The sequence below is a fragment of the Anomaloglossus baeobatrachus genome, chromosome 6 (genome assembly GCF_048569485.1).
Source record: "Anomaloglossus baeobatrachus isolate aAnoBae1 chromosome 6, aAnoBae1.hap1, whole genome shotgun sequence".
Taxonomy (NCBI): Eukaryota; Metazoa; Chordata; class Amphibia; order Anura; family Aromobatidae; genus Anomaloglossus; species Anomaloglossus baeobatrachus.
The window spans coordinates 369,800,165-369,944,343 of NC_134358.1; positions in this window are offsets into that span (position 1 = coordinate 369,800,165).

A 144,179-nucleotide genomic window follows, 5' to 3' on the forward strand; every position below is an offset into this window, starting at 1 on the left:
TTTTCCCGCCTCCAGGCCTGTGAACTCCTCGGTGGGTGGGGCCAACCGCTTGGCTCCGCCCCACCTGGTGTGGACATCAGACCCTGGAGGGAGGCAACAAGGGTTTTGTGTTTGGCTAATGTTACTGTCTAGTGGGGGTGGGGGTGTTTGTGTGTTACCTGTGACGACCTGGCTAGTCCAGGGCTCCACATATATACCAGGAAGGGGACAAAAAACAGGATGGGGACATATATACAGTACCAGAATGTGCCCAGAAGGGGTGTAGATATACACCAGAAGGGGCCCAGGATGAGAACATATATGCTGGGAAGGGGATAGACAAACCTGGATGGAGACATATATGCTGAGAGGAGGACACACACACGTAATCAAAATTGTTGGTACTCTTCGTTTAATGAAATAAAAACCCACAATGGTCAAATAAATAACTTGAATCTGACAAAAGTAATAATAAATAAAAAATCTATGAAAATGAAAAAATGAATGTCAAACATTGGTTTTCAATCATGCTTCCATAGAATTTAAAAAAAAATAAAACTCATTAAACAGGCCTACAGTAATAAGTAACTGCCATGTCATAAACAATATCAGTCCTATCCCCAACAATAGGAAATGGTAGACCCAAAACTATGAGTAATCCCATACTTGTAGTGTGTCACCTTGGAGAGCCAATCAGTGAAGGTTGCTCCATCATCAAAGCATTACCTTGGGTGTCCTGTCCTATAACAGATTCCACACATAGCAAGTGAAGTGAACTTTACTATAGCCGCTCTGAGAGGTCCCGAACCTGACGACAGTTCATGAGGAGAATAAACCTCCTCTCATAAGCAAAAATACAAATGTATTCTATGCTTTGAACTACAATGATATACCCATTTCATTGCTGCTATACACAAGCCTCCAATTGCACTAAAATCACAGGTGCTCCAACACCGCCACCCAGACACCAACTTTATTGGGGCTCCCCCTGGGGTCATTTACCATCTCCATAAATGCAACCTCACCCCATTGATGTAAGGATGGGGACAGGCTGTAACGTTCCCCCGAAGACACCAATTATATTTATGAATGTGAATTGTGACATGTAATGTTTAAATGAGTTTGCTGCACATAGGTTAAGATAGAGTTAATGTTTGCCTGACTAATTTTGCGCATTGCCATGTGAGAAAGCTGTGTTCTGCCCAGCAACAAATAATGAGAAGGGACTGTTAGAGTTAACAGTTGGGACTAGCCCATAGTGAGAGGAGATAGGGTGCAGGAAAGGAGACTGTTTTTCCTGTTAGAACAAGTAAAATATATCTTTGTACCGTGTTAGCCAGTAGAGATAAAAAAAATTGTTTAAAAGAACAGAGAGTCCTCAGTGGTTGATACCTTTTAATGGCTAACTGAAAAGATGGTAATAATTGCAAGCTTTTTTTTACTGCACTATTCTAAGTCCTGTTGTGTATAAATACGTGACTCTTCAGATTTTGTGTTATACCATGCCTGATGAAGAGACCTGAGTAGTCTCGAAAGCTTGCAATTATTACCATCTTTTCAGTTAGCCATTAAAAGGTATCAACCACTGAGGACTCTCTGTTCTTTTAAACAATTTTTTTTTTCCTGTTAGAAGTCAGTTAAGTGGAAACAAGGACATCTTTTGGGTTTGTGTGTTGTGTACCAGGGAGAATGATCTGAAAAGAACCATAAGTGGCAACAGAAATTTACCATACAAATAAGTGGGTGATACCTGCTAGAGAGAGGCTTGTTAGGGAAGTGAGTACAGGGTTGGCTAGTTGTGAGGGACCTGAGGAAAGAAAAGGATCTGCCCAGCAGTTGACACAAGAAGAGAGTAGTGGCTCTATGAAGGCCCGTGTGAGGGATAACAGCCAGTAAGCTGAGTGCAGAGTTCACAGTGAAACACATTGACTCATGTGGCACTGTATCAGGAAGATGGAAGCTCACCTTATTGGTTCTACCTGTATACTGGTCACAAGTTAAGTGCATTTGCCAGAAACTGTGAAGAAAGCAGAGTGAAGGCAAATAGCTGTAACGTACATGACTGAGGTAGTGATAGACCCAGGAAAGGGTTAATGAGTAAGGGTTGGGTTTTTACCTAAGCAAGGTGGTGGGGGAGAGTGAGCAGGAGGAAAAGATGGGGGCAGGGGTCATATAAGGTCATATAAAGAAAGGGTCCCACGTGAGAGGTCTTCTCTTTGTTCTGGACTACATGCGATTTGCCCGTGATGGACAACCGACGGGGGCGGGTACGCTCGCTAGCGATATCGGTACCGATATCGCAGCGTGTAAAGTACCCTTTACTTCTGAAATGGGTAATAGGATTCGCAGTAGGAGTATAAGTCCCTCTGTAACTCCTAAGAAACAAGCAAAGCGCAGCTCGGCCTCTGATCCATCTTACAGGCCGGGAAGAATAGTACTGTATCAGAAGAACAAGGTACAGAGAAAAGAGACAGACCATTGAAACAGGGAGACACCAAGGAGTCCAAGGAGAAAGTCCAGCTCTACTGATGTGCCAGTCAGAGAAGCAGTCAAACTAACTTGACGACAGCCCACGACATGCTACAGAATACAGTAACATCCACTAACAGAAGCCGTGGGAGGAAAAGACATCAGCAAAGTGTCATTGTAGTTATGTCTGTGGAAGATGAGATGTCTGTGAGAAATACTAGTATGGCCACTTCAGAAGAGCAGGATGAATTGTTAGACCTTCCTCAACAATCTTCACAGCATTTCAGAGGACAGCACATGGCCTCCCCAAGAAAGAGAACCACCACGGAGGGATGGGCTTAGGAGAAACATCGCTTCCGAATCCGGGTTTCTATTACACCACTGGCAAGAATCCAGAAAGACAACAGCTCAAAACTTTTTTAAGCGGACAAAGACCTCATCGACCGGCTCGGAATCTGAGTCGGGCAATAAATCTTCAGCTACAAGACTCAGCAGAGAATACAGAAAATCAGAATGACTATGACACAGATAATGACTCCCTACTAGAGGGCAGCAGTTCGCAGCACTTCAATAATGGAGGGACTGTACAGACTACACCAGCAAGGATTTACTATACGGCTGGTCAGACTATGGTGCACTCTGGTATTGGTGAGAACACTTTTTCTTGTCCTGTATCTAGTTTAACAACACCTGTAATAAGTCCAGTGGGCTCAGTTGTGGGTACAATTCCAGGCAATGTAGGGTGGGATCTTAATTTAGTATTACAACAATTGTGTCAGGGGTTAAGGAGGCTTTAAGTCAGTCCAGCTTACCCATAACTTCTTCTCCTATTGCTGGATGGTGTGGAAATAGTTTCCGGACATCGGAGGGGGTCAGTCACTCATGTGCTGATCCAGAGACACAGGAGGAAGCAGTAATTTCAGAAGTGGTTACATTATCTGATGCAGCAAGAGGAGAATTATATGTATGTTTCGAAGGTCCTCTAGAAATTAATTTGAAACAGTAGGTTACGGAGAAGATTTGGGCTGACAAATATGTGGAATATTTTAATTATTGCCCCTAGAAAAATATAACTTGGACAGATTAAGGTTTGATGAAAGTAAAAGAGAGGAACAAGAAAGAAGACGGTACCGCCTAATCCCTCGAACATTTGCCAATTGGTTACATGCCTTTGACATATTTGCAAATGTAATAGGTAGTGATGAGCGAGTACTAAAAAGCTCGGGTGCTCGAAGCTCGGGCCGAGCCTCCCAAGATACTCGTGTACTCGGGCCGAGCAACGAGCCCAATGTTATCCTATGGGAGACCCGAGTATTTTTGTGAAATGACCCCCCGGCAGCATGGAGAAACCCTAAAAATGTCACAAAAGTCTCAGAAGAGTGCTCAAATGACATGGCAACAGCATGGGGAAGACCCCTTGAAGCATTTATCACTGAAAAGTCACAGCTGTGAACAATTTTGTCCGCGTTTTACGCCATTTTTACGGACTCACCAGAAAACCTTCCAAAATGACCCCAAAATGATTTTTCATGGCGGAAATGTTAAGGGCACATACCCAATAGTGAGATAGAGCTGGTGTATGTTACTTTTTGAGATTAATACATGAAAGATTTTATGTGAAAACATTGTGTGGCACTCCGATGTCCCTGAGAAGAGACGTACATGAAGGCCTCTTGAGTCTAATGTGCCCATTTTGAGGAAGTGAGTCTTTGTAGTATTTTCCTTTGCCAGGGCAGTCCAAAATTGTGAGGTTCACCAATGCCCCTGCATACAGACGTGCATGAGGGCCTGTAAACCTGAAGTGCCCATTGGAAGGAAGTGGGTCTATTGTAGTATAGCCCTTAGGCAGGGCAGCCAAAAATTGGGAGGCTCCACGTTGTCCCTGGGTAGAGACGTGCATGAGGGCCTTTAAACCTGAAGTGCCCATTGTAAGGAAGTGGGTCTATTTCAGTATAGCCCTTTGCCAGGGCAGCCAAAAATTGGGAGGCTCCACATTGTCCCTGGATAGAGACGTGCATGATGGCCTGTAAACCTGAAGTGCCCATTGTAAGGAAGTGGGTCTATTTCAGTATAGCCCTTTGCCAGGGCAGCCAAAAATTGGGAGGCTCCACATTGTCCCTGGATAGAGACGTGCATGATGGCCTTTAAACCTGAAGTGCCCATTGTAAGGAAGTGGGTCTATTTCAGTATAGCCCTTTGCCAGGGCAGCCAAAAATTGGGAGGCTCCACATTGTCCCTGGATAGAGACGTGCATGATGGCCTTTAAACCTGAAGTGCCCATTGTAAGGAAGTGGGTCTATTTCAGTATAGCCCTTTGCCAGGGCAGCCAAAAATTGGGAGGCTCCACATTGTCCCTGGATAGAGACGTGCATGATGGCCTGTAAACCTGAAGTGCCCATTGTAAGGAAGTGGGTCTATTTCAGTATAGCCCTTTGCCAGGGCAGCCAAAAATTGGGAGGCTCCACATTGTCCCTGGATAGAGACGTGCATGATGGCCTTTAAACCTGAAGTGCCCATTGTAAGGAAGTGGGTCTATTTCAGTATAGCCCTTTGCCAGGGCAGCCAAAAATTGGGAGGCTCCACATTGTCCCTGGATAGAGACGTGCATGATGGCCTTTAAACCTGATGTGCCCATTGTAAGGAAGTGGGTCTATTTCAGTATAGCCCTTTGCCAGGGCAGCCAAAAATTGGGAGGCTCCACATTGTCCCTGGATAGAGACGTGCATGATGGCCTGTAAACCTGAAGTGCCCATTGTAAGGAAGTGGGTCTATTTCAGTATAGCCCTTTGCCAGGGCAGCCAAAAATTGGGAGGCTCCACATTGTCCCTGGATAGAGACGTGCATGAGGGCCTCAAAACATTAAGTGTCCATTTTAAGGAAGTGGGTGTATTATAGTATAGCCCTTAGGCAGGGCAGCCAAAAATTGGGAGGCTCCACGTTGTCCCTGGGTAGAGACGTGCATGATGGCCTGTAAACCTGAAGTGCCCATTGTAAGGAAGTGGGTCTATTTCAGTATAGCCCTTTGCCAGGGCAGCCAAAAATTGGGAGGCTCCACATTGTCCCTGGGTAGAGACGTGCATGAGGGCCTCAAAACATTAAGTGTCCATTTTAAGGAAGTGGGTGTATTATAGTATAGCCCTTAGGCAGGGCAGCCAAAAATTGGGAGGCTCCACATTGTCCCTGGATAGAGACGTGCATGATGGCCTGTAAACCTGAAGTGCCCATTGTAAGGAAGTGGGTCTATTTCAGTATAGCCCTTTGCCAGGGCAGCCAAAAATTGGGAGGCTCCACATTGTCCCTGGGTAGAGACGTGCATGAGGGCCTCAAAACATTAAGTGTCCATTTTAAGGAAGTGGGTGTATTATAGTATAGCCCTTAGGCAGGGCAGCCAAAAATTGGGAGGCTCCACGTTGTCCCTGGGTAGAGACGTGCATGATGGCCTGTAAACCTGAAGTGCCCATTGTAAGGAAGTGGGTCTATTTCAGTATAGCCCTTTGCCAGGGCAGCCAAAAGTTGGGAGGCTCCACATTGTCCCTGGGTAGAGACGTGCATGAGGGCCTCAAAACATTAAGTGTCCATTTTAAGGAAGTGGGTGTATTATAGTATAGCCCTTAGGCAGGGCAGCCAAAAATTGGGAGGCTCCACGTTGTCCCTGGGTAGAGACGTGCATGAGGGCCTCAAAACCTTAAGTGTCCATTTTAAGGAAGTGGGTGTATTATAGTATAGCCCTTAGGCAGGGCAGCCAAAAATTGGGAGGCTCCACGTTGTCCCTGGGTAGAAACGTGCATGAGGGCCTCAAAACATTGTTCCCATTGCAAAGGAGCGGGTCTCCTGTCGTTGTAATGTCCATTCTGCAAAGAATGGGCGAAAAAATTTACCACTGGGGGTATACCTGAAACAAAGGCCTAAGTATTGCAATTTGTAACGGTCATCATCATGGTGGCGCATGAGGAGAAGGAGGAGGAGTCCAGCGATTATCCAAAGTCCAGAAGTGTGTACCCATGGGTGAGTGGAGGTACATGGCAAACTTTAAATTCCGCTCTCATTTGCTGGTGGTGTGGTGAAGTCTGGCCCAATCCAACCCTTGTTCATCTTGATCAGAGTCAGCCTGTCAGCATTTTCAGTTGACAGGCGGGTGCGTTTATCTGTAATGATTCCACCTGCGGCACTAAAAACACGCTCTGACAAAACGCTAGCAGCAGGGCAGGCCAGGACTTCCAAGGCGTAGAGAGCCAATTCATGCCACGTGTCCAGCTTGGATACCCAATAATTGTAAGGCACAGAGGAATGTCGGAGTACTGTTGGTCGATCTGCAAGGTACTCCTTCAGCATCTGGGCAAACTTAGGATTTCTTGTGGCACTACCCCGCACCTCAGGGGCTGTGGTACGTGAGGGGCTGAGAAAACTGTCCCACATCTTAAAGACTGTTCCCCTACCTCTGGCGGATTGGACTTGTGCCTCTCTCGGCTGTACGCCTCGGTTGTCCACTGATTCATGACCTATGCCGCTAGCGTTTTGTGAGGGGAATGCTTTGCCTACTTCCGTGAGTATGGCCTTCCGAAACTGCTGCATTTTGGTTGACCTCTCCTCCACGGGAATAAGAGACAAAAAGTTCTCCTTGTAGCGTGGGTCTAACAGTGTTACCAACCAGTAATGATTGTCGGCCAAGATGTTCTTAACGCGAGGGTCACGAGACAGGCAGCTTACCATAAAGTCAGCCATGTGCGCCAGACTCTTAACAGCCAGGACTTCAGTAGCCTGACCAACAAGATGACTGAACATGCTGTCCTCCTCCTCCTCCTCCTCCTCCTCATCTACCCTGTCCTCTGGCCAGCCACGCTGAACCGAGGATATGACTGGTGTGCATGTCATATCCTCAATTTGGCCGGAGAGTTGCTCCATGTCTTCATCCTCCTCCTCGTCATAGTCCTCCACTGCACGTTGTGATGAGACGAGGCTGGGCTGTGTGTTATCACCCACACCCACTACTGTTTCTTGCTGCAACTCATCGCGCTCCGCCTGCAATGCATCATGTTTGTTTTTCAGCAGAGACCGTTTTAGAAGGCAGAGTAGCGGTATGGTGACGCTAATAATGGCGTCATCACCACTCACCATCTTGGTGGAGTCCTCAAAGTTTTGGAGGATGGTACATAGGTCTGACATCCATCTCCACTCCTCAGGTGTTATGTGTGGAGTTTGACCCATTTCCCGACGGCTTAGGTGATGCAGGTACTCAACAACTGCCCTCTTCTGCTCACATATCCTGACCAACATGTGCAGAGTTGAATTCCAACACGTGGGGACATCACACACCAGTCTGTGAGCCGGAAGATGCAAACGGCGCTGAAAGCCGGCAAGGCCGGCTGAAGCAGTAGGTGACTTTCGAAAATGTGCAGACAGGCGGCGAACTTTTACCAGTAGATCAGACAGCTCTGGGTATGACTTTATAAACCGCTGAACCACGAGGTTGAGCACATGGGCCACGCATGGAACATGTGTCAGCTGGCCTCGCCTCAAAGCCGCCACCAGGTTCCGGCCATTGTCACACACGACCTTTCCTGGCTTTAGGTTCAGAGGTGTGAGCCAGTGATCTGCCTGCTGTTTCAGAGCTGTCCACAGCTCTTCTGCATTGTGGGGTTTGTCACCTATGCAGATTAGCTTCAGCACAGCCTGTTGCCGCTTCGCCGAGGCAGTGCTGCAGTGCTTCCAGCTTGTGACTGGTGTGGAGGGCACAGTGGATGAGGATGCGCAGGAGGAGGAGGAGGCTGAAGAGCATGACATTCCGGAGCTGTAGAGTGTGGGTGAAACACTGACTGAGGTAGGGCCTGCAAACCTTGGTGTGGGAAGGACGTGTTCCGTCCCTCGCTCAGACTGGGTCCCAGCTTCCACAATATTAACCCAGTGTGCCGTCAACGAGATGTAGCGGCCTTGCCCACAAGCACTTGTCCACGTGTCTGTGGTTAGGTGGACCTTGGGTGAAACAGCGTTGTTCAGGGCACGTGTGATGTTTTGTGACACGTGGTTATGCAACGCGGGGACGGCACACCGGGAGAAATAGTGGCGGCTGGGGACCGAGTAACGTGGGACAGCTGCCGCCATCAGGTCACGGAATGCTTCAGTCTCCACCAGCCTAAAAGGCAACATTTCCAGCGCAAGCAGTCGCGAAATGTTAGCATTTAGAACTGTGGCATGTGGGGTGTTGGCAGTGTATTTGCGCCTGCGTTCAAAGGTTTGCTGAATGGATAACTGAACGCTGCGCTGGGACAAGGACGTGCTTGATGATGGTGTTCTTTCTGCGTAGGCAACTGCAGGTGCAGGAGTGGAGGAGGCTTGTTCGCAGGCAGCATGGACAGAGGATTGGCTCGCATGCACAACCAGCGAAGACGTAGCAGTGACATCAGCAAGCACTGCTCCTCGACTCTGTTGTACTTCCCACAAAGTCGGGTGCTTGGCTGACATGTGCCTGATCATGCTGGTGGTGGTCAGGCTGCTAGTTTTGGTACCCCTGCTGATGCTGGCACGGCAGGTGTTGCAAATGGCCTTTTTTGAATCATCTGGATCCAACTTAAAAAACTGCCAGACTCGGGAAGACCTAACATTTGTACAGGCACCTTGTGTCGTCGTGTTGTTCCGGGGAACGGTTGCCTGACTTCTGCCTGGGGCCACCACCCTGCTTCTTACTGCCTGTTGTGATGCTACGCCTCCCTCCCCCTGTGCACTGCTGTCCTCGCTCTGCATATCCTCCTGCCAGGTTGGGTCAGTTACTGGATCATCCACCACGTCGTCTTCCTCTTCCGCACCCTGCTCTTCCTCCTGACTTGTTGACAATTGTGTCTCATCATCGTCCACCACTTGTTGAGACACGTTGCCAACTTCGTGAGAACGTGGCTGCTCAAATATTTGGCCATCTGTACAGACGATCTCCTCATGACCCACTTCAATATGAGCTGGCGAGAGGCCAGAATGTGTGAATGGAAACGTGAACAGCTCTTCCGAGTGTCCAAGTGTGGGATCATTAATGTCCAAGGAGGACGTGTACTCAGCCTGGTGGTAGGAAGGAGGATCAGGTTCAGAAATGTGCGGTGCAGTATCACGGCTACTGACACTTGACCGTGTGGAAGACAGAGTGTTTGTGGTGGTGCCAATCTGACTGGAAGCATTATCTGCTATCCAACTAACAACCTGTTGACACTGGTCTTGGTTCAAGAGCGGTGTACTGCTGCGGTCCCCAAGAATTTGGGACAGGACGTGCGAGCGACTAGATGTGGCCCTTTGTTGTGGCGAAATTAGAGCTTGCCCACGACCTCGGCCTCTGCCTGCACCACCATCACGTCCACTTCCTTGTTCCTTGCCAATGCCCTTGCGCATTTTGCAATGCTGTGCACTGCTGACGTGTATATTCACTACTTGTGCGTTATATCAAAGTGTGTGGAAATTGCACACAAGTGCACCTGTACGCTGCCACCAACAGGCACACACGTGCGGTTTTAAAAACCAAGCACGGACGCAATAATAACCTAACAGGTTTTTTTGGGGAGCGACAATTACAGACAAGTCAGACACTATCTGGACTGTTTTACACTGTGTACACCAGCCCCAGATATGATGAAGGCTGGTATACGGTCACCACTACCCTGCCTGCCTGCCTGCCTGTATACTGGTACAATTGTCCTGACAAGGACTCTTTTGGTCACTAGCCTGTATTCAGACCTGGCTATACCCTGCCTGTATATAGCAACAATAGTCCTGAGAAGGACTCTGCTACTGTACTCCGACCTGGCTATACCCTGCCTGCCTGTATACAACTAGAATAGTCCTGAGAAGGACTTTTGGTCACACTGTTTGCAGCCCTGCAACTGAAAAAGCTATAAAGGGCCGCAAAGCTTTCCCTGAATCAGCGACACTCTCCCTACACTGACTGTCTGAATAGCTGTGAGCAGAGCACAGCGCGCCGGCCGATATAAAGGCTCGGTCACGCTGTGCAGGCCGGCCAATCACTGCAATTCCACAACTAACAGGGCTGTGGCATTGCAGTGGTCTGCCAGCCAATCCCTGCATGAGGGCTGGCTCTCAAAAGAGCGCCAACATGCAGAAATGAAGACCACGAGTACAGCACGAGTATCGCGAGATTACTCGGTCCCCGCCGAGCAGCCCGAGTACAGCGATACTCGTGCGAGTACCGAGTAGTGACAAGCATGCTCGCTCATCACTAGTAATAGGCCAAAAAACTCCTGATCATTGTTCTGCTTTATTTTGTTACATGGAATCTATCGGGGAGGCGCACTGTGTGCATGGAGGTATAGCATGGCTGCACTATGATGAGCAGTTTCGCCAACAAAAGGCTTGTCGCCAAGGGATTCGGTGGGATCACAAAGATTGGTTTAGGGATGCGTCTTATGACAGTGCCACATGGGGTTAATCAGCCCTTTCAGAGCTATTCTGACAGATCACCAGCAATCGGATTGTCGGCAGCAAACAGAAAAGGTTGCTGCTGGCAGTTCAATGATAGCCAGTGCAGGTTCGGAGACGCATGCAGGTACAAACATTAATGTACCTTCTGTAGTGGAAACCACAGTCTATCAAAATGCTTCAAACGAAATAAAACCCCAACAGCAGAGATTAACCAAAAAGGGGGAATCACTAATTAGACTCAGGGAGATGGTGGGTTATCTAAGCAGATACACAGACAGAAAAATAGCGCAATTGTTGCGGGAGGGTTTTTCAGAAGGTTTTAAGATCCCATCTACTTCAGGCCCATCAACCTGCTCTCGTAACCTTGTTTCAGCTTATACATATTCTCACATTGTCTCCACAAAACTAAACAAAGAAATAGACATGGGCCGCATGGCAGGTCCATTCCCCAAAATGCCAATAGAAAACTTAAGGGTTTCTCCACTGGGAGTGGTCCCAGAGAAAGAACCCAATAAGTTTAGGCTGATCCATCATCTGTCCTTCCCTTATGGAAGCTCAGTTAATGATGGAATCGATCACGAACTTTGCACAATCTCGTATACTTCATTTGATACAACGATTGCATGGGTTTAGAAATACGGGAGAGGAGCTTTGATGGCAAAAACAGACATTGAAGGTGCTTTTAGACTCTTACCAGTACATCCAGAAAGCTTTCATCTTTTAGGTTGCCAATGGCAGGGAATATTTTATGTAGACTTGTGTTTACCGATGGGCTGCTCCATCTCATGCTCCTTGTTTGAAACATTTAGCACATTTTAGAAGTGGCTAGTAAAGAAGGAAGCAGGCGTGCGTTCTGTCCTGCATTATTTAGATGATTTCTATGCATTGGTCCACCAAAGTCATTTGTTTGTGCTTCATTATTGACAACGATTCAGTCGGTTTTTAAGCATTGTGGAGTACCATTAGCATCAGATAAAACAGAAGGCCCGTCTACACTTATTAAGTTTTTAGAAATATTGATTTACAGTGAGACCATGGAGTGCAGATTACCGGATGACAAGGTTAGTGATCTGCTGGAGGCAGTCAGAGAAGCTAGATCTCACCGTAAGATCAGATTAACGGATCTACAATCGTTGTTAGGAAAAATGAACTTTGCATCTCGCATTATTCCAATGGGTAGAGTTTTTTTATAGGTGTCTTGTACCACCCCGCGGGCTCAGCTGCAACCGCTGAGCTGCTCGGATCCATGCTTGTATGGTGGGTGGTGGCTCGAGCTCCTCACGGACCCGGGTGTCACGTCACTCTGCAAGGGGTTTGACGCTACACGCAGGGACTTGACGGGGAGCTCCACGGCCGGGGCCGTGGTGGTTTGGTTTGGGATGTGAGTCCGTGACGCCACCCACGGGTTGTGGTGAATAGATGGACACCGCCGCTGCCGTTAACTAGGCCTCCCGGGGACAGTGTTCCGCAGCTTGGTGTTGACCCCTGCGTGGGTAGGAGAGTGATGGTCCCAGGGGCCCGAGGGAGGTGCAGAGGCGTGGGAGCGGGTGCGGGCGTATGCTGATGCGGTGCGGCGCGGTGCGCAGCCCGAAGACACTGGTGTACTCACTATGACACAATACACTTGAGTCTCTGGTAAACTAAACGGGATGATGAACGGGGCCCACAGCCGGCTGCAGCTTCTCCCTGAACGGGTTGGTGGTTTCCGCCTTTCTCCTGCACCTTGTTATATGAATGTTTGACTCCTATGCCTAAGCAACGATAGTCCGCTCCCCGGCTTGCTGGTTGTCGGAAGAGCCCTGTTTGCCCTCAGACGCTGGCCCCTTGGGTCTCTATGCCTTGGCGGTGGCTTTACCCTGTATGGTTGGGCTGTTGTCTTCTAACGGGTCTAGTGTGGGATAGGTCCTTAAGTCCAGTCCTCAATCAGTTGATTTGACTCGGCCCTGTCAGTTCGGGGCTTTGTAATGGGTCTGAGTACCCCTCCTTGTGCTCTGGTTTCCAATTGGTTCCCCGGTTCGGTACCGGCGGGCCACCGCCCGACCCTGGTCCCTACGGTTCCACCGGCTGTAATCCCAGCTCCTGCAGGGGGCCACCACTCTCTGCCTCCTTGCCAAAGGTGACTGGGCTCCGACTCAGCTACCTGAGTAGACTATCGGCAGGCCTGGTCACAGGTCTGCCCTTGAACTCGACCTCCCTCCTTCACTGTCAAGACTACTCTCCAGACTCCACTGTTTTTCCCACCTCCAGGCCTGTGAACTCCTCGGTGGGCGGAGTCAACCACCTGGCTCTGCCCCCCTGGTGTGGACATCAAACCTGGAGGGTGGTGACAAGGGTTGCTTAGTTGGCTGCTGTCACCTATTCAGGGAGGGGTGTGTGTGTGTGTGTGACGACCTGGGACGACCTGATTAGTCCAGGGCGTCACACGTCTAGCTGCAGCTACCTCAGGCATAACCTTTCCACATCACTTTGTAAGGCTGGCTAGAACATTAAACGATGATCTGGCGGTATGGGAACAGTTCTTAATGGAGTTTAATGAGAGGTCGTTGTGGATCAGACCACCGGTTTCAAATTTTGACCTAGACATCCACATTGATGTATGACATCCTGGCAAAACCAGGTTGTCACAGGGACTGTGCAAATCTTCCAGGTGCAGGACTCCATCCTCCTTGGCCTTCCAACACAACCCACACACAGGTACAAACACCAGCCACAAAAGCCTAGTCATCCCCCCAGGACAATAGGGACACACCAGTGGGCAGGGCCAGGCAGATGGTGACGCCCACCTAGGGGTTCTGAGGTGTCAGGTGAGGGAACACGTCAGTGAAAGCTGAGACACATTCTAGTCTGGACAGTGAAAGAGTGAGGAATGAAGTAACAGGGTGGTCAGGGGTCGGAGCCCCTGGACCACGGGACTGCTGACTAGGTGGGAGACGGCAGAGCAGGGCCACAGGAGATGGAGATCCGGTCGCGGGAGACCTTAAGTGGACCAGGGCAGGGTTGTAGCGGGAATCCATTCCGGAGGCCATGGACAGTCGGGGTGCCTGGAACCTAGGGGTGGAGAGCTTCAAGCCCCTTCTCAATTAACCAGCAGGAGATAAGATTCCATGTCTTGTCCCACCAGTAAACCCAGAGAGCGAGGTGGAAGCCCAATGTGGGGGATAGGGCATCTGCAAGTGCCTGCAAAAATCCCAAGGGTCAGATCTTGCTGGCCACAGCTCCCACAGCAAAGACACCGGGAGCAGACTTACCCCGTTTCATGAGGACTAGTCAACATGTGCCGCCCCTGCGACAGCCGACGGGCTGCTCGGATCCGGATCTGCAGTGGCTCGAGGGGTCTCTGGACACGAGGCAGGGACGTGTGGCCGCTCGAAATAAAAAAGGGGAAGAAATGTATTTACAAAAGGGGGGGATTGGGTGGATTGGATAGTGTTCGTGATGCCACCCACGGGTCATGGTAAAGCGGGATACCACCGCTGCTGCGTTTAGGAGAAAGAGAGAGCGCCCGGGAGCGATGGGATGGCAACTGGCAATGTTAACCCCTCCGTGGGTAGGGAAAGGTGTCCCGGGGCTCGGTGATGGTAGGCTGGGGACCCGTTGGAAGCAAAGGGGCAAAACGTACACACACAGTCCAGAGATGCTGACACTGACACCGGGTAAACCAAAGTCTTGAACGCCCTGCAGCTTTAGTTCGAACACGCTGAGTCCGTGCCCTTTTGGCATTGCTGGTTGGTCTGAAGCCTTGTCCCTTGGCACTGTGTTTAGTCTTGGTGGATCCCTTTTGCCCAAAACTACTCAGGTCCCGCTCACCTGCATGGCTAGCAGGGTGAGCTTTCTCTCAGGGTTCATGCTTGGGATTTTCTGGACGGTTTTGGGAAGTCCTATCCCTCTCGTTGTGCTAGTATCCCGATTTTGGAGCGGGTGGAGAGCAGTTCATGAAGATTCCGTCCTCGTCTGGTGAATTACTGGACTGCATATAGCTACTTCCCAGCCTAGGGTCTGCGTACCCTGTCATGCCCTGGCCCCTGCCCGGTTGTAGCACAAGGCTGCCGAACTGCCCTCCATGGCAGTACCGTGCCCTTTGCCACTACCCCCTGTGACCGGGGTTCCAGCTCCTTCCAGGCCAGGCCAACGTCTGGCACCTGGGAGGGGTACAGGAGCCCAGCTCCACAGCATCACCTTTTCCTGTCACTGCTCACTGACACTCTCTGACTACTACTGACACTTCTGGCCCTCCTTCTACCATCCCTCTATCTGGATGGCCCTATTCCCCTCAGGCTGCCCAATGGGTCTTTGGTAGGTATGGTGCAGAGTGTTCCTCAGGATTTGTGTATACCTGTTCTTAGCAACACCAAAGGGACAGGACCCATAACCAAGGAGGAGCGGGTACCATACAGAAGGGCAGATTGCACTGCACCCTTGTGACGACCTGATAGGCCAGGGCGTCACAAACACACAAGACAAAACACTGAAGTGCAGGAGGAAGGGACCCTGTCCTGTCAACCGGCGTGCGAGACCCGTGCACACCCCTCTGGAGGCTTTCCGTATCCGCCACTTGGTTTACTACTTGAACACTGTGTGGTTTATTGCTAAACAGTGAGTACACTGGTGTCATCCGGTCCAGCCTGCAGACGGCGCCCCAGCACTGCACACCACCTACACCTGGGCCCCGGCCGGGAAAACGCCTCACCTACCCGTGGTGGGGATACCACCTTGCTGCCCCACTCCATCAGCCCCGGGCGCCCCCATACAAGGGCAACGGCGGTGTCACCAAGAATCACCGCAACACATGGGTGGCGTCACTGAAACTATTTCCCTGTAAATACCCCCCTTTATTACGTTGTTGGCGGCGGGCTGCTGCACGAGCCCTGGATCCGGCTGCCACTCGAGCCACAGCCACGATCCCGGATCAGAGCGCCTCGGGTAGTCTCCCCCTGCCGTGGTCAGTCACCCCTGCCCGCAACAGATGCAGCAGGGTCAACATTTTTTGGTGCATATTGTTCTGGACAGTGGTATGCAGATAGGTGGCCAGAGAGTTGGAGGAGCAATGGGTTAACACAAAACTTAGTCCTCTTTGAATTGTTCCCCATAGTGGTTTCTTGTGAGATTTGGTACACTATTTTCCAAAACAGAAAAGTGAGATTTTATTGTGATAACTTGGCAGTTGTACAGTCATGGCCAAAAGTTTTGAGAATGCTACAAATATTAATTTTTACAAAGTCTACTGGTTAAGTTTTACTAATGGTAATTTGCATATACTCCAGAATGTCATAAAGAGTGATCAGCTTAACAGCAATTACTTGCAAAGTCAATATTGCCTAAGAAAATGAACTTTAACCGCCAAAACACATTTCAACATCATTGCATTCCTGCCTTAAAAGGAGCAGCTAACATTGTTTTAGTGATTGTTCCATTAACACAGGTGTGGGTGTTGATGAGGACAGGGCTGGCGATCAATCAGTCATGATTAAGTAAGAATTACACCACTGGACACTTTAAAAGGAGGCTGGTGCTTGGTATCATTGTTTCTCTTCAGTTAACCATGGTTATCTCTAAAGAAACACGTGCAGCCATCATTGCTCTGCACAAAAATAGCCTAACAGGGAAGAGTATCGCAGCTACACAGATTGCACCTCAGTCAACAATCTATTGCATCATCAAGAACTTCAAGGAGAGAGCTTCCATTGTTGCCAAAAAGGCTCCAGGGTGCCCAAGAAGGACCAGCAAACGCCAGGACCGTATCTTAAAACTGTTTCAGCTGCGGGATCGGACTACCAGCAGTGCCGAGCTAGCTCAGCAATAGCAACAGGCTGGTGTGAGTGCTTCTGCACGCACTGTGAGGCGGAGACTGCTTGAGCAAGGCCTGGTTTCAAGGAGGAAAGCAAAGAAGCCACTTCTCTCCAGAAAAAACATCAGGGACCGACTGATATTCTGCAAAAGGTACAGAGAGTGGACTGCTGAGGACTGGGGTAAAGTCATTTTCTCAGATGAATCCCCTTTTCGATTATTTGTGACATCTGGAAAACAGCTTATTAGGAGAAGAAGAGGTGAGCGCTACCACCAGTCTTGTCTCATGCCAACTGTTAAGCATCCTGAAACGATTCATGTGTGGGGTTGCTTCTCAGCCAAGGGAATCGGCTCACTCACAGTCTTGCCTAAAAACACAGCCGTGAATAAAGAATGGTACCAGAATGTCCTCCAAGAACAACTTCTCCCAACTGTCCAAGAGCAGTTTGGCGCCCAACAATGCCTTTTCCAGCATGATGGAGCACCTTGCCATAAAGCAAAGGTGATCACTAAATGGCTCATGGAACAAAACATAGAGATTTTGGGTCCATGGCCTTGAAACTCCCCAGATCTTAATCCCATTGAGAACTTGTGGGCAATCATCAAGAGACGGGTGGACAAACAAAAAACAACAAATTCTGGCAAAATGCAAGCATTGCTTATGCAAGAACGGACAGCTATCAGTCAGGATTTGATCCAGAAGTTCATTGAGAGCATGCCAGGGAGAATGGCAGAGGTCCTGAAGAAGAAGGGTCAACACTGCAAATATTGACTTGCTGCATTAACTCATTCTAACTGTCAATATAACCTTTTGGTACTCATAATATGATTGCAATTATATTTCTGTATGTGATGTAAACATCAGACAAACACAATTAAAAACCAGAGGGCAACAGATCATGTGAAAATTGGTGTCATTCTCAAAACTTTTGGCCATGACTGTAGAAGTCATCAACAAACAATTAGCATCTTCCCTGCCTGTTGTGGCGTTGCTACATCACCTAGTACTGCATTGTTTAAAGTCAAATTGTCATATTACAACTGTACATGTCCCTGATGTCTGTAATTCTGTGGATGATGCTCTGTCTCGTTTTCAGTGGCACAGATTCCGTTCATTAGACCCGATGGCAGAGGTACAAGGCAAGAAGTGTCTGGATTTTCTGTGGTCACTGTCAGTGACACCGCATACGGTCTCATAGAACGGTCTGTAGGTGTAAGCACAAGGCAGAGGTACTAGTCAGCATGATGGAAGGAATTGGAAGATTTGTCTCATCTATCAGGTCATGATGCCATGTTACACGACAATGTTTCCTTGTTATTATTTTACATCAGCAGGGCATTTGTGGACGGTATTTCATTGTCCAGTATTAATATTAAAATGTCAGGATTAGCATTTTGGTTAAAGTTGCATGACTTCACTGATTACACAAAGCATTTTTTAGTTAAGCAGGCCCTAAAGGGTTACAGGAAAAGTTGTAAAAAGACCAGATATTTCTTTCCAGTTATTACAGCAGATACTGTGTGTACTAACCCGAGTCTGTAGCAGTCATTTTGAAGTGTTAGGGGTACTTTACACGCTGCGACATCGCTACCGATATATTGTCGGGGTCACATCGTTAGTGATGCACATCCGGCGTCGGTAGCGACATTGCAGCGTGTGACACAAATGAGCGATGATCAACGAACACAAAAACGTGAAAAATCGTTGCTATTGACACATCGTTCATTTCCTTAATATCGCTGCTGCCACCGGTACAATATTGTTCGTCGTTCTTGCGGCACCACACACCGCTATGTGTGACACCGCAGGAGCGACGAACATCTCCTTACCTGCATCCAGCGGCAATGCGGAAGGAAGAAGGTGGGCTTTTACGTCCCACTCATCTTTGGCCCTCCGTTTCTATTGGCCGGCCGCTTAGTGACGCCGCAGTGACGTTTCTACGACGCCAAATGCCCCTCCCCCTTGAGGGAGAGATTGTTCGGCGGTCATAGCGACGTCGCTGTCAAGATATGTGCGTGTAACGCTGCCGTAGTGATAATGTTTGCTACGGCAGCGATCACACAATGTCGCACTGGCGATGAAGGCGATTGCTATTGCACGTAACATTGCTATCAATTGCTAGCGATGTCGCAGCGTGTAAAGTACCCCTTACTCTTTAGTTGTGCATTCACACTGGCCTTTTTTGGAGCTTTTAGAATCAGTGAGTTAGTGTCGAGTAGCTCCATCAGAAGTGGGGGTCTACAAGCCGAGGACATGCATCAGTACACGGACAGATTGGAATGTTTTCTGGCCAAGTCAAAAACTGATCAACAGGTTAGAGGAAAATGGACCACATTGTTTCCTTTAAGCGTTTCCAAGGCCTGCCCAGTCATCAGTTTTAGAAACTATAGTGGGCTTTACACGGTACGATATTGTTAATGAATTATCGTCGGGGTCACGGTGTTTGTGACGCACATCCGGCTTCATTAACAATATCGCAGTGTGTGAAACTTATCAGCGACCTTAAACGATCGCAAAAGCGGTCAAAATTGTTTGCCGCGGAGAGGTCGTTCTGAAACAAAAAATGGTTTTCTGCTTATTAGCGATGTTGTTCCTCGTTACTGCGGCAGCACACATCGCTATGTGTGACACCGCAGGAGCGACGAACATCCCCTTACCTGCCTCCACCGGCAATGCGGAAGACAGGAGGTGGGCGGGATATTACGTCCCGCTCATCTCCGCCCCTCCGCCCCTCCGCTTCTATTGGACGCCTGCCGTGTGACGTCGCTGTGACGCCGCACGAACCGCCCCCTTAGAAAGCAGGCAGATCTCCGGCCAGAGCGACGTCGCAGGGCAGGTAAGTCCGTGTGACGGAGTTAAGCGAGGTTGTGTGCCACGGGCAGCGATTTGCCCGTGTCGCACAACCAACGGGGGCGGGTACGATTGCTTGCGATCTTGCTAGCGAGATTGCAGCGTGTAAAGCCCGCTTATGTCTCAAGAAGGCCAAATATCCAAGGTTCACTACTAATTCATGAGGATTGTAAGTCATTGTCAGCATTTCAGTTCACAGCAGTAGTCAAGAAATGCCTGGTAATATTGGGAAAGTCTCCAAATTTATTCACTTCACACTCATTTAGAATAGGAGCAGAGACAGAAGCTGCTAGATGGGGCTGAGGGCCTGACATAGTTAAAAAAATTGGGAGATGGGAATCGAACAGATCTACAGAGCTACATTAGAATGCATTTATTATAAATGGCGTACATGTATTTATATATGTGTATAGTTTGGTAATCATATAGTAGTTGTGTCTTAATTAAGGTAATTGTGTGGTAATTGTGTTTTTGTTTTTTGTTTTAGCTGAACAGCAATGCCTAGTTTGGATCATGGGACAATAATTTGTTTTTTGGGGGCTTTGCGCGCAGCACTAAGGCCTAATGGCAGACAGTTGGGGTTCCCCAGTTCCTTGGCACAGGTGTGATGGATAGGAAAAAGGGGAATGAAGTGTTATCAGCTGTTAAAAGAAATACAGTATCTTGTAGAGTTATGCCGCCCCCCGGATGTCTTACTTATCCATTTAGGTGGTAATGACTTAGCAATAGGAACGTCAAGACGTTTGATTAGGGACATAAAGCTCGTTATGTTGAATTTATGGAGGTCTTACCCAGAAACAGTGGTGTTTTGGTCTGATATATTAGCTAGACAAATGTGGAAAACAGCGAGATCAGCAGCCCGTATCAATAATATAAGGATAAAGGTTAAAAAAAAAATAACATTTGTGCTGGAAAATGGAGGGGTGGCCATACGTCACCAGGTTCTGGAAAATACTAAGGACAATTTTTGGAGAGATGATAATGTACTGCCCCCGTAGCAGCCGCTCGGATCCGGAGCCGTGGTGGCTCGAGGGGTCTCCGGACCCGGGGGTTCCGCGCAGACACTCGAATTAAAAAGGAGTGGGGGAGTATGTACACGGGATTAGGAAAGTTTGTGACTCCACCCACGGCGCGTGGTAAGTTGAGGTACCACTGCTGCTGTTGGGGACGCCCGGTGGCGGTGGTATAGCAGCAAGGTGTTTTAACCCCTCCGTGGGTAAGGGTTTTTTGCTCCGGGAGCCCGGTGATGGTGGTGTAGGGGTGCCGTTGGGGAGTAGGAGAAGGGTTTGCAGTGTACTCATTCAGTCCAGAAATAACCACACCGACAGCTTGACAACAAAAGTTCTGAGCACCACTGCAGCTGGGAGGGAGCATGCTTGGGTCCGTGCCCTTGGTGTCGTGGTTAGTCTGTGGCCTCTCCTTGTCACCTGTGTTTCCTTCTTTTGGACCCTCAAGCCTGAAACTTCTCGGATCCTGATCACTCGTATGGCTAAAGAAGTAAGCTTGCTCTCAGGGTTCACGCTTAGGATTTCTTTGGACTGCATTGGAAAAGTCCTATCCCATCGGTGCGCTAGTACCACGATTTAGGAGCGGGTTGGGGGATGACGCTTGAAGTCTTCACCCCCGTCGGGTCAATTGCCGGGACGCGTGAAGCTACTTCCCGGCCTAGGGTCCATGTACCCCGTCATGCCCTGGCCCCTGCCCGGTGATTGATCAAGGCCGCCGGCCACCCTCCTCGGCAGTCCATGCCCCCTGACACTATCGCCTGCGACCGGGGTTCCAGCTCCTACCAGGCCCAGACCAACGTCTGCCACCTAGTACTCAGGAGCCCTGCTCCTCCTGTGACCTCTCCTCTCAAGAGTCACTTCCTTCCACCTCCTCCTCTTTTGCTCAACTGTCACTTTACTCACTTTCCCCTACCAATGACCCCATGTGGGCGGCCCTATTCCCTTAAGTCCCCCCAATGGTGTGTCTGGTGGGTACAGTGCAAAGTGTTCCTATTGTTCTGATTGTCTCAGCTGTTTGCAACACCAAAGGACCAAGACCTGTAACCAAGGAGTATGGATACTGTGCTGAAGGGCAGATTGCACAATGCCCTGTGATGACCTTATAGGCCAGGGCGTCACAATAAGGTTCATCTTAATGACATTGGCATTGATATATGGATGTTGGGAATACAAGAAGGAGTAGAGCAAGCTATTAAGTTGTGGAGGAACTCACTCTTGTAAGGTGTCACAAGTAGAGTTGAGCGCAGTTCTCGGTTCGAGGTTCTCCAGTTCGCGGCTCGAGTGATTTCGGGGGCTGTTCTAGATCGAACTAGAACTCGAGCTTTTTTGCTAAAGTTCGATAGTTCTAGATACGTTCGAGAACGGTTCTAGCAGCAAAAAAACAGCTAATTCCTAGCTGGCTTTCCGCTGTAATAGTGTAAATCACTCTGTGACTCACACTATTATGACATTTCAGTGTATAGTGTGCGGGAACAGCGCATTCAGATCACTGCTGTATGTATAATGGCGATCGCCATTTTTTTTTTTTTCCTTGTTTTCCTTCCCTAAGCGCGCGCGTGTAGTGGGGCGGGCAAGCATGTCAGCCAATCCCAGACACACACACAGCTAAGTGGACTTTTAGCCAGAGAAGCAACGGCATGTGTGACAGGATGTCCATGTCACATGTCCCTGCATTATAAAACCGGACATTTTCCTCCAGCACGCCATTATCTGCCTTCTGTGTCCTTGGTGTCAGACATCACTGGCGCAGCTACTATCGCCGATACTGCTGTATACGCTCCATACACAGCGCTGGACAGCATAGGGATAGCACTTTCTATAAGTCCTTTTAAGGGCTCATACCAGCAGGGTCAGAGCCATAGGTGACAGGTCCGTGAAAACAGAGTTTAACAGCTACACAAGATGACAGCATCTGTGTAGCTAAGGTCAGGGATTTCCTCGCTGCATTTCCCCATTAGGAGGGATAGAAAGGCAGGCTTCCTTTCCTCTACCCAGAGACCCACAACCCTGCCACTGTACCCTCCTGCCCTTTGCACACTCCAACTCATTGTTACTAAGCCATTTTACTAGCAAACACTGAGTGAACTTAGTGGCATCCTAAACGTGGCTATTGGACTTCTGTATAGTCCCACTAGTGCAAAGATATTTGCAGCACATCTGCCTGCATTGCACACTCCAACTCATTATAACTAAGCCATTATACTAGCAAACACTGAGTGAACTTAGTGGCATCCTAAACGTGGCTATTGGACTTCTGTATAATCCCACTAGTGCAAAGATATTTGCAGCACGTCTGCCTGCATTGCACACTCCAACTCATTATAACTAAGCCATTATACTAGCAAACACTGAGTGAACTTAGTGGCATCCTAAACGTGGCTATTGGACTTCTGTATAGTCCCAGTAGTGCAAAGATATTTGCAACACGTCTGCCTGCATTGCACACTCAAACTCATTATAACTAAGCCATTATACTAGCAAACACTGAGTGAACTTAGTGGTATCCTAAACGTGGCTATTGGACTTCTGTATAGTCCCAGTAGTGCACAGATATTTGCAGGACGTCTGGCTGCATTGCACACTCAAACTCATTATAACTAAGCCATTATACTAGCAAACACTGAGTAAACTTAGTGGCATCCTAAACGTGGCTATTGGACTTCTGTATAGTCCCAGTAGTGCAAAGATATTTGCAGCACGTCTGCCTGCATTGCACACTCAAACTCATTATAACTAAGCCATTATACTAGTAAACACTGAGAGAACCTAGTGGCATCCCAAACGTGGCTATTGGACTTCTGTATAGTCCCAGTAGCGTACAGATATTTGCAGCACGTCTGGCTGCATTGCACACTCAAACTCATTATAACTAAGCCATTATACTAGCAAACACTGAGTGAACTTAGTGGCATTCTAAACGTGGCTATTGGACTTCTGTATAATCCCAGTAGTGCAAAGATATTTGAAGCACGTCTGCCTGCATTGCACACTCAAACTCATTATAACTAAGCCATTATACTAGCAAACACTGAGTGAACCTAGTGGCATCCTAAATGTGGCTATTGGACTTCTGTATAGTCCCAGTAGTGCACAGATATTTGCAGCACGTCTGGCTGCATTGCACACTCAAACTCCTTATAACTAAGCCATTATACTAGCAATTTATGCTGCCAGTTTAAGGGCCGTAGTTGCATTGTCAGGGATATTTATTCTTTATTATTCTGCTGTTAATAAAGCTAGACCACCGCTGCAATCTACACCACCTCTCAATTTTTACTACCACATTTTCAGTGCACAATCTTGTTGCAATCAACATGAGTGGCAAAATGACAGATGCTGGTGGAAAGGGGAAGAGGCGTGGTGGAAAAGGAAAAAAAGGGTTTGTCCGTGGGGAAGGTGGCAAAGCTCCATTATCATCTGCTGAAGATAGACCATCTACCAGCAAAATTAAGATGTCTACTACTTACCGTGGACAATCCGATGTGCTCCCTTTTTTACGGACACGAACAACAGGAACAAAGGTAGATGATGGCCAAAAAAGGAAAATGCTTGAATGGATTTCACGTGGTCCAACAAGTGCCCTCTCAGCCACTTCAAGTACCGCATCCAAAAAACACCAGTCCTCTGAGTTGTCATCCCAATCAAACTTGTTTTCTCCCAGCTCTGAAGTCTCCATCAGCCCTGCACAGTATGGTGGAACTGAGATGGCTGAGTCTGCAGAGCTGTTCAGTCACACTATAGCCTGGGAATCAGAGGTCTGCTCCCAAGCTACAGTGAGTACAGACCAGGAAATGGTCTGCAGTGATGCCCAGAACCTTTGTGACTCTGATTCAGGCCGTGAGGACCAAGTTTCTGAGCATAATGTTGACCCTTTGTCATAAACTGTAACACCTGTGGTTACAGGCAATGAGGAACATACTGATGACGATGAGATTCAGATACCAGATTGGGATGACAACTTAAATATTCGGTCAGGGCAAGAAGAGGCTCGGTCTGAGCAAACACAACAATTGATGATGAAGTTCTAGATCCCACCTACTGTCAACCCACAGTCAGGCACTCGAGGAGGTCACTAGAGGCAGTGGAGGAGGATGCAACCGACGACTAAGTTACCTTGCGCCTTCCTGGACAGAGTCGGAGCACTGGTAGCACGTCTACAACTGCATCATCAGCCACCACTCTGCCTCTGAGCACTAGTCGGGGGGGCTCAGCAGGTCGCATGCTCTCTAAGCCTTGCCTAGCCTGGTCCTTTTTTGACATAGAAAAAGATCGCCCAAATTATGTGATGTGTAAAATTTGTCGTGATTCTGTTAGTAGAGGTCAAAACCTCAGCAGTTTGACAACTTCTTCCATGAATCGTCACATGAATAAATATCATACGTCCCAGTGGGAAGTTCACCGTGCTGCAATGCGGCCTAGCGGAGCGAACCATCCACGGCCTGCCCCTTCCAGTGCATTCGCGCGCTCTTCATCTTCTAGGACTGTGGGGACAGCTGTCACACCTGGTGTTCCACGCACAACTTCCACCACTGTAACCGCAACAGGCAGTTTGCTTAGTAGGTCGTCAGTTGGTTTGGAAGGGGAAACAAGTGAGTGTGTACAGCTCTCTCAGACATCGATAGCACCAACGTTGGATGAAGGCAACATCATGTCTCCAACCTCTACTCAAAATATTATATTTTGCAAAGTGTGCACAGTACCAACATTCCAACCTGTATTTTGAAAAATGAGATTTTTGGCAAAAAATTGCAATTTTTCGAGCTACCTCGCCACATCACGGCAAACATCATGTCTCCGCCTGCACTTTCCTCACAAACCTGCATTTTTCCAGGGACACCCTACTCAACACCGTCTACACACAGCAGCCAGATCTCTGTCCCTCAGATGTGGTCAAATAAAAGGCCACTTCCTGCGACCCATGACAAAGCTAAGAGGTTGACTCTATCCCTCTGTAAGCTCTTGGCTACCGAAATGCTGCCTTTCCGCCTAGTGGACACACAGGATTTTAGAGACCTTATGTCTGTCGCTGTGCCCCAGTACCAGATGCCTAGTCGCCACTACTTCTCTAAGAAAGGTGTGCCCGCGCTACACCAGCATGTCGCACACAACATCACCGCTTCCTTGAGAAACTCTGTGTGTGAATGGGTGCATTTCACCACCGATACTTGGACCAGTAAGCATGGACAGGGACGTTACATGTCGCTGATTGGGCACTGGGTAACTATGGTGATAGATGGTGAAGTGTCTGCTGCACAAGTCTTGCCGTCCCCATGACTTGTGTGTCAATCCTCTGTCTGTCCAAGTTCCGCCACTGCTTCTGCCTCCTCCACCTCATCTGTGTCCTCCACCGCCGCCCCAAGCCTGCCTGGTCAGGCCACCAGCGTTCTCAGTGCGCAGAAGGAATCACGCACCCCTCATTACTATGCTGGCAGCAGAGCGCAACGGCATCACGCGGTCTTTAGCTTGACATGTCTTGGTAATAGGAGTCACACAGCTGAGGAGTTGTGGTCAGCTCTGCGGTCTGAGTTTAATAAATGGTTGTCTCCACTCAACCTGCAGCCTGGTAAGGCCATGTGCGACAATGCTGCAAACCTGGATGCGGCCCTTCGCCTGGGCAAGGTGACACACGTGCCTTGTATGGCTCACGTGTTGAACCTTGTTGTCCAGCAATTTTTAACACACTATCCCGGCCTAGATGGCCTTCTGACCAGGGCACCAAAATTGTCTGCTCACTTCCTCCGTTCAACCGCCACAGCTGAGCGACTTGCATCGCTCCAGAAGTCTTTCGGCCTGCCAGTTCATCGCCTGAAATGCGATGTGGCGACACGCTGGAATTCGACTCTCCACATGTTACAGCGACTGTGGCAGCACCGCTGAGCCCTGGTGCAATATGTCATGACGTATAGCCTGGGCCAACGAGATGCAGAGGTGGGGCAGATCACCCTGATGGAGTGGTCTCAGATCAAGGACCTATGCACCCTTCTGCACAGTTTCGACATGGCGACGAATATGTTTAGCGCTGACAATGCCATTATCAGCATGACAATTCCAGTCATTTACATGCTGGAGCACACGCTAAACACTATTCGGAGTCAGGGTGTGGGACAACAGGAAGGGGAGCAACTACAGGAGGATTCATATGCGCAAGGGACAACAACATCACCAAGGTCCAGACGTTCATCATCACCAACGCAGCAGGCATGGGACCATGGGGGACAGGGATCAACAAGGGCGCATAGTAGCAAGCGAAATGTTGAGGAACGTGCGGGAGAACATGAAGAAATGGAGGACGAACTGTCCATGGACATGGAAAACTCTGCGAATGAGGGAGACCTTGGTCAAATTTCAGTTGAAAGAGGTTGGGGGGAGATGTCAGAGGAAGAAAGAATGGGTAGCACCTCTATGCCACAAACACAGCGTGGACTTGGTCCGCATGGCTGCGCAGGACACATGAGTGCCTTCTTGTTGCACTACCTCCAACATGACCCTCGTATTGTCAAAATTAGAAGTGATGATGACTACTGCATTGCCACACTATTAGATCCCCGGTAAAAGTCCAAATTTTGTGACATAATTCCAGCCATAGAAAGGGACGCACGTATGCAGGAGTATCAGCAGAAGCTGTTACTCGATCTTAGCTCGGCTTTTCCACCAAACAACCGTGCAGGTGCAGGGAGTGAATCTCCCAGTTGTAACTTGACAAACATGGGACGGTCTCGTCATCTTCAACAGTCTACCCGTACCAGTAGGACTGTATCTGGTGCTGGTAACAGCAATTTTATGGAATCTTTTCATAATTTTTTTAGACCCTCCTTTGCAAGGCCACCAGAGACAACAAGTCTGACACATAGTCAACGGCTGGAGAGGATGATACAGGAGTATCTCCAAATGAACATCGATGCCATGACTTTGCAAATGGAGCCTTGCTCATTTTGGGCTTCAAATCTAGAAAAATGGCCAGAGCTCTCCAGTTACGCCTTGGAGATTTTGTCGTGTCCAGCTGCCAGCGTTGTCTCTGAACGTGTCTTCAGTGCTGCTGGGTGTGTGCTGACAGATAAGCGCACGCGTCTGTCCAGTGACAATGTGGACAGACTAACGTTCATCAAAATGAACAAGTCATGGATCCACCAGGAATTTACTACCCCTGTGTCATCCTGGGGAGAGTAAATGCTTGTGGATTTTGAATGTGCTTGATGCAAATCTAGCTGTGAAGTGTACAACTAGGGCACAAGTGCTGCCACTGAATGGGTGGGTGTGTGTGGGGCACAATTTTTGGAAAAAAGGGAGACTCCGCTTGGAGTAACCCTTGCTTGCTGTGTTTTTTAAAAATGATCCAAGATGAACAGAGCTGGGATCAGGAAAGACTTTGCTACCTACCCCGGTGTCATCCTGGGGACGGGTAAGTATGGCCTATTTTTGAATGTGCTTGATGCAAATCTAGCTGTGAAATGTACAACTGGGGCACAACTGCTGCCACTGAAGGGGTGGGTGTGCGTGGGGCCCAATTTTTGGAAAAAAGAGAAACTCCGCTTGGAGTAACCCTTGCTTGCTGTGTTTTTTAAAAATGATCCAAGATGAACAGAGCTGGGATCAGGAAAGACTTTGCTACCTACCCCGGTGTCATCCTGGGGACGGTTAAGTATGGCCTATTTTTGAATGTGCTTGATGCAAATCTAGCTGTGAAGTGTACAACTGGGGCACAACTGCTGCCACTGAAGGGGTGTCTGTGTGGCCCAATTTTTGGAAAAAAGGGAGACTCCGCTTGGAATCACCTTGCGGTGTTTTACATGATTTTAGAAGGGCATGCCATGCCTATATCTGTGTCTCGTCCTCTTTTTCCTCGTAACGCTGTTTTGTTTTCACATGAGAATTTGTCCTTGTCACTTTCCCATGTGTTTGTGTTGTGTTGTGAGTTGTTTGTCACCTTTTGGACACCTTTGAGGCTGTTTTCTAGGTGTTTTTATGTGTTTGTGATTGCCTGCCATTGTTTCCTATGTAGTTCGAGTTCGGTTCGTCGAACGTTCGACGAACCGAACTCGAACGGGACCTCTGTTCGGCGAACCGACCTCGAACCGAACCGCAAACCGGTTCGCTCATCTCTAGTCACAAGAGCAAGTCTTAGCGGGATGTGGTTGTTTAAACTAACACCCTGTTCTTTTTGGTTGGAGAATTATGTGTTTAATGGGGTTCTAGGGGCGGACTCAGTGGACAGTGGAATATGGGTCCCTGGGAAGGAGCTCAGCGGACACAAGGAAAAATGATCAATCTGATACCCAGATTTCCTCCCTTTGATCTACTGTAGGTGTACGCGGCGGAGAGGGATATGGGGCTGGGACTTATAGCAACCACATCTCTGGCCCGATAATCTTGTTTTTGTTGTTGATGTGTTTTCTTGTAAATTAAAGGGCTGCTGTGGCCAAAATTTTTAATCCATGTTACGCAGTGTGTGGTGTCTTATTTTATTGGGTTACTAGGAGTGCAATTCACTAATCCATAAGTCATGTGATTCTGTATGATATAGAAGTGTCCTTGAAGTGTACTGCATGCTGCCTTGTGTACCTGAGTTTATTGTCTGATTTCTTCAACCTGGAGACAAAGGGGCAGTCCCGAAATTGAAAGTGTCCATAGTAACAACACCACCACACACACATCCATAATCCACAATTTTCGGTAGCATGCTGGGACATGGAAAGAGAGTACCTGGCCCACGGCTACCGCACAAAGCCATGTTACATTGAGAAGTGTTGTGGACACTGTGTTTAGGAGTCCAGCAGCCAACTTCAGTTACTGTGACATTACCGTCTGCTCCAGTGGAACTAGGTCTCCCAGTTGACTCACAAGACTAGCATGGAGTAATGAATTTTACTCGGCTGGGAAAAATCTACTTGAGAGGGCCCTACAATCAAAGTATATTTTTTAATTTTTCTATTTTCCTGTTTCTTTATTGGTATTTAGTATATTTATATAACTTGCACTGGATGTGATTTTTGTCATGTGAGTGTTAACTTTGGTTACATAAAGGTGTTTTGTGTGGTACGTGATCTTATATAAGATGGTGTGGTGCTAACATACTTCCTACTTCTGCAAGTCTTGTATACTAATTGTCACTTGTTTATGTTGTGTTAAAGCCAATAAGGAGCTAATATCTTTATGTTTGTCAAATACTACAGTTAAGATGTAAAGTTGTGGTAAAAAAATATTGAGATTGACACAAAATTTGTTTTTCACAAAGTTTGCTGCTTCAGTTATATGTGGCAATTTGCGTAAGGCCTAAAACACACATCCGTGAAAACCACGTCCGTGTAAAACGGGCCATTTTTCGGGTCCGTTTTCCGTTTTTTAGGTCAGTTTTTATGGTATGTGTGGCCTGCGTATGTATCCCGTATGCTAGCCGTATGTGCGTGTGAAATGTCCGTGTGTGCGTGTGAAACTTAACTGACATGTGTTTGTGTTGTCCGTGTGGAATGTCCGTGTGTGATGCAAAATGTCGTTACTACATGTCAGAAGACAGAGTAGCGGGATGAGAATGAACTCGGGTGAACTTCACCCGACTTCATTGTCATGCCGCGGCTCTTTCTGTGTGCCGTGTACTGATTAGCGGTCACCTGTGAAGGATTCACCGGTGACCGCTAATCCCCCGAGTGACTGAAGTGTCCCCCCCCCGCTTTCATACTCACCGATCCCCGATCACCGGCGCTGCACGGCGTTCACACTGCTCCGGAGGCTTTTTCTAATTTGAAAAAGCCGGCCGCTCATTAAACAATCTCGTATTCCCTGCTTTCCCCGCCCACCGGCGCCTATGATTGGTTGCAGTGAGACACGCCCCCACGCTGAGTGACAGGTGTCTCACTGCACCCAATCACAGCAGCCGGTGGGTGTGTCACTATGGAGTATAGAAATAAATAAATAATTAAAAAAAACGGCGTGCGTTTCCCCCCAAATTTAATACCAGCCAGATAAAGCCATACGGCTGAAGGCTGGTATTCTCAGGATGGGGAGCTCGACGTTAAGGGGAGCCTCCCAGCCTAACAATATCAGTCAGCAGTCGCCCAGAATGGCCGCATACATTAGATGCGACTGTTCTGGGACAGTCCCCTGCTCTTCCCGATTTGCCCGGGTGCGTTGGCAAATCGGGGTAATAAGAAGTTAACGGCAGCCCATAGCTGCTAATAAATCCTAGATTAATCATGTCAGGCGTCTCGCCGAGATACTGATTAATCTGTAAATTACAGTAAATAAACACACACACCTGAAAAATCCTTTATTAGAAATAAAAAACACAAACACATTCCCTGGTTCACCAATTTAATCAGACCCAAAAAGCCCTCCATGTCCGGCGGAATCCAGGATGGTCCAGCGTTGCTTCCAGCTCTGCTGCATGAAGGTGACCGGAGCAGCAGAAGACACCGCCGCTCCTGTCACCTCCACCTAGCGCCAGCACCCTTTCAGAGCGAATTGACCCCGGGTCCGGAGGCGCTTGAGCCACCCACCAACGAGCCCGGATACGAGCGGCTCGGCTGCAGCCGATCGCGGGGCGGTAAATGCGCTCAAGGCCTTAAGGGTACTTTACACGCTGCGATATCAGTATCGATATCGCTAGCGAGCCTACCTGCCCGTCACTTCACAGAGAGAGAGGTTCAATTGCTGCGGAGGCAGTTTCAGTGCACTCAGGAAAATTTAGTAAGTGACAGAATGTCCTAAAGAAAGTGCAACCACAGGATTGGTGCATCACAAGTGTAGAGATTGCTCACAAATGTCAGCAGGCAGGAGTCAATGCATCTGCAAGAACTGAGAGACAAACATTTTTGAAAGCTGACCTGGTGTCAAATAGTACAGAAAAATTAATTTGAAGAAAAACATCAAGGATAGGCATGAGCGAACACGAACTGTAACATTTGAGGTTCGTACCAAACAAAAGGTGACACAGACTTTTACCTGTACATCCAGTTCCTGATCCGTATTTGTCATCTGAATAAAGCTTGTTGAAAGCAGTCGCTACCCTCAGTATATCTCAGAGATTGCAGTGATACATCCAAATTTTCCATCACTGCACCTCTGGATGTAGCATAGGCTCATAGTGAGACATCATGCGGATTACGTAGAACCTGCAGGGATGTATTGGGAGTTAATAAAGGGGTGAAAGATGGTTTGTGTGTTTTTTATTTTAAATAAAGGATTTTTCTGTGTTTATTTTTTTTACTTATAGGTTAATAATGGGGGTGTCTCACAGACACCTCTCCATTACTAACCTAGGGCTTGATGGCAGCTGTGATTTTTGAGAAATCACAGCTGTCATCAATACCATATATTAACCCGATTGCTACTGCACCAGGGAATTTGGGATGAGCAAGGTAAAGTGCCAGAATTGTTGCATCTAATGGATAATAATAATAATCTTTATTTCTATAGTGCCAACATATTCTGCAGCGCTTTACAATTCAGGAGGCTCATATACATATACATAAACATATACAAACAAGCAACAATTATAGAAGATACAATATTTAAAGGGAAAAATGGCAACCCTGCTCGTGAGAGCTTACAATCTACAATGAGATGGGGGAAGGGGAAAGGTACAAGTGCTTATTTACAATGACAATCCAGCCATCTCATGGGGGATAGATAATGGCTTCCTGGACCAGTTGGCCAGAGCCTTGAGATGCATTTGGGTGCCATGGAGTTTGACGTGGGATTATGTTCTGAGAAGTTGTAGAGGGATTAGGTGAAATTAGTTTGGCTAGAAAGTGGGATATGCCGCCCTAGGGAGCGTCTGAAGCTGAGTAAGTTGTGATTTGTCCTATCTTCTTGGGGTAGAGCGTTCCAGAGGTTTGGTGCAGCTCAGAAGAAGTCTTGGATTCGGGAGTGGGAGGTTCGAATTAGTGTGGATGTTAGTCGAAAGTCATTTGCAGAGCGTAGAGAACGGGTGGGATGATAGACAGAGAGGAGGGTGGAGATGTAGGGGGGTGCTGCACTGTGGAGAGCTTTGTGGGTGAGAACAAGCAGTTTGAATTAGATCCTGTGATATATGGGCAGCCAGTGCAAGGACTGGCAAAGAGCAGAGGCATCCGAGTAGCGGTTAGCCAGATAGGTGACCCTGGCTGCTGCATTAAGGATGGACTGTAGAGGGGAGAGTCTAGTTAGGGGGAGACCAATTAATAGAGAGTTACAGTAGTCAAGGCGAGAGTGGCTCAGGGCCACGGTGAGGGTTTTTGTTTTTTCCATTGTGAGAAAGGGGCAGATTCTAGAGATGTTCTTGAGGTGCAAGTGGCAGGTGCATGCAAGAGATTGTATGTGGGAGGTGAAGGAGAGATTGGTGTCAAGTATAACACCCAGGCAGCGGGCCTGCAGCCTAGGACTTATCGTTGTGCCACACACAGAGAGGGAGATGTCAGGTTTAGGAAGGTTGGGAGATGGAGGGAAAAGCAGAAGTTCAGTTTTGGAAAGGTTAAGTTTCAGATAGAGAGCAGACATGACATTGCAAACTGCAGTCAGGCAGTCACTTGTGTTCTGTAGTACAGCGGGGGTGAGCTCAGGGGATGAGGTGTATAGCTGTGTGTCATCAGCATAAAGATGGTACTGAAAGCCAAATCTGCTGATGGTCGTTCCAATTGGGGCAGTGTACAGGGAGAAAAGAAGAGGGCCAAGGACTGAAGCTTGAGAGACCCCAACAGTGAGAGGAAGAGGAGAAGATGTGGAGCCAGCAAATGATACGCTGAATGAGCGGCCAGAAAGATAGGAAGAGAACCAGGAAAGAACATCGTTTAGGCCGATAGAATGGAGCATAGAGAGAAGGAGATGGTGGTCAACAGTGTCGAAGGCAGCAGAAAGGTCAAGAAGAATAAGCAGAGAGTCATCACCATTACGTTTTGCTGTCAATAGGTCATTGGTCACTTTGACAAGAGCAGTTTCTGTTGAGTGTAAAGGGCGGAAGCCAGACTGTAAAGGATCTAGAAGAGAGTGAGTGGAAAGGTAGTGGGTGAGACGAGAGTAGACCAGGTGCTCCAAGAGTTTAGAGATGAAGGGGAGATTGGAGACTGGTCTGTAGTTGCTTGTGCAGGATGGATCAAGGGAAGGTTTTTTTAATAATGGAGTAATAATAGAGTGTTTGAGGGAACAGGGGAAGATACCAGAAGAGAGAGAGAGATTGAAGATTTTAGTTAGGTGAGTGGTGACAACCAGAGAGAGTGTCTGGAGTAGGTGTGAGGGAAAGGGATCAGTAGAGCAAGTGGTAGAACGAGAAGAAGAGAGGAGCCTGGAGACTTCCTCCTCTGTGACTGGGTCAAATGTGGAAAGTGAGCTGGATGGGATATGGGGAGGAATGGGATTCACAAAGCTTGGTGGCTGGGAGCTGATCTCTCGGCAGATGTTTTCTATTTTCTCTGTGAAATACGAGGCCAGGTCATCAGCATGAAGGTCTGTGATGGGGGTCTGTGCTTTGGGACTGAGGAGGGAGTGAAAGGTGTCAAAGAGCTTTTTTGGATTGTTGGATAGTGAGGGGATAAGGGTGGTGAAGTAGGTCTGTTTGGCGAGGTGAAGGGAAAAATTGTAGGTCCTTAACATGAACTTGTAGTGGATGAAGTTTTCTGGTGTGCGGGATTTCCTCCATAGGTGCTCGGCACTCCTAGAGCATCGCTGGAGAAATCGAGTTTGTGATGTGAACCAAGGTTGTTTTACTCGGTGTTTGGAGGTTCTGAGGGTGAGGGCTGTTACTTGGTCCAGGGTGCTTCTGAGTGTGTCATTGTAGTGCTTTACAGTCAGATTAGGACAGGAAAGTGAGGAGATAGGGGATAGTGATAAGTGTAGAGAGTCTGTAAGTGTTTGAGAGTCAATGGCCTGTAGGTTTCTGAATGTGTGATAGGTGGGAGTGTGCTGGGGTGGGCGAGGGTTTGTGAGCTTGAAGGAGAGGATGTTGTGGTCAGAGAGGGGAAGAGGTGAGTTGTCAAAGTGAGAGATTGAGCAGAGGCGGAAAAAGACCAGGTCAAGGGTGTTACCATCTTCATGTGTCTCAGAGGATGAGAGCTGTGAGAGGCCAAGGGAGGTGGTGAGAGATAGAAGCTGGGATGCAGATGGGGAGGAGGGGCTGTTCATGGGGGTGTTGAAGGAAGCTTGTTACATACAGACCGTGGATTCCAGAGAGCACAGTTAAAAGAGGGAAGTGAGGGTGTACAGGGAATGTTAAAAATATTATCAGGGTTTCTATGGGAGCTGGGGGAGGGGGTAAAGTTAGCATGGGGTGGACCGGGATTAGGAGAGATATCACCTGATAGAAGTAGGAGTAATGGATGAACTGATTCTGAGGGCTACTATTTTTCATACTAAGCTATGGTAAAACAGGGTTACACCCTGTAGCTGTCTGGAGCTCTTACACATAAAAGCATCTGTAAGAGGCCATTGCTACCCTTTCAATCTCCTGATGAACCCCAATCAACATTTGTTTGGGGGAAACACGTCGAGAAATGGAGTTAATGTAAATATATCGTACCAGCTGGTTGAGGCTAATGTCTGCGAGGACACCAGATAAGTGGTGGTTATAATTTTCTGTGTTAACCCATTGGATCTCTCTGCCTTAAGTGCTCTCTATTTGTTTTATCCTGTTCTTATCATTATTGATTTACATTTGTTATATACATGAAGAGTAGGGAGATATTATCCTCCCTTTAAGTGGTCATTTGGGTATATACTGAATATACTGTATATTGATACATTTTGAGCCCTCAGCTTGTACCTTTTAATGTGTCATTTATATGTTTGTGTTGTTTCCATTTGGTATAGTTTTTTAATGAAGATATAATAAAATTTCTTAAATATTTGAAAATAAGATATATGCTACTAAATACAGTAGCTGTCTGGTTATCAAAAATAGGGCAGGAGTCAATGCCATTTTTTTAAATGATTTATTTATTTCTTTTTAAACTATCTTATCACAAACTGGTCTGCAACAAATCACAGACACCGACACAGTGAGTGGGCGGGGAAGCAGTGAATATTTATGAAGCCTAATGAGCAGGCCCAGAAGAGAGTCTAACTGCAGCGTTATCTTCCGGGAAACATGATATGTATAAGCGGGGACGTAACTAAAGCGGTCGCAGAGATCGCCATTGCAAACGGGCCCGGTGCCGCCGCCGCCGCTGACACTGGGCAGGGGGGACCCCGTCCCCAGTCTCCCATCATCGCACATAGCAATGATAAATCAAAGAGCGGCCCGCGCCTGTGCCTGCGTGGTAAAAGTCACTCCTGTGTGACTGCTGTGCTAAGAGCACAGAGCGCAGGATGGGAAGACGCTGACCGGGGACCGAAGCAGTGGGGGAATGCGGAGAGAGGTGAGGATGTAGCAGTGGTAAAACAAGGAGAGGTGAGGACAGAGCAGCAGGGGAAGGAGGAGAGAGGTGAGTACTTGTTGGTTTTTTTATTTTTTTTATTTTTATAAATCAGTGAGTACACGGTGGCCAGAGGCCTGGGGTGCTGCATGATACATGGAGGCCTGGGCGGCTGGCTGCATAATACATGGAGGCCTGGGGTGGCTGGCTGCATGATACATGGAGGCCTGGGGGGCTGGTTGCATGATACATGGAGGCCTGGGGGCCTGGCTGCATGATACATGGAGGCCTGGGGGGCTGGCTGCATAATACGTGAAGACTTGGGGGGGGCTGGCTGCATGATACATGGAGGTCTATGGGCCTGCATTATACATGGAGGTTTATGGATCTGAATAATAAACATGAAGGACACCTTTTACATGGACTATATGGGTGCATTATCCATGCATTGAGGTCTATGGGGCTGCATTATGCATGGAAGTCTATGGGGCTGGTTTATTGGGGCTGCATTATACATGGAGTTCTATGGGGATGCATTATACAACATAAAGTACACCTTATACATGGACTATAGGGATGTAATATACAAGGAGGAGTATGGGGCTGCATAATATAAAATGAAGGACACCTTATACATGGAATATAGGGGTGCATTATACATGGATGAGTATGCGGCTGCATAATACAATATGAAGGTTTATTGGGCTGCATTATAATACATATAGGGCTATGGGGGCTACATTTTAATATATGGAGGACTATGCAGGCTACCTTATACATGGACTATGGGGGTGCATTATAAAACATGGAGCAATATGTGGTGCCATAATATATGTGGTGCATAATATATGGAGAACTATGGGGTGAATTATAATACATGGAGAACTATGGATTTCAGATCATGGGAAACTTGGGTGCTGTGGGTAAGAGCCAAGGGTCAGACTCATTATCCCGTACCTCGAGTGTTGGTGTGATTATCCATACCATAAGTGTTGGTGTACGTGGAGGGGGGGGCTGGTCAAACTTTTCATCAGGGCCCATCAAACTCTAGTTATGCCACTGTGTATAACTGTCCTGCTCTTACCCCCATTTTGCTTCCTTTTGTAGCCCCTTAGCTCTTACTATGACTCTTTTACAGCACAGAACTTCACGTTCTCATTGACTTGTAAATTAATGGGTCAGGTTCAGTTCCTAAACCAAACTTTTTTTTCAGTCCATGTAGATATCAACAGGTCTGCTCCTTTCTAATCAAGGACAGACTGATATTCTGCAGAAATTGCAAGGATTGGACAACAGGAGGATTTGGGAAAACTGAATCACTTTAGTCACAATTTTTGCCTAAGAACACTTAGGCGGGCTTTGCACGTTGCGACATCGCAAGCCGATGCTGCGATGTCGTACGCGATAGTCCCCGCCCCTGTCGCAGGTACGATATCTTGTGATAGTGTCGCGGGTGGAGGAGGGGACGCTGCACTCTCCCACTGCTCGGGTCCGGCCGCTGCTGCTGCGGCTGCTGCTGCTCGGTGGTGGCTTGAGCGGTGGGCCGGATCCCGGGGACTCGAGTGGCGCTCCTCGCCCATGAGTGAAAAGGGTGGGGATTGGATTGTGGGGATTTGGTTATTGTCCGTGACGCCACCCACGGTTGTGGTGATATTGGTGACACCACCACTGCTCTGGACGGGGATCCCGGGAGCGATGACTGGGAGCAGCCTGGTTGTTAGTTCTCCCCTCCGTGGGTAGGGGGGTTGGTTGTCCCGGGGCCCGATGATGGGGTAGGGATGGATGGCAGGGGGGTTACGGGGCCTGGCGAGGTGCAGGGTCGCGGGGGCAGCGCTGTGCTGCACGGCACGGTGGTACTCACTCAGCCAGTAACACACACGGAGTCTCTGATGAAACACACGGCTGGATGGACGGGTCCCACAGACGGCTGCAGTGTTTTTCCCCTGACCCCAGGTTGGTACTGTAAGTCCTTTCCTGCACCTTCCGTACGCTCCTCCTGCGCTCCGGTTTCCAGCTGGCTCCCCGGTTCGGTACCGGTGGGCCACTGCCCAGCCCCGGCTACCTACGGTTCCACCAGACTGTCTTCCCGGCTCTCGCAGATGGCCACTACCATCTGCCTGACTGCTGCACGAGGACCCTAGGCTCCAACCTAGGCCCCAGTCTGCGTCTGCCTCTCTGAAGACCTCCTCTCTCTTCCTCTGCCTGGACTTGTCTGAACTTGTTTCCTGCCTCAGGCCAGCTAAACTCCTCGGTGGGCGTGCCCATCTGCCTGACTCCGCCCACCTGGTTTGTCTGTCTGAACCCGAGGAAGAAATCAGGTCTCACTGGGGATGACTGCTGTGAACTGCTGAGGGTGGGTGTGTGTGTGATGTTACCTGTGGCCCCTGGCTTGTCCAGGGCGCCACAATAGCTGGCGTAGCGATAATTATCGCTACGCCAGCTTCACATGCACTCACCTGCCCTGCGACCGTCGCTCTGGCCGGCGATTCGCCTCCTTCCTAAGGGGGCGGGTCATGCGGCGTCACAGCGACGTCACACAGCAGGCGGCCATTGGCGGCGGAGGCGTGGAGATGAGCAGGATGTAAACATCCCGCCTACCTCCTTCCTTTCGTATAGCCGCTGGCGGCAGGTAAGGAGATGTTCCTCGTTCCTGTGGCTTCACACACAGCGATGTGTGCTGCCGCAGGATCGAGGAACTACATCCAGTAATTATGGAAATGTCGGAGCCTGCACCGATGATACGATAATGACGCTTTTGCGCTCGTTCATCGTATCATCTAGGATTTACACACTACGACATCGCAAGTGACGCCGGATGTGCCCTTAGGCTATGTTCACACAGGGCATCTTTTACTGCATTTTTGGTGCATTTTTGAGGTCACAAAGATGCACCTATATGCATGCATTTCCTTCCCCCAGCATAGTCTATGAGATTTCTATTTTTCTGTCCATACTGGGTATCTTGTTTTGTCTGCATCTTGGCTGTGTTTTTGAAGACGCAGCATGTCAATTTCCTTTGCGTTTTTGCAACGTTTTTGAGTCCTTCCAGTAAATAGATTTAACTTAAGAAACGCATTGGGCAAATTGACTATTTAAAAACAATGTTTTACCTCACAGAAAAAATCAGCAGCGATCCCATGCTCTCCTGAGGGACTTACAGGTCAAACTTTGAACTCTGTATAATTAATTGTTTTCAAACTAATTATAACCTTTAGATTATGAACTTAAATGATGGACAAGCAACATTCAAAGTGGAGTCTGTCTTGAGATCATTATTGACTGTATGATATGATGTGAAAATAATTTTTGTTGGCAAAGTGTGCCTGCACATGCGTGCGATTTATAGATTTATAGCTCCGTGTGGATGGTGTAGAAAGTGTCATCCACATCAATCAAGGCAGAAGGATGCAATTGTGAGAAGCACTAGGCAAAGACCAGCAATATCCATCAGATCGGATAGCGCCAATTAGCAAATGGCATGGGAGAATTATTACAGATATTTTTTGTATATGAAAGAGAAGTTGGAGCTTATATATAAATTGTTGGACTGTGGTAGAAAAAGGAATGAAAGCTTTAGTTTATGTTGGGAAAACATGCTGACAGGTTCCTTTAAAAAATTCCAAGATTAGGTATAATAGGCATTATAGGTATAATAATATAAACGTTTTAACAAACTAAAGTCTGTAAATCACTTTCATGAGCATCTTTTCTGATCACACCAACCATTGCTTAAAGGGAATCTGTCTGAGGGCAACATAAAGTAGGGTCTGAGACAATGATTTCAGCAGTGTGTCACTTATTATCCCCTTCACACACCCCCACCCCCCGAAAATGTTTTGTTTTCGGTTTTTCCTCCCCTTCTTCCAAGAGCCATAACTTTCAGTCAATATTGACATATGAGGGCTTATTTTTTGTGGGACATGTTGAACTTTTGAATGAAACCATTAGTTTTACTGTATAGTGTACTGGAAAATGTGAAAAAAGTGCAGTGAAATTGCAAAAAAAAGTGCAATTGCACGATTCTTTTTGTTTGTTTTTTATTACAACGTTCACTATGTGGTAAAACTGACATGTCAGTGTGATGCCTCAGGTGGATATGAGCTTGTAGACACCAAACATGTATACATGAGGCTTAAGTCGCCACAGGGTACTGCACCTCGGCTGAGGTGCGGTACTCATTCCAGATACAGAGGAGGTCATTGCCAGTACCACCCCAATCCACATAACACACATTCAGTTCCCTCCCAGTGGGATGCTGCAGACCCAAAGCCAAAAGAGAGTAAGAAGCAAATGCGGAAATGTAAATAGTTTATTTAACAGTATGCTGATAGCGCTTTGATAAGTGTGTGGTTGAAATGGACATCTGAGCCACTGAACTAGGTGTGGCCAGGACTACATATACATATACATATAGTCAGCACCAGTTGTGCTCTCTACCAGAATTAATATGACCACAGGACTCCAAAACGTGTTGCATGTGCAGAAGTAACGAAGAGTGGTCTGCAACGCTCTGAGGTACACCCAGAGCCTACATTGGGGGTTTAAGGCAGGTCGCCCATATTGCTTGTCTTCTAATTTGTGCACTTGGTCAGAGTGATGCAAGGTGCAAAAAGCCAAAGTTTTATTGTATTTTATGATACTAAGAGTTTTCTCTGTTTTAATGTAGAATATGTAAGAGTTTGTAACGTTCAAGAAACCACGCTTCCCATAAAGTGAAGAAATGTTAATGTTTTACAGCATAACAAAATTTTGTAGTCATAACTACTGTGTTGTTCTCTTTACAGCCCGCAGACATATTGGGATTTGCTGTGGGGGAGTGTGGCGCCCCTGAGTCTTTAGTCGCCACAGGGCACTGCACCTCGGCTAAGGTGCGGTACTCATCCTGGGTACAGAGGAGATCATTGCCGGTACTACCAAAATCCACATAACACACAGTGAGTGCTCTTCCACTGGGACTGGGTTAGGGCAGGGTGCTGGGGGGTGGCCATTACAGAGTAGTGGACATCCTGCCCACTAGTTCAGCTACCCGGGGGGTGGAGCTAGACACTGGGGAGTAAGGCGACATACACACAGAGAGACAGTTTGAGAGAGCCAAGGAACAAGTGCGGAGTGGAGAGAAGATGGTCGCTGGGAAGACAGCTGCGTCATAGCTCCCTAAGGACCGAGCACAGAAAACAGGGTGCGGAGCTCTAGGCTGTGTGGGTACTGCAAGTCCCACCAGCAGAATCCGCAGGGCAGGAGATTGCAAGTCTCCTGGCCCACACAAAGTGCCCGGGACCCAGCAGCATACTAGAGCCAGGAGGCGTGATACAAGAGCGGCACCAGTAAAGGCCTCGCGCTGCCTGCCATATGGGTAAGAACCGGAGCGAATACAAAGCAGAGGGTCTCAGCGTAGCTTCAAGCCGCAGGGATCCACAATCACAGCGCAAGTAGGAAGGACACACTGAAAGAAACACGGGCTCTGACCTCTGAACTATCCGGGATCGGCTGGAGCCCATGACAGCAAGACCCGACATTCCAGAGGCGGTGGTACTTCAGTGAGTAAAGAACTTTGACTGCAACCCTGTGTCGTCCAATCCTTCCCGCGCCCTACCCTCGCCTTAGCTGCACAGCAGCAGGAGAATACTACTCTCATCATCCCCGGGGCCTGAGCTCTGCCTATGGAGAGCTGTACCATCTGAGCTGCGCTACCATCTGCCCCGCAGGGCACTTCTTGCAGTGTCGGCTCCTATATTAGCCACAAACTGCAGGTGGCGTCATGAATACAAACTCTACTCCCCTGTAAATAACCTCTCCATCCTTATTGACACCGCCAGGTTCACGGAACCAAGCCAGGCAGCTGTGACATCCCAACCCAAATACACTAACCTGGTGACGAGTAATCCTCCAGACTCCCATGGGTGTGTCATTAACTTTTAGCTAAGGGTTGAAAAAAAAATGTAGACGTTTGCCAAAAAAAAGAATAATGCTTTTGTCACCATTTTCCGAGACCCATAGTGTTCTTATTTTATGGGATCAGGGTCTCAGTGATGGCTTATTTCTTGCATCTTTAGCTGATATTTTTAATTATACCATTTTCATGTAGATGCAACAATTTGATCGCCTGTTATTGCATTTTAATTCAATGTTGTGGCGACCAAAAAACGTAATTTTATCGCTATGCCGTGTACTGATCAGATTAATTAATTTTATATTTTGATAAATTGGGCATTTCTGAACTCAGCAATACCAAATATGTGTATTTTTTCATTTTATTTTATTTTATTGTTTTATTCTCAATGGTGCGAAAGGTGATTTGAAATTTTAGAATTTTTAATTTTTTTCATATTTTTTTACTTAGTTTATTGATTTTACTAGTCACCCTATGGGACTTTATCACTGCACAGTCCGATCGCTTGTGCTAATCAGGGTGATGCTGCAGCATTGCTCTGATCAGCAACAATGTAATGTTCCTGTGAGTGCTGGCGCTTTTCTGCCTCTAACAGGAAGTGAGTCATGCTAGCATCAGGGGTCATCAACTGACCCTGCGCTACCCTGGCAACACCATGGTGCCCAGTGAACTCGTCACGTGGGCCTCCGATGACAGCAGGGAACAGCGCGATTCCCGCCACGGCCTTTAAATCCTGCTTTCAGATTTTGACAAGGCAATCTAAGTGGTTAGTAGATGCGGGTGGATCTCTTAGCCAGTAGCCACACATGTCTGCTAATTGGATCAGTAGACATGTGTGGGGATTACTGCCTCTGCAGCCTGTGGCAAACGGGGATAGGCGACCTTGGACGTATAGATGTCCAAGGTCGTAAAGGAGTTCAGCTGTGTGCTTTAGTTTGAAGGTAATCAGTATTATATCAGCAGATTATCACTACTGGACTAGCTGCCTGTGTGCCTCCTAGTCCACTCCCACACCCCCAGCACTGATTAGCAGCCTACTGTCAATATACAATCTCCATAGAAAGTTAGTATTCAGTGGTGTGGATGTAGCAGCTCTCTGAGCTCTGCTACATCTACAGCAGAGAAAACTATCACAACTGCTTCACCCATTAAACTAAGTTATACATTGTTGGAATCAGAGTCTCTTTTCCTACTTGATGCTGCTCTCAGATGACCTGATGACTAGAGTTGAGCGCGGTTCGTGGTTCGTGGTTCTCCAGTTCTAGGCTCGAGTGATTTTGGGGCATGTTCTAGATCGAACTAGAACTCGAGCTTTTTGCAAAAGCTCGATAGTTCTAGAAACGTTCGAGAACGGTTCTAGCAGCCAAAAAACAGCTAAATCATAGCTTGGTTTCTGCTGTAATAGTGTAAGTCACTCTGTGAATCAAACTATTATCACATTTCAGTGTATAGTGTGCGTGAACAGCGCCTTCAGATCACTGCTGTTTCTATAATGGCGATCGCCATTTTTTTTTTTTTTTTTCTTGTCTTCCTTCCCTAAGCGCGTGCGTCTTGTGGGGCGGGCCAGCATGTCAGCCAATCACAGACACACACACAGCTAAGTGGACTTTGAGCCAGAGAAGCAACGGCATGTGTGATAGGATCTGCATGTCACATGTCCCTGCATTATAAAACCGGACATTTTCTTCACGGACGCCATTATCTGCCTTCTGCGTCTTTGGTGTCAGACATCACTGTCGCAGCTCCGTCTTGAGTCCTATCGCTGATACAGCTGTATGCGCTGCATACACAGCGTTAGACAGCATAGGGAGAGCACTTTATAGCAGTCCTTTTAAGGGCTCAAACCGGCAGGGTCAGAGTTAAGGTGACAGGTCCTGAAAACAGCGCCAGCGTCTGTGCAGCCAAGGTCAGGGATTTCCTCCCTGCATTTCACCATTAGGAGGGAATAGAAAGGCAGGCTTCCATTCCTCTACCCAGAGCACCACAATCCTGCCACTGTACCCTCTTGTCCTCTGCACACTCCAACTCATAACTAAGCCATTATACTAGCAAACACTCAGTGTACCTAGTGGCATCCTATCTGTGGCTATTGGACTTTGCTATAGTCCCACTAGTGCAAAGACATTTGCAGAGCACGTCTGCCTGCATTGCACACTACAACTAAGACTGTGGAGACCCGTATGTCTGAAGCGGTGCCCTCCCCTCTTCCCCCCAGTCCCCAAATGAAAACACAGACGGCCTAGATGGGGTGAAAACAGGTCGGTCACAGTTTATTAAGTTCATAGGTAGAGAAGGGGCCTTCCATGTCATTACGAGCTCGTCGCCGCAACCTTGTCTGCGACCGACCGGCGTGCAGCCAACGAGCTGTTACGACCTTGGCCCCCTCTCCGCCATTTTCCGCTGTGACGTAATTTCAAATACAAGGGTTGCATCTATATTCAGTTACACACAATTATTCTGGTAAGAAAACAATAAAACTAATAAGAGGGTGCTGAGACTATAAGGGAGGGAGGGTGGGACAAAAGCTTCTAGGGGGGCAGCCAGAGGGAAAGAGGAAGTCACTGACCCCGGGCACTGAATTTAACCCTTGTAGGTGTGGCTGGACCCCCCTTTCCCTTGTCATCCCGTTGGTCAGCTGGGCATCCCAATTAGTGGCTCACCTAGGGAATGGTGGAAAGAGGGGATATGGGCACGACCCTTGCTTCCTTTAGGATTGGTCAGTTGGGCTCCACAGTCAGAGACACATTCCTTAAGCAGTATCGTGCCTGCCAGACTGTGGAGACCCGTATGTCTGAAGCGGTGCCCTCCCCTCTTCCCCCCAGTCCCCAAATGAAAACACAGACGGCCTAGATGGGGTGAAAACAGGTCGGTCACAGTTTATTAAGTTCATAGGTAGAGAAGGGGCCTTCCATGTCATTACGAGCTCGTCGCCGCAACCTTGTCTGCGACCGACCGGCGTGCAGCCAACGAGCTGTTACGACCTTGGCCCCCTCTCCGCCATTTTCCGCCACGGAGGATCATGTGTACCGCCTACACAGGACTCCGACCCCACCCATCACCTTCAGGGCCTGATCCACTCCGTCCTGTATCCCGGACAACAAAATGTCTTGACCGATGTCCGTAAGGTGCACTCCGTCTGCCCTCAACAGTGCAGAGTTATCGCCTTCCAACTGGTGGTGACGCACCACGAAACCGCATCTTTCTCTCATGAATTTTGCCATTCTCGCATTGATCTTTCTCCTTGACCGCTCTATGCCATTTGCATTTTTTGCTCCGTGCCATACCGCTCGTGGTACTATCTCTGACCACACCCATACTATATCCGGGAAGAGGTAGGTCAAACGTTCGATGTCCGTCTTCATCACTGTTAGTAGTTCGACCCTACTGCGTTTCACCAAATCATTGCCACCAGCATGGATCACCACTACCAACGGCCCCGTGGCCGCCCTGGAGATGTCCACCATCTCCGGGAAAACTTGTTGCCATCTTAGCCCTCTGATGCCTCTCCAATTGACCTCAACGTTTCTGAAGCCAAGGTTCTTTCCTCCTGGTCGAATCATGGCTCTTTTTTCTGCCCAGTAAATATAAGAGTGACCAACTACCCAGACTGCCGGTCTGCAGTCGCCTGTAATAGATAAACGTGTTATTTCAGCAAATCCGGTCTTATATATCTGGCAAAGCAAGCGGACTTCCATCGACCCATTCTCTGCACTTCAGCCTCCGTTACTCCTGCCCTAGCTGCCTCAGTGGCTGCCCCGATTCGGAAGGAATGGGTCCCGTATTCCTTCGGATTCTCCCCAGCTTTCGCTAAGCCCTGCTTAAACATTGCTTGAAATTGATACTTGGTAAGCGGGGACCCGTCCGTATGGGACAGAAAAATCTGCTTGCGTGTCTGATCAGCGCGTAGTGTTTGACTGTTTTTTAGTGGGCACACTGGGCCATCAGCTGAGTTAACCAGGACCCACGTGCCCCTCCCAGTGGGGTCGCATTTGGATTTACGCACGCGAATGCGCAGGGCGTTGCTGCATATGACTACATCCTCGTTGAGTAACCCGCCTTCAGATGCTGTTTTTGAGCGTGGTAACAATTCACCAATGCGCAGCGCGCCGAAAAAAACGATAGCGAAGGCTGCTGATATGAGGGACGCCTCGTATGGAGACTTGCATATTGAGGGGGATATTGCAATCATGTCGTGTAGTAATTTCAATGACATGGGGCGACGACATTCCTGACTCGGTTGAAGCCTTTTCCAGCCTTTAATGGCTTGCTTAATGACAAAGAACTTCGTCACATCCACCCACCCTGCTAATTGAAAAAAGAAGGCTATCCCCGATAAATGCCGTTGTGCCGACGTGCCCGACGCCCCTTGTTCTTTGAGCCGAAGCAAAAATTCCGTCGTCACTTCGCTTCTTGCGCGGTCGCAGTTATGAACGGGCCTACCCTGGATTAGTGAACACCACTCCTCCCAAGCCTTACCATAGACCTGCCAGGTAGCCGGTGTAACGGAGGCACGGATTAGAGGCATTAGTGATTGGCTACGGTGTCCCATAGCGATGGAGGACCCGGGATACCCTCTGGATGCGCCATTGGGAGATGGTCTGTGAAGGCCTGCCAATCGGAACATAAAAGAGAGTTAACAAGGTTATCGTCTATGTCTGCCGTTATTTGAGCTCGGCACCAGATGTTGTGTCTCAGGCACAGAAGGGCGAGCCTGCGTAGCAGAGCCAGTAAGGGCAGCGACGCAGACGACATGTGATTTAAGCTCTTCGCCGTTATCAGATCTTTTGTTGGAAATTGAATGTTTGAGTTTTCCAGCTGATGACCCCATAACTCTACGGACAATACTATTGTGAATATTTCTAGCAGGGCTGGATCACTCCCCCAGCTTGATGTGGCCCACAGATCCGGCCAGCTGCCAGTACACCACTGGTTCTTGTAGATTGCCGCAAAGCTCTTTTTATTACGTCCTCCTACAGTGAGCCCTAGGTCTGTGCTTGACGTCTCTTTAGCCATGACGCAGGTATGGCCATTGAAGGATTGAAGGAAAGTCTTCCAGACTAGTAAGTCTGCCTTCAGGGAGCGAGTGAGCCTGATTCTATGGCCTGGTTGGGAGATGCCCTTTGTTGCTAGTGATAATCTCCAAGAGAAGGCCCTGCCGACCGGCATTACGCGGCTGGCGAATGTCAGCAGACCCAGCAAGGACTGCATCTGTTGGAGGGTGACCTTTTTCGCCTCGCAGAAACCCTCCAGCATATGCAGTGTTTTCTGAATTTTTTCTGCTGGCAGGCGAAAAACCATTGCGTTAGTGTCTATCTCGATGCCGAGGAAAGGTAAGACGTTACAGGGGCCGACTGTTTTTTCGGGTGATAGCGGGACACCGAAGCGCTGAGCTATAAATTTAAATTTTGTGAGGAGGAGGGAGCAGAGTTTAGAGTTTACGGGGCCGACGAATAAAAAATCGTCGAGGTAATGGATCAGGGAATTGCTGCCTGTTTCGTAACGAACTACCCAGTCCCGGAACGAACTGAACAGCTCAAAGTAGTGACATGAGATGGAACATCCCATTGGCAGACACATATCGTAATAATAGTGTTCGTTCACCTTGCAGCCTAGCAGGTGGAAGCAGTCGGGATGCACGGGTAATAGGCGGAACGCCGCCTCTATGTCAGATTTAGCTAGCAGGGCACCGGGCCCCGCTGCACGGACTAATTCTACTGCTTTGTCAAAGGACGCGTATGTTACCGATGCTTCCTCTGGGGGGATTCCGTCGTTAACCGATGCGCCTTTTGGGTGGGACAGATGATGGATTAGACGATACTTCCCGGGTTCCTTTTTTGGGATAATGCCTAGCGGGGATATCCTGATATTTTGGAAAGGGATTGATTCAAAGGGGCCCGCCATTCGGCCTAGGTTTACTTCATTTTGAATTTTTTGTTTCAAGATGTCGGGGAATTCGCGAGCGGATTTTAGGTTATGTGCCAGGGTTGGTGTTCTATTAGGTTTGAAGGGGATAATAAAACCGTGTGTAAAGCCGGAGTGCAATTGCCTTGCAGCTTCTTTATTAGGGTAGAGGTTTAACCAGGGGGCCATTGCGGTTACGCTCACCGGGGTTCTGCCTTGTAGGCACCCTGATTGCTGGACGGGTACACCTTGCTGCTGGGTGTCCTCCTCCACAAGCAGAGCAGTCGTGTCTGTATCTGCACGACGCGTGGAAACGGCAATTTCCCTCATTAAATTGCCAGCAGGGCCCGTTTTTTCGCACGACCACTGAGTGTTGGGCTGCGGGGTAGCTAGTGGTCGTAGATGAAAAGGGGGGCTGCTTCTGTGACAGCATCAGTCGTAACCATACGTCTGTTGCTTTAACTCCCCAGCCTAGGCTGGGTTGCAGGGCCAGCCGCCTGCGGAACTCCTCGTCATACCGCCGCCAGGCTGACCCGCCATGGGCCTTGTATGAGTTATATATCAGATCCTGATATATATAGAGCTCGGAGCAGCGTTCCGGATGCTTCTGGCCCATAATACAGCCTAAGACTGCGAAAGCCTGTAGCCAATTATTCATCGTTTGCGCTATTTTCGGTCTAGTTCTGTCGTATGAACGGTCGTTTGTCCTCCTTTCTTTATCTATAGTCAGTTGGTCGGGGGATAATAAGGACCATATGTCAATATAGTCATTGTTCCAGATTTTGTCTCTTGTCTCCTGATCTATGTGCGCACCTAGGGGGCTAATTCCGCAGAAGAATGCGTCCTTGTGAAGGCTCACTAGCTGAGGTGTCGCTTTATCTTCTGGTGTAGCGCGAGAGCGCGTCAGCTGTTGAATTAATGCCTTAATGGTTGACGCTAGCTCGTTCCCCATTGCGTTATGCCCGATATCATGTACAGTGTCGTGTGCATTGGCTTCGGAGAACTCACCGCTGTGTGATGCAGGAAGAGCGACTCCAGGTGATGGAGGGACTCCGACTCCCACTCTATTGACGGACGGAGGAGCGACTCCAGGTGATGGAGGGACTCCGGCTACCGCTGGGATGATGGCTAGAGGAGCGACTCCAGGTGATGGAGGGACTCCGGCTACCGCTGGGATGATGGCTAGAGGAGCGACTCCAGGTGGTGGAGGGACTCCGGCTCCCGCTAGGATGATGGCTGGAGGAGCGACTCCGGGTGGTGGAGGGACTCCGGCTCCCGCTGGGATGATGGCTAGAGGAGCGACTCCGGGTGCTGGAGGGACTCCGGCTCCCGCTGGGATGATGGCTGGAGGAGCGACTCCGGGTGGTGGAGGGACTCCGGCTCCCGCTTGATTGACGGACAGATGAGCGACTCCGGGTGCTGGAGGGACTCCGGCTCCCGCTGGGATGATGGCTAGAGGAGCGACTCCGGGTGGTGGAGGGACTCCGGCTCCCGCTGGGATGATGGCTAGAGGAGCGACTCCAGGTGATGGAGGGACCCCGGCTCCCGCTGGGATGATGGCTAGAGGAGCGACTCCGGGTGCTGGAGGGACTCCTGCTTGGATGATGATCTGGTAAATTTCGCCGGGCGCCCTGGGAGATGACCGGTCTCCCTGGCTGACAGCCATGGATGCGGCTCGTGACCGCTGGCGTCGGTCGAGAGGCCTGGCTAGTCTAGTGGGACTCTCGGATTTGTCGGACCATTGTGATGATGATGATGGGGAACGCCATCTAGAGGACTGCGATCTGTGGCGGCTCCTATGGGAGCTGCGTCTCCGATGGTAATGTGGGGATCGCCTTCTAGAGGGATGTGGGGAATGGCGTCGGGACTTGTCGGAGGAGGTTGGGGAGGACCTGCCGCGCCTATGCCTACGCCTGCTGTGACTATGGGTGCGCTGGGGGGCAACCGAGGGGACATTATAACGTGTATTAATCATTTCGCAGGGCGGGTTGTGTGCAGTAACTAAGTGGTTTCCGCTGGTTAATATTGGGGTGTGCACTGAATGTGGAGAGTTAGTGGGGATTACGTGGTTACTGGTGGGCTGAGCATTGCTGGGGGGCAGGAGTATAGGGGGCATTGTATGTCTGGTAAGGGCTGTGTGAGGGGGGGCTGTTAGTGGGGATGCTGTGTGTGTGTCTGTGGTGCTTGGTGCACTGTGTGTAACGTTATAGCCCTGCTGCAGGGAGCTCTGTTCGGTCAGGAGAGACCGAGCAGAGGAACCCGCAGCTGTGGACATTACACTGGTGATCTCCGCTTCCTGTGTAGGCATCACACTGGAGCCTGCTGGAGGGGCGGAGCCTGTAGGAGGGGAGGTGCTCGCCTGCTGGCATTGCAACAGGGGAGTGGGCGGTGCCCGGGAATGACGCTGCATGGTGGGCGGAGCCAGGACGCTCGGCCTGGAAGAGGAGGCGGTGACTTGTCTCCTGGCTCTGGATCTCTGGAGGGGGCGGGGCGCTTGCACGTGGGGCACAGCTTGTGCTGTCCGGCGCCGGTGATGCAGGGGTTCACCGGTGACCCGGAGGCGCTGTGGGGGGCAAGAGCATCGCTGGGAGCGTCGGTCTCCCTGGGCCGGCAGCTCCCTGGGCTTGGTTTGGGCTGAGAGCTGCGTGTGCAGGGGGCTAGTGACCGGCTGGAAGGACGTAGGATATGTGGCTGGGATCCCGGGGGAGCTAGTGCTGGAGTGTGGGGCTGCGGGGGAGGCTAGCGAGCACTCGGGCTGATCTATGGGGAGGTCCGGAGGGGCTGCAATGGGGGCCAGTGAGACTGAGGCCTGGGCATACTGATCTATGGGGAGGTCCGGAGGGGCTGCGGTGGACGGAGTCCCAGGGATGGATAGTATTCCCTGAGAAGCCAGAGAGGGCGCAGGGAGGGGAGCGCTGAGGCCAGAAATAAGGACTTGTAGCCAGTGCTCACCTTCCTGTGCCGCTCTCTGCCGCAGGGCCTCCATCAGGGGGTCAGCCATGACAATAGCCTCCATGGGGTCCTCAGGAACAAAAGCTTCTAGGGGGGCAGCCAGAGGGAAAGAGGAAGTCACTGACCCCGGGCACTGAATTTAACCCTTGTAGGTGTGGCTGGACCCCCCTTTCCCTTGTCATCCCGTTGGTCAGCTGGGCATCCCAATTAGTGGCTCACCTAGGGAATGGTGGAAAGAGGGGATATGGGCACGACCCTTGCTTCCTTTAGGATTGGTCAGTTGGGCTCCACAGTCAGAGACACGTTCCTTAAGCAGTATCGTGCCTGCCATTATAACTAAGCCATTATACTAGCAAACACTCAGTGTACCTAGTGGCATCCTATACGTGGCTATTGGACTTTGCTATAGTCCCACTAGTGCCAAGACATTTGCAGAGCGCATCTGCCTGCGTTGCACACTCCAACTAATTATAACTAAGCCATTATACTAGCAAACACTCAGTGTACCTAGTGGCATCCTATACGTGGCTATTGGACTTTGCTATAGTCCCACTAGTGCCAAGACATTTGCAGAGCGCATCTGCCTGCGTTGCACACTCCAACTAATTATAACTAAGCCATTATACTAGCAAACACTTAGTGTACCTAGTGGCATCCTATACGTGGCTATTGGACTTTGCTTTAGTCCCACTAGTGCCAAGACATTTGCAGAACGCATCTGCCTGCGTTGCACACTCCAACTAATTATAACTAAGCCATTATACTAGCACACACTCAGTGTACCTAGTGGCATCCTATACGTGGCTATTGGACTTTGCTATAGTCCCACTAGTGCCAAGACATTTGCAGAGCGCATCTGCCTGCGTTGCACACTCCAACTAATTATAACTAAGCCATTATACTAGCACACACTCAGTGTACCTAGTGGCATCCTATACGTGGCTATTGGACTTTGCTATAGTCCCACTAGTGCCAAGACATTTGCAGAGCGCATCTGCCTGCGTTGCACACTCCAACTAATTATAACTAAGCCATTATACTAGCACACACTCAGTGTACCTAGTGGCATCCTATACGTGGCTATTGGACTTTGCTATAGTCCCACTAGTGCCAAGACATTTGCAGAGCGCATCTGCCTGCGTTGCACACTCCAACTAATTATAACTAAGCCATTATACTAGCACACACTCAGTGTACCTAGTGGCATCCTATACGTGGCTATTGGACTTTGCTATAGTCCCACTAGTGCCAAGACATTTGCAGAGCGCATCTGCCTGCGTTGCACACTCCAACTAATTATAACTAAGCCATTATACTAGCACACACTCAGTGTACCTAGTGGCATCCTATACGTGGCTATTGGACTTTGCTATAGTCCCACTAGTGCCAAGACATTTGCAGAGCGCATCTGCCTGCGTTGCACACTCCAACTAATTATAACTAAGCCATTATACTAGCAAACACTTAGTGTACCTAGTGGCATCCTATACGTGGCTATTGGACTTTGCTATAGTCCCACTAGTGCCAAGACATTTGCAGAGCGCATCTGCCTGCGTTGCACACTCCAACTAATTATAACTAAGCCATTATACTAGCAAACACTCAGTGTACCTAGTGGCATCCTATACGTGGCTATTGGACTTTGCTATAGTCCCACTAGTGCCAAGACATTTGCAGAGCGCATCTGCCTGCGTTGCACACTCCAACTAATTATAACTAAGCCATTATACTAGCAAACACTTAGTGTACCTAGTGGCATCCTATACGTGGCTATTGGACTTTGCTTTAGTCCCACTAGTGCCAAGACATTTGCAGAACGCATCTGCCTGCGTTGCACACTCCAACTAATTATAACTAAGCCATTATACTAGCACACACTCAGTGTACCTAGTGGCATCCTATACGTGGCTATTGGACTTTGCTATAGTCCCACTAGTGCCAAGACATTTGCAGAGCGCATCTGCCTGCGTTGCACACTCCAACTAATTATAACTAAGCCATTATACTAGCACACACTCAGTGTACCTAGTGGCATCCTATACGTGGCTATTGGACTTTGCTATAGTCCCACTAGTGCCAAGACATTTGCAGAGCGCATCTGCCTGCGTTGCACACTCCAACTAATTATAACTAAGCCATTATACTAGCAAACACTTAGTGTACCTAGTGGCATCCTATACGTGGCTATTGGACTTTGCTATAGTCCCACTAGTGCCAAGACATTTGCAGAGCGCATCTGCCTGCGTTGCACACTCCAACTAATTATAACTAAGCCATTATACTAGCAAACACTCAGTGTACCTAGTGGCATCCTATACGTGGCTATTGGACTTTGCTATAGTCCCACTAGTGCCAAGACATTTGCAGAGCGCATCTGCCTGCGTTGCACACTCCAACTAATTATAACTAAGCCATTATACTAGCACACACTCAGTGTACCTAGTGGCATCCTATACGCGGCTATTGGACTTTGCTATAGTCCCACTAGTGCCAAGACATTTGCAGAGCGCATCTGCCTGCGTTGCACACTCCAACTAATTATAACTAAGCCATTATACTAGCACACACTCAGTGTACCTAGTGGCATCCTATACGTGGCTATTGGACTTTGCTATAGTCCCACTAGTGCCAAGACATTTGCAGAGCGCATCTGCCTGCGTTGCACACTCCAACTAATTATAACTAAGCCATTATACTAGCAAACACTTAGTGTACCTAGTGGCATCCTATACGTGGCTATTGGACTTTGCTTTAGTCCCACTAGTGCCAAGACATTTGCAGAACGCATCTGCCTGCGTTGCACACTCCAACTAATTATAACTAAGCCATTATACTAGCACACACTCAGTGTACCTAGTGGCATCCTATACGTGGCTATTGGACTTTGCTTTAGTCCCACTAGTGCCAAGACATTTGCAGAACGCATCTGCCTGCGTTGCACACTCCAACTAATTATAACTAAGCCATTATACTAGCACACACTCAGTGTACCTAGTGGCATCCTATACGTGGCTATTGGACTTTGCTATAGTCCCACTAGTGCCAAGACATTTGCAGAGCGCATCTGCCTGCGTTGCACACTCCAACTAATTATAACTAAGCCATTATACTAGCACACACTCAGTGTACCTAGTGGCATCCTATACGTGGCTATTGGACTTTGCTATAGTCCCACTAGTGCCAAGACATTTGCAGAGCGCATCTGCCTGCGTTGCACACTCCAACTAATTATAACTAAGCCATTATACTAGCACACACTCAGTGTACCTAGTGGCATCCTATACGTGGCTATTGGACTTTGCTATAGTCCCACTAGTGCCAAGACATTTGCAGAGCGCATCTGCCTGCGTTGCACACTCCAACTAATTATAACTAAGCCATTATACTAGCACACACTCAGTGTACCTAGTGGCATCCTATACGTGGCTATTGGACTTTGCTATAGTCCCACTAGTGCCAAGACATTTGCAGAGCGCATCTGCCTGCGTTGCACACTCCAACTAATTATAACTAAGCCATTATACTAGCAAACACTTAGTGTACCTAGTGGCATCCTATACGTGGCTATTGGACTTTGCTTTAGTCCCACTAGTGCCAAGACATTTGCAGAACGCATTTGCCTGCGTTGCACACTCCAACTAATTATAACTAAGCCATTATACTAGCACACACTCAGTGTACCTAGTGGCATCCTATACGTGGCTATTGGACTTTGCTTTAGTCACACTAGTGCCAAGACATTTGCAGAGCGCATCTGCCTGCGTTGCACACTCCAACTAATTATAACTAAGCCATTATACTAGCACACACTCAGTGTACCTAGTGGCATCCTATACGTGGCTATTGGACTTTGCTATAGTCCCACTAGTGCCAAGACATTTGCAGAGCGCATCTGCCTGCGTTGCACACTCCAACTAATTATAACTAAGCCATTATACTAGCACACACTCAGTGTACCTAGTGGCATCCTATACGTGGCTATTGGACTTTGCTATAGTCCCACTAGTGCCAAGACATTTGCAGAGCGCATCTGCCTGCGTTGCACACTCCAACTAATTATAACTAAGCCATTATACTAGCACACACTCAGTGTACCTAGTGGCATCCTATACGTGGCTATTGGACTTTGCTATAGTCCCACTAGTGCCAAGACATTTGCAGAGCGCATCTGCCTGCGTTGCACGCTCCAACTCATTATAACTAAGCCATTATACTAGCAATTTTTGCTGCCAGTTTAAGGGCCGTAGTTGCATTGTCAGGGATATTTATTCTTTATTATTCTGCTGTTAATAAAGCTAGACCACCACTGCAATCTTCACCACCTCTCAATTTTTACTACCACATTTTCAGTCCACAATCTTGTCGCAATCAACATGAGTGGCAAAATGACAGATGCTGGTGGAAAGGGGAAGAGGCGTGGTGGAAAAGGCAAAAAAGGTTTTGTCAGTGGGGAAGGTGGCAAAGCTCCATTATCATCTGCTGCAGATAGACCATCTACTAGCAAAAGTAAGATGTCTACTACTTATTGTGGACAATCCGATGTGCTCCCTTTTTTACGGACACGAACAAGAGGAACAAAGGTAGATGATGGGCAAAAAAGGAAAATGCTTGAATGGATCTCAAGTGGTCCAACAAGTGCCCTCTCAGCCACTTCAAGTACCGCATCCAAAAAACACCAGTCCTCTGAGTTGTCATCCCAATCACACTTGATTTCTCCCAGCTCTGAAGTCTCCATCAGCCCTGCACAGTATGGTGGAACTGAGATGGCTGAGTCTGCAGAGCTGTTCAGTCACACTATAGCCTGGGAATCAGAGGTCTGCTCCCAAGCTACAGTGAGTACAGAACAGGAAATGGTCTGCAGTGATGCCCAGAACCTTTGTGACTCTGATTCAGGCCGTGAGGACCAAGTTTCTGAGCATAATGTTGACCCTTTGTCACAAACTGTAACACCTGTGGTTATAGACAATGAGGAACATACTGATGAAGATGAGACGCAGATACCCGATTGGGATGACAACTTAAATATTCGGTCAGGGCAAGAAGAGGCTCGGTCTGAGGGGGAGGGGAGTGCAAACACAACAATTGATGATGACGTTCTAGATCCCACCTACTGTCAACCCCCAGTCAGGCACTCGAGGAGGTCAACAGAGGCGGTGGAGGAGGATGCAACCGACGACGAAGTTACCTTGCGCCTTCCTGGACAGAGTCGGAGCACTGGTAGCACGTCTACAACTGCATCCTCAGCCACCACTCTGCCTATGAGCATTATTCGGGGTGGATCAACAGGTCGCATGGCCTCTAAGCCTTGCCTAGCCTGGTCCTTTTTTCACATCGAAAAAGATCGCCCAACTCATGTGATATGTAACATTTGTCATGATTCTGTTAGTAGAGGTCAAAACCTCAGCAGTTTGACAACTTCTTCCATGAATCGTCACATGACTAAATATCATAAGTCCCGGTGGGAAGCTCACCGTGCTGCAATGCGGCCTAGCGGAGCGAACCATCCACCGCCCGCCCCTTCCAGTGCATCCGCGCGCTCTTCATCTTCTAGGACTGTGGGGACAGCTGTCACACCTGTTTTTCCACGCAAAACTTCCACCACTGTAACCGCAACAGGCAGTTTGCTTGTAAGGTCGTCAGTTGGTTTGGAAGGGGAAACAAGTGAGTGTGTACAGCTCTCTCAGACATCGATAGCACCAACGTTGGATGAAGGCAACATCATGTCTCCGCCTGCACTTTCCTCACAAACCTGCATTTTTCCAGGGACACCCTACTCAACACCGTCTACACACAGCAGCCAGATCTCTGTCCCTCAGATGTGGTCAAATAAAAGGCCACTTCCTCCGACCCATGACAAAGCTAAGAGGTTGACTCTATCCCTCTGTAAGCTGTTGGCTACCGAAATGCTGCCTTTCCGCCTAGTGGACACACAGGATTTTAGAGACCTTATGTCTGTCGCTGTGCCCCAGTACCAGATGCCTAGTCGCCACTACTTCTCTAAGAAAGGTGTGCCCGCGCTACACCAGCATGTCGCACACAACATCACCGCTTCCTTGAGAAACTCTGTGTGTGAACGGGTGCATTTCACCACCGATACTTGGACCAGTAAGCATGGACAGGGACGTTACATGTCGCTGACTGGGCACTGGGTAACTATGGTGATAGATGGTGAAGGGTCTGCTGCACAAGTCTTGCCGTCCCCACGACTTGTGTGTCAATCCTCTGTCTGTCCAAGTTCCGCCACTGCTTCTGCATCCTCCACCTCATCTGGGTCCTCCACCTCCGCCCCAAGCCTGCCTGGTCAGGCCACCAGCGTTCTCACTGCGCAGAAGGAATCACGCACCCCTCATTACTATGCTGGCAGCAGAGCGCAACGGCATCAGGCGGTCTTTAGCTTGACATGTCTTGGTAATAAGAGTCACACAGCTGAGGAGTTGTGGTCAGCTCTGCGGTCCGAGTTTAATAAATGGTTGTCTCCACTCAACCTGCAGCCTGGTAAGGCCGTGTGCGACAATGCTGCAAACCTGGGTGCGGCCCTTCGCCTGGGCAAGGTGACACACGTACCTTGTATGGCTCACGTGTTGAACCTTGTCGTGCAGCAATTTTTAACACACTATCCCGGCCTAGATGGCCTTCTGAACAGGGCACGAAAACTGTCTGCTCACTTCCGCCGTTCAAGCGCCGCAGCTGAGCGACTTGCATTGCTCCAGAAGTCTTTCGGCCTGCCGGTTCATCGCCTGAAATGCGATGTGGCGACACGCTGGAATTCAACTCTCCACATGTTACAGCGACTGTGGCAGCACCGCAGAGCCCTGGTGCAATACGTCATGACGTATAGCCTGGGCCAACAAGATGCAGAGGTGGGGCAGATCACCCTGATGGAGTGGTCTCAGATCAAGGACCTATGCACCCTTCTGCACAGTTTCGACATGGCGACGAATATGTTTAGCGCTGACAATGCCATTATCAGCATGACGATTCCAGTCATTTACATGCTGGAGCACACGCTAAACACTATTCGGAGTCAGGGGGTGGGACAACATGAAGGGGAGGAACTACAGGAGGATTCATATGCGCAAGGGACAACAACATCACCAAGGTCCAGACGTTCATCATCACCAACGCAGCAGGCATGGGACCAAGGGGGACAGGGATCGACAAGGGCGCATAGTAGCAGGCGAAATGTTGAGCAAGGTGCAGGAGAACATGAAGAAATGGAGGACGAACTGTCCATGGACATGGAAGACTCAGCGGATGAGGGAGACCTTGGTCAAATTTCAGTTGAAAGAGGTTGGGGTCAGATGTCAGAGGAAGAAAGAACGGGTAGCACCTCTATGCCACAAACACAGCGTGGACTTGGTCCGCATGGCTGCGCAAGACACATGAGTGCCTTTTTGTTGCACTACCTCCAACATGACAGTCGTATTGTCAAAATTAGAAGTGATGATGACTACTGGATTGCCACACTATTAGATCCCCGGTACAAGTCCAAATTTTGTGACATAATTCCAGCCATAGAAAGGGACGCACGTATGCAGGAGTATCAGCAGAAGCTGTTACTAGATCTTAGCTCGGCTTTTCCACCAAACAACCATGCAGGTGCAGGGAGTGAATCTCCCAGTTGTAACTTGACAAACATGGGACGGTCTCGTCATCTTCAACAGTCTACCCGTACCAGTAGGACCGTATCTGGTGCCGGTAACAGCAATTTTATGGAATCTTTTCATAATTTTTTTAGACCCTCTTTTGCAAGGCCACCAGAGACAACAAGTCTGACACATAGTCAACGGCTGGAGAGGATGATACAGGAGTATCTCCAAATGAACATCGATGCCATGACTGTGCAACTGGAGCCTTGCTCCTTTTGGGCTTCAAACCTAGAAAAATGGCCAGAGCTCGCAACTTACGCCTTGGAGATTTTGTCGTGTCCAGCTGCCAGCGTTGTCTCTGAACGTGTATTCAGTGCTGCTGGGTGTGTGCTGACAGATAAGCGCACGCGTCTGTCCAGTGACAATGTGGACAGACTGACGTTCATCAAAATGAACAAGTCATGGATCCAGAAGGAATTTACTACCCCTGTGTCATCCTGGGGAGAGTAAATGCTTGTTGATTTGGAATGTGCTTGATGCAAATCAAAACATCCTGTTTGCAACTAGGGCACAAGTGCTGCCACTGAATGGGTGGGTGTGTGGGGCCCAATTTTTGGAAAAAAAGGGAGACTCCGCTTGGAGTAACCCTTGCTTACATTGTTTTTAAAAGAAGCCAAGATGAACAGAGCTGGGATCAGGAAAGACTTTGCTACCTACCCTGGTGTCATCCTGGGGACGGTTAATTATGGCGTATTTTTGAATGTGCTTGATGCAAATCTAGCTGTGAAGTGTACAACTGGGGCACAACTGCTGCCACTGAATGGGTGGGTGTGTGGGGCCCAATTTTTGGAAAAAAGGGAGACTCCGCTTGGAGTAACCCTTGCTTGCTGTGTTTTTAAAAGAAGCCAAGATGAACAGAGCTGGGATCAGGAAAGACTTTGCTACCTACCCCGGTGTCATCCTGGGGACGGATAAGAATGACGTATTTTTGAATGTGCTTGATGCAAATCTAGCTGTGAAGTGTACAACTGGGGCACAACTGCTGCCACTGAATGGGTGGGTGTGTGGGGCCCAATTTTTGGAAAAAAAGGGAGACTCCGCTTGGAGTAACCCTTGCTTGCTGTGTTTTAAAAGAAGCCAAGATGAACAGAGCTGGGATCAGGAAAGACTTTGCTACCTACCCCGTTGTCATCCTGGGGACGGATAAGAATGACGTATTTTTGAATGTGCTTGATGCAAATCTAGCTGTGAAGTGTACAACTGGGGCACAACTGCTGCCACTGAATGGGTGGGTGTGTGGGGCCCAATTTTTGGAAAAAAAGGGAGACTCCGCTTGGAGTAACCCTTGCTTACATTGTTTTTAAAAGAAGCCAAGATGAACAGAGCTGGGATCAGGAAAGACTTTGCTACCTACCCCGGTGTCATCCTGGGGACGGATAAGAATGGCGTATTTTTGAATGTGCTTGATGCAAATCTAGCTGTGAAGTGTACAACTGGGGCACAACTGCTGCCACTGAATGGGTGGGTGTGTGGGGCCCAATTTTTGGAAAAAAAGGGAGACTCCGCTTGGAGTAACCCTTGCTTGCTGTGTTTTTAAAAGAAGCCAAGATGAACAGAGCTGGGATCAGGAAAGACTTTGCTACCTACCCCGGTGTCATCCTGGGGACGGATAAGAATGGCGTATTTTTGAATGTGCTTGATGCAAATGTAGCTGTGAAGTGTACAACTAGGGCACAACTGCTGCCACTGAAGGGGTGGGTGTGTGTGGGGCCCAATTTTTGGAAAAAAGGGAGACTCCGCTTGGAGTAACCCTTGCTTACATTGTTTTTAAAAGAAGCCAAGATGAACAAGTCATGGGTCAGCAAAGACTTTGCTACCTACCCCGGTGTCATCCTGGGGATGGATAAGAATGGCGTATTTTTGAATGTGCTTGATGCAAATGTAGCTGTGAAGTGTACAACTGGGGCACAACTGCTGCCACTGAATGGGTGGGTGTGTGGGGCCCAATTTTTGGAAAAAAAGGGAGACTCCGCTTGGAGTAACCCTTGCTTGCTGTGTTTTTAAAAGAAGCCAAGATGAACAGAGCTGGGATCAGGAAAGACTTTGCTACCTACCCCGGTGTCATCCTGGGGACGGATAAGAATGACGTATTTTTGAATGTGCTTGATGCAAATCTAGCTGTGAAGTGTACAACTGGGGCACAACTGCTGCCACTGAATGGGTGGGTGTGTGTGGGGCCCAATTTTTGGAAAAAAGGGAGACTCCGCTTGGAGTAACCCTTGCTTACATTGTTTTTAAAAGAAGCCAAGATGAACAAGTCATGGGTCAGCAAAGACTTTGCTACCTACCCCGGTGTCATCCTGGGGATGGATAAGAATGGCGTATTTTTGAATGTGCTTGATGCAAATCTAGCTGTGAAGTGTACAACTGGGGCACAACTGCTGCCACTGAATGGGTGGGTGTGTGGGGCCCAATTTTTGGAAAAAAAGGGAGACTCCGCTTGGAGTAACCCTTGCTTGCTGTGTTTTTAAAAGAAGCCAAGATGAACAGAGCTGGGATCAGGAAAGACTTTGCTACCTACCCCGGTGTCATCCTGGGGACGGATAAGAATGACGTATTTTTGAATGTGCTTGATGCAAATCTAGCTGTGAAGTGTACAACTGGGGCACAACTGCTGCCACTGAATGGGTGGGTGTGTGGGGCCCAATTTTTGGAAAAAAAGGGAGACTCCGCTTGGAGTAACCCTTGCTTGCTGTGTTTTTAAAAGAAGCCAAGATGAACAGAGCTGGGATCAGGAAAGACTTTGCTACCTACCCCGGTGTCATCCTGGGGACGGATAAGAATGACGTATTTTTGAATGTGCTTGATGCAAATCTAGCTGTGAAGTGTACAACTGGGGCACAACTGCTGCCACTGAATGGGTGGGTGTGTGGGGCCCAATTTTTGGAAAAAAAGGGAGACTCCGCTTGGAGTAACCCTTGCTTGCTGTGTTTTTAAAAGAAGCCAAGATGAACAGAGCTGGGATCAGGAAAGACTTTGCTACCTACCCCGGTGTCATCCTGGGGACGGATAAGAATGGCGTATTTTTGAATGTGCTTGATGCAAATGTAGCTGTGAAGTGTACAACTAGGGCACAACTGCTGCCACTGAAGGGGTGGGTGTGTGTGGGGCCCAATTTTTGGAAAAAAGGGAGACTCCGCTTGGAGTAACCCTTGCTTACATTGTTTTTAAAAGAAGCCAAGATGAACAAGTCATGGGTCAGCAAAGACTTTGCTACCTACCCCGGTGTCATCCTGGGGATGGATAAGAATGGCGTATTTTTGAATGTGCTTGATGCAAATCTAGCTGTGAAGTGTACAACTGGGGCACAACTGCTGCCACTGAATGGGTGGGTGTGTGGGGCCCAATTTTTGGAAAAAAAGGGAGACTCCGCTTGGAGTAACCCTTGCTTGCTGTGTTTTTAAAAGAAGCCAAGATGAACAGAGCTGGGATCAGGAAAGACTTTGCTACCTACCCCGGTGTCATCCTGGGGACGGATAAGAATGACGTATTTTTGAATGTGCTTGATGCAAATCTAGCTGTGAAGTGTACAACTGGGGCACAACTGCTGCCACTGAATGGGTGGGTGTGTGGGGCCCAATTTTTGGAAAAAAAGGGAGACTCCGCTTGGAGTAACCCTTGCTTGCTGTGTTTTTAAAAGAAGCCAAGATGAACAGAGCTGGGATCAGGAAAGACTTTGCTACCTACCCCGGTGTCATCCTGGGGACGGATAAGAATGACGTATTTTTGAATGTGCTTGATGCAAATCTAGCTGTGAAGTGTACAACTGGGGCACAACTGCTGCCACTGAATGGGTAGGTGTGTGGGGCCCAATTTTTGGAAAAAAAGGGAGACTCCGCTTGGAGTAACCCTTGCTTGCTGTGTTTTTAAAAGAAGCCAAGATGAACAGAGCTGGGATCAGGAAAGACTTTGCTACCTACCCCGGTGTCATCCTGGGGACGGATAAGAATGACGTATTTTTGAATGTGCTTGATGCAAATCTAGCTGTGAAGTGTACAACTGGGGCACAACTGCTGCCACTGAATGGGTGGGTGTGTGGGGCCCAATTTTTGGAAAAAAAGGGAGACTCCGCTTGGAGTAACCCTTGCTTGCTGTGTTTTTAAAAGAAGCCAAGATGAACAGAGCTGGGATCAGGAAAGACTTTGCTACCTACCCCGGTGTCATCCTGGGGACGGATAAGAATGGCGTATTTTTGAATGTGCTTGATGCAAATGTAGCTGTGAAGTGTACAACTAGGGCACAACTGCTGCCACTGAAGGGGTGGGTGTGTGTGGGGCCCAATTTTTGGAAAAAAGGGAGACTCCGCTTGGAGTAACCCTTGCTTACATTGTTTTTAAAAGAAGCCAAGATGAACAGAGCTGGGATCAGGAAAGACTTTGCTACCTACCCCGGTGTCATCCTGGGGACGGATAAGAATGGCGTATTTTTGAATGTGCTTGATGCAAATGTAGCTGTGAAGTGTACAACTAGGGCACAACTGCTGCCACTGAAGGGGTGGGTGTGTGTGGGGCCCAATTTTTGGAAAAAAGGGAGACTCCGCTTGGAGTAACCCTTGCTTACATTGTTTTTAAAAGAAGCCAAGATGAACAAGTCATGGGTCAGCAAAGACTTTGCTACCTACCCCGGTGTCATCCTGGGGATGGATAAGAATGGCGTATTTTTGAATGTGCTTGATGCAAATGTAGCTGTGAAGTGTACAACTAGGGCACAACTGCTGCCACTGAAGGGGTGGGTGTGTGTGGGGCCCAATTTTTGGAAAAAAGGGAGACTCCGCTTGGAGTAACCCTTGCTTACATTGTTTTTAAAAGAAGCCAAGATGAACAGAGCTGGGATCAGGAAAGACTTTGCTACCTACCCCGGTGTCATCCTGGGGACGGATAAGAATGGCGTATTTTTGAATGTGCTTGATGCAAATGTAGCTGTGAAGTGTACAACTAGGGCACAACTGCTGCCACTGAAGGGGTGGGTGTGTGTGGGGCCCAATTTTTGGAAAAAAGGGAGACTCCGCTTGGAGTAACCCTTGCTTACATTGTTTTTAAAAGAAGCCAAGATGAACAGAGCTGGGATCAGGAAAGACTTTGCTACCTACCCCGGTGTCATCCTGGGGACGGATAAGAATGGCGTATTTTTGAATGTGCTTGATGCAAATGTAGCTGTGAAGTGTAAAACTAGGGCACAACTGCTGCCACTGAAGGGGTGGGTGTGTGTGGGGCCCAATTTTTGGAAAAAAGGGAGACTCCGCTTGGAGTAACCCTTGATTGCTGTGTTTTTTATAAATGATCCAAGCTGCACAGAGCTGGGATCAGGAAAGACTTAGCTACCTACCCTGGTGTCATCCTGGGGACGGTTAATTATGGCGTATTTTTGAATGTGCTTGATGCAAATCTAGCTGTGAAGTGTGCAACTGGGGCACAAGTGCTACCACTGAAGGGGTGGGTGTGTGTGTGGCCCAATTTTTGGAAAAAAGGGAGACTCCGCTTGGAGTCACCTTGCGGTGTTTTACATGATTTTAGAAGGGCGTGCCATGCCTATATCTGTGTGTCCTCCTCTTTTTCCTTGTCCAGCTGTTTTGTTTTCGCATGAGTATATGTCCTTGTCACTTTCCAATGTGTTTGAGTTGTTTGTCACCTTTAGGACACCTTTGAGGGTGTTTTCTAGGTGTTTTTCTGTGTTTGTGATTGCCTGCCATTGTTTCCTATGCAGTTCGAGTTCGGTTCGTCGAACGTTCGACGAACCGAACTCGAACGGGAGGTCCGTTCGGCGAACCAACCTCGAGCCGAACCGCGACCGGTTCGCTCATCTCTACTGATGACTGATCCCAGAAGCTTTTAAGTTGCGGTGACCTCTGCACCTACAGTTGAAAATAAAGATAACATTTTACTGCATTTTTTTACCAATTGGGAAGTTGTCATTTACAACTATGTGCAATTAACACGGATAGTTGATGATTTGCTTTTATGTCATAGTGCAAGCATTGGTGGAACAAATACACCCAAGCATATACATTTAGGGAGTTGTCCATTTATTTACAATTTTGATGTTAACACTTTTTTTGTGCTGAGGGCCATGAAGACAAAAAGCAATATAGAAACAAGGGTTTTGTACTGTACTGTTGTCCCTTTAAATTCGGTGCTAAGAATGAAACTACCAACAATTTGATAATGATGGACTATTCGATGGATTAACCATGAATTCTGTAATCTGAGAAGACACCTTTAAATATGTTGTAATAATGGTTGATTTGTCTGTCATGCTTAGACATTATTACATAGTTATATATATGTGCCGCCGAGCTGCTCGGATCCGGATCCGCGGTGGCTCGAGGGGCGTCCGGACCCGGGGGTCGTGCGGCCACTCAAATAAAAGGGGTATTTACAGGGGATGGTGTATTTACAGTTTGTGACGCCACCCGTGGTGTGTCGTAAAGGTGGAGTACGCGGCACATGTGAATTGAGAGAGACTACTGACGCAGAGTGTCCGGAATGGGCATTTTTTTCTTGTGAAGACGGCCACAATGATCATGATAGGATGGCTATTTAAGCTGGCAGATTTCCATGAGCACGGGCTCCCCTGATGATTTCTATGCGGGGATGAAATGCTTAGGGAGTGACCGGAGGCCTGCTGCTAACATTTTTTGAGAGATAAACATGAAGGAGGTTTATCAGTGAATATCCTGTCCATGAGAATTTCGAAGCCCGCAAGTCTTTGGTGAGACCGTTCCAACTATTATAACCATATTATTTAAAGAAATGGTATATGTTTAATGGCGGTCGTTTACACCAGTTATCTACACATTAGATAATATTGGAGGTGCAGAGTGGAGGGCGGTTCGCTGTACATGTGACCTCTAATATAGTACTGAGGTAACATAATAGTGACCCAGCCTAGATAGTGTTTTGTGCGCTGTACCCAAACCAGGGTCCATTTAAGCTTGGTGACCACTGCTTTGGGTATTCTCATTTTGTACTCACGTTTTTATGAGGTTTACTCGTTTTAAATGAGCACCATTAAAAGTTATATTTTATGTTTAGTGTGCGGATGCACAATGTCCACACATCTTGCTATTTAAGGTGGAGTACCACCGCTGCAGCTGGGAGTACCCGGTGGCGATGGAGTGGGCAGCCAGGTGTTTAACCCCTCCACAGGTAGGGGGTATGCCCCAGGACTCGGTGATGGTGACGGGACATGCCATTGGGGAGGTAGGGGTCATTTGCGTACTCACTCAGTCCATAAAGCTAACACCGACAACTTAGTAAACCAAAGTTCTGGACACTGCTGCCGCTGAGGGTTAACACGTTGGGGTCCCGTTTCTCCTGGTGTTGCCTGATGATCTGTGACCTTTCCCTTGGCACCTTGTTCTCTTCTGGTTGGCCCCTATAGCTAACTGAGGGAGCTTTCTCTCAGGTATCAGGCTTGGGATTTCCTGGGCCGTTTTAGTGGAAAGTCCTATCCCCCTCGTTGCGCTAGTACCCCAATTTTGGAGCAGGTGGAGAGCGGATCTTGAAGTTTCTGTTCTCGTCGGGTGAATTGTCAGGTTGCCTGAAGCTACTCCCTGACCTAGGGTCCACATACCCCGTCGTGCCCTGGTCCCAGCCCAGTGATGATAGAAGGCCGCCGGCTGTCCTCCACGACAATACCGTGGCCCTTGTCGCGATCCCCTGTGACTGGGGTTCCAGCTCCTACCAGACCCAGACCAACGTCTGCTACCTAGTAGTTCCAAGGAGCCCGGCTCCTGACCTCCTCTCTCTTTCACCTCCAACACTACTCTGGCATTTTTCCTGACACTCCTGACCTCCCTTTACCAACCCCCCAAGTGGGCGACCCTATTCTACTCAGGTCGTCCACTGATGTGTCTGCAGAGTGTTCCTAGGATTTTGATTAGCTGGTTTTGGCATCACCATTGGTTAGGGACCCCTAACCAAGGAGGAGGTGGATATTGCACAGGAGGGAAAATTGCACAATACCCTGTGACGACCTCATAGGCCAAGGCGTCACATATAGATTTTTTTCTATCCTTCAGTCATCTCAATGTCCTGTGTATATTTCTAACATGCCTGGTACTGTTATGATCTATTGATCACAGGCAAATTCCACAACAACATGTAGCTTGATGAAGGAAAGTCAGTATTCTCGTAAAAATATCTTTCAATTCAAAAATACAATTATTTTTGGGTCATTATGAACTAGATAGGCATAATTTCATTGGAAAAATGGCATCATCAGTGTCATTTCCTAGCAGAATTAACAAGGAAATCATAAAGGAAATATGTTAACTTCTTGTTAATACAATAGACTTTCCACTATTAGATGGTTTACTATAAAATGTGACGGATGTTACACATATATAACGGATGTTTCCTTACAAAAGGAAAAAAAAAGATTGAGCTGCGTTCTTCAAGGAAACATTATACAATATTTGGTTGTACACCACAGTAACACAGCAAAACATGGGCAATAACAATGCAAATAAGTGTCACTCCAATATCAGGCCAAATAATAAATGAATTTTACATGAATTTAACACACTTTTTGGGAATAATTTTTTCTTTTTTTAATCCAGTATATAAAAATATCTTGGAAAAAACATTTTATATCAACCAGACCTCCAAAATACCATGTGCACTATGGTCACAGATTGTGCAAGAGATGTGCAGAAAAGATGTGCCCTAAAATAGATTTTTCTTTTAATACTAATGCTTTACATATAGTACTGCTGCTGCGCTTATCAGTAACTTCTATTCCCCTGTCCTTTTCTTGTCCTGTTAGACCTATTTTCATTTCATTTAATGTGTATATGTCATTTAATGGACATATGCGGCATAATTATTACTGTTACCCAAGAGAACTCATCTCTATATCTAAACACTAAAAAATTATTCTCATGATCCATTCTCTACTGGAATACTACAACTCTCTACGGATTGGTTTCCTCTTACTAAACTCTCCCCTCTCCAATCAGTCATAAATACAGCAGCCAGGCTCATATGTCTATCCAACTGCTACACTAATGCTGCCATCACATGCCAGTCTTTGAACTCGTTGCCCATCTGTTATCCAACATATACACTTATCACTCGTACACACAAAGTTTTTCACAGATCTGCAGTAGGAGACCTTACATCTCCTCCCTCATCTCTGTCTACCACCCTACCTGCTCTCACCGCTCTGTTAATCACCTAAGACTAACATCTTCTGTAATCTGAACCTTCCACTTCAATCTCCAAGAATTTGCTCATTGCTGCACCAGTTTTTTAGAATGTACTAACTCAGACAATCCAGTTAATTCCCAGTATCCACAGTTTGAAGTGTGCTAAGAAGAATCATTTCTTTAAATTGGCCTATCACTTCACAATACTAAACTTACTAACCATTCCCTTTTCTCTCCTCTGCTGCCGCGGGAGCCCACGATAACCGGAGGCAGGCAACCGAGGACGTACCAGTACTTCTGTGGTCATAAAGAGGTTAAAAAGGATATTAAGAAGTTAGAGTCAGTTCAAAGGCAGGCAACTAGATTATTGTAATTAATGGAAGGCCTCAAATATGATGAGAGGTTGAAAAAGTTGGGTTTGTTTAGCTTAAAAAAAAGACGTCTCAGAGGAGATCTCATTTACATGTATAAATGCATGTGAGGTCAATATAAAGAACTGGCACATGACTTATTACTTCCAAAGACAATACTAAGGACCAGGGGGCATACACTGCGAATGGAAGAAAAGCGATTCAGGCAGCTAAATGGGAAAGGGTTCTTTACAGTTAGAGCAGTCAGACTGTGGAATGCCCTACTACAAGAGATAATGACTCGCCTGCTCCAGGGCCTTAGGTGACTTGGTGTCAGGTCGGACTAGTCCGGGGTAGTCAGCGGTTGCGGGGCATGACTCCGTGACCCTGGTGGAGTCAATTAATATGGCGGTATAGAGGAGATGGTAATAAAGTTTGTATAAGATTCGTGACGCCACCTGTGGATTGCGGCTTTGGAGCCACGGCTGCTGGACACAACTCCCGGGGATGGTGTTGTGGAAGCTAGATGTTTCTGCTCCCCACAAGGGGAGCAGGTACCCTGGGGCAACCATTTGTAAAGTCTATGATGGATGTTGATAAGATGCAGGACAAAACAGACGACACAGGGCTGCAGTTGAGATGTTTTACTCACTGTTAGTCTCACAGTTGCGCTGACCGGTTACCCGTGGTATGCCGGGATTCACTGTTCCGTGCCTCCGTCGATCCAGAGCAGGTCAAAGGTCAGTACCAGTGCACCCCTCAATGTGCCTTCCCTGGCCGTCTCACTAGCGCAATCTTTCACTGGAGCGTCCTGCGCCTCCGCCACCGAGCCATGTCCAAGGGTGGCTGACCTCGGTCCTCTTTATTGCCCTCCCTTGCAGGTGATGGGTGGCAGATTGTGGCCTCGGGTGCCTACAGCAATCTCTCGAGCCGTCGGATTACTAAAGAAAATATTTTTCTTTCTTTAGCCTGGGGACCGTCCCCGTTGTTGGGACCAGATTCCTCCACCCCGGTGTGCTTTGTGGAACAAGTCCATGGAGGCCTCCCGCACATCCGTGGCACTCTGGAACTCTTTTCCTCAGTGTCACCTGGACCTAGCAGGGCCCCAGGGTCTTCACCACAAAAACCCCTTTTCCTCACTCCTTTCTCTCAGACTTCCTGTCACAGACCCTCTCACTGACTCCTGTCCACTGTCACTTCTCTGACAGACTGCCTGGTTCAAACTTGAACTAACCGATTTCCCTAACTACTCCACTGATTCCTCCTACACTCCCCTCTGCCAGGCTCCACCCCTCTAGGACAGTGACTGGGACTTAAGGCTCCATAACCAGGTATACTGGTTGCTACTTTGAGCTTTAATGGAGTACCTGCCTTAAACCCTGACCCAGTGTGTGACCTAACAATTGGTGTGTGCAGGTTTTGTCTGTGAACCAGTAGATGACCTCCTTCCTACTCAGGATGGGATATTACACCTCTGGCTGAGGTGCAGTACCTCTGTGGCGACGAAAGCCTCAGGGGCGCCACAGTAATAATGGCAGATACTATAACAGCTTTTAAAATAGGGCTGGATGATTTCCTCAGTACACATAACGTTATCGGTTTTACATGATTTAGTGTCAAAATATATAATTGGTGAGGGAAGGTTGAACTAGATGGACCTAGGTCTTTTTCAACCTATGAAACTATGTAACTATGTAACACTGTCGCTTATGCAGCAGCAGCTCTCCCTATGCTCGATCTGGATGAAATGCACCTAAGAGGGTGTTGGTGGGTGTTATATAGACCCAACTGGAAAAAGCCCAAATCTATCGCATCGGCAGTGAGGAGAAATGAAGATCTGTCTATGCTTAGTGGTGCTGACAGGAGCAGTGGACATGTGTCAAACTGTTAGCGCTTTCCAATATATCTGTTCTATGTTACCCCTCTGCATTTGTGTGTTGTATGTGTTGCGTCATTAGACCTCTTTCACCCCTGTGCACTGTCTCTTCCTTGTTGTGTGCTGTATGTTGGTATCTGGTGTGTTTCTTTAGCTGTGTTCACTATGTGGTGTCTCCCCTGTGTGCTGTGCGTGTGTTTACACTATATGGTCTCTCGTAAGCTGTTGTGACTATAATTGGAGGTGGTACATTGTTTTGTGCAGTTTGATGTGTGCGATTGTCAATTCCCAAAGTGGACCAAAAAACACAAAGGAAGTGAGAGGATACAATTTATTAACATGTCAAAAATAATGGCATAGCTTCTTACTTTTACATTACAGTAACAGAACAGAAAGACAATAAATAGAAATGTTATTATATTCTTTTTTTTTTGTAAATTCTTTATTTAAGATGTTTCTTAATATTACAGAAATGAAATAGCAACAACAAATAAGCATAAACATGTATTTTTCAGATGAAAGGAAAGAGAAAAGGAAAGGAAAGAGGGAGAGATGGGGACGTGAGGTTGGTATAAAGTAAAGAGAGGACAAGGGGTTGGGAATGTAGAGGGGGTAGGGGAAGGGGAAAAAGGTGAGATTCCCACCTATTTCTAAGAAGGTGTCTGGTTACTAGGATTTATATATATGAAAGTATGAAAAGGCTTTGTTTTCAGAGGTGTGTATGAGCAATGTGTTTGTTTTGCTTAACTGTCTGTTCGGTTTCTGAGCTAATGTGTTATCTTTGGATGAGCAAATTTGTCAAGAGATTTTAGTTAGCTTTTGGTATCTGTCCCATTTGTCCCAAGATTCTAAAAGCTTCGCATTTTTCCTAGTGTAGTGTAATCAGGCTTTTTCATGTATGCTTATAAGATTTGATTCATTGAACCACTCGGTTAGACTCGGTGCATCACCTTCTTTCCAGTGTCTGGCTATTAGAAGTTTTGCTGCATTTATGAGATGAGGTATTATTGAGAGTTTGTTTAGGTGTTCCTTTTGTGGATCTAGATTGAGGATAATAAAGTTTGGGTTGAAAGGGAGTTTGGTCTTGAGAGCATTTTCTATGTGAATTTTAATGGAATCCCAATATTTTACTATTTTTGGGCAATAACATTTTTTTTAATAAAAAACTAGGTCTAATTCCGAACATTTGCAGAGCCACCCCCATTTTACATGTAATCCCGCAAAAATTTAGACTCCTAAAAAACAAAATTAGGACATAAAAAAATCTCTGCAACATAACACTATCAGAGATAATCCATAACCATGAACCATTAACTATACAAGAGCTAAAATCCATCTTTAATCCAATAGATTTAAAAGATAAAGACCTAGCCATCATTAGAAACCTAGTTTCATATCACATCCCAGATATTTCCCCTTCAAACCCATCCCCCCAACAAGAATTTCTACTACATGCTCAAGGGAAGAATAGGCTAATCTCAAAAATATACAAGCTACTATATAACACTTCGGAAAAACCTTCTTACATTAACAGATGGGAAATGGAACTAAACACCACCTTCAACCCTAGTGAAATTCAAATGATCTTTAACAACGCCCACAACCTATCAACCTCATCTAGATATCAATAACTCAACTATAAAATTATCTCACGGTGGTATAAAACCCCAGACATTCTCTACAAAATTGACAACTCCTTGTCGCCACATTGCTGGACATGTAATCAAATGACTGGCACTCCTTCACACATTTGGTATCATGTTATTATATTCTATTTCTATGTATTAGGTATATTGATGTTAATATATTATTTATGTATGCATGGATAAACTATGTATATCTGTATCTATGTCTCCTCGATCTATATATGTTTATATACTGTATCTATCATCTATGTTTATCATATTAAGAAATGATATATCTATGTATTTAGCTGTGATGTAAGACGCACCCTCGTTTTAGAGGAGGAAAATAGGAAAACAAAATGTTAAGTAAAAAATGTGGTCATGACTAGAGATGAGCGATGTTCGAGGTTTGCCAATTTCATGTTCGAGAGATTTTGGGGGGTGTTTAAGTCATTCGACGAACTCGAAGATTTGCTAAACGTTTGGCAGTTCGAGTTACGTTCGAGAACGGTTCGAGCACCAAAAGCGTGGCTTTTCACAGTAAGTATGTGCGCACCTTTCATATCTGCATGCGTCCTGCGTACCCAGCACAATGCCTCTCTCTTTCCTACTCACCGATCCCGGGCGCCTTGCTGCACGGCTGTCACAAATCTCCAGCGGCATTTCATCTTTTGAAAATGGCTGCCGCTTCATTATTCAATTAGTTATTCTGTGCTTTCCCCGCCCACCGGTGCCCATGATTGGTTGCAGTCAGACATGCCCCCACAATGAGTGACAGCTGTCTCACTGCAACCAATCAAAGCCGATGACGGGCGGATCTATATCGTGCAGTAAAATAAATAAATAAAAAAAGGAAAAAAAATGTGGTTCCCCCCATATTTGATAACAGCCAGGATAAAGCCACTAGAGATGAGCGAACCGGTCCCGGTTCGGCTCGAGGTCGGTTGCCGAACGGAGGTCCCGTTCGAGTTCGGCTCGTCGAACGTTCGACGAACCGAACTCGAACTGCATAGGAAACAATGGCAGGCAATCACAAACACAGAAAAACACCTAGAAAACACCCTCAAAGGTGTCCAAAAGGTGACAAACAACTCAAACACATGGGAAAGTGACAAGGACATATACTCATGTGAAAACAAAACAGCTGGACAAGGAAAAAGAGGAGGACACACAGATATATAAGTATATGCAAGGAAACATCGATTCCATTATTGTGCAACTTGAGCCCTGCTCATTTTAGGCTTCCAATCTTGATAAATTGCCTGAGCTCGACACGTACGCCTTGGGGATCTTGTCGTGTCCTGCAGCCAGCGTTCTCTCGGAACCTGTCTTCAGTGCTGCTGGGGGTCTGCTGGCAGATAAGCACACGTGTCTGTCCACTGACAATGTGGACATGGCTCTCAGAGGACTTTTCTTCCCCTGGGTCAGCCAGGGGACGGGAAAGGCACGCGTATTTTTGAGAGTGCTTCATGCAAAGCATCTTTTTCTTTTTCAAAAGGGGGCTCAACCGATGCCAGTCAAGTGGGGTGTGTGTGGCCCAGTTAGTGGAAACGAGGGAGACTGGGGTTGGAGTCCCCTCGCTGTGTTTCTAAAAGAACCAAGATGAACAAGTCATGACTCTCAGAGGACTTTTCTTCCCCTGGGTCAGCCAGGGGACGGGAAAGGCACGCGTATTTTTGAGAGTGCTGCATGCAAAGCATCTTTTTCTTTTTCAAAAGGGGGCTCAACCGATGCCAGGCAAGTGGGGTGTGTGTGGCCCAGTTAGTGGAAACGAGGGAGACTGTGGTTGGAGTCCCCTCGCTGTGTTTCTAAAAGAACCAAGATGAACAAGTCATGGCTCTCAGAGGACTTTTCTTCCCCTGGGTCAGCCAGGGGACGGGAAAGGCACGCGTATTTTTGAGAGTGCTTCATGCAAAGCATCTTTTTCTTTTTCAAAAGGGGGCTCAACCGATGCCAGGCAAGTGGGGTGTGTGTGGCCCAGTTAGTGGAAACGAGGGAGACTGTGGTTGGAGTCCCCTCGCTGTGTTTCTAAAAGAACCAAGATGAACAAGTCATGGCTCTCAGAGGACTTTTCTTCCCCTGGGTCAGCCAAGGGACGGGAAAGGCACGCGTATTTTTGAGAGTGCTTCATGCAAAGCATCTTTTTCTTTTTCAAAAGGGGGCTCAACCGATGCCAGTCAAGTGGGGTGTGTGTGGCCCAGTTAGTGGAAACGAGGGAGACTGTGGTTGGAGTCCCCTCGCTGTGTTTCTAAAAGAACCAAGATGAACAAGTCATGGCTCTCAGAGGACTTTTCTTCCCCTGGGTCAGCCAGGGGACGGGAAAGGCACGCGTATTTTTGAGAGTGCTTCATGCAAAGCATCTTTTTCATCTTGAAAATTGGGTCAACTGATGCCAGTCAAGTGGGGTGTGTGTGGCCCAGTTAGTGGAAACGAGGGAGACTGTGGTTGGAGTCCCCTCGCTGTGTTTCTAAAAGAACCAAGATGAACAAGTCATGGCTCTCAGAGGACTTTTCTTCCCCTGGGTCAGCCAGGGGACGGGAAAGGCACACGTATTTTTGAGAGTGCTTCATGCAAAGCATCTTTTTCATCTTGAAAATTGGGTCAACTGATGCCAGTCAAGTGGGGTGTGTGTGGCCCAGTTAGTGGAAATGAGGGAGACTGTGGTTGGAGTCCCCTCGCTGTGTTTCTAAAAGAACCAAGATGAACAAGTCATGGCTCTCAGAGGACTTTTCTTCCCCTGGGTCAGCCAGGGGACGGGAAAGGCACGCGTATTTTTGAGAGTGCTTCATGCAAAGCATCTTTTTCTTTTTCAAAAGGGGGCTCAACCGATGCCAGGCAAGTGGGGTGTGTGTGGCCCAGTTAGTGGAAACGAGGGAGACTGTGGTTGGAGTCCCCGCGCTGTGTTTTACATGCTTTTAGAAGGGCATGACATGGCTTAGAGGTTGACTTTCAGCATCTGGAAACTGTTGGCTACCAAAATGCTGCCTTTCCAACCTTTTTAACCGAGGATTTTCGAGACCTTATGCCCATCGCAGTGCCCCAAGAGCCGATGCCCAGGCGCCACTCCTTCTCCAACAAAGGCGTGCACGCGCTACACCAGCATGTCGCACTAAACATCACTGATTCCTTGAGAAACTCTGTTTGACAGGGTGCTTTTCACCACAGATAATTGGCCCAGTAAGCATGGACAGGGGCGTTACATGTCGCTGACTGGGCAATGGGTTACTGTGGGGAGAGATGGAGAAGGGTCTGCTGTACAAGTCTTGCCGTCCCCACGAGTTGTTTCAATCCTTCTTCTGTATGTAGAAGTTAATACACTCTTCTGCCTCTTCAACCTCGTGTGGGTCCTCCACCTTGGCGCAAACCCTGTGTGGTCAGGCCACCCTTCCTTGTAACTGCGCACAAGGACTACCACACACCTCCTTACTATGCTGGCAGCAGAGCTCAATGCCATCAGGCGGTCAAAGTTTTACTTTGAAATGTATGGGAAATGTGAGTCACACCGCTGAGAAGTTGTGGACGGTTAGCTCTGGAGACCGAGTTTCATCAATGGTTGTCTCCACTCAACCAGCAGCCAGGGAAGGCCGGGTGCGACAATGATACAAACATGGGTGCGGCCCTTCGCTGTGACAATGTGACACACGTGCCTTGTGTGGTTCACGTGTTGAACCTGGTTGTCCAGCAATTTTTAAAGCACTATCCTGGCCCACATGGCCTTCTGCAGAGAGCACGGTGTAACGCCTTCCTTGATCCACACACTCAGATGGGCTGTAAATGATAGGCTAGAGGGAAGCCACTCACCAAGCAGGACCCCTAGAACCCTGAAACCCTTTAACCCCTATACAGGGATTAGGAATTGCACAGGGCCCAAGGTGAATAATACCTGTGGAAGGCTGCAGTTCCAGAGAATAGTAGTCAGGCAGGGTCAAAACATTAATTGAGGAACAGGAACAGAATGGGACAGCCAGGACTTAATCAGAAAACAAGCAGAGGTGAAATGCGGATCGGCCAACAAGGTACATAAACAGCAAGCAGGAAAAGTAGTCAGGTAACAAGCACACAAAATCATAAAACTGAACTGGGGGTAAAATTAACCAGAGGTTCATAGCTATGTCTGGCAGTGGTCTGCAGACAGGATGGGCATAAAAAAGGGTGTGGTGTCTTCCCATTGGTTGTAGCTGAATGATGGTATTTCATCTGTGAGATACCCACCAGCTACATTCAGCGAGAGATTCTGCATCTGTCAAGGTAATGCAGCCCAGTGGGTGAGCATAACCTGCGTCCACCTGCGCCACTGGCATCGACTCCTCTCCCATCACCAGCACTATTCATGAAAGGAACACGTTGTCACCTGGCGACCGGAGTACAAATTGACGGAGCGGACTCCGTTGGTGACTTAACAGCCGTGTGCGGCAATGATGCAAACCTGGCTGCGGGCCATCGTCAGGGCAATGTGACACACGTGCCTTGTATGGCTCACGTGTTGAACCTAATTCTCCAGCAATTTTTAAAACACCATCACGGCCTACATGGCCTTGTGCAGCGTGCACGCTCGCTATGTGCTCACTTCCATCGTGCGCACACAGCAGCTCAACAACTTTCGTCGCTACAGAAGTCTTTAGGTCTGGTGGTTAAACGCCTGAAATGCGATGTGCCCACACGCAGGAATTTGAATCTGCACATGTTGCAGCGTTTGTGGCAGCACCGCCGAACCCTGCTGCAATACGTTATGACATATAGCCTGGGATAACTTGATCCAGAGGTGGTGCAGATCACGCTGCTGGAGTGGTGTCAGATCAAGGACCTATGCACCCTGCTACACAGTTTACAAATGTCGACGAAGATGTTTAGCACTGGCAATGTCATGCTCAGCGTGACAATTCTGGTCATCTACATGATGGAGCACACTGTAATTATTATTCGGAGTCAGGTGTTGGGACAAGAGGAAGGGCAGGAAGTACAGGAGGAGTCATATGCGGAAGGGATAACAAGATCTACGAGGTCCAGATGGTCAGCGGCACCTATGCGGCAGTCATGGTGAGGGAGAGGGATTAACAAGGGCGCATAGTATCAGCAAAAAGTGTTGAGGAAGGTGCAGGAGCCCATGAAGAAATGGAGGACGAACTGGCGATGGGTATGGAAGACTCAGCAGATGAGTGAGAGCTTGCTCACATTTCGGTTGTGCGAGGTTGTGGGGAGAGGGCAGAGGAAGGAGGCACGATTCTCACCTCTCTGCCACCAACACACCAAGGACTTGGTCCTCCTGGATGCACAAGACACATGAGCGCCTTCTTGCTGCACTACCTACAACATGACCCTCGGATTGTACGAATTCAAAGTAATCCAGAATACTGGGTTGCCACACTGTTAGATCCCCGGTACAAGACAAAATTTGGCAAAATAATTCCTGCCATAGAAATGGACGCACGTATACAGGAGTATCTGCAAAATGTGGTACGCAATCTTAGATCTACTTTTCCACTAAACACCAGTGCTGCACAGAGTGAATCTCAACGCTTTGTCATGGATAGGAGGAAATGGTCTATTACTTGTCCACATCTGAGGGACCGAGGGCTTGCTGCTGTGCTGAGATGGCGTTGAGTACGGTGTCCCTGCAGAGTTGCACTTTTGGTCATATACCAAAATGAGTTGAAAAAGGACAGATGCTGGTGGAAAGGGGAACAGGTGTGTTGGAAAGGGGAAAAAAGTTTTGGTCCGTGGATTTGGTGCTTAATCAACAGTAACATTTGCTGAAGAAACACCATCTGTTACAGTGGGACTGGCAGATTTGGATAAAGTGGTATATACTATGTTACCGCTATATAACGAAAATTAATAAGAAAAGAAAGAGAAAGGTATATATCCCCATCAGCAGTCAGTGTCCACCGTGCTCCCAGTTGGAAAAGGAGAGGTTGGCAACTGGAAGGTTTGGTGGAGGATACAGAGCTGTGTGGCTATGAAACTAATAGTAGCCTGAACCGAGTTAGACGCCATTCGGATCTGGAGACTGTGAGCCCTGTTAGCGTCACAGGGTCCACATGCCCACCCAGCCCAGGAACTCCCTGTTAACAACACAGGGGCCATTGAGTACGCTGACCGTGTGCGTAGGGGCACACCTGTGGACAGCAGGCGCATCAGCAGCAGCAGGCCTGTTAATGCCACTGGGCTGCACAAGCAGGACTGGTAGGACAGGAGCTGGTCTTAACCGTTCTGCATTACCAACTGTGGTGGTGGCCTGCATCGACACCCTATCCTTGCCTACCTCTGGCCTAAAGCCGCAATGGGTTCAACACATGGAGGTGTGCTCTTTCGGAGCATAATAGAAGACTGCGCACCTCCTTGTTGGCTCCAGCACCTTTTATAACCTGGGTCCGCCCCAAACCAGGGTGAACCACAATGCACCTCCTGGAGACAAAAGTAGAGTGACACGTCATGAGTGGCATAACTAGCGTCCTATTTGGAACCGCAACTTCAATGATGACCTCATGGCTGCCATGACCCAAACACCTCACCAGTCATCGTCTGACCATCAATAATGCGGTGACAAGTCATAGTGGTGGGCCTCTGCAAGCCATTTGGGAGGACACCTGATGCCCTGTGGTCTATATGGGACCCCCACATCAGGGGCAGGGCCAAAGAGTTCATTACCGGACCTAGTCTCTGATGCAGTAAGTGCCTGAGCATGCTCAGTAGCATGAAATACAGTCTCTGAAAAAGACTATCAGCTTTAGCATGGTGTCTAGGCACAAAACAGGACTTAGACCCGGCACGGAATGCAAGCACCTGTGCAAAGAGGCTTTTGACACTTAGTGTGGGAGCATGCGCTGTATCCCGAAATGAAGACTTAGCGTCAGGAATAGCACAGTCAGGCTGAGCATACTCACTAGGCGAAACACTGTAATTAGGCTGCAGCTGGGGTAAATCGGCACACGCATGCGCACTAGCTGCCTCTCCACACTTAGACGTGGAGGGGAAATTGCTCTTGGAGATGCTGTCTATGAACAGAAGGAAAAGCTAAAGGAAGCCTGACTTTCTATCCCTCCGAATTATCAAATGCAGCAATGAATTCCATGAGTTTGCTATAACATTAGCGTAGCAAAATGTGCATGAGGGTGTCATGTAGAGGTGCTATAAATAGCTTGGTACCAGTGGGGCACTAATGGAATACAACAGCCAGTTCTATGATGCCACTAAATGGCAGTATTTTTTGCTACCATTATAGCTTATTAAAAACAGAGCAGGAGGGTGTCCTGCACAGGTGCTGCACATAGATTTGCACCAGTGGGGCACTAATGGAGTACAACAGCCAATTCTTGTATGCCACTAGGTACACTGACTGTTTGCTAGTATAATGGCTTAGTTAAAAAGAGTTTGAGTGTGCAATGCAGGCAGAGGTGCTGCAAATATCTTTACAATAGTGTGAATAGACAAAAGTACAATAGCCACGTTTAGGATGCCACTAGGTACACTGACTGTTTGCTAGTATAATGGCTTAGATAAAAAAAGTTTGAGTGTGCAATGCAGGCAGAGGTGCTGCAAATATCTTTACAATAGTGTGAATAGACAAAAGTACAATAGCCACGTTTAGGATGCCACAAGGTACACTGACTATTTGCTAGTATAATGGCTTAGTTAAAAAAAGTTTGAGTGTGCAATGCAGGCAGAGGTGCTGCAAATATCTTTGCACTAGTGTGACTAGACAAAAGTACAATAGCCACGTTTAGGATGCCACTAGGTACACTGACTGTTTGCTAGTATAATGGCTTAGTTAAAAAAAGTTTGAGTGTGCAATGCAGGCAGAGGTGCTGCAAATATCTTTACAATAGTGTGAATAGACAAAAGTATAATAGCTACGTTTAGGATGCCACTAGGTACACTGACTGTTTGCTAGTATAATGGCTTAGTTAAAAAGAGTTTGAGTGTGCAATGCAGGCAGAGGTGCTGCAAATATCTTTACAATAGTGTGAATAGACAAAAGTACAATAGCCACGTTTAGGATGCCACTAGGTACACTGACTGTTTGCTAGTATAATGGCTTATTTAACAAAAGTTTGAGTGTGCAATGCAGGCAGAGGTGCTGCAAATATCTCTACAATAGTGTGAATAGACAAAAGTACAATAGCCACGTTTAGGATGCCACTAGGTACACTGACTGTTTGCTAGTATAATGGCTTAGTTAAAAAAAGTTTGAGTGTGCAATGCAGGCAGAGGTGCTGCAAATATCTTTACAATAGTGTGAATAGACAAAAGTACAATAGCCACGTTTAGGATGCCACTAGGTACACTGACTGTTTGCTAGTATAATGGCTTAGTTAAAAAAAGTTTAATTGTGCAATGCAGGCAGAGGTGCTGCAAATATCTTTACAATAGTGTGAATAGACAAAAGTACAATAGCCACATTTAGGATGCCACTAGGTACACTGACTGTTTGCTAGTATAATGGCTTAGTTAAAAAAAAGTTTGAGTGTGCAATGCAGGCAGAGGTGCTGCAAATATCTTTACAATAGTGTGAATAGACAAAAGTACAATAGCCACGTTTAGGATGCCACTAGGTACACTGACTGTTTGCTAGTATAATGGCTTAGTTAAAAAAAGTTTGAGTGTGCAATGCAGGCAGAGGTGCTGCAAATATCTTTGCACTAGTGTGACTAGACAAAAGTACAATAGCCACGTTTAGGATGCCACTAGGTACACTGACTGTTTGCTAGTATAATGGCTTAGTTAAAAAGAGTTTGAGTGTGCAATGCAGGCAGAGGTGCTGCAAATATCTTTGCAATAGTGTGACTAGACAAAAGTACAATAGCCACGTTTAGGATGCCACTAGGTACACTGACTGTTTGCTAGCATAATGGCTTAGTTAAAAAGAGTTGGAGTGTGCAGAGGACAGGAGGGTACAGTGCAAGGATTGTGGGGCTCTGGGTAGAGGAATGGAAGCCTGCCTTTCTATTCCCTCCTAATGGTGAAATGCAGCGACGAAATCCCTGACCTTGGCTACACAGACGCTGTCTCTGTTTTCAGGACCTATCACCTATGGCTCTGACCCTACCGGTTTGAGCCCTTAAAAGGACTGATAGAAAGTGCTCTCCCTAAGCTGTCTAACGCTGTGTATGGAGCGCATACAGCTGTATCGGCGATAGGACTCAGGACGGAGCTGCGACAGTGATGTCTGACACCAAAGACGCAGAAGAGATAATGGCGTCCTGGAGGAAAATGTCCGGTTTTATAATGCAGGGACATGTGACATGGACATCCTATCACACATGCCGTTGCTTCTCTGGCTAAAAGTCCACTTAGCTGTGTGTGTGTCTGGGATTGGCTGACATGCTGGCCCGCCCCACAAGACGCGCGCGCTTAGGGAAGGAAGACAAGGAAAAAAAAAAAAAAATGGCGATCGCCATTATAGAAACAGCAGTGATCTGAAGGCGCTGTTCCCGCACACTATACACTGAAATGTCATAATAATGTGATTCACAGAGTGACTTACACTATTACAGCGGAAACCAAGCTAGGAATTAGCTGTTTTTTTGCTGCTAGAACCGTTCTCGAACGTTTCTAGAACTATCGAGCTTTTGCAAAAAGCTCGAGTTCTAGTTCAATCTAGAACAGGCCCCAAAATCACTCGAGCCTAGAACTGGAGAACCTCGAACCGCGAACCGCGCTCAACTCTAAAAGCCACATGGCTGGAGGCTGGTATTGTCAGGATGATGAGCACCACATTATGGGGAGCCCACCAGCCTAACAATATCAGCAGGCAGCCACCCAGAATTGCCACATCCATTAGATCAGCTCATCCCGAATTGCCCTGGTGCGGTGGCAATCGGGGTAATAAGGAGTTAATCATGCCAGGTGTCTCCCCGAGACACCTTCCATAATTAAACCGTAAGGGAAAGTAAAGAAACACACACAACGAAAAATCCTTTATTTGGAATAAAAGACAAAAAATCACCTCATTTACCTTTTTATTAATCTCCAAACAACAATCCAGGTCCGAAGTAATGCACACGACACTGTCAGCTTTGCTACATGAAGATGACAGGGAGTGATCTGTGTCCTCTCCACGTAGCACCTGAAGTGAGCCGCGCTGTCACCAGACTTCACTCTGCAATGTAGACGTCAAGATTACCAAATTACCAAAACCAGCTCTTGCTTAAGAAGCATTAGTTCACGAGTTCAAGTCCCGGCTGTCCCAGTAAAAAAATGTAATTTATTTTTAATTTTAAATTATAATTATTTATTTATAATTATAATTTAATTTAATTATGCACTGAGGGGAGGAGGCGGACATCATCTGTGAGCCGCGGGACACACCTCTAAAATCGGAGCAGTTCACGGAATGAGGCTGCATTGCTCTCTCCTTTCTCTCTCTCTCTCTCTCTCTTTCTGTCTTTCTCTTTCTCTCTCTCTTTTTCTCTTTCTCTCTCTCTCTTTTTTTCTCTCTCTCTTTCTCTCTCTTTCTCTCTCTCTCTATCCCTGTCTCCTCTCTCTCTCTTTTTCTCTCTTTCTCTCTCTCTCTCTCTCTCTCTTTATCTCTCTTTTTCTCAGTCTCTCTTTTCCCCTTTCTCTCTCTCTCTTCCCTCTCTCCCTCTCTCTCTCTCCCACTCTCTCACCCTTGCTCTCTCTTTTTCTCTCTCTCTCTTTCTCTCTCTCTCTCTCTCTTTCTCTCTCTCACTCCTCTCTCTTCTCTCTCTCTCTCTTTTCTCTTCCCTCTCTCTTTTCTCTCTCTGACAGAATCAGCTGATGCTATAAGTCGAGCGGTGAGGCCGGCTTTTTACCGCCTAGCCGGCTAAACTAAACTGAGCTAAACTGCTGTCGGACAGGAGTCTGCACAGAAGTGTGTAGTTTTTTGGGTTTTTTTTGCACTGATGCATCAGCTGATTGTATAAAAGCTGTTTATACAATCATCTGCTGTGTCATGTGATTCAGGCCCTTGAACCTGACACATCATCTGATCGCGTTGCCTTCCAGCAAACTAATCAGATGATATTGGATCCAGATTGGATGGCACGGGACCCTTGATCAAGGACTACTGCGGAGGGGGTTCTTTATTTCAATAAAGATGGAGTCACTAATTGTGTTGTGTTTTTCTGTGTGTTGTGTTTTTTTTATCTGTACTAGAAATTCATGGTGGCCATGTCTAATATTGGCGTGACACCATGATTTTCGGGCTTAGGGCCAGTTGATAATATACAGCTAGCCCTAACCCCATTATTACTCAGCGAGTTACCCGTCGACAGGGCAGCTGGAAGAGTTGGATACAGTGCCAGAAGATGGTGTTTCTATGAAAGCCATTTTCTGGGGCGGCTGCGGACTGCAATTCGCAGCAGGGGTGCCCAGAAAGCTTGGGCACCCCAAGCTGAGGATTCCAATACCCAGCTGCCTAGTTGTACCTGGCTTGGCACAAAAATTGGGCGAAGCCCACGTCATTTTTTTTTAAATTATTTCCTGAAGTTCATGAAATAATTAAAAACCAAAAAGGGCTTCCCTATATTTTTGGTTCCCAGCCAGGTACAAATAGGCAGCTGGGGGTTGGGGGCAGCCTGTAGCTGCCTGCTGTACCTGGCTAGCATACAAAAACATGGCGAAGCTGCAGAACTACAAGGCTCAGCATACTCCATCCAGGACTGTATGCAGGAGTTTTTTGCCCCCCCCCAAAGTGACGTGGGCTTCGCCATATTTTTTGTATGCTAGCCAGGTACAGCAGGCAGGTACGGCTGCCCCCAAACCCAGCTGCCTATTTGTACCTGGCTGGGAACTAAAAAAATAGGGAAGCCCTTTTTTTAATTATTTCATGAATTTCATGAAATAATTAACAAAAAATCAACATAGGCTTCGCCCCATTTTTGTGTCCAGCCAGGTACAACTAGGCAGCTGTGGATTGGAATCTGCAGCACAGGTTGGCCCGAGCTTTCTGGGCGCCTCTGCTGCGAATTGCAGTTTGCAGCCCCAGAAAATGGCGCTTTCATAGAAGTGCCATCATCTGGCGCTGTATCCAACTCTTCCAGCAGCCCTGAAGCTGGGTGGCTTGCTGGGTAATAATGAGTTAATACTAGCTTTGTTTTACTAGCTAGTATTAAGCCAGAGATTCTTAATGTCAGGCAAGTTTGACCCGGGCATTAAGAATCTCCAATAAAGGGTTAAAAAAAAGACACCACAGAGAGAAAAAATACTTTAATAGAAATAAATACACAGACACACTTAGAGACTCCATGTTTATTACTCCCTGTGAGCCCTCCACGATCCTGCTCTTCTGTCTTCTTTCTCCTTTAACCCATGCATCTCTGCTACATCAGATGGCACTGCATGGGAGGAAGACACTGCTGCTCCCCGTGCAGTCTAGTCACTCAGTGAGTGAGCAGAGGCTGCGGGCTGTAAGCAGTGACCTCACCGCTGATAGGCAGGTTACCATAGCAATGGTGCTTCGATCACGTGATTCCCGGTGCCGTAATTCACCGGCTGTGGCATCTAGTCCTTGCATGTGGGCTGACTCTGTAAAGAGCACTCACATTCAGGAACGGGGAAGCCGACCATGTGCCAGAGCATTTCGCCGGTACACGGAGATGCTGGAACGATCACCGCGTATCGGAGAGATGCACTGACAGGACCTAGCATGACATCTAGCCATGTGACCAGTCTGTAGCCAATGAGATAATAGACACGTGACTGGTCACATGCTATTTTGACATCACAATAGGTCCTATCATCAGTGCTGGTTACCGGGAGGACGCAGTGATTATTGGAAGGAAAAGCGGTGGGAAACAGAGTGCAGGATGCGTCGCGGAGATCGGTAAGTGTTGTGGCAATGTTTATTAACTGTATGTGTACATGTATAATGTGTTTTTATGTGTTTGTGTTTGCCTCCCATTGTTTTCAATGGGGTTCGAGTGGTTCGTCGAATGGTTCATCGAACGTTCGTCGAACGGAGCCTCTGTTTGACGAACCGAACCGAACTCGAATGCTAGGTGGGTGGCTCATCTCTAGTCATGACACACTATTATGGGGCGATCTGCTGCTGACACTGTTATTGGGGTAATGTCCCCAAATTCTCTACTAAGGTACCCCATCCTGGTAATGATCCTCCTGCCTTGTATATGATCCCCATCCTTGTACATATGTCCCTCATCCTGGTATAGCCCCCATCCTGATAAATACCCCCATCTTGATAAATACCCCTATTGTGATATAGCCTCCATCCTGTTATATACCCCCATCCTGATATATACCCCCATCCTGATAAATACCCCATCCTCCTCATATACCCCATCCTGCTATATACCCCCATCCTGATAAATACCCCTATCCTGCTATATACCCCATCCTGCTGTATACCACCATCTTGCTGTATACCCCCATCCTGCTATATACCCCCATCCTGATATATACCCCATCCTGCTCATATACCCCCATCCTGCTATATACCCCCATCCTGCTATATACCCCCATCCTGCTCATATGCCCTCATCCTGCTATATACCTCCATCCTGCTCATAATATACCCCCATCTTGGTATATACACCCCCATCCTGCTCATAATATACCCCCATCCTGGTATATTCCCTCATCCTGCTATATACCCCCATCCTGCTCATTATATACCCCCATCCTGGTATATTCCCTCATCCTGCTATATGGCTTGTATCCTATGGCACAGAAAAAAATAGATGTTTATACTCACCTTTCCTCACTCCAGCTCGTCCTCTTGTCTGTGTCAGCAGCAGCGTCGCTGACCTGTGTGGAGCCGGTCACCATTCCCTGCAGCATCGCCATGTCCTCCTGTCTGCCGGCCTGCTGATGTGTGTGGAGACTAGCGGTGAGCACAGCGATGATGTCATCCCTGTGCTCATCATTCTCTACACGGATCAGCAGGCCGGCAGACAGGAGGACTTCGCGATGCTGCAGGGAACGTGGAGTACACAGTACTTATTCACTGCCCCCGCGCTGATGATGATGCGCGGAGGGCAGTGAATATAGCCGCACATGATCACTCCAGGCAGTAGTTGCCAGGGGTGATCACGCAGGCTGGCTGTTTACAATGTGTGCACCGCCTGCCCATCATCCCGCCCACCTGTCAGCGCCGGCTTCAGCGCTGAGAGATGATGGACGGAAGGATACATATGAAATTAGCGGGCTCACGTGGTCACGGCAGGTGCTGCTACAGCCTGCTCTTGCCGCCGATGACTCATTCCCCACAGCCCTACATTCAGACTATAAGACACACCCACCACTTTTCCCCAAAATTTTGGGGGGAAAAAGTGCGTCTTATATTCCAGAAAATACGGTATGTCCTAATAATATATAATAATTTAAAGTAAATAATATGTATCAGATATCTAGGTATAATCTAATATATAAAGCTGAGTGTATGTACAGTTGGGTCCAGAAATATTTGGACAGTGACACAATTTTCGCGAGTTGGGCTCTGCATGCCACCACATTGGATTTGAAATGAAATCTCGACAACAGAATTCAAGTGCAGATTATAACGTTTAATTTGAAGGTTTGAACAAAAATATCTGATAGAAATTGTAGGAATTGTGCACATTTCTTTACAATCACTGCACATTTTGGGAGGTCAAAAGTAATTGGACAAATAAACCAAACCCAAAAAAAAATTTTTATTTTCAATATTTTGTTGCGAATCCTTTGGAGGCAATCACTGCCTTAAGTCTGGAACCCATGGACATCACCAAACGCTGGGTTTCCTCCTTCTTAATGCTTTGCCAGGCCTTTACAGCCGCAGCCTTCAGGTCTTGCTTGTTTGTGGGTCTTTCCGTCTTAAGTCTGGATTTGAGCAAGGGAAATGCATGCTCAATTGGGTTAAGATCTGGTGATTGACTTGGCCATTGCAGAATGTTCCACTTTTTTGCACTCATGAACTCCTGGGTAGCTTTGGCTGTATGCTTGGGGTCATTGTCCATCTGTACTATGAAGCGCCGTCCGATCAACTTTGCGGCATTTGGCTGAATCTGGGCTGAAAGTATATCCCGGTACACTTCAGAATTCATCCGGCTACTCTTGTCTGCTGTTATGTTATCAATAAACACAAGTGACCCAGTGCCATTGAAAGCCATGCATGCCCATGCCATCACGTTGCCTCCACCATGTTTTACAGAGGATGTGGTGTGCCTTGGATCATGTGCCGTTCCCTTTCTTCTCCAAACTTTTTTCTTCCCATCATTCTGGTACAGGTTGATCTTGGTCTCATCTGTCCATAGAATACTTTTCCAGAACTGAGCTGGCTTCATGAGGTGTTTTTCAGCAAATTTAACTCTGGCCTGTCTATTTTTGGAATTGATGAATGGTTTGCATCTAGATGTGAACCCTTTGTATTTACTTTCATGGAGTCTTCTCTTTACTGTTGACTTAGAGACAGATACACCTACTTCACTGAGAGTGTTCTGGACTTCAGTTGATGTTGTGAACGGGTTCTTCTCCACCAAAGAAAGTATGCGGCGATCATCCACCACTGTTGTCATCCGTGGACGCCCAGGCGTTTGAGTTCCCAAGCTCACCAGTCAATTCCTTTTTTCTCAGAATGTACCCGACTGTTGATTTTGCTACTCCAAGCATGTCTGCTATCTCTCTGATGGTTTTTTTCTTTTTTTGCAGCCTCAGGATGTTCTGCTTCACCTCAATTGAGAGTTCCTTAGACCGCATGTTGTCTAGTCACAGCAACAGCTTCCAAATGCAAAACCACACACCTGTAATCAACCCCAGACCTTTTAACTACTTCATTGATTACAGGTTAACGAGGGAGACGCCTTCAGAGTTAATTGCAGCCCTTAGAGTCCCTTGTCCAATTACTTTTGGTCCCTTGAAAAAGAGGAGGCTATGCATTACAGAGCTATGATTCCTAAACCCTTTCTCCGATTTGGATGTGAAAACTCTCATATTGCAGCTGGGAGTGTGCACTTTCAGCCCATATTATATATATTATTGTATTTCTGAACATGTTTTTGTAAACAGCTAAAATAACAAAACTTGTGTCACTGTCCAAATATTTCTGGACCTAACTGTATGTATGTATGTATGTATGTCCGCTAAAGGAATCCGCACCGACACATTTACAATCACGAAATTTTGCACAGACACTCCATGTGACTCGGGGAACGTCATAGACTATGTTTGGGTGCGAAAAATTAACCCCGCGCTTTGCAGTTACTCTCCACAAATCCTGCCTACATTAAACTGAATGGAGGTGGGAGCTATAGACTATTAATAACAACTGTCAGTGGTTGCTATAGGAACAAAATAAACTGTTAGTATATGAAGCTTATGTGTTAAGTAATATGATGTCTGTGGGGAGACGGATAGAGAGAGACAGAAAGAGACAGACAGAGAGATACAGACAGGGAAAGAGACAGAGAGATAGAGACAGACAGACACAGATGTGAAAAGAGACAGATAAAGACAGACGGGCAAATAGACAGACCTGGAAAGAGACAGCCGGGCAAAGAAACAGACCTGGAACAAGACAGTCCTGGAAAGAGACAGCCCTGGAAAGAGACAGACGGGCAAAGAGACAGACCTGTAAAGAGACAGACCTGGAAAGAGACAGACGGGCAAAGAGACAGACCTGTAAAGAGACAGACCTGGAAAGAGACAGACGGGTAAAGAGACAGACCTGGAAAGAGACAGACGGGCAAAGAGACAGACAGGCAAGTCCAGTGCCGTGGTGCATGCTGGAATAGGGTTACAGAAACTGGCGATTATGTATTTAGATAGAACATCCCCCCAACATCCCTGCTTGCTGTCAATGAATAGAAACATTCCCCAACATCTCTGCTTGTTTTCAATGATTAAAAACATTCCCCACCATCTCTGCTTGCTGTCAGTGAGCGGAAACATTCCCCACCATCTCTGCTTTCTGTCAGTGAATAGAAACATTCCCCACCATCTCTGCTTGCTGTCAGTGAGTGAAAACATTTCCAACCATCTCTGCTTGCTGTCAGTGAGTGGAAACATTCCCCACCATCTCTGCTTGCTGTCAGTGAGCGGAAACATTCCCCACCATCTCAGCTTGCTGTCAGTGAGCGGAAACATTCCCCAACATCTCTGCTTGCTGCCAATGAATAGAAACATTACCAACATCTCTGCTTGCTGTCACACATCAGAACACCTACTCACACATCAGAACTCACACATCAAAATGCACACTCACACATCAGAACACACACTCACGAAATCGCACATACCGGTACAATCGCGCACACACACTCAACACATCCAGTGATACCACGTGCTTCCGGTAATGTGATCATCCCGCAGGTCCTGGAAGCTCATTTTGCAGTACAGTGCACAGTGTCGCAGGTCCTTACGCTACCGAGAAGCAAGCGATAGCACTGAATGTGGTGAGTGTGTGGATGCGATCTGTAGTGTGATTGTGTGTGTATGTGTGTCTGCTACTGCGCGTGTGTGGGAAGCTGCGGTGACATGTATGTCACTTGCACAGGCGCAGTTCGAACTGTGCCTGCACAACAGACATTTCCGCGGTGCATGCTGGAATAGGGTTACAGAAACTGGCGATTATGTATGTAGAGGACGCGATCAAGCCAGCCAATCACAGTAATGCCAGTAGCAAAGATGGCTATGGCATAACTGTGATTAGCAAGCAATACCAGTATGGTTAGTTGCTGAAAATCAGGTGCCAAACATGTTGGAAGGAGACTCGATTCTCGCAAGATAAGGAGAATACTGCACTATTTGTGTGAGTAATGAATAGTGCCGAGTTTATTTGCTCATTAATACTATAATGTACATCATCAATTTGTCATGTGGCTTTTCTCTTTGTATGAAAGAAAACTATTGGTGTGTGGAATCAGTGATATGCCGTGTAGCTATTGGGGATGGATGCTGATGAACTGCTCTGTATAGCATAGATCGGACAATCGCACCTTCAAGTGCCCTAAGAGTACTAGTAAATAGAATAAAAAGTAAAAAAGGTTTTTAAAAATATGAAAACATTTAAAAAATCACTCTTATTTTGACCCTTGAATATTTGGTATTGATGAGTTTAGAAATGTCTGATCTATAAAAATATAAAATAAAATAACTAGATGAGTAAACAGCATAGCAAAAAAAAAATAACTTCAAAATTACGTTTTTTAGATGCCTCAAAATTCTAATAAAATACAATAGGAGGAGATCAAAACAGTATACCTATCCAAAAATGGTATTAGCAAAAAGTTCAGCTCAAGGTGCAAAAATTAAGACATCATTTTGCCCAAAATCCCAAAAAATAAAAATGTTATGGTTCTTGGAAAATGGCCAAAAACAAATTTTCTTTTTGTAAAACTTCTGAATTTTTTTTCACTATTTAAATGAAAAAAAACCTATACATATTTGGTATCTATGTACTTGTACTGACCTGGAGATCCATACTGCAGGGTCAGTTTTACCATATAATGAACATGGTAAATAATAAAGCTAAAAAAATCTATTGTGTACTTGCACTTTTTTTTGTAATTATCACAGCATTTGGATTTTTTTTCCTGTTTTTCAGTACACTGTATATAGTTACATAGTTACTTAGGTTGAAAAAAGACCTAGGTCCATCTAGTTCAACCTTCCTCCACCAGTTGTACATTTAGTCACTAAGTCATTTATAACCAACAATGTTTTGTGTACTGAGGAAATCATCCAGCCCTTTTTTAAAAGCTGTTATAGTATCTGCCATTACTACCTCTTGTGGTAGGGCATTCCACAGTCTGACCGCTCTAACTGTAAAGAACCCTTTCCTATTTAGGTGTCGGAATCGCTTTTCTTCCACTCGCAGTGAGTGCCCCCTGGTCCTTAGTATTGTTTTCAGAAGAAATAAGTTATGTGCCAGTCCTTTATATTGACCACACATGTATTTATACATATAAATGAGATCTCCTCTGAGACGTCTTTTTTCTAAGCTAAACATATCTAACTTTTTCAATCTGCCATCATATGGGAGGCCTTCCATTCCTTGTAATAGTCTAGTTGCCCGCCTTTGAACTGACTCTAACTTCTGAATGTCCTTTTTAAAATGTGGAGCCCAAAACTGGATCCCGTATTCCAGATGTGGCCTTACAAGTGATTTATAGATGGGTAACAATACGTTGGGATCACGGGATCTAATCTCTCTTTTTATACACCCTAGAATCTTGTTTGCTTTAGCAGCTGCTGCCTGACATTGAGTGCTGCTGCTCAGCTTATTTGTAATGAGAATACCCAAGTCCTTCTCCTGTTCTGTAGTCCCGAGTTTACTTCCATTTAATGTATACGCAGCTATAGGATTACTCCGTCCTAGGTGCATTACTTTACATTTATCAACATTAAATCTCATTTGCCAAGTATCTGCCCATTCTAACATCTTATCCAGATCTTTTTGTAATATTGTACTATCCAGGTCAGTTTTTAATATCCTACATAGTTTGGTGTCATCGGCAAAGACTGACACTGTACTATCAATCCCATCCACAAGGTCATTAATAAAGAGAGTAAAAAGAATCGGTCCAAGCACAGATCCCTGCGGCACCCCACTGCTGACTATAGCCCATTTAGAGAATGTACCATTTATGACTACTCTTTGTTTCCTATCTTTTAGCCAATTCCTTACCCAGTTACATATTGTGTCCCCTAGTCCTTGCTTCTGGAGCTTTAGTATAAGGCTATTATGTGGTACAGTATCAAATGCCTTTGCAAAGTCCAAATAAATCACATCAGCTGCATTACCAATATCCAGGTTTGCACTTACCCCCTCATAGAACCCCAACAGGTTGGTTAGACACGACTTATCTTTCATGAATCCATGCTGTTTGTCAGTTATCATATTATTTTCTGCAATATATTTTTGCATGTCATCCCTTAAAATGCCCTCAAAAACTTTGCATACTACTGATGTCAGGCTTACTGGACGGTAGTTGCCTGGATCTACCCTCTTACCTTTCTTAAATATCGGTACCACATCAGCAATCCTCCAATCCTGAGGCACCAACCCTGTTACAAGTGAGTCTAAAAAGATGAGATACAGCGGTCTGTCGATTACGGAGCTCAATTCCCTCAATATTCGTGGATGAATGCCATCTGGCCCTGGGGATTTGTCAATGTTTAATTTACTCAGACGTAGGCGTACTTCATCTTGTGTTAAATTAATTATATCGGGTGGTGGACTTTGATTTTTCACTTGTTGAATGATCCCTGGTACAGTCAGTTCCTTGGTGAATACAGATGAGAAATGCCTATTTAATATCTCAGTCTTTTGTTTGTCCTCTATAACTAACTTGTTATTATATTTTAAGGGTCCGATACTATCCTTTGTTTTCCTTTTGGCATTAATGTATTTATAAAAGATTTTGGGATTTATTTTAATGTCATTGGCGATTTTTGTTTCAGTAGCTAGTTTTGCTTGTTTGATTTCTTTTTTGCATTGCCTATTGATATCTTTATACTCCTGCAATGCTATTTCTGTATTCTCAGCCTTTAAGATGTTAAACGCCCTTTGTTTTTGTTTTATTATACTTTGTACAGTCTTATTTATCCATAGTGGTTTCTTTTTATTCCTGGACATTTTATTACCAGAGGGTATAAGTTTTTTACAGGACTCTAGCAGTATATCCTTAAACTTACCCCATTTATGTTCGGTATCCCCAGTTACCATGACTCTGTCCCAATCTACACATTTAAGCTCTTCCCTTAATTTGTTGAAATCAGCTTTCCTAAAATTCCAGGTTTTAGCATTCCCCCTTTGAAATGTTCTATTGAATATTATGTCGAAGCTTACCATATTATGATCGCTGGTGCCCAAGTGCTCCCGGACCTGTAGATTTGAAATTGTATCCGGTCTATTTGACAGGACCAGATCTAGCAAATTATCTCCCCTGGTCGGTTCATCTACCATCTGAGAGAGGAAATGGTCTTGAATGGTAGATAAGAACTTACAGCTTTTAGCAGAACCAGAATATTCTATGTCCCACTGTATGTCTGGATAGTTGAAATCCCCCATAATAACCCGATTATTATTATTAGCTGCCTTTTCAATTTGTTCCAGCATTTCACCCTCTATTTGTTCAGGTATGTTAGGAGGCTTATAGCAAACTCCAATTAGCATTTTTCCATTATTCCCCTCCCCATGTACATTTACCCATACTGACTCTACATTGTTGCTGTTCCCCTCAATGTCATCATACAACACAGGTTTTAGGTTAGATTTGATAAATATACACACCCCACCACCTTTTTGGCCTTTCCTGTCCTTCCTAAATGTACTATAACCCTGTATGTTTGTCACCCAGTCATGGCTTTCATCCAGCCAGGTTTCCGTAATGCCCACCACATCATAATCCATGGTTGACATAAGAGTCTCCAATTCATTCATTTTGTTTGCAAGACTTCTTGCATTTGCCAGTAGACATTTAATCCTATTAACACCTGTATTACTCCTAGCCTCCCTACGTTCCTTGTATGTCCCATCCCCCCCTAATCCTTCATTGACCCCTACCGTCTCCCTGTCTCTATCTGCTCTATCTATCCCCTTATTTGCTCCACTACCCTCCCTCCCCCCCGATCCTAGTTTAAAAGCTCCTCCATCCATCTGACCATTTTCTCCCCCAGCACAGCTGCACCTTCCCCATTGAGGTGCAGCCCGTCCCTACCGTAGAGCCTGTAGCCGACTGAGAAGTCGGCCCAGTTCTCCATGAACCCGAACCCTTCCTTCCTGCACCAATTTCTAAGCCACATATTTATCTCCCTAAGCTCCTGCTGTCTTTCTAGTGACGCTCGTGGCACCGGTAGTATTTCTGAAAACACCACCTTGGAGGTCCTGGACTTCAGCTTCTCTCCTAGTTCCCTGTAATCATTTTTAAGGACCTTCCACCTGCCTCTAATTTTGTCATTAGTACCAATGTGCACCATGACCGCTGGGTTTTCCCCAGCCCCACCCAGCAATCTGTCTATCCGATCCACAATATGCCGAACCCGAGCACCCGGCAGACAACACACTGTTCGGCATTCACGGTCTCGGCGACAGATGACCCTGTCTGTCCGCCTAATTATAGAGTCCCCTACCACCAACATCTGTCTGGGCTTTGCTGCACTCCTATTTCCCTCCTTCCTACAGCAGTTGTTTTCCTGGTTGCTAGGAGCAACGTCCTGCTGTAGTGACCCTAGTCCAGGCCCTTCATTCCTAATATCAGCCAAACAGGCATATTTACTAGGTTGTGCCAGGTCAGGACTAGGCTCCCTGACACTTTTCCCCCTACCTCTTCTTCTAACTGTTACCCAGCTACCTACCTCTGGGTCCTGATCTTCCCCACTTCCACCCTCCTCCATATCACTGGCCCCAGCCAGAGAAAGCTCAGTGAGCTCTAAACTCCTCTCCAGGTTTGCAATGCCCCTTAGTGTTGCAAGCTGCTTATTTAGATCAGTTACCTTGGCTTCCAAATACGCAACATGCTTGCATCGAGTGCAGACATATTCACCCTCGAACGGCTGCTCAAGGCATGCATACATCTGACAAGATACACACCTGGTAGCATTGTCTATGGAGCACCTATCAAATGGGGATCAACAGTAAAGTAGAAAAACAAAGAGAAAAAAACGAAAGAAACCCAATGGGAAACGTATAAGGATAAATTCAAACTATGTTCTTGTGTCAAACTATGTAATTGTGTTGAAACTATGCACTTATCTTAAATTCAGCACTTTACTTGAATTCAGCACCTCGCTCGTTCAGCCCCCTCGCTAGTACTGGCTGGTTTATATAGATGTACAATGAGTATCAGAAGCTGCTGGAAGCTTCTAGAAACAGGTGTGACTAATCCTACTAATTAAATCACAAGACTAACCTTTTTTTTTTTTTTTTTTTTTCCCTTTTCACAGAATCACAAACAGACACACAATTCCCTAATGAAATTCAACAATTACAGTTATCACCACTATGTAATTGTGTTGAAACTATGCACTTATCTTAAATTCAGCACTTTACTTGAATTCAGCACCTCGCTCGCTCAGCCCCCTCGCTAGTACTGGCTGGTTTATATAGATGTACAATGAGTATCAGAAGCTGCTGGAAGCTTCTAGAAACAGGTGTGACTAATCCTACTAATTAAATCACAAGACTAACCTTTTTTTTTTTTTTTTTTTTTTTTCCTTTTCACAGAATCACAAACAGACACACAATTCCCTAATGAAATTCAACAATTACAGTTATCACCACTATGTAATTGTGTTGAAACTATGCACTTATCTTAAATTCAGCACTTTACTTGAATTCAGCACCTCGCTCGCTCAGCCCCCTCGCTAGTACTGGCTGGTTTATATAGATGTACAATGAGTATCAGAAGCTGCTGGAAGCTTCTAGAAACAGGTGTGACTAATCCTGCTAATTAAATCACAAGACTAACCTTTTTTTTTTTTTTTTTTTTTTTTCCCTTTTCACAGAATCACAAACAGACACACAATTCCCTAATGAAATTCAACAATTACAGTTATCACCACTATGTAATTGTGTTGAAACTATGCACTTATCTTAAATTCAGCACTTTACTTGAATTCAGCACCTCGCTCGCTCAGCGATAAAATGTACTTTGTCATTCCAAAGTACAAGTAGTTCTGTAAGAAAACAAGCCCTTATATGACTACATTGACTAAAACATAAAAAAAAGTTATGGCTTTTGGAAGAAGGGGAGAAAAAAACAAAAGCGCAAAAACGGAAAATCACAAAGTAGTGAAGGGGTAAAGGCTGTAACTTGGCTACAAGAAAGACAAATGCAGCGAGAAGAGGAAAGGAAAACTTTAGGTTTACTCTAATTGCTGGTCATCTTAACTTTGCATAGAGCAAGAGATGTTGCTATAAAAGGGATGTTCATGCTAAATTTATGTCTGCAGTCACTCTATGTGACTACAGACTTATGAATCCTAACATTACACTCACTGTGCACTGTGAGGATTTGCTGGTTTCAGAGTTCATAAGGGTAGTAAGGTTCTTCAATACAACTAGAAAATGCTCTCCTTTAGTAGCAATGTGGCCAGGAGTATGCCTATTGCATTCTCAAGGCAACATGACTACTGTTATTGGCTCTGAAACCATCAAATTCTCATAGACTTGCATTAACAGCTTGTGACGTAACTTCTGCCCAGTCAGAAGTTGAGGTCACAAGATGACAGAACGGGACCGGAGGTTAAAACCATTACTCCAAATATAAAAAGTATAAACTGGAGTGGTGCTATAAATTGGAGTTGTGTACCTTCTTTAGAGGAGTGTTGTTCACTATGTAGTCAAATGCAAGGGATACTAGAAGACAAAGTAGATATTAATAGGCATCCTTTGCAACTTTACGGTATACTGTCAGATTTCATGATGTTATATGTTTATCATATATGTAGACAGGTTTTCCCTTTGTATAAAACTAACAAAAATATATAAAATTTAAAATTTGGTTTTACTTAAATAGGTTGTCCAGGACTATTTTGTTTTTCTACTATCGGGTGAAAACTTAACAGGCAGGTAGTTGCTATCTACAGGTGCATCTCAATAAATTAGAATATCATCAAAAAGTTAATTTATTTCAGTAATTCAATACAAAAAGGGAAACACATATATTATATAGATTCATTACACATAGAGTGATCTATTTCAAGTGTTTATTTCTGTTAATGTTGATGATTATGGCTTACAGCCACTGAAAACCCAAAAGTCCTTATCTCAGAAAATTGGAATAATTGCCACAAAACACCTGCAAAGGCTTCCAAAGCATTTAAAATGGTCCCCTAGTCTGGTTCAATAAGCTACACAATCATGAGGAAGACTGCTGACTTGACAGATGTTCAGAAGGCAGTCATTGTGTCATGCTCCCCAGCTCCCGTGCCACGCTTCCCAGCTCCACTGCCACGCTTCCCTACTCCCGTGCCACGCTTCCCAGCTCTCCTGCCACGCTATCCCGCTCCCGTGTCACGCTTCCCAGCTCCCGTGCCACGCTTCCCCGGTCCCCCGCTCCACAGCCTCCTTGCCTCCTCTCCCTCACCTGCGTCCCCCAGGCGTCCTGGTCCCCGCTCCTGGCACCCTTCCGTGACTCTGAACCCTCTGCCGGGCACTCCTGCTTCTAATGCACCGCTTCCTCCCCTGGTTTCTGGCACCCGGGCCTCGCGCATGCGTGTTAGGGCGCGCGTGCGCGCTCATTGACCCTTTCTTAAAGGGCCAGCGTCCACTGACAGGATATTACACACATAGGTACAGGGTATAAAGGGGTTTCCTTTCCAAGATGGGAGACCCCTCTCTGACACCATCTCGTGGATCACCAAGTCTGTAGAACTACGTATCAGTGCCCTGCACACCGAGAAAATCACTCTCTACGTCCTCCCGCACATGTCTCATCAAATCCTGCTGGGACTCCCCTGGTTACGGACACTTGAACCGTCGGTCAGCTGGCGTGCTGGCGAAATTACCCGATGGGGCCTCTCTTGCCACAAGAACTGCCTGAGGTCCATACAGCCCATCCGACGACCTCCGGTCCCGGAGTCCCTACCAGGACTGCCTTCGGCCTATTGGTCCTTCACGGACGTTTTTGATAAAAAAGAGTCAGAGGTACTGCCGCCACATCGTCCTTACGACTGTGCCATCGACCTACTGCCAGGAACCACACCACCTCGAGGACGGATATATCCTTTGTCGCCTGCTGAAACAAGGGCCATGTCTGCCTACATCACTGAGAACCTGGCAAGGGGATTCATCCGGAGATCCTCCTCTCCTGCCGGAGCAGGCTTCTTCTTCATTAAAAAGAAAGAGGACGACCTGCGCCCCTCTATTGACTACCGGGGATTGAACCAAATCACCGTAAAGAATAAATACCCCCTGCCGCTCATCCCCGAATTGTTTGATCGGCTTAGAGGAGCTCGTGTGTTCACCAAGTTGGATCTTCATGGTGCCTACAACCTGGTCAGCATCCGCTCTGGGGACGAATGGAAGACCGCATTCAACACTCGCGATGGGCACTACGAGTATTGTGTGATGCCCTTCGGCCTGTGTAACGCACCAGCAGTCTTTCAAGAACTAGTGAATGACGTGTTCCGGGACCTTCTCTACGTCTGTGTGGTGATATAGCTGGATGACATCCTGGTCTTCTCTCCGGACCTCCAGACCCACAGAGAGAACGTGCAGCTGGTACTACAAAGGCTTAGAGAGAATCGCCTGTACGCCAAGTACGAGAAGTGTGTCTTCGAACAGTCGTCTCTACCCTTCCTGGGTTACGTAATCTCCGATACCGGCCTGCAGATGGACCTGGAGAAGGTCTCTTCCATCCTCAATTGGCCCCCTCCTTCCGGACTGAAGGCGATTCAACATTTCCTTGGCTTTGCGAACTATTACCGTCAGTTCATCCCTCACTTCTCTGCCCTGACTGCGCCTCTCTCTGCCTTGACCAAGAAGTGGGCTAATCCGAAGGACTGGTCACCTGCGGCCGACACCGCGTTTGGCTCCCTGAAGCGGGCATTTGCTTCCTCTCCTGTGCTCCACCGTCCTGAGTTAAACTGACAGTTCACCTTGGAGGTGAATGCCTCCTCCTCTGGGGCTGGGGCAGTGCTCATGCAGAAGTCATCCACCGGGAAGATGGTCACTTGCGGATTCTTCTCCAGAGCTTCTCGACACCTGAACGCAACTACACTATCGGTGATCGAGAGATATTAGCATTCAAACCGGCTCTGGAGGAATGGCGCTACCTTCTGGAGGGAGCAGTGTACCCCGTGATCATTTCACGGACCACAAGAACCTGGAATACCTGCGGTCTGCTCAGCGACTGGACCCACGACAAGCCAGGTGGTCCTTGTTCTTTGCCAGGTTCGATTTTCAACTCCATTTTCAGCCCGCGTATAAGAACGTGCGAGCAGATGACTTGTCCAGGTCGTTCGTGCCCTTGGAACAGGAGGAGGAGACATCCCAGCTCATTATCTGCCCAAGTAAAGTCATTCCGGTGGCTCCTGTCACTCTGGCTCAGATACCACCCGAGGAAGACCTATGTCTCTGAAACCGACAGACAAAAAGTCTTGCACTGGGGCCATGCCTCGAAAATAGCCGGCCATGCTGGTCAGAAGAGAACATGGAGTACGATTGTCCGGCACTATTGGTGGCCATCCCTTCGCACAGACGTCGCGTCTTTTGTCTCAGCCTGCTCCTCTGTGCCCAGAACAAGATGCCCAAACACCTGCCATATGGTCGTCTTCTGCCGCTGCCAATTCCCTCCGTCCCGTGGCAACACATTGCAATGGACTTTATTACAGACTTGCCCTTGTCTTTCGGACACACGGTCATATGGGTCGTGGTGGACCGTTTCTCCAAGATGGCTCATTTCATCCCTATGGCTGGACTGCCCTCTGCCCAGGAGCTCGCTGACACCTACATACAGCACATCTTCCGGTTGCATGGCTTTCCCTCACACATTGTGTCTGACAGAGGAACTCAGTTTACCTCGCGCTTCTGGAGGGCTCTCTGCAAACATCTGGGAGTGGCTCTGGACTTTTCTTCGGCCTACCACCCTCAGTCGAATGGCCAAGTGGAACGAGTCAATCAGATGCTGACCTCCTTCTTGCGCCACTACGTTAACATCCATCACGACGATTGGTCCACGCTCCTTCCTTGGGCTGAATTCTCCCATAACCATCACGTCAGTGAGTCCTCCTCCAGCTCTCATATCCATGTCGTTTACTGACTTCAGCATTCCGTCCCATTACCTGTATTCTTTACCTCGGATGTTCCTGCTGCTGATACCGTAGTCCGTGACTTCGCAACAATTTGGGGCTCTGTCAAGACTAGAGATGAGCGAACTGGCCGTGGTTCGGCTTGAGTTCGGTTCGCCGAACGGAGGTCCCGTTCGAGTTCGATTCGGCGAACCGGTTCGGCGAACCACTCGAACCGCATAGGAAACAATAGGAGGCAATCACAAACACATAAAAACACCTAGAAAACACCCTCAAAGGTGTCCAAAAGGTGACAAACAACTCACAACACAACACAAACACATGGGAAAGTGACAAGGACATATACTCATGCGAAAACAAAAGAGCTGGACAAGGAAAAAGAGGAGGAGACACAGATATAGGCATGGCACGCCCTTCTAAAATCATGTAAAACACCGCAATGTGACTCCAAGAGGAGTCTCCCTTTTTTCCAAAAATTGGGCCACACACACACCCATCCCTTCAGTGGCAGCACTTGTGCCCCAGTTGTACACATAACAGCTAGATTTGCATCAAGCACATTCAAAAATACGCCATCCTTAACCGTCCCCAGGATGACACCGGGGTAGGTAGCTAAGTCTTTCCTGATCCCAGCTCTGTTCATCTTGGCTCCTTTTAAAAAACACAGCAAGCAAGGGTTACTCCAAGTGGAGTCTCCCTTTTTTCCAAAAATTGGGCCACACAGACACCCCATCAGTGGCAGCACTTGTGCCCTAGTTGTACACTTCACAGGTAGATTTGCATCAAGCACATTCAAAAATACACCATCCTTAACCATCCCCAGGATGACACCGGGGTAGGTAGGTAGCTAAGTCTTTCCTGATCCCAGCTCTGTTCATCTTGGCTCCTTTTAAAAAACACAGCAAGCAAGGGTTACTCCAAGCGGAGTCTCCCTTTTTTCCAAAAATTGGGCCACACACACACCCACCCCTTCAGTGGCAGCACTTGTGCCCCAGTTGTACACTTCACAGGTAGATTTGCATCAAGCACATTCAAAAATATGCCATACTTAACCGTCCCAAGGATGACACCGGGGTAGGTAGCTATGTCTTTCCTGATCCCAGCTCTGTTCATCTTGGATCATTTTTAAAAACAATGTAAGCAAGGGTTAATCCAAGCGGAGTCTCCCTTTTTTCCAAAAATTGGGCCACACACACACACACACACACCCACCCATTCAGTGGCAGCACTTGTGCCCCAGTTGTACACTTCCCAGGTAGATTTGCATCAAGCACATTCAAAAATACGCCATACTTAACCGTCACCACGATGACACTGGGGTAGTTAGCTAAGTCTTTGCTGAACCATGACTTGTTCATCTTGGCTCCTTTTAAAAAACACAGTAAGCAAGGGTTACTCCAAGCGGAGTCTCCCTTTTTTCCAAAAATTGGGCCACACACACACACACACCCCTTCAGTGGCAGCACTTGTGCCCCAGTTGTACACTTCACAGGTAGATTTGCATCAAGCACATTCAAAAATACGCCATACTTAACTGTCCCCACGATGACACCGGGGTAGGTAGCTAAGTCTTTCCTGATCCCAGCTCTGTTCATCTTGGCTCCTTTTAAAAAACACAGCAAGGGTTACTCCAAGAAGAGAGTCCCTTTATTTCCAAAAATTGGGCCACACAGACACCCACCCCTTCAGTAGCAGCAGTTGTGCCCCAGTTGTACACTTCACAGGTAGATTTGCATCAAGCACATTCCAAATCCACAAGCATTTACTCTCCCCAGGATGACACGGGGGTAGTAAATTCCTTGTGGATCCATGACTTGTTCATTTTGATGAACGTTGGTCTGTCCACATTGTCACTGGACAGATGCGTGCGCTTATCTGTCAGCACACACCCGGCAGCAATGAAGACACGTTCAGAGACAACGCTGGCAGCTGGACACGACAAAATCTCCAAGGCGTAAGTGGAGAGCTCTGGCCATTTTTCAAGATTTGAAGCCCAAAATGAGCAAGGCTCCATTTGCAAAGTAATGGCATCGATGTTCATTTGGAGATACTCCTGTATCATCCTCTCCAGCCGTTGACTGTGTGTCAGACTTGTTGTCTCTGGTGGCCTTGCAAAGGAGGGTCTAAAAAAATTCTGAAAAGATTCAATAAAATTGCTGTTACCAGCACCAGATATGGTGCTACTGGTACGGTTAGACTGTTGAAGATGACGAGACCGTCCCATGTTTGTCAAGTTACAACTGGGAGATTCACTCCCTGCTAGAGATGAGCGAACCGGTCCCGGTTCGGCTCGAGGTCGGCTCGCCGAACGGGGGTCCCGTTCGAGTTCGGTTCGTCGAACGTTCGACGAACCGAACTCGAACTGCATAGGAAACAATGGGAGGCAATCACAAACACATAAAAACACCTAGAAAACACCCTCAAAGGTGTCCAAAAGGTGACAAACAACTCACAACACAACACAAACACATGGGAAAGTGACAAGGACATATACTCATGCGAAAACAAAACAGCTGGACAAGGAAAAAGAGGAGGACACACAGATATAGGCATGGCACGCCCTTCTAAAGTCATGTAAAACACCGCAAGGTGACTCCAAGCGGAGTCTCCCTTTTTTCCAAAAATTGGGCCCCACACACACCCACCCCTTCAGTGGCAGCAGTTGTGCCCCAGTTGTACACTTCACAGCTAGATTTGCATCAAGCACATTCAAAAATACGCCATACTTAACCGTCCCCAGGATGACACCGGGGTAGGTAGCAAAGTCTTTCCTGATCCCAGCTCTGTTCATCTTGGCTTCTTTTAAAAACACATCAAGCAAGGGTTACTCCAAGCGGAGTCTCCCTTTTTTCCAAAAATTGGGCCCCACACACACCCACCCCTTCAGTGGCAGCAGTTGTGCCCCAGTTGTACACTTCACAGCTAGATTTGCATCAAGCACATTCAAAAATACGCCATAGTTAACCGTCCCCAGGATGACACCGGGGTAGGTAAAAGTCTTTGCTGAACCATGACTTGTTCATCTTGGCTCCTTTTCAAAACAATGTAAGCAAGGGTTACTCCAAGCGGAGTCTCCCTTTTTTTCCAAAAATTGGGCCCCACACACACCCACCCCTTCAGTGGCAGCAGTTGTGCCCCAGTTGTACACTTCACAGCTAGATTTGCATCAAGCACATTCAAAAATACGCCATTCTTATCCGTCCCCAGGATGACACCGGGGTAGGTAGCAAAGTCTTTCCTGATCCCAGCTCTGTTCATCTTGGCTTCTTTTAAAAACACATCAAGCAAGGGTTACTCCAAGCGGAGTCTCCCTTTTTTCCAAAAATTGGGCCCCACACACACCCACCCCTTCAGTGGCAGCAGTTGTGCCCCAGTTGTACACTTCACAGCTAGATTTGCATCAAGCACATTCAAAAATACGCCATTCTTATCCGTCCCCAGGATGACACCGGGGTAGGTAGCAAAGTCTTTTCTGATCCCAGCTCTGTTCATCTTGGCTTCTTTTAAAAACACATCAAGCAAGGGTTACTCCAAGCGGAGTCTCCCTTTTTTCCAAAAATTGGGCCCCACACACACCCACCCCTTCAGTGGCAGCAGTTGTGCCCCAGTTGTACACTTCACAGCTAGATTTGCATCAAGCACATTCAAAAATACGCCATTCTTATCCGTCCCCAGGATGACACCGGGGTAGGTAGCAAAGTCTTTCCTGATCCCAGCTCTGTTCATCTTGGCTTCTTTTAAAAACACAGCAAGCAAGGGTTACTCCAAGCGGAGTCTCCCTTTTTTCCAAAAATTGGGCCCCACACACACCCACCCCTTCAGTGGCAGCAGTTGTGCCCCAGTTGTACACTTCACAGATAGATTTGCATCAAGCACATTCAAAAATACGCCATTCTTATCCGTCCCCAGGATGACACCGGGGTAGGTAGCAAAGTCTTTCCTGATCCCAGCTCTGTTCATCTTGGCTTCTTTTAAAAACACATCAAGCAAGGGTTACTCCAAGCGGATTCTCCCTTTTTTCCAAAAATTGGGCCCCACACACACCCACCCCTTCAGTGGCAGCAGTTGTGCCCCAGTTGTACACTTCACAGCTAGATTTGCATCAAGCACATTCAAAAATTCGCCATAGTTAACCGTCCCCAGGATGACACCGGGGTAGGTAAAAGTCTTTGCTGAACCATGACTTGTTCATCTTGGCTCCTTTTAAAAACAATGTAAGCAAGGGTTACTCCAAGCGGAGTCTCCCTTTTTTCCAAAAATTGGGCCCCACACACACCCACCCCTTCAGTGGCAGCAGTTGTGCCCCAGTTGTACACTTCACAGCTAGATTTGCATCAAGCACATTCAAAAATACGCCATTCTTATCCGTCCCCAGGATGACACCGGGGTAGGTAGCAAAGTCTTTCCTGATCCCAGCTCTGTTCATCTTGGCTTCTTTTAAAAACACATCAAGCAAGGGTTACTCCAAGCGGAGTCTCCCTTTTTTCCAAAAATTGGGCCCCACACACACCCACCCCTTCAGTGGCAGCAGTTGTGCCCCAGTTGTACACTTCACAGCTAGATTTGCATCAAGCACATTCAAAAATACGCCATTCTTATCCGTCCCCAGGATGACACCGGGGTAGGTAGCAAATTCTTTCCTGATCCCAGCTCTGTTCATCTTGGCTTCTTTTAAAAACACAGCAAGCAAGGGTTACTCCAAGCGGAGTCTCCCTTTTTTCCAAAAATTGGGCCCCACACACACCCACCCCTTCAGTGGCAGCAGTTGTGCCCCAGTTGTACACTTCACAGCTAGATTTGCAACAAGCACATTCAAAAATGCGCCATTCTTATCCGTCCCCAGGATGACACCGGGGTAGGTAGCAAAGTCTTTCCTGATCCCAGCTCTGTTCATCTTGGCTTCTTTTAAAAACACATCAAGCAAGGGTTACTCCAAGCGGAGTCTCCCTTTTTTTCCAAAAATTGGGCCCCACACACACCCACCCCTTCAGTGGCAGCAGTTGTGCCCCAGTTGTACACTTCACAGCTAGATTTGCATCAAGCACATTCAAAAATACGCCATAGTTAACCGTCCCCAGGATGACACCGGGGTAGGTAAAAGTCTTTGCTGAACCATGACTTGTTCATCTTGGCTCCTTTTAAAAACAATGTAAGCAAGGGTTACTCCAAGCGGAGTCTCCCTTTTTTCCAAAAATTGGGCCCCACACACACCCACCCCTTCAGTGGCAGCAGTTGTGCCCCAGTTGTACACTTCACAGCTAGATTTGCATCAAGCACATTCAAAAATACGCCATTCTTATCCGTCCCCAGGATGACACCGGGGTAGGTAAAAGTCTTTGCTGAACCATGACTTGTTCATCTTGGCTCCTTTTAAAAACAATGTAAGCAAGGGTTACTCCAAGCGGAGTCTCCCTTTTTTCCAAAAATTGGGCCACACAGACACCCCATCAGTGGCAGCACTTGTGCCCTAGTTGCAAACAGGATGTTTTGATTTGCATCAAGCACATTCCAAATCCACAAGCATTTACTCTCCCCAGGATGACACAGGGGTAGTAAATTCCTTCTGGATCCATGACTTGTTCATTTTGATGAACGTCAGTCTGTCCACATTGTCACTGGACAGACGCGTGCGCTTATCTGTCAGCACACACCCAGCAGCACTGAAGACACGTTCAGAGACAACGCTGGCAGCTGGACACGACAAAATCTCCAAGGCGTAACTGGAGAGCTCTGGCCATTTTTCTAGATTTGAAGCCCAAAAGGAGCAAGGCTCCATTTGCAAAGTCATGGCATCGATGTTCATTTGGAGATACTCCTGTATCATCCTCTCCAGCCGTTGACTATGTGTCAGACTTGTTGTCTCTGGTGGCCTTGCAAAAGAGGGTCTAAAAAAATTATGAAAAGATTCCATAAAATTGCTGTTACCAGCACCAGATACGGTCCTACTGGTACGGGTAGACTGTTGAAGATGACGAGACCGTCCCATGTTTGTCAAGTTAAAACTGGGAGATTCCCTCCCTGCACCTGCACGGTTGTTTGGTGGAAAAGCCGAGCTAAGATCGAGTAACAGCTTCTGCTGATGCTCCTGCATACGTGCGTCCCTTTCTATGGCTGGAATTATGTCACAAAATTTGGACTTATACCGGGGATCTAATAGTGTGGCAATCCAGTAGTCATCATCACTTCTAATTTTGACAATACGACTGTCATGTTGGAGGTAGTGCAACAAAAAGGCACTCATGTGTCTTGCGCAGCCATGCGGACCAAGTCCACGCTGTGTTTGTGGCATAGAGGTGCTACCCGTTCTTTCTTCCTCTGACATCTCCCCCCAACCTCTTTCAACTGAAATTTGACCAAGGTCTCCCTCATCCGCTGAGTCTTCCATGTCCATGGACAGTTCGTCCTCCATTTCTTCATGTTCTCCTGCACCTTGCTCAACATTTCGCCTGCTACTATGCGCCCTTGTCGATCCCTGTCCCCCATGGTCCCATGCCTGCTGCGTTGGTGATGATGAACGTCTGGACCTTGGTGATGTTGTTGTCCCTTGCGCATATGAATCCTCCTGTAGTTCCTCCCCTTCATGTTGTCCCACCCCCTGACTCCGAATAGTGTTTAGCGTGTGCTCCAGCATGTAAATGACTGGAATCGTCATGCTGATAATGGCATTGTCAGCGCTAAACATATTCGTCGCCATGTCGAAACTGTGCAGAAGGGTGCATAGGTCCTTGATCTGAGACCACTCCATCAGGGTGATCTGCCCCACCTCTGCATCTCGTTGGCCCAGGCTATACGTCATGACGTATTGCACCAGGGCTCTGCGGTGCTGCCACAGTCGCTGTAACATGTGGAGAGTTGAATTCCAGCGTGTCGCCACATCGCATTTCAGGCGATGAACCGGCAGGCCGAAAGACTTCTGGAGCGATGCAAGTCGCTCAGCTGCGGCGCTTGAACGGCGGAAGTGAGCAGACAGTTTTCGTGCCCTGTTCAGAAGGCCATCTAGGCCGGGATAGTGTGTTAAAAATTGCTGGATGACAAGGTTCAACACGTGAGCCATACAAGGTACGTGTGTCACCTTGCCCAGGCGAAGGGCCGCACCAAGGTTTGCAGCATTGTCGCGCACGGCCTTACCAGGCTGCAGGTTGAGTGGAGACAACCATTTATTAAACTCGGACCGCAGAGCTGACCACAACTCCTCAGCTGTGTGACTCTTATTCCCAAGACATGTCAAGCTAAAGACCGCCTGATGCCGTTGCGCTCTGCTGCCAGCATAGTAATGAGGGGTGCGTGATTCCTTCTGCGCAATGAGAACGCTGGTGGCCTGACCAGGCAGGCTTGGGGCGGAGGTGGAGGAGCCAGATGAGGTGGAGGATGCAGAAGCAGTGGCGGAACTTGGACAGACAGAGGATTGACACACAAGTCGTGGGGACGGCAAGACTTGTGCAGCAGACCCTTCACCATCTATCACCATAGTTACCCAGTGCCCAGTCAGCGACATGTAACGTCCCTGTCCATGCTTACTGGTCCAAGTATCGGTGGTGAAATGCAACCGTTCACACACAGAGTTTCTCAAGGAAGCGGTGATGTTGTGTGCGACATGCTGGTGTAGCGCGGGCACACCTTTCTTAGAGAAGTAGTGGCGACTAGGCATCTGGTACTGGGGCACAGCGACAGACATAAGGTCTCTAAAATCCTGTGTGTCCACTAGGCGGAAAGGCAGCATTTCGGTAGCCAACAGCTTACAGAGGGATAGAGTCAACCTCTTAGCTTTGTCATGGGTCGCAGGAAGTGGCCTTTTATTTGACCACATCTGAGGGACAGAGATCTGGCTGCTGTGTGTAGACGGTGTTGAGTAGGGTGTCCCTGGAAAAATGCAGGTTTGTGAGGAAAGTGCAGGCGGAGACATGATGTTGCCTTCATCCAACGTTGGTCCTATCGATGTCTGAGAGAGCTGTACACACTCACTTGTTTCCCCTTCCAAACCAACTGACGACCTACCAAGCAAACTGCCTGTTGCGGTTACAGTGGTGGAAGTTGTGCGTGGAAAAACAGGTGTGACAGCTGTCCCCACAGTCCTAGAAGATGAAGAGCGCGCGGATGCACTGGAAGGGGCAGGCGGTGGATGGTTCGCTCCGCTAGGCCGCATTGCAGCACGGTGAGCTTCCCACCGGGACCTATGATATTTATTCATGTGACGATTCATGGAAGAAGTTGTCAAACTGCTGAGGTTTTGACCTCTACTAAGAGAATCATGACAAAGTTTACAGATCACATAATTTGGGCGATCTTTTTCTATGTCAAAAAAGGACCAGGCTAGGCAAGGCTTAGAGGCCATGCGACCTGTTGATCCACCCCGAATAATGCTCATAGGCAGAGTGGTGGCTGAGGATGCAGTTGTAGACGTGCTACCAGTGCTCCGACTCTGTCCAGGAAGGCGCAAGGTAACTTCGTCGTCGGTTGCATCCTCCTCCACCGCCTCTGTTGACCTCCTCGAGTGTCTGACTGTGGGTTGACAGTAGGTGGGATCTAGAACTTCATCATCAATTGTTGTGTTTGCACTCCCCTCCCCCTCAGACCGAGCCTCTTCTTGCCCTGACCGAATATTTAAGTTGTCATCCCAATCGGGTATCTGCGTCTCATCTTCATCAGTATGTTCCTCATTGTCTATAACCACAGGTGTTACAGTTTGTGACAAAGGGTCAACATTATGCTCAGAAACTTGGTCCTCACGGCCTGAATCAGAGTCACAAAGGTTCTGGGCATCACTGCAGACCATTTCCTGTTCTGTACTCACTGTAGCTTGGGAGCAGACCTCTGATTCCCAGGCTATAGTGTGACTGAACAGCTCTGCAGACTCAGCCATCTCAGTTCCACCATACTGTGCAGGGCTGATGGAGACTTCAGAGCTGGGAGAAAGCAAGTTTGATTGGGATGACAACTCAGAGGACTGGTGTTTTTTGGATGCGGTACTTGAAGTGGCTGAGAGGGCACTTGTTGGACCACTTGAGATCCATTCAAGCATTTTCCTTTTTTGCCCATCATCTACCTTTGTTCCTGTTGTTCGTGTCCGTAAAAAAGGGAGCACATCGGATTGTCCACGGTAAGTAGTAGACATCTTACTTTTGCTGGTAGATGGTCTATCTTCAGCAGATGATAATGGAGCTTTGCCACCTTCCCCACGGACAAAACCTTTTTTGCCTTTTCCACCACGCCTCTTCCCCTTTCCACCAGCATCTGTCATTTTGCCACTCATGTTGATTGCGACAAGATTGTGGACTGAAAATGTGGTAGTAAAAATTGAGAGGTGGTGTAGATTGCAGTGTTGGTCTAGCTTTATTAACAGCAGAATAATAAAGAATAAATATCCCTGACAATGCAACTACGGCCCTTAAACTGGCAGCAAAAATTGCTAGTATAATGGCTTAGTTATAATGAGTTGGAGTGTGCAATGCAGGCAGACGCGCTCTGCAAATGTCTTTGCACTAGTGGGACTATAGCAAAGTCCAATAGCCACGTATAGGATGCCACTAGGTACACTGAGTGTTTGCTAGTATAATGGCTTAGTTATAATGAGTTGGAGTGTGCAATGCAGGCAGACGCGCTCTGCAAATGTCTTTGCACTAGTGTGACTATAGCAAAGTCCAATAGCCACGTATAGGATGCCACTAGGTACACTGAGTGTTTGCTAGTATAATGGCTTAGTTATAATGAGTTGGAGTGTGCAATGCAGGCAGACGCGCTCTGCAAATGTCTTTGCACTAGTGGGACTATAGCAAAGTCCAATAGCCACGTATAGGATGCCACTAGGTACACTGAGTGTTTGCTAGTATAATGGCTTAGTTATAATGAGTTGGAGTGTGCAATGCAGGCAGACGCGCTCTGCAAATGTCTTTGCACTAGTGGGACTATAGCAAAGTCCAATAGCCACGTATAGGATGCCACTAGGTACACTGAGTGTTTGCTAGTATAATGGCTTAGTTATAATGAGTTGGAGTGTGCAATGCAGGCAGACGCGCTCTGCAAATGTCTTTGCACTAGTGGGACTATAGCAAAGTCCAATAGCCACGTATAGGATGCCACTAGGTACACTGAGTGTTTGCTAGTATAATGGCTTAGTTATAATGAGTTGGAGTGTGCAATGCAGGCAGACGCGCTCTGCAAATGTCTTTGCACTAGTGGGACTATAGCAAAGTCCAATAGCCACGTATAGGATGCCACTAGGTACACTGAGTGTTTGCTAGTATAATGGCTTAGTTATAATGAGTTGGAGTGTGCAATGCAGGCAGACGCGCTCTGCAAATGTCTTTGCACTAGTGTGACTATAGCAAAGTCCAATAGCCACGTATAGGATGCCACTAGGTACACTGAGTGTTTGCTAGTATAATGGCTTAGTTATAATGAGTTGGAGTGTGCAATGCAGGCAGACGCGCTCTTCAAATGTCTTTGCACTAGTGGGACTATAGCAAAGTCCAATAGCCACGTATAGGATGCCACTAGGTACACTGAGTGTTTGCTAGTATAATGGCTTAGTTATAATGAGTTGGAGTGTGCAATGCAGGCAGACGCGCTCTGCAAATGTCTTTGCACTAGTGTGACTATAGCAAAGTCCAATAGCCACGTATAGGATGCCACTAGGTACACTGAGTGTTTGCTAGTATAATGGCTTAGTTATAATGAGTTGGAGTGTGCAATGCAGGCAGACGCGCTCTGCAAATGTCTTTGCACTAGTGGGACTATAGCAAAGTCCAATAGCCACGTATAGGATGCCACTAGGTACACTGAGTGTTTGCTAGTATAATGGCTTAGTTATCATGAGTTGGAGTGTGCAATGCAGGCAGACGCGCTCTGCAAATGTCTTTGCACTAGTGTGACTATAGCAAAGTCCAATAGCCACGTATAGGATGCCACTAGGTACACTGAGTGTTTGCTAGTATAATGGCTTAGTTATAATGAGTTGGAGTGTGCAATGCAGGCAGACGCGCTCTGCAAATGTCTTTGCACTAGTGGGACTATAGCAAAGTCCAATAGCCACGTATAGGATGCCACTAGGTACACTGAGCGTTTGCTAGTATAATGGCTTAGTTATAATGAGTTGGAGTGTGCAATGCAGGCAGACGCGCTCTGCAAATGTCTTTGCACTAGTGGGACTATAGCAAAGTTCAATAGCCACGTATAGGATGCCACTAGGTACACTGAGTGTTTGCTAGTATAATGGCTTAGTTATAATGAGTTGGAGTGTGCAATGCAGGCAGACGCGCTCTGCAAATGTCTTTGCACTAGTGTGACTATAGCAAAGTCCAATAGCCACGTATAGGATGCCACTAGGTACCCTGAGTGTTTGCTAGTATAATGGCTTAGTTATAATGAGTTGGAGTGTGCAATGCAGGCAGACGCGATCTGCAAATGTCTTTGCACTAGTGGGACTATAGCAAAGTCCAATAGCCACGTATAGGATGCCACTAGGTACACTGAGTGTTTGCTAGTATAATGGCTTAGTTATAATGAGTTGGAGTGTGCAATGCAGGCAGACGCGCTCTGCAAATGTCTTTGCACTAGTGTGACTATAGCAAAGTCCAATAGCCACGTATAGGATGCCACTAGGTACACTGAGTGTTTGCTAGTATAATGGCTTAGTTATAATGAGTTGGAGTGTGCAATGCAGGCAGACGCGCTCTGCAAATGTCTGTGCACTAGTGGGACTATAGCAAAGTCCAATAGCCACGTTTAGGATGCCACTAGGTACACTGAGTGTTTGCTAGTATAATGGCTTAGTTATAATGAGTTGGAGTGTGCAGAGGACAAGAGGGTACAGTGGCAGGATTGTGGGGCTCTGGGTAGAGGAATGGAAGCCTGCCTTTCTATTCCCTCCTAATGGTGAAATGCAGGGAGGAAATCCCTGACCTTGGCTACACAGACGCTGTTGCTGTTTTCAGGACCTGTCACCTATGGCTCTCTGACCCTGCCGGTTTGAGCCCTTAAAAGGACTGCTAGAAAGTGCTCTCCCTAAGCTGTCTAACGCTGTGTATGCAGCACATACAGCTGTATCGGCGATAGGACTCAGGAGGACGGAGCTGCGACAGTGATGTCTGACACCAAAGACGCAGAAGGCAGATAATGGCGTCCTGGAGGAAAATGTCCGGTTTTATAATGCAGGGACATGTGACATGGACATCCTATCACACATGCCGTTGCTTCTCTGGCTAAAAGTCCACTTAGCTGTGTGTGTGTCTGGGATTGGCTGACATGCTGGCCCGCCCCACAAGACGCGCGCGCTTAGGGAAGGAAGACAAGAAAAAAAAAAAATGGCGATCGCCATTATAGAAACAGCAGTGATCTGAAGGCGCTGTTCACGCACACTATACACTGAAATGTCATAATAGTGTGATTCACAGAGTGACTTACACTATTACAGCAGAAACCAAGCTAGGATTTAGCTGGTTTTTTGCTGCTAGAACCGTTCTCGAACGTTTCTAGAACTATCGAGCTTTTGCAAAAAGCTCGAGTTCTAGTTCGATCTAGAACATGCCCCAAAATCACTCCAGCCTAGAACTGGAGAACCACGAACCACGAACCGCGCTCAACTCTACTCCCTGCACCTGCATGGTTGTTTGATGGAAAAGCCGAGCTAAGATCGAGTAATAGCTTCTGCTGATACTCCTGCATACGTGCGTCCCTTTCTATGGCTGGAATTATGTCACAAAACTTGGACTTGTACCGGGGATCTAATAGTGTGGCAAGCCAGTAGTCAAAATCACTTCTAATTTTGACAATACGAGGGTCATGTTGGAGGTAGTGCAGCAAGAAAGCACTCATGTGTCTTGCGCAGCCATGCGGACCAAGTCCACGCTGTGTTTGTGGCATAGAGGTGCTAACCGTTCTTTCTTCCTCTGACATCTCCCCCCAACCTCTTTCAACAGAAATTTGACCAAGGTCTCCCTCATCCGCTGAGTCTTCCATGTCCATGGACAGTTCTTCCTCCATTTCTTCATGTTCTCCTGCACCTTCCTCAACATTTCGCCTGCTACCATGCGCCCTTGTTGATCCCTGTCCCCCATGGTCCCATGCCTGCCGCGTTGGTGATGATGAACGTCTGGACCTTGGTGATGTTCTTGTCTCTTGCGCATATGAATCCTCCTGTAGTTCCTCCCCTTCCTGTTGTCCCACCCCCTGACTCCGAATAGTGTTTAGCGTGTGCTCCAGCATGTAAATGACTGGAATTGTCATGCTGATAATAGCGTTGTCACCGCTAAACATATTCATCGCCATGTCGAAACTGTGCAGAAGGGTGCATAGGTCCTTGATCTGAGACCACTCCATCAGGGTGATCTGCCCCACCTCTGCATCTCGTTGGCCCAGGCTATAAGTCATGACGTATTGCACCAGGGCTCGACGGTGATGCCACAGTCGCTGTAACATGTGGATAGTCGAATTCCAGCGTGTCGGCACATCGCATTTCAGGCGATGAACTGGCAGGCCGAAAGACTTCTGGAGCGATGCAAGTCGCTCAGCAGCGGTGGTTGAACGGCGGAAGTGAGCAGACAGTTTTCGTGCCCTGTTCACAAGGCCATTTAGGCCGGGAGAGTGTGTTAAAAATTGCTGGACAACAAGGTTCAAAACGTGAGCCATACAAGGCGCATGTGTCACCTTGCCCAGGCGAAGGGCCGCACTCAGGTTTGCACCATTGTCGCACACGGCCTTACCAGGCTGCAGGTTGAGTGGAGACAACCATTTATTAAACTCAGTCTCCAGAGCTGCCCACAACTCAGCCGCTGTGTGACTCTTATTTCCAAGACATTTGAAGCTAAAGACCGCCTGATGCCGTTGCACTCTGCTGCCAGCATAGTAATGAGGGATGCGTGATTCCTTCTGCGCAGTTAGAACGCTGGTGGCCTGACCAGGCAGGCTTGGGGCAGAGGTGGAGGACCCAGACGAGGTGGAGGAGGCAGAAGCAGTGGCGGAACTTGGACAGACAGAGGATTGACACACAAGTCGTGGGGACGGCAAGACTTGTGCAGCAGACCCTTCACCATCTATCACCATAGTTACTCAGTGCACAGCCAGCGACATGTAACGTCCCTGTCCATGCTTACTGGTCCAAGTATCGGTGGTGAAATGCACCCGATGACACACAGAGTTTCTCAAGGAAGCGGTGATGTTGTGTGCGACATGCTGGTGTAGCGCAGGCACACCTTTCTTAGAGAAGTAGTGGCGACTGGGCATCTGGTACTGGGGCACAGCGACAGACATAAGGTCTCTAAAATCCTGTGTGTCCACCAGGCGGAAAGGCAGCATTTCGGTAGCCAAGAGCTTACAGAGGGATAAAGTCAACCTCTTAGCTTTGTCATGGGTCGCAGGAAATGGCCTTTTATTTGTCCACATCTAAGGGACAGAGATCTGACTGCTGTGTGTAGACGGTGTTGAGTAGGGTGTCCCTGGAAAAATGCAGGTTTGTGAGGAAAGTGCAGGCATAGACATGATGTTGCCTTCATCCAACGTTGGTGCTATCGATGTCTGAGAGAGCTGTACACACGCACTTGTTTCCCCTTCCAAACCAACTGATGACCTACCAAGCAAACTGCCTGTTGCGGTTACAGTGATGGAAGTTGTGCGTGGAAAACCAGGTGTGACAGCTGTCCCCACAGTCCTAGAAGATGAAGAGCTCGCGGATGCACTGGAAGGGGCAGGCGGTGGATTGTTCGCTCCGCTAGGCTGCATTGCAGCACGGTGAGCTTCCCACTGGGACATATGATATTTATTCATGTGACGATTCATGGAAGAAGTTGTCAAACTGCTGAGGTTTTGCCCTCTACTAACAAAATCACGACAAATTTTACAGATCACTTAATTTGGGCGATCTTTTGCTATGTCAAAAAAGGACCAGGCTAGGCAAGGCTTAGAGGGCATGCGACCTGCTGATCCACTCCGACTAGTGCTCAGAGGCAGAGTGGTGGCTGAGGATGCAGTTGTAGATGTGCTACCAGTGCTCCGACTCTGTCCAGGAAGTCGCAATGTAACTTCGTCGTCAGTAGCATCCTCCTCCACCGCCTCTGTTGACCTCCTCGAATGCCTGACTGTGGGTTGACAGTAGGTGGGATCTAGAACTTCATCATCAATTGTTGTGTTTGCACTTCCCTCACCCTCAAACTGAGCCTCTTCTTGCCCTGACAGAATATTTAAGTTGTCATCCCAATCTGGTATCTGCGTCTCATCGTCATCAGTATGTTCCTCATTGTCTATAACAACAGGCGTTACAGTTTGTGAAAAAGGGTCAACGTTATGCTCAGAAACTTGGTCCTCACAGCCTGAATCAGAGTCACAAAGGTTCTGGGCATCACTGCAGACCATTTCCTGATCTGTACTCACTGTAGCTTGAGAGCAGACCTCTGATTCCCAGGCTATAGTGTGACTGAACAGCTCTGCAGACTTAGCCATCTCAGTTCGACCATACTGTGCAGGTTGGATGGAGACTTCAGAGCTGGGAGAAAGCTAGTGTGATTGGGCTGACAACTCAGAGGACTGGTGTTTTTTGGATGCGGTAGTTGAGGTGGCGGAGAGGGCACTTGTTGGACCACTTGAGATCCATTCAAGCATTTTCTTTTTTGGCCATCATCTACCTTTGTTCCAGTTGTTCGTGTCCGTAAAAAAGGGAGCACATCGGATTGTCCACGGTAAGTAGTAGACATCTTACTTTTGCTGGAAGATGGTCTATCTTCAGCAGATGTTAATGGAGCTTTGCCACCTTCCCCACGGACAAACCCTTTTTTTCCTTTTCCAACACGCCTCTTCCCCTTTCCACCAGCATCTGTCATTTTGCTACTCATTTTGATTGCGACAAGATTGTGCACTTAAAATATGGTAGTAAAAATTGAGAGGTGGTGTAGATTGCAGCGGTGGTCTAGCTTTATTAACAGCAGAATAAACAACAATAATTAGCCCTGACAATGCAACTATGGCCCTTAAACTGGCAGCATAGTTTGCTAGTATAATGGCTTAGTAACAATGAGTTTGAGTGTGCAATGCAGAGGTGCTGCAAATAGCTTTGCACTAGTTGGACACTAATGGAAGTCCAACAGCCACTTTTAGGATGCTACTAAGTTTACTCAGTGTTTGCTAGTATAATGGCTTAGTAACAATGAGTTTGAGTGTGCAATGCAGAGGTGCTGCAAATAGATTTGCACTAGTGGGACACTAATGGAAGTCCAACAGCCAATTTTAGGATACCACTAAGTTTACTCAGTGTTTGCTAGTATAATGGCTTAGTAACAATGAGTTTGAGTGTGCAATGCAGAGGTGCTGCAAATAGCTTTTCACTAGTGGGACACTAATGGAAGTCCAACAGCCACTTTTAGGATGCCACTAAGTTTACTCATTGTTTGCTAGTATAATGGCTTAGTAACAATAAGTTTGAGTGTGCAATGCAGAGGTGCTGCAAATAGCTTTGCAATAGTGGGACACTAATGGAAGTCCAACAGCCATTTTTAGGATGCCACAAAGTTTACTAATTGTTTGCTAGTATAATGGCTTAGTAACAATGAGCTTGAGTGTGCAATGCAGAGGTGCTGCAAATAGCTTTGCACTAGTGGGACACTAATGGAAGTCCAACAGCCACTTTTAGGATGCCACTAAGTTTACTCAGTGTTTGCTAGTATAATGGCTAATTAACAATGAGTTTGAGTTTGCAATGCAGAGGTGCTGCAAATAGCTTTGCACTAGTGGGACACTAATGGAAGTCCAACAGCCACTTTTAGGATGCCACTACGTTTACTCAGTGTTTGCTAGTATAATGGCTTAGTAACAATGAGTTTGAGTGTGCAATGCAGAGGTGCTGCAAATAGATTTGCACTAGTGGGACACTAATGGAAGTCCAACTGCCACTTTTAGGATGCCACTAAGTTTACTCAGTGTTTGCTGGTATAATGGCTTAGTAACAATGAGTTTGAATGTGCAATGCAGAGGTGCTGCAAATAGCTTTGCACTAGTTGGACACTAATGGAAGTCCAACAGCCACTTTTAGGATGCCACTAAGTTTACTCAGTGTTTGCTAGTATAATGGCTTAGTAACAATGAGTTTGAGTGTGCAATGCAGAGGTGCTGCAAATAGATTTGCACTAGTGGGACACTAATGGAAGTCCAACAGCCACTTTTAGGATGCCACAAAGTTTACTCAGTGTTTGCTAGTATAATGGCTTAGTAACAATGAGATTGATTGTGCAATGCAGAGGTGCTGCAAATAGCTTTGCACTAGTGGGACACTAATGGAAGTCCAACAGCCACTTTTAGGATGCCACTAAGTTTACTCAGTGTTTGCTAGTATAATGGCTTAGTAACAATGAGTTTGAGTGTGCAATGCAGAGGTGCTGCAAATAGATTTGTGCTAGTGGGACACTAATGGAAGTCCAACAGCCACTTTTAGGATGCCACTAAGTTTACTCAGTGTTTGCTAGTATAATGGCTTAGTAACAATGAGTTTGAGTGTGCAATGCAGAGGTGCTGCAAAGAGATTTGCACTAGTGGGACACTAATGGAAGTCCAACAGCCACTTTTTGGATACCACTAAGTTTACTCATTGTTTGCTAGTATAATGGCTTAGTAACAATGAGTTTGAGTGTGCAATGCAGAGGTGCTGCAAATTGATTTGCACTAGTGGGACACTAATGGAAGTCCAACAGTCACTTTTAGGATGCCACTAAGTTTACTCAGTGTTTGCTAGTATAATGGCTTAGTAACCCTCCCTCCCCCCCGATCGGAGCTTTAAAACTAGGATCGGGGGGGAGGGAGGGTAGTGGAGCAAATAAGGGGATAGATAGAGCAGATAGAGACAGGGAGACGGTAGGGGTCAATGAAGGATTAGGGGGGGATGGGACATACAAGGAAGGTAGGGAGGCTAGGAGTAATAAAGGTGTTAATAGGATTAAATGTCTACTGGCAAATGCAAGGAGTCTTGCAAACAAAATGAATGAATTGGAGACTCTTATGTCAACCATGGATTATGATGTGGTGGCCATTACGGAAACCTGGCTGGATGAAAGCCATGACTGGGTGACAAACATACAGGGTTATAGTACATTTAGGAAGGACAGGAAAGGACAAAAAGGTGGTGGGGTGTGTATATTTATTAAATCTAACCTAAAACCTGTGTTGTATGATGACATTGAGGGGAACAGCAACAATGTAGAGTCAGTATGGGTAAATGTACATGGGGAGGGGGAATAATGGAAAAATGCTAATTGGAGTTTGCTATAAGCCTCCTAACATACCTGAACAAATAGAGGGTGAAATGCTGGAACAAATTGAAAAGGCAGCTAATAATAATAATCGGGTTCTTATTATGGGGGATTTTAACTATCCAGACATTCAGTGGGACATAGAATCTTCTGGTTCTGCTAAAAGCTGTAAGTTCTTATCTACTATTCAAGACCATTTCCTCTCTCAGATGGTAGGTGAACCGACCAGGGGAGATAATTTGCTAGATCTGGTCCTGTCAAATAGACCGGATACAATTTCAGATCTACAGGTCCGGGAGCACTTGGGCACCAGCGATCATAATATGGTAAACTTCAACATAATATTCAATAGAACATTTCAAAGGGGGAATGCTAAAACCTGGAATTTTAGGAAAGCTGATTTTAACAAATTAAGGGAAGAGCTTAAATGTGTAGATTGGGAAAAAGTCATGGTAACTGGGGATACCGAACATAAATGGGGTAAGTTTAAGGATATACTACTAGAGTCCTGTAAAAAACGTATACCCTCTGGTAATAAAATGTCTAGGAATAAAAAGAAACCACTATGGATAAATAAGACTTTACAAAGTATAATAAAACAAAAACAAAGGGCATTTAAAATCTTAAAGGCTGAGAATACAGAAATAGCATTTCAGAAGTATAAAGATATCAATAGGAAATGTAAAAAAGAAATCAAACAAGCAAAATTAGCTACTGAAACAAAAATCGCCAAAGACATTAAAATAAATCCCAAAATCTTTTATAAATACATTAATGCGAAAAGGAAAACAAAGGATAGTATCGGCCCCTTAAAATATAATAACAAGTTAGCTATAGAGGACAAACAAAAGACTGAGATATTAAATAGGCATTTCTCATCTGTATTCACCAAGGAACTGACTGTACCAGGGATCATTCAACAAGTGAAAAATCAAAGTCCACCACCCGATATAATTAATTTAACACAAGATGAAGTACGCCTACGTCTGAGTAAATTAAACATTGACAAATCCCCAGGGCCAGATGGCATTCATCCACGAATATTGAGGGAATTGAGCTCCGTAATCGACAGACCGCTGTATCTCATCTTTTTAGACTCACTTGTAACAGGGTTGGTGCCTCAGGATTGGAGGATTGCTGATGTGGTACCGATATTTAAGAAAGGTAAGAGGGTAGATCCAGGCAACTACCGTCCAGTAAGCCTGACATCAGTAGTATGCAAAGTTTTTGAGGGCATTTTAAGGGATGACATGCAAAAATATATTGCAGAAAATAATATGATAACTGACAAACAGAATGGATTCATGAAAGATAAGTCGTGTCTAACCAACCTGTTGGGGTTCTATGAGGGGGTAAGTTCAAACCTGGATATTGGTAATGCAGCTGATGTGATTTATTTGGACTTTGCAAAGGCATTTGATACTGTACCACATAATAGCCTTATACTAAAGCTCCAGAAGCAAGGACTAGGGGACACAATATGTAACTGGGTAAGGAATTGGCTAAAAGATAGGAAACAAAGAGTAGTCATAAATGGTACATTCTCTAAATGGGCTATAGTCAGCAGTGGGGTGCCGCAGGGATCTGTGCTTGGACCGATTCTTTTTACTCTCTTTATTAATGACCTTGTGGATGGGATTGATAGTAAAGTGTCAGTCTTTGCCGATGACACCAAACTATGTAGGATATTAAAAACTGACCTGGATAGTACAATATTACAAAAAGATCTGGATAAGATGTCAGAATGGGCAGATACTTGGCAAATGAGATTTAATGTTGATAAATGTAAAGTAATGCACCTAGGACGGAGTAATCCTATAGCTGCGTATACATTAAATGGAAGTAAACTCGGGACTACAGAACAGGAGAAGGACTTGGGTATTCTCATTACAAATAAGCTGAGCAGCAGCACTCAATGTCAAGCAGCAGCTGCTAAAGCAAACAAGATTTTAGGGTGTATAAAAAGAGAGATTAGATCCCGTGATCCCAACGTATTGTTACCCCTCTATAAATCACTTGTAAGGCCACATCTGGAATACGGGATCCAGTTTTGGGCTCCACATTTTAAAAAGGACATTCAGAAGTTAGAGTCAGTTCAAAGGCGGGCAACTAGACTATTACAAGGAATGGAAGGCCTCCCATATGATGACAGGTTAAAAAAGTTAGATATGTTTAGCTTAGAAAAAAGACGTCTCAGAGGAGATCTCATTTATATGTATAAATACATGTGTGGTCAATATAAAGGACTGGCACATGACTTATTTCTTCCAAAGACAGTACAAAGGACCAGGGGGCACTCACTGCGAGTGGAAGAAAAGCGATTCCGACAGCTAAATAGGAAAGGGTTCTTTACAGTTAGAGCAGTCAGACTGTGGAATGCCCTACCACAAGAGGTAGTAATGGCAGATACTATAACAGCTTTTAAAAAAGGGCTGGATGATTTCCTCAGTACACACAACATTGTTGGTTATAAATGACTTAGTGACTAAATGTAGAACTGGTGGAGGAAGGTTGAACTAGATGGACCTAGGTCTTTTTTCAACCTAAGTAACTATGTAACTATGTAACAATGAGTTTGAGTGTGCAATGCAGAGGTGCTGCAAATAGATTTGCACTAGTGGGACACTAATGGAAGTCAAACAGCCACTTTTAGGATGCCACAATGTTTACTCAGTGTTTGCTAGTATAATTTGCTTAGTAACAATGAGTTTGAGTGTGCAATGAAGAGGTGCTGCAAATAGCTTTGCACTAGTGGGACACTAATGGAAGTCCAACAGCCACTTTTAGGATGCCACTAAGTTTACTCAGTGTTTGCTAGTATAATGGCTTAGTAACAATGAGTTTGAGTGTGCAATGTAGAGGTGCTGCAAATAGATTTGCACTAGTGGGACACTAATGGAAGTCCAACAGCCACTTTTAGGATGCCACAAAGTTTACTCAGTGTTTGCTAGTATAATGGCTAAGTAACAATGAGTTTGAGTGTGCAATGCAGAGGTGCTGCAAATAGCTTTGCACTAGTGGGACACTAATGGAAGTCCAACAGCCACTTTTAGGATGCCACAAAGTTTACTCAGTGTTTGCTAGTATAATGGCTAAGTAACAATGAGTTTGAGTGTGCAATGCAGAGGTATTGCAAATAGTTTTGCACTAGTGGGACACTAATTGAAGTCCAACAGCCTTTTTTAGGATGCCACTAAGTTTACTCAGTGTTTGCTAGTATAATGGCTTAGTAACAATGAGTTTGAGTGTGCAAAGGGCAGGAGGGTACAGTGGCAGGGTTGTGGGTCTCTGGGTAGAGGAAAGGAAGCCTCACTTTCTATCCCTCCTAATGGGGAAATGCAGCGAGGAAATCCCTGACCTTAGCTACACAGACGCTGTTATCTTGTGTAGCTGTTAAAATCTGTTTTCACTGACCTGACTGTCATCTATGGCTCTGAGCCTGCTGGTATTAGCCCTTACAAGGGCTAATAGAAACTTCTATCCCTATTCTGTATAGCGCTGTGTGTAGAGCGTACACAGCAGTATCGGAGACAGGAGCTACGCCAGCGGTGACTGACACCCAGACGCAGAAGGCAGATAATGGCGTCCAGACGGGGAGATGCCCGTATTTATAATGCAGGGACATGTGACATGGACATCCTATCACACATGCCGTTACTTCTCTGGCTAAAAGTCCACTTAGCTGTGTATGTGTCTGGGATTGGCTGACATGCTGGCCCGCCCCACTACACGCGCGCGCTTAGGGAAGGAAGACAAGGAAAAAAAAAAAAATTACGATCGTCATTATCCCAGCAGCAGTGATCTGAATGCGCTGTTCCCGCACACTATACGCTGAAATTCCATAATAGTGTGAGTCACAGAGGGACTTACACTATTACAGCGGAAAGCCAGCTAGTAATTAGCTTGTCTTTTTGCTGCTAGAACCGTTCTCGAACGTAACTAGAACTATCGAGCTTTAGCAAAAAGCTCGAGTTCTAGTTCGATTTAGAACAGCCCCCAAAATCCCTCGAACCGCGAACTGGAGAACAATGAACCACGAACCGCGCTCAACTCTAGTCAAGACGTCCCTTGAACGCGCTTCCCTGCGGATGAAGAGACACGCGGACAAGAGTCGTCTGGATCCTCCGTGTTTCTCTCCAGGAGATCTGGTCTGGCTTGCTTCCAAATATGTCCGATTGAAGCTACCGTCGTACAAGCTGGGTCCTCGCTACATCGGGCCGTTTAAAGTCCTCGGCAAGATCAATGAGGTCTCCTACAAGCTGCAGCTCCCGGCCACAATGAGGATACCCAACTCCTTCCATGTCTCCCTGCTTAAGCCGGTTGTCCTTGGTCCCTTCTCCGCTGCTGCCCGTTCTGATCCTCCCCCTATTGCTGACGATGACATCTATGCGGTAAGGGATATCGTGGCCATGAAGACCCTGCGGGGTCGGCAGTTCTTCCTGGTGGACTGGGCAGGGTATGGTCCTGAGGATAGGTCCTGGGAACCCCGGGAGAATGTGGGTACTCCCCTGATATGTGCCTTCCTGTCCCGGTTGCGGGGAGGGGGGCGTGGGGGAGGGGTTACTGTCACGCTCCCCAGCTCCCGTGCCACGCTTCCCAGCTCCCTGCCACGCCTCCCCACTCCCGTGTCACGCTTCCCAGCTCCCGTGCCACGCTTACCCACTCCCGTGCCACGCTCCCCGGTCCCCCGCTCCACAGCCTCCTTGCCTCCTCTCCCTCCCCTGTGTCCCCCAGGCGTCCTGGTCCCCGCTCCCGGCACCCTTCCGCGACTCTGAACCCTCTGCCGGGCACTCCTGCTTCTAATGCACCACTTCCTCCCCTGGTTTCTGGCACCCGGGCCTCGCGCATGCGCGTTAGGGCGCGCACGCGGTCATTGACCCTTTCTTAAAGGGCCAGCGTCCACTGACAGGATATTACACACATAGGTACAGGGTATAAAGGGGTTTCCTTTCCAAGTGGGCGGGGCCTGTTCTTCGTGTTTAGTAAGCTAGGACTCAGGTCCCCCTGTGCCTTGTCCCGTACTTACCTATCTGTCTTGTAGAGCCGCTCCTGTCTCGCCAACCGGTCCTGACGGTTCCAGAACTCCGGACGGTGACTGCCCGCCATCTCATCAGTCCCTACCGTCTCCGATCCTTGGATCCGTGTGGTGACCGACCTCCTCGCTCAGCTGGTTCCGGATTCTGCCTGACATCATCCCGGCCTCCGAACCTGAGCCTCGTCACCCAGACTACCTTCAGAGACTCTGTGGTCCCAGGGACTTCTTCACTCCACTCCTCTGAACGGACTGTCCTGCTACCCATAGTGCTCCGGCTACTGGGCACCTTGCCCTCGGTGGGGTGCTCAGTCCAGTGGATCCACCTCCTGGGCCTAACACATTGACACACTCCCCAAGGAGGGTAAGCCACAGAAGGTCATTGCTAAAGAAGCTGGCTATTCACAGCATGCTGTATCCAAGCATAATAATGGAAGGTTAAGTGGAAGGAAAAAATGTGGTAGAATAAGGTGCACAAGCAACCGGGATAACCACAGCCTTGATAGGATTGTTAAGAACAGGCCATTCAAAAATTTGGGGGGAGATTCACAAGTAGTGGACTGCTGCTGGAGTTAGTGCTCAACAGCCACTACACACAGACGTATCCAGGACATGGGCTACAAGTGTGTAATTCCTTGTGTCAAGCCACTCATGACCAATAGACAACACCAGAAGCGTCTTACCTGGGCCAAGGAGAAAAAAACTGGACTGTTGCTTAGTGGTCAAAGGTGTTGTTTTCAGATGAAAGTAAATTTTGCATTTCATTTGAAAATCAAGGTCCCAGAGTCTGGAGGAACAGTGGAGAGGCCACAATCCAAGCTGCTTGAGGTCTAGTGTGAAGTTTCCACAATCAGTGATGGTTTGGGGAGCCATGTCATCTGCTGGTGTAGAGACCAAAGTCAGTGCAGCTGTCTACCAGGAAATTATAGACCACTTAATGCTTCCCTCTGCCGACAAGCTTTTTGGAGATGAAAATTTTATTTTCCAGCAGGACTTGGCACCTGTCCACACTGCCAAAAGTACCAATACCTAGTTTAATAACCACAGTATCACTGTGCTTGATTGGCCAGCAAACTGGCCTGACCTAAACCCCAAAGAGAATCTATGGGGCATTGTCAAGAGGAAGATGAGAGACACCAGATCCAACAATGCAGATGAGTTGAAGGCTGCTATCAAAGCAACCTGGGCTTCCATAACACCTCAGCAGTGCCACAGGCTGATCGCCTCCATGCCATGCCGCATTGATGCAGTAATTTATGAAGAAGGAACCTCCACCAAGTAAGGAGCCCCATCCAACATTTCTGAGTGTAAAATCATTTTTTCAGTCGGTCTTATATAATATTCTAATTTTCTGAGATAATGACTTTTGGGTTTTCATTGCCTGTAAGCTACAGTATAATCATCAACATTAACAGAATTAAACATTTGAAATAGATCACTCTGTGTGTACTGACTCTATATAATATATATGCGTTTTGCTTTTTGTATTGAGTTACTGAAATAAATTAACTTTTTGATGATATTCTAATTTATTGAGATGCACTTGTATGTGCCAGTTATGCCCTGCACCGATCTCTGCTGGCACAGAGTAATAATAGGCTGCCCCTGCCAGTGATTAAGCTGCTTTACATTAACATTTCCTCTTCCAGACTGCTCTGTCAATGAGGCCAGACTGCCCACATCATGCTGATTGATAACTGCCTCCCCACAGTTAGGCAGCCAGGAGTCCCTTTATGAGAATGATGTTGGCAGTCATGCCACATCATCAGACCAGCTGCTGTTCATTCGATCTGACCTGTGCAGAAGTCATTAAACCCTTAGCAGGAGTTAGTAACTACCTGTCTGTTAGTTTTTAGGTAGATAATTAAAAACAGTAGTTCCGGATAAACTATTTAATGAACACCACTGTAACTATGTAGTTAGTTTTAATCTACACAGTCCTTAACAATGGGTTCAAGCAAACAGTTCAATTTAACTTTCAAGATACAAAAAGAAACTTGCTAAAGCTAGAAGTCAGTTAGCAGTCGTAAATTTGAAATCTAATAAAGGAAAATATGACTATAGTGCAAAGTGTTCCTTTGAAGGTGAAATAATGCTTATCAAATTGCCCACAATAAACAGTCAACTATTTCATTTTTGTAGAAGTGATACTGTTTAACAAATTTAGCACACAGGTCATCATTAACCAAAGTATAATTATTAGCAGTGTTACATGAGCCAAAATTAGACTAGTGCCACTTTACTGTCAATAAACAAGTTTTATGGATCTTAATGTTCTCCATTCTGGGGCCCATTGTGTGTTAATTTCCCATCCTGTCCCCTTTCTGTAATAATTTCCCTTGTCCTGGCCCTTTCCTTAAATACTGTCCTCTTTGTTGGGGTCATCAAGTAACAATGTTCCCCCCCATCCTGCCTTCTATAATAATGTAATAATGTCTCCAATCCAAGTCTGCATCCAGTAATAATGTCACATATCATGTAATAAGGTGCATGTTCTGGCCACATTCAGTAATAATTTCCCTCATCCTGGCCCCTTCCTTTTAAAATATCCTCTGAACTGGGGCCCATCCTGTAATAATACCCCTATCCTGGCTCCAATAATGTAATGATGTCCTCAATTCTGTAAAAATGTCCCATTTTTAGGCCCCTCATCTAGTAATAATGTCCCCATTCAAGCTCCCATCTAGTAGTAATTCCACTATTCTGCAATAATGTCTTCAGTCCAGGTTCCCATCAAGTAATATTGTCCTCAATCCTGTAATGATGACCCTCCTCTTGGCCCTCATCCTGTAATAATGTCACCCATCCTGTAATAATGCCCCTCATTCTGGTCCCCTTCTGTTATGTCTGTGTGCATTAGCAAACATTAATCTGGCTTTTTTGTGTTTCTTTTATAATGACTTCTTCCTAGCAGAGTGGCCTTTCGGCCCATGATGATACGGTACTCGTTTCACCAAGTATAATGACACAATGTAATGGAATCCAGCTCACCCACGCCTGACCTCACTGCACCTCAGACACGGATCCGGCCCTGCCCCGGCCGCAGCAATGAGAAATGAAGGAAAGCGATCCAGCTGAGTGACCAGGGGATTTATTCAGTGCAATACAGACATGGCATAGTCGTGGTTAACGCGTTTCTGGCTTAACGCCCTTAATCATAACCGTTATGATTAAGGGCGTTAAGCCAGAAACGCGTTAACCACGACTATGCCATGTCTGTATAGCACTGAATAAATCACCTGGTCACTCAGCTGGATCGCTTTCCTTCATTTCTCATAATGACACAATGTTACCAGCTTCTGCCCGCATCTTCACAAGGTCTTTTACTTTTGTTCTTGAGTTGATATGCATATGTCTGACCAAAGCACGTTCATCTCTAGTATACAGAATCCATCTCCTTCCTGAGCAGTATGATGGCTGAAAATTACCATCTTGTTTATACTTGCATATTATTGTTTGTACAGATGAACGAGGCACCTTCAGGTATCTGGAAATTGCACCCAAGGATGAACCAGACTTGTGCAAGTCCACAATTCTCTTTCTGAGATCTTGGCTGATTTTTTTCTGAATTTCCCATGATGCTACACAAAGAAGCAGTGTGTTTCAGGTGTGCATTAATATACATTCACAGGTGAGTAATTAACTCAGATGTTGCCAATGAACCTGTCAGACGATTCCAAAGACCTGACATCATCATATGGGCTGTCCCATACTGCATACAGGCATAGTACTCTTACTGTATGGATTTTGCAGAAAATAAACAAAATGCCTTAAAACATTCTCTCTCTCTCTTTCTATCTCCCTCATTATTCGGGCATTTGGCAAATATAAATAATTTTGGTAGTCCTATTGACTTAAAGCGGAAATGGTTTATTCTGATTTTATGTCAGATAGTGAGAAAAACATGCAGATGCGTATTTTTCAATTGTGTATATAAACTTCTGGTTTCAACTCTATCTACTTTATTCCGTCAGCAATCTTCAAGTGTCCTGTTATTTTGTCAGGATGTTAGAAGTAGAGATAAGAAAACTTGTTCAATAAAGTTTGTCAATTTCCAAATTCGGTATGAGCCTTGGCCAGTTCGGCTCGGAGAACTTAACAGTACCATGATACTGTTATGGGCTCTAATCTCACATCAACTCACGCTAATATCTACATGGCAGCCATGGAGAATAATCCTCATCTATTGGGTGCACATCTTGTACTGACTGAGATTGATATTGAAGCACACAGCTAAAGTACCAAAGAAGTGGCTTCAGAAGAACTCTATGACCATTCTTGACTGGCCTAGCCAGAGCCCTGACCTAAACCCAATTGAGCATCTTTGGAGAGACCTAAAAACGTCTGTCCACCAACGTTCACCATCTAATCTGACGGAACTGGAGAGTATCTGCAAGGAAGAATGCCAGAGGATCCCCAAATCCAGGTGTGAAAAACTTGTTGTATCATTCCCATGAAGACTCATGGCTGTACTAGCTTAAAAGTGTGCTTCTACTCAATAGTGAGCAAAGGGTCTGACTACTTATGACCATGTGATATTTCAGTTTTTCTTGTTTAATAAATTTGCAAAAATGTCTACATTTCTCTTTTTTTCTGTCAAGATGGAGTGCAGTATGTACATTAATGAGAAAAAAAAATGAACTTTTTTTGAATTTACCAAATGGTTGAAATGAAAAAAAAAGAGTGAAAAATTTAAAGGGGTCTGAATACTTTCCGTACGCACTGTAAATACAGGGCAATCCTGGAGGAAAACCTGTTTGACTATACACTGTGTGCAGAATTATTAGGCAAGTTGTATTTTAGAGGATTTTTTTTTATTAATAACTATGTTCTCAATCAACCCAAAAGACTCATAAATATCAAAGCTTAATATTTTTGAAAGTTGGAGTGTTTTTTTTTTTAGATTTGGCTATCTTAGGAGGATATCTGTTTGTGCAGGTACCTATTACTGTGCATAATTATTAGGCAACTTAATAAAAACCAAATATATTCCCATCTCACTTGTTTATTTTCACCAGGTAAACCAATATAACTGCACAAAATTTAGAAGTAAACATTCCTGACATGCAAAAACAAAACCCAAAAAAATTAGTTACCAATATAGCCACCTTTCTTTATGATGACACTCAACAGCCTACCATCCATAGATTCTGTCAGTTGCTTGATCTGTTTACAATCAGCATTGCATGCAGCAGCCACCACAGCCTCCCAGACACTGTTCCGAGAGGTGTACTGTTATCCTTCCCTGTAGATCTTACATTTTATGAGGGACCACAGGTTCTCTATGGGGTTCAGATCAGGTGAACAAGGGGGCCATGTCATTATTTTTTCATCTTTTAGACCTTTACTGGCCAGCCACGCTGTGGAATAGTTGGATGCATGTTATGGAACATTGTCCTGCATAAAAATCATTTTTTCCTTGAACAATACCGACTTCTTCCTGTACCACTGCTTAAAGAAGTTGTATTCCAGAAACTGGCAGTAGGTCTGGGAGTTGAGTTTCACTCCATCCTCAACCCGAAAAGGTCCCACAAGTTCATCTTTGATGATACCAGCCCATACCAGTACCCCACCTCCACCTTGCTGGCATCTGAGTCGGAGTGGAGCTCTCTGCCCTTTACTTATCCAGCCTCTGGCCGATCCATCTGGCCCATCAAAAGTCATTCTCATTTCATTAGTCCATAAAACCTTTGAAAAATCAGTCTTAAGATATTTCTTGGCCCAGTCTTGACGCTTTATCTTATGTTTCTGTGGCGCCCTGGACAAGCCAGGGGCCACAGGTAACAACACACACACACCCCCACCCCCAGCAGTTTCACAGCAGACATCCCCAGTGAAACTTGATTCCTTTCCTCGGGCTCAGACTGACACACCAGGTGGGCGGAGTCAGGAAATGGAGACGCCCACCCAGGAGTTAGCTGGCCTGAAGCAGGAAACAAGCCCAGTCAAGTTCAGGCGGAGGAGGAGAAAAGAGGTCTGCAGAGAGGCAGACGCAGACTGGGGCCTAGGATTGGAGCCTAGGGCCCTCGTGCAGCAGAGAGACAGGCAGACGGTAGTGGCCGTCTGCAGGGAGCCGGGGAGACAGTTGGTGGAACCGTAGGTAGCCGGGGCTGGGTGGTGGCCCACCGGTACTGAATCGGGGAGCCAGCTGGAAGCCGGAGTGCAGGAGGAGTGTACAGAAGGTGCAGGAAAGGACTTACACCACCAAACTGGGACAGGGGAAAACACTGCAGCGTCTGTGGGACCCGTCCATCCAGCCGAGTGTTTTACTAAGAACTGTGTCCTGATTTCTGGCTGAGTGAGTACCACCGTGCCGTGCGGCACAGCGCTGCCCCTGCGACCCTGCATCTCACCAGGCCCCGCACCCGGCCTGCCATCCATCCCTACCCCATCACCGGGCCCCGGGACAACCAACCCCCTACCCACGGAGGGGAGAAATAACAACAAAGCTGCTCCCTGTCACCGCTCCCGGGATCCCCATACAGAGCAGCGGTGGTGTCCACACAATCACCACAACCGTGGGTGGCGTCACGGACAATCTCCCTTACCAAATCCCCTTTTACTGTGGAGCCTGGGATCACAGACCGGGTCACGCTACTGTGATACCCACAGAAGTGACCCCGTGGCCCGGATCAGAGTACCCCCTGGTCCCCGGGCGACTCATTTGGCGTCACGAACAGGATCCTACCGCTCTGCCGTTTGGTAGAGGTGCGCCTTGTTACCGCCGGAGGTGTCCGGCCGAAAGTTTTGCAAAGCCGCCATCTTGGGCGCGAAAAATTTCCCGCTCGAGCGTCTTCCCCGAGCAGGAAAGGCGCGAAAGTGGAGCCCCGCCCCCTGAAGAAGGAAGTGCTAAAAAGAAGCTAAGGGGGACGGGATGGCGTCCGGCTGCATGTGAACCGCGGCTGTGGAAGCAGGAACGCCAGGACTCTGCCAGTGTTTGGTTCCTGGAACACCGCTGCACGAGATGTCCCGTCCGTCCGGCACCGCTGAAACCTCAGTGCCCACGGCCAACGCCCCGACTGACCCGTTACCCCTGTCACCGGTAGCGGAGTTCGCAGCGTCTGTGAGGGAGGGCCCAGGCCTTACCATCGTCACCGCCCTGCCACCGGTCCCGGCTTCCATCCCAGCCGCACCGCCAATGACGACGGCCCTGGCAGTCCGCTCGGCCGCAACGGAGATGACGACGGCTCCGGCAGTCCGCCCGGCCGTAACGGCAGCGAAGCACCCATCCCGTTAACTATCTGGGCAGCCTGGTTCTGGACTGGGGTCAAGGGGTGCTGCCCTTTTCTTAGGGGCAGCATCAGGGCCAGGTCGTTTGGGTGGGTGACTAAAGGACCCGTTCCACTGTTATTATTAAAAGTGTTTGATTACTGTTGCAACGTTAAAGTAATGTGCATCCCGTTGTGGGAAGATTGAAAATGCTTGTTTAATGTTTTAATCTTTTGCAGTTTAAAAAAGAAAAATAAAACCGGTGATGGACGGGCAGCCCGAGGACGGTCTGCATTTTGCTAAGGGGGAATGTGGCGCCCTGGACAAGCCAGGGGCCACAGGTAACAACACACACACACCCCCACCCCCAGCAGTTTCACAGCAGACATCCCCAGTGAAACTTGATTCCTTTCCTCGGGCTCAGACTGACACACCAGGTGGGCGGAGTCAGGAGATGGAGACGCCCACCCAGGAGTTAGCTGGCCTGAGGCAGGAAACAAGCCCAGTCAAGTTCAGGCGGAGGAGGAGAGAAGAGGTCTGCAGAGAGGCAGACGCAGACTGGGGCCTAGGATTGGAGCCTAGGGCCCTCGTGCAGCAGAGAGACAGGCAGACGGTAGTGGCCGTCTGCAGGGAGCCGGGGAGACAGTTGGTGGAACCGTAGGTAGCCGGGGCTTGGCGGTGGCCCACCGGTACTGAATCGGGGAGCCAGCTGGAAGCCGGAGCGCAGGAGGAGTGTACGGAAGGTGCAGGAAAGGACTTACACCACCAAACTGGGTCAGGGGAAAACACCACAGCGTCTGTGGGACCCGTCCATCCAGCCGAGTGTTTTACTAAGAACTGTGTCCTGATTTCTGGCTGAGTGAGTACCACCGTGCCGTGCGGCACAGCGCTGCCCCTGCGACCCTGCATCTCACCAGGCCCCGCACCCGGCCTGCCATCCATCCCTACCCCATCACCGGGCCCCGGGACAACCAACCCCCTACCCACGGAGGGGAGAAATAACAACAAAGCTGCTCCCTGTCACCGCTCCCGGGATCCCCATACAGAGCAGCGGTGGTGTCCACACAATCACCACAACCGTGGGTGGCGTCACGGACAATCTCCCTTACCAAATCCCCTTTTACTGTGGAGCCTGGGATCACAGACAGGGTCACGCTACCGTGATACCCACAGAAGTGACCCCGTGGCCCAGATCTGAGTACCCCCTGGTCCCCGGGCGACTCATTTCTTGTTCAAAAGTGGTCATTTTTCAGCCTTCCTTACCTTGGCCATGTCCTTGAGTATGACACACCTTGTGCTTTTTAATACTCCAGTAACGTTGCAGCTCTGAAATATAACTGGTGGCAAATGGCATCTTGGCAGCTTCACGATTGATTTTCCTCAATTCATGGGCAGTTATTTTGCGCCTTTTTTAACCAACACGCTTCTTGCGACCCTGTTGGCTATTGCCATGAAACGCTTGATTGTTCGGTAATCACGCTTCAAAAGTTTGGCAATTTCAAGACTGCTGCATCCCTCTGCAAGACATCTCACAATTTTGGACTTTTCAGAGCCCGTCAAATCTCGTTTTTGACCCATTTTGCCAAAGGAAAGGAAGTTGCCTAATAATTAAGCACACCTTATATAGGGTGTTGATGTCATTACACCACACCCCTCCTCATTACAGAGATGCACATTACCTGATTTACTTAATTGTTAGTTGGCTCTCAAGCCTATATACAGTAGCTTAGAGTAGGACAACATGTATAAAAGATACCATGTGATCAAAATACTCATTTGCCTAATAATTCTACACACAGTGTATGTGCATGCTGCATTTTTTCTGCTCACAAACTGCAACCAAAACTGCACCTTGTCATAGAGAGCCTAGAAATGTCAAAAAAGGCTTGTAATGTAGGTGCGCTTTTGGTTCGTTTTTGTTAATGCGTTTTTTAAAGGAAAAACAAGATATGATAGGATAGGATAATTAATATATAGCTAGAATAGATGGATAGATAGAAAAATAGATAGAAAGAATAGATATATAGATACAGTATATAAATAGATAGTTGATAGATAGATAGATAGATAGATAGATAGATAGATAGAACATATAGAATAGATAGATATAAATAATAGATAATAAGAAAGAACAGATAGAATACAACCCCTGGCAAAAGTTATGGAATCACCTGGCTCTGAGGATGTTCATTCAGTTGCTTATTTTTGTTTAAAAAAACAGATCACAGACATGGCACAAAACTAAAGTCATTTCAAATGGCAATTTTCTGGCTTTAAGAAACACTAAAAAGAAATCATGAAAACATAATGTGCTAGCCAGTAACGGTTACTTTTCAAGACCAAACAGGGGGAAAAATTATGGAAACACTCAATTATGAGGAACAAATTATGGAATCACCCTGTAAATTTTCATTCCCAAAACTAAGGGGTACTTTACACGTTGCGACATCGCTACTGTGATATCTTCGTGGTCAAATCGAAAGTGACGCACATCCGGCGCCAGTAACGACGTCGCTACGTGTAAAGCCTAGATGCACCGATAAACGATCGCAAAAGCGTCGAAAATCGGTGATCTGTGTAGTGTCGGTCATTTCCATAATTTCGCTGCAGCGACAGGTACGATGTTGTTCCTCGTTCCTGCAGCAGCACACATTGCTGTGTATGAAGCCACAGGAGCGAGGAACATCTCCTACCTGTGTCCAGAAGCTATGCGGAAGGAAGGAAGTGGGCGGGATGTTTACGTCCCACTCATCTCCACCCCTCCTTAGGAAGGAGGTGGGTCGCCGGCCAGAGGAACATCGCAGGGCAGGTAAGTGCATGTGAAGCTGCCGTAGCGATAATGTTCGCTACAGCAGCTATCACAAGTTATCGCATGTGTGACGGGGGTGGGGACTATCGCGCTCGGCATCGCTATCATCGGCTAGCGATGTCACAGCGTGCAAAGTACCCCTTACACCTACATCAAATAAGATCTGCTTGTTAGTCTGCATCTAAAAAGGAGTGGTCACACCTTGGAGAGCTGTTGCACCAAGTGGACTGACATGAATCATGGCTCCAACACGAGAGATGTTAATTGAAACAAAGGAGATTATCAACCTCTTTAAATAGGGTAAATCATCACGCAATGTTGCAAAAGATGTTGGTTGTTCACAGTCAGCGGTGTCTAAAATCTGGACCAAATACAAACAACGTTGTTAAAGGCAAACATACTGGTAGCCCAAGGAAGACATCAAAGCGTCAAGACAGGAAACTTAAAGCAATATGTCTCCAAAATAAGAAATACACAACAAAGCAAAGAAGGAACAAATGGGATGAAACTGGAGTCAATTTTTGTGACTGAATGTAAGACACTTCCTAAAGGAAATGGGATTTACATACACAAAAGCTAAACAATAAAAAGATGACTGCCTGAAGAGAAAATCTAAATTTCCACAGTCATTGAGGATATGGGGCTGCATGTCAGGTAAAGGCACTGGGGAGATGGCTGTCATTACACTTCAATAAATGGCCAAGTTTACATTGAAATTGTGGACACTTTTCTTATCCCATCAATGGAAAGGATGTTTGGGGATGATTAAATAATTTATAAAGATGATAATGCATCCTGCCATAGAGCAAAAACTGTGAAAACATTCCTTGAAAGAAGACATATAAGGTCAATGACATTTCGAACATCTTTGGTGGAAGTTGAAGAAAATGGTCCATGACAAGGCTCCAACCTGCAATGCTGATCTGGCAACAGCAATCAGGAAAGTTGGAGCCAGATTGATGAACAGTACTGTTTGTCACTCATTAAGTCCATGCCTCAGAGACTGCAAGCTGTTATAAAAGCCAGAGGTGGTGCAACAAAATACTAGTGATGAATTGGAGTGTTCTTTTGTTTGTTTTCATGATTCCATAATTTTTTCCTCATAATTGAGTGATTCCATATTTTTTTCCCCCTGTTTGGTCTTGAAAAGTAACTGTTACTGGCTAGCACATTATCTTTTCAGGATTTTTTTTTAGTGTTTCTTAAAGCCAGATGTGGAGCTCAGTGGGTGCTCTCGTCCACTAAAACCCGCCGCCTTTAGAAAGACAGCGTGGCTCAGGGCTCATCCCAACTGAACGCCGGCCTCCTTAATCGTGGGCGTAACACTACTCAGACAACACAGGGTGAGGGAACCACAATAATTAGACTTTATTGGATCCCCAAACAATTAACGGCACATGACACATAACCAGCAAAACACACAAATGTAACAGGCAACAGAGTCTCACCCTTCCGCTGGCTCACCAGGGATTTAGAATGTCCATGCCTCACAGGTTCCAAGCTGTCTGAGGTCTGCAAAGTCTGTAACAGGTGACTGAACTGTCCCAACCTGAGTGTCCTCCTTAGGTAGTCCTGGTTTGATGTTAAAATCCTGGCAGCCGGAGTCGAAATCCCTAGGCTGTGGATATGGTCTCCAACCGGGACCGGAATCCCTAGATTGAAGCCATAAGATATCCTGATCCTCTAGTCAGCTCCAAAGAGCTTAGACTGGATCCATCAGCATCCATCAACTTTCATCAACCCTGGGGGCTTAAAGACGTCCCTTTTATAGCCATAACCTTCCCTTAGGATACTGCGTCCTCATCGATTGGTTGGACAAGATTGCTTCTCCCATTGGATGAATTTCAAGCTGCATGGATAATGTTCATTTAAATGATGTGCATAGAAAGACTCAGTATATCTACATGGAGTTGGCAAGTAACAGACTCAACAATGGCTACTAAGGTAATCACATTATCAATACACAACTACAATACAATGGTTACTGGAAAAGTCTGGAGAACAATACGTCTAGCTTTCAGTGGCCAACACAATTACATTGAGTCAACAAGAGTCTTGTAAAAACAATGAGGGACTTCTCCCCCATCTATAGACAATCTATCATGCTGTCTGGCTGGATTTTAAGAAACTTTAACCCATGAGAGTCCATGTCGTCACATTCCTCCCCCTTCTTAATATTAGCCAGACATGATAGGCTTCCGATCATCCTTCTCCTCTTGACAGGAAAGCCCATCCGTATTTCCATGGTTCTTGCCTTGTTTATGGGAGATGGAAAAATTGTAAGATTGTAATGCCAGACTCCACCTGAGCAAGCGTCCGTTGTCCCCGTCAGTGCGATTTAGCCAACTCAATGGATTGTGGTCAGTGAGGACTGTGAACTCATTGCCATAGAAGTAGGGCTGCAAGTTTTTCAGAGCCCAGACTATGGCCAGGCATTCTTTTTTTATGGTGGCGTAAGCCTTCTCTCGGTCCAACAGTTTCCGGGAGAGGTACGCTATCAGATGTTCCTCACCGATGTCCCCCACTTGGCTAAGTACAGCTCCTAGTCCTGTGTCCGATGCGTCTGTTTGGACGATGAACCTGCGACGGAAGTCAGGAGCAGTCAAGACTGGGCTCTGGGCCAGTCGGTCTTTCAATTGGAAGAACGCAGTTTCACATTCTGGGGTCCAGATAAGGTTACGGGCATATCTTTTGGTGGTGAGGTCAGTGAGCGGTTTTGCTATGGTACTGTAATTGGGGATAAACTTTCGATAATAGTTTGCAGTTCCTAGAAACGCGCGGACCTGTTTTTGATTGACCGGGCGTGGCCACTGGGTAATGTCTTCTACTTTTGTAGGTTCGGGACGAATGCACCCACTTCCCACCCGATGTCCCAGGTATAGCACTTTGGCCATCCCCATTTGGCATTTGTCAGGTCGGATGGTGAGCTGGGCTTTGGCTACCCTCTGCAGCACCTGGGACACATGCTGAAGATGCTCTTCCCAAGTGTCGCTGAAGATAGCGATGTCATCCAAATAGGCCTGGGCATACCCCTGACATCCCTCTAGTAAATGGTCTACCATCCTCTGGAAGGTGGCTGGGGCATTTTTCCTCCCAAAAGGCATGCTGATAAACTCAAATAGGCCAAAAGGGGTTATGAAGGCTGATTTCTCTTGAGCGTCTTTTGTGAGTGGGATCTGCCAGTATCCCTTGCTCAAATCGAGAGTAGATATTAACCGAGACCCCCCTAACCTATCTAGTAGTTCATCCACCTGGGGCATGGGGTAAGCATCTGTAATCGTGACCTCATTCAGCCGTCTATAGTCCACACAGAAACGAGTACTCTTGTCCTTTTTTGGCACCAACACCACACTGGCAGCCCATGGGCTATGGGAGGGGACTATGACTCCCATATTTAACATGTCATCCACCTCGGCCTTCATCATTGCCAACACAGGAGGGGTCACCCGGTAGGCGGGTTGTCTTAGTGGGGTGGCTGCCCCTGTATTGACATGATGCTGGACCAGGGGTGTTCTACCAGGCTGACTTGTGAACAGGGTTTCATATGTTCCGAGTATGTCTGATATCTGTCGCTTCTGTGATGGACAAAGCTGCTCCCCTAGTGATACATCTTTTACCCCCATTTCCCTTTTGGAGTCCACTAATAGGTCTGGGATCTGGTCCAACTCTGGATCATCTAACTCTGGACAGCAAACTGCTAAATTGGTGACTTCTCGTTCCTCATAAGCTTTTAGCCTGTTGATGTGGTAGGTACGCTCATGTTAAAGCCGGGCTTTTGTTTCCTCTCAGGCAGCAGGGACGGACCGGCCGGTTGTGAGAGCACGCTTAAAACACCAAGACAGACAAGAGTCTATAGTGAGTCAAATAGCTCTGCCCCTTTATTGAATCTGAAGGTTTCTTATACCTTTCAAGCTGATTACGCAATATGAGACATGTGATATAGTTACATAGCTTTAGATAGATACCAAATATAGTCATTTTGGGATATAAGCATGATATCATCACATAAGGAAAGGATTAATATTTCAAGGCCAAAGAGATATGTAACCAAAAGCGTTTCAAGGGATGTAATCAATCAAACCTTGTCAAACAAGCTGAATATGTCAAGATGACCGTATAAACAATTCTAGGGCCTTAATGATAATCATAGCAAATAGCAGATGTGGAATAGAACATCAATTACTCATTCCAAGATTGCATAACGGATTGCATAACTGATTGCATAACTGATCAAATGCCCATATGTGCAAGAATATAATGAACTACAAAATGGCTTCTCTAACAATTCCCCTCTTTTGATTAATTATGTTCTATCTCATCTGTCCCTTCCTATAGGGTAGACCGCAGAGACTTGTCCTACTTCACAATACACTAGGCTTTCCCTACGCGCATCATGGGGACCTGCCATTCAAACGTGCTCTGTGGGATCGGCCTACATGTCCCTATTCCCATCCTATCTACTATTCATAGAGGGGAAATATACCTAAGGCTATATGTAGTATAATATCATATATATGTATGTTCTACCAGTTTATTCATTATATAAATGTGATATATGTTTGTATAGTCCTTGTAGTGTGTTTATATATCACACACTTTATGGTGTAACTTTATGGTGTATAGTATTAAAGTTCTTTTCATGCTGATGTTCTTGCATCTTGTGGTCAAACGATTCCATAGGACTTCCACAGTAGGCACAGTCGGTTAAGTCTGCCAGGGTATCTTTGTCACATATCATACATCTGCATCTCTTTGTGGTTGCTATGGTCATCATTACGTGAGTTTGGAGGGATTCAGTATCAATAGCTTCTCTCTTTTGGGATTTGTATGTTCCTGAAAAACAGCTACAATTAGCTCCTAGAATTTTCTTTACAAGCATTACAAATAATTTTACCAATACTGCAATTACTAATATTATAAACGCTCCTTGAATGACATAATGTATTATCCCTGTGATCCATCCACCCACACCTTTGAATAGATTCAGTGGATTTAACCAGGAAAGCCATTCAGGGAAGGGTAGTTCACTCAATGCATTGGCTTCCTTAAATCCCTTTTTAAGTCTTTCTGCTCGGTCTATATCATGTGTAACCTGCATCAGTCCTTCAGGGTTTATGAAGTGACAACATGAAGGTCTCACCACTTGACAGAAACCTCCACTAGAAGCAGTGAGATAATCAAGTACCATAGAATGTTGATTGGTAATGATGATGAGCTGTTTTGTGTAGGCTGATTCTATATTTATAGCATCAAATAATAGATCAGTCACATTATCAAAAATATCTCCTAGTTCTTGAATCATTTGGGCATTTCTCATGTTCCCCAACATTACTCCTAATGGACCTGTCAGTACCATTCCTGCCTGCATGTACCATGGTGTACTAAACAAATGCTTCTGTGTCTGTTTGCTAGATTTTGTGTCAGTATCACGTTTTGCAAGCATGTGTTGAGGAATGTTTTTGTATGGGAAATCATCCTCACTCCATACCCATGTTGCAGGTTCCAATCTAGCCAATGTACAGGTTCCCTCCGCTCCCTTTGGAATCCATCTATAAGCTTTTTCCCCACAAACAATGTAAATACCTTTTGGAAGTTCAAACTGATATTCACTTAGTAACGCCATTACTACTGATACAAATCGCAAGGTCTCATCATACAAACACCAAGAATCTTCTAAGTCAGTGGTAACTACTCTATAAAATTGAAAGGGCACACAGTATGGTTCTTTATCATTAGCTATTGACATATCTGCTGCTTCATCACCCAACTGCCCTTCTTCAACTTCTTCACTCATGTGTATTGCACTGCGATTTGCACAGGTATCAGTGTCACCATGTTCGAATCTATAGGCTCTGGTCCAGTTTGTTTCATGTATGTATCTTTGTAGGGATATACAAGGAGGTCTGGTACAATACGGATTTTGGTTTGGGGCATAACTTCTTATTCCAAAACTAACTTTTAACATTTGATTGGGTATGGGGGTTACAATACAAGACATGATATTAATATATATTCATGATACATTACAAATTTATTGTCCCACTGTTTGTTCCTAAGAGGAGAACAACATATAGAAAGAGAAGCAGTACACAATACTTCCCTAATGCCATTTCTTTAATCTTTGTGAACCCTCCTGCAATGGGATGTATGGACTTTTACTGAGGTTGGTGTACTAAGTTGGACTTGGTGTAGATCCAAGTTTCCCCCACACGCCTCCAGACCGTCACCCAGTCCCCCAAACTTCAGAGAATGTGTGCCAGATTGGAAGGATCTGGAATGAAACTGAAATCAACTGTTTATTACATGGTATTACATATTTTATATATACAATTTCTATCATGTACTTTTCTAGCAATAACATCTCATTTTCTGCACTGGATTGCCTCTGACCAAATCTGGGAAAAAAAAAAAAAATCTACAGAACACGCACAAACTTGCATAACACTTGCTCATAGTATATCACTATAATTTATCTGCGGTCTCTGAGATGGGAAGAGCCAATGCAGGGTATATTTCTATGAACTATACAGTTTTCCTTCTTACATTATTTTGGGCATGTGTCTTACAAGTCTGGGTAAATCTGGACTAAATTCTGGTGTCACCCATACCTTGTCTCTTAAGACACACATTAATATCCGTTTTTCACAGAGAATTCCTTATTAATCTATTGGTTACCTGGACCATCAATAAGAAGAGAGCTTATGGCAGAGAAATATTACCGCCCTGCATCCACAGACCTCAGTCAGCTGGGCTTCCTGCGTCTCTATCTCCACTCCTCGTTGAATTTCTTGTACCTGTAGGGATTTAAGAACACAAGAAGTGGCAGACGTCACAGACGTGACAGGAGCCACCAAGGTGGTCTGTACAGGGAAAGATGGAAAACTCTCAACTCTAGGCCCGGTTATTGTTTCTTTGTTAACTACACCTGTGTAAGCATCTTTTTTTGCTCCATCACTGTCAGCTCAGGTCTAGACTTTATCTTCATTGTACCTGGCTTATTTAATAACAGGAGAGCAACAACAGGAGAACCTTCATTCGGGCTCATACGTATTCTACAGTTTTTCATTTCAGTTGACACTCAGTAAGGATCTATCGCTTATATTTTTTTACTATCTTACCCAGTTCTGCTTTTCCCATTTCAGAGAGGGCCTTATCATCACTGCCTTCTGTACTAATATGGGTAAGAAGGGAGTGGTTTAAATTTTAATTATTTTGTGCTGTGTAAGCCGTAGCATTTCCAGTGCAGAAGCGACCAATCATCTGTAAAAACAAAGCTAAAAATATGTCATCATATCATTCTTATAACATTACCTCCAACCAGTTAATAGTCTTCAGCATTTATACTTTATATGGATATGGTCAAAAATACTGAACAAAACAATTATATTTTCATTTTTCTGCTTAATAGACATGTTTCATAGTGGCTATTACAAGGGAAGCGCTACTATACTACTAGAGTATATAATAGATAACCTCCTTTCCCCCCTTTTGTATATTTATTCACTCAAAATTTTTGCTGGACAAATATACAATATACAAACAATTCAAAGGTTGTGGGTTTTCGATACAAACAATTGTCTCTAAACTTCATTTATCATCTGTGTCGAATAACAAAGTAGCTGGATTGAATATTATGAGTAGAGCTACCTTACACTTTGCTAGTCAGTTCATTTAATAATTATTTTGTCAACACTTGAAATAGTAATTACTATACTGAGTATAGTGCCTTGTATTTCTAAGGTGTATTTCTAAGGTGTATTACCAAATTAACATTAACATACTTCCTTTGCACGGGTAACCACCACTAGAACATATATATATATATATATATATATATATATATATATATATATATATATATATATATATTTATACATACATATCCCACTAGATGGTGTTTTTCCCTAAATTATAACAAAACAAATAAAATGAGATATCTTCCAGTGCCGGTGTAGAGGGAATTATGAATCCACAGAGAATGTCACTTCTTCAGCATCTCAAAACCCTCTTTTGCTTTTAGAGTTTTGCTGACAGGATTTTGTTAACATTACATGCTGTCAGCACATGAAATAGTTGGCTGCATTTTTTTTTCCTGACACTGAAGGAATGACATTCCCCAACTCACAACTCACCAATTACTCCAATCCTGTTCTTTTAGATAATTTTCTACCTGTTTTGTGATGGCTTCCATTCTGCTTTCTGCTCAGGGGATATTATTTTATACACAAACATACAGGTACCTTAATTTTGATGATGGTTCTCATCCAGCTTGCTTTCATCTATTTAAATCAAAGACATCATTACAACAAGCATAGATTCCGGCATTGGTCCTGTAACAGTGATTCCAAATTTTTATAATGAACTATTCCAGCATTTCTTGTTTATCAATTACTATCTATATTTTTGCTAGTGGGAAGGGTTACCTGTGCAGTGGCCGAAGGGCCATCTACAGGTTTGACCCTAATTATTTGCTTTCTTTGGGGGCTGCCTATTTCCCAGTCCCAGTCTGTTGTTTTTATGATTGTAACCTAGGTCTGTTCTATTAAGTACTCCCTTTCTCTGTACCTCCCCTTGCCCTTTTCTTCTTATCTTGTGACAGTCTCGTTTATAGTGCCCCCTCTTTCCACATCCAAAACACAATCCCTTTTCTTTATACACATCAAAATCTGGCATCTTATCCATTCTACGCTCAGTCTGTAATCCTTCCACTGATCTTTTTACCGCATTATCAAATGCTCTTGAGTGTATGTTTACCATTACAGGGGTTTGTTCCTGAGCTTTCTTTTTCATCATCTGATCTTCTATAGCTCTTATCATGTGCAATGATTGTTCAAGTGGTACATATGAATAATCTACACATGTTCTTACTACTTCTTTTCTAAGATCTCTCCTTAACCCCTCCTTGAACATACCCTTAACCCCTTCACGACCATGGACGGATCTTTCCGTCATGGATCGTGTCCCGGTAATCCCCGCCCCCTGCCGCGGGCAGGCGGCGTGGATCGGCACACATATCAGCTGTTTTCAACAGCTGACATGTGTGCCTACATGTTCCGAGTGGAATCGCATTCCACCCGGAACATTAACCCCTTAGATCTCGCTGCCAAAGTCTGGCAGCGAGATCTATATGCGCGCGGCCATCTTTTTTTCTTACCGCCGCCCCCTCCGGACGTCACGTGAGTGATCACGTGACGTTCGGGGGTTGCCATCGTAGCACAGGGTCATGTGATGACGCCTGGTGCTAAGAAGTTTCACTTTCATTCTTCCTCGGCACGGAGCAGAGGAAGAAAGAAAGTGACTGAATCTGCTGATTACAGCGGTATAGCTGTGATCAGCAGATAGCGATCAGCAATCGGATTGCTGATCGCTATAGCCCCCTAGGGGGACTAGTAAAATAAAATAAAAAAAGTAAAAAAAAAGTTTTAAAAAATTAAAAAAAAACCAAAAAACCTAAAAGTTCAAATCACCCCCCTTTCCCCCCATTGAAAATTAAAGGGTTAAAAAATAAATAAATATACACATATTTGGTATCGCCGCGTTCAGAAATGCCCGATCTATCAAAATATAAAATCAATTAATCTGATTGGTAAACGGCGTAGTGGCAAAAAAATTCCAAACGCCAAAATTACGTTTTTTGGTCGCCGCAAGTTTTACGCAAAATGCAATAACAGGCGATCAAAACGTAGCATCTGCGCAAAAATGCTACCATTAGAAACATCAGCTCGAGACGCAAAAAATAAGCCGTCACTGAGCCATAGATCCCAAAAAATAAGAACGCTACGTGTTTTGGAAAATGGCGCAAAACGTGCGCCACTTTTATTGGACAAACTTGTGAATTTTTTTTAACCCCTTAGATACAAGTAAACCTATACATGTTTGGTGTCTACAAACTCGCACCGACCTCAGGTATCATACCCACACATCAGTTTTACCATATAGTGAACACCGTGAATAAAACATCCCAAAAACTATTGTGCCATCACACTTTTTTTGCAATTTTTCCACACTTGGAATTTTTTTGCTGCTTTCCAGTACACCATATGGTAAAACTTATGGTTTCATTTAAAAGTACAACTTGTCCCGCAAAAAACAAGCCCTCATATGGCAAGATTGACGGAAAAATAAAAAAGTTACGGCTCTCGGAAGAAGGGGAGCAAAAAACAAAAACGCAAAAACGGAAAGTGCCCCGGGGCTGAAGGGGTTAAAGAGCAGTACTTCTTTAAAGTGCTTTAAGTCATAACCATGATCCATAAAAAGGGAAACACATCGAGCATGATATTCGTCTACATTTTCATCCTGCCCTTGATACATGTCTGAACACAATCTATCAATCATATTTTCCTCTGATACCTTAAGTCTATCCTTATCGTCATGGTCATTTATAAAAGGATGATGGCGTTCAGAAGTCCGGAGCCACGCTGCCACTTGAGCATGGTATCCGTGCTTCTGAATCCATTGGTAATTCTCTCGGCCGAACTGCTGCCACCGGCAAAAATCTAAACAACCTGTCTTAGGCATCCCCGCCTTCTTCAGTATTTTAGCACTATTCTTAACTGCTTTCTCTCCATTCTCCATTCTGACCAAGTCAATCATTCTGAATCTTTGATCCATACTGTTTGACTTAGTAGAATGTCTGGTAAGACTGGTTCCCATAGTGTGGTAGTTCAAAGGTAGCGACCCTCCACCTCACACTATCTGCTGATCTGCCCAAAGGGTAGCGATCCCTTGGCTAGCAGTTCAAGCGGTTGACTTATGTCCGCTAGCTACTAATTCCTTTCCGCTAGCTACAAATTCCCTTCCTGAATCTAGTATTTTACCTACTAGCAGTCAACGGTGAACCCCTATCTTTCAAGGTAATCAAACCAGCTTTTTATTTCTTTTCCTATTATACCATTGTCTAAGCTAGCAAAGACACACAAACAAATACAACACAACTCCAATTGCAATAGCTATATATTCCTCATTCATCAGAATCATCTGATGCTGACACTTCTATTCCTGAATCCACCCATGGTACAGGTTGTGCATCTATTCTGATCTTATTCCCTGATCTTATGCTGGGGACACAAAATCCTGCTCGTTTTCGTGGTCTTGGTCTGCCACAGGCAGCACAATATTCACGCCAATCAGGATTTTGTTCTCCGCACACACAAGTCCATCCTCCTGGTCCCGTTACTAGGGCTGAATCCACCCAGAGAGTGTAATCCAGTGGATCCCCTCTCATTCCCAGTCCAACAACTCTCTATATATCTTCCATTGCAACTTTACCTTCATATCACACAATGTTACTAAGCAAAGACAATGTTCACCAATCCTAACAAATCATATGCAGCTCAAACCATACCTCTAAACATCAGAGATGTAAAACAACTGTTAACAATATATACTAGACTAGATCTTCTGTTTTTGCCCATCTGGAAATAAATGACATACTTCTAACTCAGTTAATACACGGCATTCCAATTCTATGAGCTCTGTTCAGCGAGTGCGGGTCATAAGGTCACAACGCTGCAGTCTCTGTTCTCCCCCCTCACTTTGCACTGTAAGTCTCTGACTATACAGGGGAAAGTGACAGAATACTATCACCTAAAAACAACAAAAAAAAAAAAACCCACTTCAATTATAATATATCCGATTGAAAAGGTAATAAGAAGAAGTAGCCAAGTATTATATGATTAGTTAGTGGGTTAGTATTGTGAAATAGATGAAGAAAGAAGACAGAGGAGGAAAGGAAAAACTTATAGCAGCATTACTTACAAAAAAAGTACAACTTTGTTTTCAGCATATAGGACAAGACAAACAAACAATGAACATACAGGCTACCTGAGGATTTGCGAGTTTCCTGTTTATATCCCCCGGAGACTGACTCGTGCCCTCTACCCCCTCTTGAAGATAAAATACTTTGAGATCGAAAAGATCAACTTACCTAGGTTTGATATTAGTATTTTCTGTTCAAGCGAGGAAGAACGCTGTGTTCAGTCCTAGACGGATAGAAAGGGGAAAGTCTTGATCCCAGTCATGGGGCTCGCTGGGTGCCTCCAAACTGT